Source organism: Fundulus heteroclitus, chromosome 24, assembly GCF_011125445.2.
Source record: "Fundulus heteroclitus isolate FHET01 chromosome 24, MU-UCD_Fhet_4.1, whole genome shotgun sequence".
Lineage (NCBI taxonomy): Eukaryota > Metazoa > Chordata > Actinopteri > Cyprinodontiformes > Fundulidae > Fundulus > Fundulus heteroclitus.
In genome coordinates, this window is record NC_046384.1 from 19,587,168 (window position 1) to 19,704,554 (window position 117,387).

Below are 117,387 nucleotides of genomic sequence, written 5' to 3' on the forward strand. Positions count from 1 at the left end.
AGTATGCACCCACCCATGCTTACTGCTAGCAGACACCCTAAAGTGTTTGGTCCAAGCTGACTGGCGTATTTGTCTGTATAAACCACCTGTTTCGGTCTGTGAGAATTATTATTTTTTTAAATCTTATTTGACTTTACAGTATATTTAACAAGTGACATAAGTCACCGTTTACCCTTTTTTTCAAATCTTGTAATCAAACTTTTTGATAAACATTTCCAAGAGCGTGTCTCATAAATATAACTCATATCTGGGCTACAAGCTGCTGGGGCGCCTCATGTGAAAACTTCCATCCATCGGTCTGTGGGCCCCCCTCCCCTCTGTCTTCCTCTGCATGTATGCGTGGGGTCTCATAAACTCCATCTCTTCCCACTTCGTCTTCATTTTTACACGCTTCCATTTTTCTCCCCTATTTACCAAAAAAACCCCGCTAAACTCATAAACTCCACGTCGTTGAGGGGGGGGATCCATCCATCTTCCGGACACCAAATCGAATTGATCTCCGGTAAAGGGGGGGGGGGGGGGGGGGTCTGCTGCGCCTCGCTATCTCAACACGAGCCATCTGCGTGCGCGTCCCGCTTTGAATGGAACGTGAAAAGTGACAGCACGCGCCGCTGCTTCTGCTGCTGCCGGTCGGACGTCGCTCGTGCCTTGGAGCCTCGCGCTTTCATTCAGCTGCTAACGAGATTTCAGAGCTTTCACTACAGCTAATCGATTCCAACAGAGGCAGAGGACTCTCCGGTTATCCCCTTTTTTTCCCCCTCCATAAACGGACACATAAATACAATTGGTATAAAATTATAAGAAGTCGTGTAGATGGTGATGAATAAAAGGTAAACGCCTCACTGTACGCCAGATGTCGAGAATTGATGTACATCTGTCAGCCGCCACTACTGCAGTTATAAACTCTGACCACATGGTGGCACTCTAATCATAAACTATCTGAAATCCTTAAGTATTCCTTTGCAAAGCTGTGACCAACTGTCATACAGAATCTCCACTCTTTAATATTAATGAAACCTAAATTAATCAATAAAGTCCCACAATTATAGCTATACTAAGTAAAGTCTAAATTTAAGTCTAAATTTAAAAACAGACTATTCTGGAATTACTAAAATTCTGCAGTAGACTTTAATCTGTTTGAACTTATTGTATGCAATTTAAAGACACTTAGTTTTATTATCTTGAATCCAACTTTTCAAATGTACTGAAAAGGCGTTCCTTTAAAAATTTCTTGTATCATACCTTAATATTTCTAATAGAAAACAAGTATGATAGGTTTAACAGCTCTCTAACACTTAAATTTAATCTGGTTTTTAAAATATCATTGTTCTAAATTATTACTCAAACTATTTGTATAACTTTACTCAATTTAATGACTTAGAGAAAATTAAGTACAACATTAGAGAAACAGTGAAAAGATAAATAAAATTATAAATTTCTGACTGATAAAAAATATGTAATTTCTCAGTTAATAATATTATTAAATTCTTTTAAGAAGAAAAGTGTAGCAGTTAGGATGTACTAAATTGAATTTCTTAAATCCCAACCTATTTTTTTAAATGCTCAGATTTTTTAATTTTATTTGTCAAACCAGTTTTAACAGGAAAACATGCAGATTCAGATATTACTAGTCTAATGGAAGCGTAAAACATTGCACAGTCAGCAATTCAGGGAAAAAAACAAACAGAGAGCCCAACTTGTTAAAGTAATCAACTAATCAACACCTTTTGATAACATCACTAAAAAACACACAATATGATTTAATACAAGATGTATTTAGTGGCAGATAAAAGCTAATTATAGGGTTTTTCTGTAAGCAAGCACCTGGATCCAAGCACCTGTGGGTATCACCCAGATTGTGATATTTAGTCACGGTTCCATGCACAAAGCACAAACCTTGGGGTATCAAAGCTTTTTCTGTGCCTCTCTACCACTAGAACTTTGCTCTATAACTGAACTTGGCCTTATTTCAGGCAGGCTTTTTCAAAATTAGAAATGTGGTGGCACTTCTGGGCTTACCCGTTTTGTTTTACTTACCTTGTTTCAACCTGCTGGTATACTGATTTAGTTAAGCACTTTGGTCACCATAACTGTGGATGTGGAAAGGGCTGTACAAATAAATGGTTCGAAATCTTTAGGTGAGAAATCGACCATTGTTGATTAATAAAAATATTGGCTGAAACGGAAAGCCCTCAAAATGTGTTTTCATAATACAATTCAGTCTCCCCCCCATCCTTCGTATGGAGCCAGTGTCCTCATGGGGTTATAAACATGGAAGCTCAGGGGTCATGCTCCAGTCATGACCCCTACTATGCTCTGTAGCAGATGAGATGCATCAAAGTGCGTGTGTGAGTGTGTGTGTGTGTGTGTAAGTGTGTGTGCGTGTGCGTGTGCGCTTGTGAGTAATGGTAAAGATGCGGTTCAAAGGAGGACAAATCATTGATTTTTATACAGGCATGTAATTGCTGGAGGCATCTGTTGCCTTGTGTATTAGAGAGGGAATAAACAGGCTAAAATTGGTTTATTTTGCGATGCAAAATAAAGAATACGAGAAATGTGACAAATTTGGAAACGTCAGATGATGGGGGGTATATTCTTTTACAGTCTTTGTTTGCAGTTGAACGGTATTCACTCCTCCTTGCATTGAGATTTTGTTGTTTCGGTGCATTACAACATGCAATTTGTGTTGGACACGCTCTTGATGCCGCCATAAAAAATGAAAAATGTCTTAAGAAAAATAAAACAAACTGAAAAAAAGTGAACTGCATATTACTGCAAACAAATAATTTGGATGCACAGCATGAGGTCTACATTTTATAAGCGGAATAAAAAAAATTTAAAAACCCAAAACGTGCAGGATATAAATTAATCAACTAGATAATTAGATAGGAAAGTTTTTGACCAATCTGTCTGGATTGAATTTGACTTTGCAAAGTGCCTTGAGATGATGTATTGTGAATTGGTGCTATATAAATAGAATTGAACTGAATCAAATTGAATAGTGTTGACATAAACAGCCAGATTGGGGTAATGCTGGTTTGAAAGCTTACCATTGATATAGAGGCATTTATTGTGAATGAAAGAAAGAAGGAATGCTAAGATACTAAATCAGGAAGCTGCAAGTCAATACGTCACCTTGCCAATTTAAGCCCTTATTTTGTACCAATGTGTCTCAATTTTGTCCCTTTCAGCTTCCATTTCAAGGCAAGGCAAGGCAAGGCAAGTTTATTTATATAGCACAATTCAGTACAGAGACAATGCAAAGTGCTTTACATGATTAAAATATAGGAATAAAAGCAAGTAGGGATAGAATGTAGAAACAAAAAAAGAACATTTAGAAACAGTAAAACGGTTTAACTTGAACATTCAAAGGCAATTTTAAACGTGTTTTTAATCTCGATTTAAAGGATCTCGATTTCAATACTGTTGGGGGGAAAAAATTGTAGCCATGTACCTGTCAGTTAGTTTTTATGTTGTAGTTACATAAATCTTAGACATTTATAAAAATGCTACAATTTAATGCATAATGTAATTGTTATTTTCTGAAAAAACTTACATTAAACCTCATTTCCATTTACTTTGGTCCTCTTCCCAGTTTGGGAAAGTGGACACGAATTATGCCAGATGTTGCCTCTTGATCAAACCAAGATCACTCCCGGCGATTTCATGCCGTTACATATTATCAACTAGAGTCACATAACCACATTTCCCTCAGGTGAGCAAGTGGACCAGCGCCCCGAGTGAGTAAACTAACAGTCCCGACTAAATTTGGTCATGCAGAAAAATGATTGCCCCAAAAGCAAAAGATGATGTTCTTTTTTCTAGATTGAGGTGGCCTGAAGGCTTTGCTGGCTTCAGTGTTTCTCTTTTCACCCACTGAGTCCGAGGCAGATTGTTATCGCTCCACTCTTTGTTTGGCTGCCTTAGGCCGAGTGTCAACTGTTTACCTTATTCTGCCTCACCGACTGTGACAAAAACATTACCCGTTTGAGGAGGAAAATGGGCGGGTTCTTGTGCTGTGAGTGAATAACGGTCCTCGGAAAGTCTACGCTTTCCAACTTTTTCCCATCTCGTCTCTGGGTTTTATGCCACGGACAAACACATGGCCGTGCATACGGGTGACGTGGAGGGAAAAGGGGAGAAAGAAGCACGGTTTTCACAAATATAAATCCCATTTTAATCTTCATACTGCTCAAAATAATCTGTTATAATCGAAGACCGTCATTAATCAAATACGCCGATCTACAGCAACTTTAAGAGCCTCATATCAGAACATTTACTGACGCCAATCAGCTCTGCGGTCACATCAGATCCTCAGCGGGTTTAGCGTCCGCTTCAGTGAACACCAATGTTCAGATTAGATTCCCAGCGATGTTCCAGTCTTTTCCTTCTTGGAATCATATTTTTTTGCACCTTTTTTTTTCACTGGATCTTGGAGCTTTCTTCATTGTTTTCGCCGGGAGATGCTAATAGCCGTTAGCCGCTTCCTTTTTTTTAACCCCTGCTGTGCATGCACAGGAGGTACCTCCGTTAAAATCATAAATAAACACAAAAGGGCTTTATTTACTAACACATTGAGCAAGAACAAAGCATAAAATGCCAAAATAACAACTAATACGCCAGCAGGACGGGATTATCTTTCAGAAAAACTTTGTATGCAACCAATGTGAGCTACTGATGTATACATTTTATAAAAATATCTAATAACATGGCTATGCACCTTTAATTTCTTTGGCGCATCTGGAAGCAGTTGGGTAGTGTGAAGTGATGGCCGGCCCAACTGCAAACTCGTGTCGCTCACAGGAAGTGAAAAAGAAAGGCTGGGACACTGTACCCGATTACAAATGCGTGCCGCACTTTTCAGATTTGCATTTGTGGTAAATGTCGGAAAACCATCCCAAATGTTCCTTCCACTTCACAATTAGTTGCTACTTTGTGTCAAATAAAAAACTCCAAAAGGCTTTGAAGTCTTTTGCAACATTTGAAGTTCAAGGGGGTGTGAATACTTTTGCAAATAAGTTCACAGGCAGCGTGCTCCTACCGTGTGGATGAAGCGCTGGTCCTGGTGGGGGTAAAACGCCCCCTACCGCCACGTGTAGGCACTACACCACCACCCCCGTCTTCCCGAGGAGAACTGCCCCCTGTGAAATTCCTGACTGCCAGGGTGATTCCTGGTTACCACAGGCTGTCTCCAGCTGTACCTCGCCGCGAACTGTTTCTTTTTACAACCCGGATAAATGATCAACTGCGGCCATGATATGATATCTCCGCCGACAAAGGGTGAGCTGCGTTTCCATAACAGCTGATTTTTTTTTTACTGGTCTGCAGATGTTGCCGTGCGGACCCACTTGTGTGTTGCAGCTCGGCGTTGAACGTTATAAACGTCCCCGACGCGCATAAGAATGTGGGTTAGCTCTTCTAGCTGCTTGTGCTAATAGATATTAGCTGTAATAGGCTTAGTGTGTATGTTTTTTTTTTGTTGTAGTTGAAAGGGCAGACTTGGGAACACGCCCTTGGTGTGTTTCCTACCTGTGTGGAAGAGAATGCTTTCAACTTTCATGTGAAACTGGATCAACACGGACAGCTAACCGGGTTCATACACATTTCGCTTCAGTGTCGAGTTTTTTGCGAACATAAATGCTGACTTTAAGCGTCATGGTCGGGCAGAAAGTCTCCCAAGCTCTGCGAGACTAGAGGGGGGACTCAGCAGCGCTTTTCACGGCTGAATGGAGCCGCACTCAACCCCCCGACCGGTGCGCCGCAGCTCGGCTGTACCGCTTGGAAACCTTGCGGCGGCGGAGTTGACGGGAACTAACGCGAGACCCGAGCTCCCTGTCCACGACGACCAGCCGTAAAAGCGGTTTGGACGCGAATTTGTAATATTGGTGGTTTGTTTTATTGTTGTTGGTGTTTAAAAAGAGAAACGAGTAAGCCGGGGGGGAGGCGGAGCGGGGGCACCGGAGGCCACGGTGGAACCAGGGAGTTTCCTGCCTGCAGGTTCGCCCGCCGCTGGGTCACAGGTAGGGTAAAGGTGGGCAAACCTGGTTCCGGTCAGATAGTTCAGCTGGCTACTTTTAAAGGCGCTAGAAGGACTTTGTTCTGTTGAACCGACAAAACTCACTAAAATTTAGTTTGTCCTCTTTATACACACATACATCATATTCAGAGTTTCTATTTATTGTGTTTTTAGGTTTTATTCCTCAAAAGACCAAACCTACCCCAAAAACAAGCTTTCTCCCTGCACATGCCTCTTGTGACGTCACACAAGGCGTCTGGCAACAAGTGTTCCTCCTCGGTAAGCAGCCAAAAAGCCACTTAAACATAACGCATATTTGGACATATGCATGTGAGCATAATTTACTATTCTGAAGCTGGGGAAAAAGTATGTGTCAGATTGAAATGTGACAAGCACTTTTTAAATGATGAATTCATTTTCCAAAGGAATCAGAAAGCTATTCAAACCTCCCTATTATGTTAGTGCTATGTGCAAATGTTAGTCCCTCTTTGGTAACTAACAAATTTAGCTTGATTCACTCTTTTTTGTATTTAGTCTCCCAAGACACACCAAGACACATAGAATCAAAAATAGCTTAAATAGCTTAAATAGAACTTGAAGGACCGCATGAAGCTAGCTAAACGATACCAAAACGGAAAAAAAAAAAAAACACCCCTTCCCCTGATATAAATAAACCAAGATGGGAAATAAAGCCATTAAGTTTGGAATTACAAAGCAATTTTTAACTTGGAGCTTAAACGCATCCTGAATTTCAGAAAATAACCCAGAATAATACCTAAAGAACGGTGTAGGTACCAGATTGACTCGGGCTGCCAGATTGACTCGGGTCCTGCGCCTTCTGATGACGTCACTATACATTGTTGGTTTAACGTTTGCTCAATTGCGCAAAATATTGTAATTGGTCTGGACGACTTACTAAAGTAATTATAGCGGGGTGTAGGTTTTATTCGAGAGCGGGATTGCGGCTTGTAAACGGACAATTTTACGAAGAAAATCGCCGTGGTCCCTGCGCCTCCCGATGACGTCACTTTATGGCAACGCCACTCAAACAAACTACATAGAGCCCGCGGTCTGCATTTGTAACGAATCAATTTTATTAAGTTAATTTAGCGGTTTCTTTTTTCTCAAAAGCTTGAACAAATATTCAAGCCATTTTACAAATAAATAAAAAAACAACAACAAATATTTGACAATTGGCTCAATGTTTGGAAGAATATTGTTAACAAAAATGGAAGGGCTAGCCAGACTAATTTATCCAGCATATATCTTAATTGTACCAAATACCACAATAAAAAAAAAATCAAATTCATCACAATTTCATCTGGAATAATAAAAAAATATGTGATCAGAAAGAACAACATCAGTACAAAAAGGAGGAATGAACGTTATTGATTTTACAGTGATGAATGCCGTGATAAAATAAAATTTGGCTGCTGACTTTTATTAAAAATGAAATGAGTTTATGGTTTAGTTTCCCTTCACAACTTAAAAAAAATTGGAGGAATTGAATTTCTCTATGGTTGTAACTTCTTTCATCCTGCAAAATTACTGATTAAATTGTCCGACTACCACACAAGTATTCCAAAATGATGTTAAAAGTTTTCATGCCTCGACTAATTTACAGGAAAATAACCGTAAATTAACAAAATAAAATTGATTTGTAACAAATGGAGACCGCAGGCATAATCTAGTTTGTTTGAGTTGAGTTGCCATATGTAGACGTCATCGGGTAGCACCCGAGCCAATCTGGCAGCCCGAGTCAATCTGGTACCTACAACGGCAGACCAAATTTCCTTTTAAGTTCAGTTCTGTTGATTCGACCAAAAGAGGTTGGGCACTTAAATCTAGTTGAGATGCTGTGGCCTGATCCTAAACAGGCTGTTTGTACCCTTGGCACTTTGACGTAATTGAAACAATTCTCCAAAGGAAAGTGGGCCAGAAGTCCTCCACAGTGATGTTAAAGACTCATTGGCAGCCATGACAACGCAAAACCGCAGTGGCAAAACCAGTAATTAAGATTAGGGGAATATGCAACCCCCCCCCCCCCCCCTCCCCCCACATAGGGCCAGGTGTGATCAGACATCGCCGCCAAAAACCCAAGAAACGACATTTGAAAACTGCATTTTGTGTTTACCAGATTATCTCTTGCTGATTGCTTGATTATCTGAAACATTCAGTTAAAACGGTTTTAGCTTCCTTGCTCTCATGGAAACACGCTTCTGGCCTTCCGCTGTGCTGCTAGTACCGAGTTATTAGCGGAGGAAGTTATACGCGTTATGTTTGAGTTAAGAAACAAAATGAACCGGAAACGGTTTACAAATACATGCTGAATGTGAGTAGAATACTCGGTTCAACTTGATTTATACTTCTCCCTTAGGTAGAAGAAGGTTGGAAAGTCATTTTCTTTAAAGCTGGCCCCAAAACACAACTATTTACAACACATGCCTCTAAAAACCTGCGTAAAAACCAGACGGAAAACGGGGGTGGGGGGGGGGGGGGAGCATAATTTAGGAGTGGAAGGAAATTATGCAAGGTTTGCCTTTTATTTTTATTCTGAGAAGCGTGGCAGACATTTGCATTCAGCCCCCTTTCACTCTGATACCCGCAAAAAAAAACACCCAGAGAACCCGGCTGCCTTCAAAAATCCGGTCCGCCCCAGAGGTTTTCTCAGCAACACTGTCTGTCGAGCCTTTCCTAACACGACGAATTGCTCAGAAGTGTGAATTCTTTGGGAAAGGGCTCGGCGTGCTCTTGCCTTTCCGTGCGTTCAAGCTTGCGACCCGATTGATTTTTACGCGTAAAGCGAAAGATGCCCTCCCCCCCCTGCCATTTTCCTTTAAACGGTTGCCAACCAGACGAGCTGTAACAATCGGCAGCTCCCGCAGTCGTCAACATCCGACCTGTGAGCAAGGATCAGCACACAGTGGTTGCCTAGTAACAGCTGGGGCAAAAAAAAATAAAAAAAAAATGCAACAGGTAGAGGCCAACTGTGAACGGGGCGCGGGGTTTGGAGCGAGTCACCGCCACATGGCTTATGCTCGCTGCAGACGGGAGGGGTGTTGATAAGGATCTGTAATTAACATGGGAGCAGGGGGATGTGGATTGGGAGTATCCAGTGGCTTCCAGGGCCAACAGGGCCTGCCGTCGTCTCCCTGCCTCCGTGACCAGGTCAGGACTCCGGCAGCGACTCGTCCCGTGTGACCGCATGAGGAGACGTGTCATCGCTGCGATAATGCAGGCGCCGCTATGAGGGTGTTGCGTGGCTATGGGGGCAGGAGGCGAGAGGCAGAGCTGTCGCCGAGACGGGCAAATGAGCTGCGTGCCGGTAGCTCAGATTCATCACCGATAAAAGTCTTCTCTCACGTCAGGCCATCAATTATCCAGAGCTTTTCTCCCCAACCACCTGGAGCAGCTTCTTCCACGGGCAGGGGCGGTTCTAGACCAAATTTACCAGGGGGGGGGGCAAGGTGGGGGCCAGTGTTTTTCTCACAGGGGCACAGAACAAAAAACATTTAAAACAATAAAATAGCAGTATTTAACTGTGTAATAATATTAAGTGAGCCACTTGTGGCTCTGGAACTGCAGGTTTCAGACCCCTGATCTAGCAGTTGAAAACTTTCGGCTAAAGCTAAACGTGAAACATCTTAAGTTTTAAATTCTTTTTAGAGTAAAGCTGTATAGGTAAAAAAATAATATTGGTCAAAGTGACCAATCAGTTATGGTTTCTTTGCCATTGCAAATAATTATGAGAAGTTTATTTAACATCATGCTTTTAGTACAGGGGCCAAGGCCATTTCTACAGGGGCGCGGGCCCCTGTTGGCCCCCGTCTAGAACCGCCCCTGTCCACGGGGTTATCGTTTCCTCCGCGTGGCGTGCGGCGGCATTCAAACCGGACTCCTGGTGGCTCTCTTCCTGCCGCTCTTCCCTAAAGCGCAGACCTGTGCAGTACTTGGCCAATAGTCGCCCTGCAGACAGCTGCTGCCGCCTGGGCTGTGGTTAGCATCACGGGGGTTAGCATAGACCTGCATCTCTGATGAATGTTCTCCTTGTCCAGCCTGTCAGTTTGGGTCGAGGCTTTCACCATGCAGTTGTATTTATGCTGATATCAAATCCTGCACAGGCAGACTATTTGCTGATTCAGGGGATTCTAAAGGCAGTTGGATAGACTGGCTTTTATGTGGGGGCATTACAGTAAAGGGGTTTGTCTTTGACTTCATAATTATACTCTATATTGGTTCATTAGATGCCTGATTTGCTACCGTACAGCAGGAAACCGGAGGCGCCCGTCTCGTCCTTTCCTCGACTCCCACGCGTTCAGAGAGGTTGAGGACCGGGTCAACCTCCGCGGTTCAGTAACTCCTGATCACGTGACCGCCGCAGCCAGACTTGCCTTAATCTCTCGTCCAGCCTGTGAAAGTTCACCTCCGGGCGCAGGGGAGCGAGGGGTCAGGGTGTGACCGAGCCGTGCGCCTCCCATCCCGGCGCGGCTTCGGAAAAGGTCGGCCTCGTAAACTAGTCCCGATCAGCTCAGCACGGGAAAATAACACGGATTAGCCGCTTTAGTCAGATTTGATTTTAATGAGAAGAAACAAGGTATTTTTTTTTTTTATTAGTTGAAGGTGCAGTTGTAATTTCTGTTGCAAGAGCACCATAAACGAATAAAAAAACCTCCGCTACATCTAATCCGTGCCTCGTTCCAGAGATTTTAACGCAACAGGAGCGTCAGGTTTGCTTCACTGCAGGGCAGATATAGATCTTCACCAATCAGGGAACGTTCGCCCACAAAGCGGCAGATCGCGTTTACTTGCTGATCAATTGGTGCCACATGTGCCATGGGGACTTGAGCTGCACAATTTATCACAAATGTATCGTCATGCGCAATACTCACCTAGAAAGAGAGGAAAGAAGAAAACATGCGTATATCACACCTGATATCGCCGTCACAATGTTTTCTGATGGTGTTCTGCCCTAATAGAGACAATTTATTTAGGTTTTCTTTTTTAATATTAATAATACGAATGTAGGAGCTGTTTCTGAATTTAGTTGATTCGTTTATTAATGTGCTTTTTTTCTGGTTGATTGACTTCTAGTTAGTATTTTTTTGCTTAATTATAGTTATGTAGAATACATTTGTTTATTAGTAACTTGTTTATTTTATATGCTTATTTTGTTAGGGGCATAGGCTTCAGGTGGGTCTGCAGGCAAGTGGGTGGTCAGATGTTTTTTTTTGTCAGTCAGTCAGATTGTTATAGAGAAGCCAGAGCAGGAGAGATTGACCGATCCAGGTTTTTTAAGGCCGATACAGATACCGATTATTCTGACATCAGTCTAACCGATACCTGATATGTGCTGCAGATTTTTTTTTGGGCCAAATCTTTTTAGGCCGATATTGTTTTTTCTTCCTGTATTTAAATGATAAAAAGGACAATGATAATAAATTTTACATAAGTCTCAAAACTTGACTTTAAACCAGCCAATATTAACAATCAGCGTCAGACCACAGTTTGAAAGCTACACAGAAGAAAAAAAATGGCAGCGCTTTGCTCGCACTAATGACCGTGTCACAGTGAGAAAAGAGCTTCTTTAGTTCAATGGTAAGAAGGAGAAGAAAAAAAACACTGACCACCGTTGCAGTGTATGGACATTGTTTTCTGTAGCGTTAGATGCTGTATGCGTAGTGATTGGTAAGTACTATTACCAATAGCGCACCAGCTGGAGGTCAGACGTGGGTTTTTAGATGCACAGTGAGACGGAGGCAGACTCTCAAAGGGCCGACACAGCTACATTAGACAGTTTAAAACTACATTAGAAGTTGAAAACGTACTTTTGTCATCGGCACCCAGTCTTACAACATTACCATCCACTCTCTGCCAGGGATGGCGTGGCAACGTATGCGCGTCACATGATCTCAAAGCATGGCTGCTGAATACGCTATGAATCAGCATCGGCCGATACCAATACAGGAAGAAAACGCAAATATCGTCCAAAAATATCGGCCAGCTGATAAATCGGTCGACCTCTACCGTGTTGTTTGCCTGCCAACTTGGAATCAACCCACCTCAGAACTGCCTCTTTGGACCATTTTACGGCGTAAACCAGCAACCCACGATGCATCAGGTCACTGTTTCAGTTACATTTACCTTGAGTTTGGTCGCGCTTACGTATTTTTCCGGTGTGGTTTTTATGGACAAATAGTCACTACAAATAATAAAAGACTCATTTTATTTGTGATGCGCTTTACATTTCCAGCTAATCTCTAAGTGCTACAGTCGATATCGAAACAACAACGACATTAACATGCAGATAAAATACACAAGTAAAAGCTTCGAGGCCAATTAATGCAAGACAACTAATAGCAAAACAAAGCATTTAAAGGAGGCCATTAAAACATTGGGTAAAGAAGGTTTTAAGGCCCGTTTGAAAATGTGTAGAAACCTCAGATGTGGAGGCGGATAGTTATAGAGCCGTGGGGCGGCTCAGGAAAAATCCTATGGTACGGGATCGAGTCTTGAGAATGTGTAGAAGGTCGGTGTTGGGAGAATGGAGAGGGTGTGAGGGACGTTGAAGGATGAGCAGGTCTTTTAAATAAGGGGCCGCGTTACCATGCAGGCACGGGAAGGTAAGCAGAGAGATTTTGTAGATGATACGAGCAGAGAGGGTGAGCCAGTGAAGAGAATGGAGAATAAGGGTTATATGTTCATGTTTTTTATCGTAAAAAGCATTTCAGTCTGTCTCCCTTGGTTTGATTGAAGGCTCTATAATCCACTGGAGGGCTTCAGGTACCAATTCAAGCATCTTGCAACCAAGAAAACTAGATTTCTTTCTTTTTAGAGACATTAAATCAAACTCTTAATTTGAGGACCTTTATTAATCTTTTGGGACGTGGATAGTCCTATTTTTGTAGAAGGACTTTTCCTTCGGAGGAGAAACGGGCCTCTAGCATCACGCATCCTCCGCCTTACTGCACGTCCCTCTAATTTCTCCCGCTTAATGATCGCAGGAAGGTGAATCTCCCTTTTCTTCTTTTCGCAACCACGACAGCAGGGCGGCTCAGACCGACTCGAGTGAAGCTGCTTGACACTTTGCCAAAGTCAGCATGTCGGAGTGCAAGGGGAAGGCGCTTACATGCATCCGCTGGAGCTGCCGACGGTCCGACCCTGCCAGCTGCTTTGATTGGACGTGAGGGGAAACGTGGAGCCGCGCGGGACTGTTGGCTACCAGCCGCTGACAGCAGACGGCCCGGGGCTCTGCTGCTGGTTTTTTTCTTAAGATGAAAGGCTTTTCTTATCCTTTCTGTTTGCGAAAGAGTCTTCCTCGTCTCAGGGGTAAGCTTGTATCACCGTACAAGTTTATGCGGAGTCCTTCGCAGAAGAGCCACAGACTGCGTTGTGTTTTACTGGAGCGGCTCAAAGTGGTGCATAATTACGTTGGGACATTTTTTCAAAAAATGCTAAAAATTAGGGCGTAGATTTACAATCTGGCCCTCCTACTCTAATACCCTTAAATAAAGTCTGGGTCCAGTCAGGTCCTGCTGCACTGCAAAAATAGAACTAAAAATAAGAAATTATTCGCCAATGGAATAAGATTTATACACTTAAAATAAGAACAATTCATCTCCATCGTCTTATTTCAAGTGCGGAATATCTAATTATCTTATTTTAGGGGTAAAAATACTCATCCCATTGGCAAATAATTTTATTTACCTGCTCAAATCAAGAAAATTTTACTTATTTTTAGTTCTCTTTTTGCAGTGTGTACTCTTCAAGCTCGATTGCTGGGTTCCTGTTCCACCACATGCTGCAGCCCAGCGGGGGTCCCAGCTCGCTCCCTCCCGCAGAAGGGGATTCCTGTTTCAGCTCCCGATTTGGTTCCACTTGCCCGTTTATGTTTTTTTTCTGCCTCTGCAAAGACACAGAGCACTCTGGCGTATCCTGTTACGCTGTGGTGTGAAAGCTCAGCGCCGGGGTTGCTTTGGGCTCACGTTGACTAAACTGACGTAACTAAAACGGTCAGCTTAGGAAATCCTCTATTCCAGTGGCAGATACTGAACTGGCTTTTAACCTAGCTGCTCTTCCCTGAAAACGAGTCCCACACTCATTTAACCTCATTAATCCCTCGTTTAGTGGCGGGTTCTTGCTTCTAACAGGGTTGAGGCAGGTGTTCATGTTGGAAATTGCTCCGACACGTGAAGCTCGCCAATGCAGGGATGATTTGAAAGGTGCGTGCGGTGCCTTTCCAAGGTGCTCATACCTTACACTTCTTTAACCTGACTCTGCCAGGTGGATTTGCTCCGCATATCCATCTGGAAACCTTCCGTTGAAGTAATTTTGGGAAGGGGCGAAAATACTGGTTAGCTGATTGGCCTATGTTGGTGATAGACGGGCCAAATGAACCAATCAGATTCGTCGTCGCACGTAACAGCGACGACGAAAACACAACCACAAGCCAAGCTACTCTTGCTGCTGCAGGTAAAGGCTCGTTAGCTCAGCAAAGAAATACTCTGTAATTCCGATAAAACTTGCTTGATAGCCACGCTAACGCTAGTTTCATCGGCTGAAGCCGCCATGTTCTTTAGACTGAACTGTCGCGCTTCTCGTTGCGTCACACCTCAACCCGCCTCAAAGCCAACGCTGATTGGACGTTCGTTTGGTGAACGGCTCCAAATTTTCTTTAACGGAAAGTAGCCAGACTGATCTGCGAGTGAAACCTTGAAAGCTCGCGAGATCAGGATGGTCTCACGAGGCTAGCACTTCTTCACCTCAGAACGTCAAACATCACTGTGTTTTATTTGACAAACCAACAAAAGTGGGGCACGATCGTCGGGATCTGGGCCATTTCATTGCTGCTCTTTCGTTGTGTTCAGGGTTGTTGTCCTGCCGGGCGACGAACCTCTAGCGAATCACACGGGACCTGCGCGGGGCGCTCTCTGAGAGCAGGACAAGGCGGTAACCACAGTGATGGTAAGATGCCAGACGCCACTACTTACGTATCGGTCCGTCAGGTCCCAGGCGCTCAATGTGCTCATTGCTGGAGTCGGAAGACTTAAAAAGATGGGGAGGAGGACGAGGGGAGAGAGGAGACGAGGTGACGCCTCAAGCTGAGAGCAACTCGGTTGTAATCTCGCAATTAAAAAGTCGTGGGTTCACTTCCAGCCTTCTCTCACGCCGCATGTCGACGGACCCCTAGGCATGGCCTCTTGACCCCAAGTTGTTTGCCAATCTGCATAAGGCTGTAAGGATGTATGCACAGTTATTGGCGTAACCGGGTGAACGGGACTCTAGGGGAGATTGCTGAGTGGTCAGGGTGAGCCCAGGAAAAGGCTGCGTAAACTCAGAGGTTTTCTTGTATGATGAAATTTGTTGCACTGGGTTTTATTTAGTGGATTCAGAAGAAAGGGACGTGGATCCAAATATTCTATCTGAAAAAAATAGAAAATGCATGTGTTGTAGTTCCCACTGCAGCCTCAGCAGCGTGGTTTATCTCTCGTGGCCAAGATGAATCCCCTTTTTCACACCCCGTTTGAGTCGGCGTGTGAACCCATGCTAGCGAGCCTCTAATTTCTGGGAGAAGCGTCCGATGCTCTGAGCAGGACTCTCGGGGATCGCCGGCGGGGCGGGCCCCCTGGGAGGCCGTTAAGAACCAGTTAAGGACGGATTTTGTTTTTTAACATGCGCGGATGATTCAGCCAGTTAAAATGATTTACAAGCGCGGGGATCCAAGTATGCAGTTACACAACCCGCAAAGCCTATTCAGGATCCTGTTACAACCATGAAAGCAATGCGCACACTCGGGCCCGCAGAGCAGAGTGACTCAAATATCAGAAACTCTTCAGAACTGGCCTTTTTTTTTTTACGCTTTGCACAACAATCTTAGAGCACCTTTCCCTGTGTAGGGTGAGTAAAGCAGCGATTTTTGGCGCTCATCGTGGAGATTTTCTGACCAACTCCAAGGTTGGTCAGGTTTTAATTTCCTCAGTGCGGTGACAGGCTGTGATTATATGTGTGCATGTGCGTCCCGCAGGCTCGCTACATCAAAGCACGCCCCGAGGTGTCTGACTCATGTTTCGCCGTCCTTCACAAATATGCAGTTAGATTTGACCCCGAGCCAAACGCGCCTCCCCAACACCTTTTCCCAGCTCTCATGCCTTACTTAGTGATTTGCAAATCATGTTTACTCACTTCCTATAGTTGCACCACAGCCAGGTTGCCCTGCTCCCCACCTGTGATGCTGACCTTAATGTGGTTCTGAATTACATGCGGAGCAAGGCTTGGGCTTTGCTTCGAATTCAAGCCGTTTGAAGTTTGGGTGGGGCTTCTGGAGACTCTGCTGTCTAGGCACGGCCTGTCTGGGAATTGGTTAATGTTCTGTAGCATGCGGTAGAGAAACCACACAGGTTCTGTAGCTACTAGCAAGGTCCTGAAGCTATTCTCCCCAGCTATTTGACCCCTTTTCCTCTGCCGGCCTGTAAATTTTAGGTGGACAGCCCCGTTCTGGTAGGGCTCACCAAAACATGCTTTGGTGCTGCAGAACTGGTGCAGCTTTTACTTGGATCAAGTCTTAAAACTTGCGTTTAAACCAGCAAATAGTAACAATGCATGCGCTTCACGTGACCTCAAGGCATGGCTGCTGAATGGGATAATGTATGGGCCTATGCTGCGGATGCGTCAGAGCGTCCGCCATGTTGAATGTGGCAAATCTGCAGTTAGTCTGAGTCACTTAAACAGTATCAGAGGGAGTTTAATCTCAGAATATGCTTTATAGTCGTAATATTTTTTTTCCTAATCTGTGACTATACCAGAACTTAAAAAGGTTCACATGTGACACGGTTTTATGAAATAATAAAGACCACAATGTTCAAACTGAGGCCGGTTCTGCTGGAGGTTTTTCCTTCCCGCTAATGGGTGGTTTTTCTTTCCACTGTCACTTCATGCTTGCTCAGTATGAGGGATTGCTGCAAAGCCATGTACAATGCAGACGACTCTCCCTGTGGCTCTACGCTTCTCCAGGAGTGAATGCTGCTTGTCGGGACTTTGATGCAATCAACTGGTTTCCTTATATAGGACATTTTTGACCAATCTGTGTAATATGATTGATTTTGACTTTGTAAAGTGCCTCAAGATGACATGTTTAATGAATTGGTGCTATTTAAATAAAATTGAATTGAAATTGAATTGAATTTAACCTATTGACTTTCATATTCAGACACACACACACACACACACACACACACACACACACACATATATATATATATATATATATATATATATATATATATATATATATATATATATATATATATATATATATATATATATAAAACAGTTGGTACATTTCCATGCAGCACAGGAATGATGCATCTTCTCTGATTGACGTTCACTACAACAGAACTTGAACTCTTTCTGTCACATACAATATGGCGGTGACGTTGACGTACGAACCCGCGCCCAACGAGGCGTCTACGTATATGATGTCTATGGTTACGCCGTAAAGGTCTCATTCATTTCCTGTCAGATCATCACCTGTATTATCCTGTGTTTTTGTGAAAGGTTGTAGCGCACGGAGACACTTTAACCACACACGCAACATTAATATCGCAGCATCCCTGCTGAAAGATGCCCCAACATCCATGCCGCCACTGTCGTTTGTTGACGCTGTGTTAAAGAACTGAGTTAGAAAGTGTGGTTATGGATTCAGGCGGAAACAATCAGCGCAGCTGGAAGATTGCACTGGCCTACCTCAACTCTGATTGGTGGTTTCAGAATAAACTGCAGGAAGAAAACACACCTGGCTGTGAACTGGGCCTGGGAAAGCTCCGTTTATTTCATGGGGAGAGCCTGAAGTCGCCCCTGTGGAAGTAGCACTTCCACCAGCTAAGCATTGGAACCGGTTTGGTGAAGAAGAAGAAGAAAAAAAAGCCCCATAATGTGTTGCTTTTTGGCATATTCTAGGCTACTTCTTGTTGTAAGACAGGTTCTGTTTGAGTGATTTGTTGATTCTACAAGGTCTGGCTGTAATCAGGCCTGGGTGTGGCTCATGGAAAGCAGCCTGAAAAAGAGAGACGCCACGAGAGCACAGAAGCACTGATCCAGGAGTACTTTCTATGTTAGAGGGGGGGTAATGGCAGACGGTCTGCCCCCCAGGACGTGTTCACAGCTAAACGGAAAGGGAGCTACTATCAAGAGGAGAAAAAAAACCATGAAGTTAAAAGTTGACCGACTGCTCGGCGGTGTTCCTCTTCCAGCTTGTTACAGTGATGCTTTGATGGTTTGCTGTGTGTCAGAGATTAATACTGCCTCAGAATAAGAGTTGCCAGCCAGAGGGGCTTTCTTTTCAGGACTGAAGTGTGTTTTTTTTTATTTCTATGAAGTGTTCAGCTGGAGTGGATCCTGTTTAGAGCTGCCTGTAAAAGTACCGTCACTGTGGAGTTTGGTAATGCAGCTGCCGAGCAACACGGGCACATCTGAGAGTTTTTTTGCATGAGGGGAATAAATATGCGTGATGAAAAAGAGTGTGAGTTGAATGCTTGATTTTCATCTTTGCTCCCCTTCAGACGTTATTTCCCTCTCTCCCCCCGCGTCTCCGTCGGTCTCCGATGGAGGCCTGTCGGCGGGTTTACCCCGGCCCGCTTCGCATTCTGAATTCAAATTTCCCCATCCTCGCTCTCCTCCCCGCAGGTTGATGCCTCCTCAGCGGGCGCCCGCAGGGTCGCTTCCAAGCCGGACCGCCAGCAGCTCGCCGCCTCAGTCAGCCTCCTGAGCGGGCCGATCGATCGCCTCGGAGCCTAACGAGACGAGCGCGCCGGGTACCGCTGCGTCCGCCGGGCGGTGGAGCGGAGCCGCCTCTGTGTTGCCTGGAGCCCGCCGGCCTCTGCAGACCCGCATTGCCATGGATACGGAGTCCACCTATTCTGGCTATTCCCATTACTCTGGGCGCTCCCGGGGATCGCACAGGCATGGGTAAGGCTAAATCCTGCTCGTTAATTATTTATCCTCGTGCCTCTGGTGCTACACGAAGGACTCCACTGTTTGTGACTCGTGCAATAGACTGCGCTCACGGCGTCAGAGTAACTAAAGACGATGAGCTCATTGCCTCATCAGCAGGCGCAGAATATTTAACTGATGAGTCCTGACGCCTCTTTGCCACAAATCCTTTGTTGACAAGTGAATATTCATCATGTGAGGAAAAAAGACCTTTTCTCATATTGCTGTTTGTGACAGGACAAGCTGCTCTACAAGTCATACTTAGCCATAAAACACCCACCATGCTCCTCAGCAGTCTGGAAAAGTGGCTTTTGTTTTCCACATCTGAAAATATTTGTATTTGCAGACTTTATCCCCTTATCCTATATAATCTAAAAGTTGTTTTTCCTTCCCCAATTCCTGCCCTAATTTCTTCCTTCCTTTTTACCTTGTACCCCTGTTTCCTAGAGTCCTCTCTTGCTGCCTAGTATCCTTCTTTCCTAGTGTCCTCCCTTGCTGCTCAGTGCCCTACTTTCCTAGTGTCCTCCCTTGCTGCCTAGTACCCTTCTTTCCTAGTGTCCTCCCTTGCTGCCTAGTACCCTTCTTTCCTAGTGTCCTCCCTTGCTGCCTAGTACCCTTCTTTCCTAGTGTCCTCCCTTGCTGCCTAGTACCCTTCTTTCCTAGTGTCCTCCCTTGCTGCCTAGTACCCTTCTTTCCTAGTGTCCTCCCTTGCTGCCTAGTACCCTTCTTTCCTAGTGTCCTCCCTTGCTGCCTAGTACCCTTCTTTCCTAGTGTCCTCCCTTGCTGCTCAGTGCCCTTCTTTCCTAGTGTCCTCCCTTGCTGCCTAGTACCCTTCTTTCCTAGTGTCCTCCCTTGCTGCTCAGTGCCCTTCTTTCCTAGTGTCCTCCCTTGCTGCCTAGTACCCTTCTTTCCTAGAGTCCTCCCTTGCTGCCTAGTACCCTTCTTTCCTAGTGTCCTCCCTAGCTGCCTAGGACCCTTCTTTCCTAGTGTCCTCCCTTGCTGCTCAGTGCCCTTCTGTCCTAGTGTCCTCCCTTGCTGCTCAGTGCCCTTCTTTCCTATTGTCCCTCCTTGCTGCCTAGTACCCTTCTTTCCTAGTTTCTTCCCTTGCTGCCTAGTACCCTTCTTTCCTAGTGTCCTCCCTTGCTCCTCAGTGCCCTTCTTTCCTAGTGTCCCTCCTTGCTGCCTGGTACCCTTCTTTCCTAGTTTCTTCCCTTGCTGCCTAGTACCCTTCTTTCCTTTTGTTCTCCCTTGCTGCCTAGTACACTTCTTCCCTAGTCTTCTTTCTTGTATCTCTTTTCACTTCTGTTCTTCCAGCCTCACCTTTTTCCTTTTCTTTCCTTCTTCTCATCCTTCCTAACACCCTTGCGTCTTACCTTCTGTCTTGTCCCCATTCTTCCTTGTGTCCTTCCACATTTGTCCCGGTTCTTCCTTCCCTGACTTTCTTAACTTTCCTCTTTCCTTTTGTGCTCTTTCTTTCTTTCCTCCTACTGTCCTTCCGTACATAATGTCTCCTGGGACCTTTTGCTCGTTCCCTCTGTTCTTTGTTTACTTTCTTCCTTCACAGGGAGCGTGAGTCTGGAAGAGTCTGGAAAGATTGCACGAAAAATGTACCTGAATCCTTAAACACAAACTTCCTCCTGTTTTATTTGGATAGTGTGTGATAGAACAACACAACGTAGCATTTAATTGTAAAGTGAGCTTTTCACAAATAACAACTTGACAACTATAGATTGCATTCATTCAGACCCTTTTTGTATGATACCCCTAAATGAACTCCAGTGCCTTCTTCACACAGCCACTGACCAGCCAATCCTACCAAGTAAAACCACCTCTCTCGTGTCTCCGTCCTCTCTTCGTAGCCAGCGTCTGTAGAGCCCACGGCTCATGGAGGCACATTAATCTGTCAGAAGCCAAATGGATGTGGTTGACAGGCTTCAGGAAGGCAGTGGGGGGGGGACAGGTGCTAAAGGGGCCTCGCTGACTGATGGTTCTGCAGATCCACCGAGAGGAGATGAGAGTCGGTCACTGGAGAGCAGGGTCCTGTTCCACAACAGCCCCACCCCGGCTGCTGACAGCCCCTGCCGGCTCATTCGTCATATATCTGTCTGGGTTCTCTCCCACTCTTGCTGCCACCTGTTGCCATTTCATGAGCCTCTCCTGTCATCTACTGCCCATGTCCCCCCCCCTACTTCTGAGACACTGGCACCCAGAAACACGTTCATCAGAATAAAGAATGGTTTGGGCCAGGAGTGTCGCTTGCATTCCCTCAAAGGACATAATTATTTTCTTATTGCTCAAAGTTTTGCTCTCCAAAGGTGGTCTTACCCTCTCTTGGAAAAGGCAGCTTGAACAGCCCTCACTGACAGAGAACTGGAAAGGCAACATATGGGCTCCACAGCCAGGCTCCATCCTTCTCTCCTGTTCCCGCTCCGAGTGTGCCAGCACCACCGGCTGGCCCCTTGCTTTCACAGACAAAAACCGAAATTGTTTCTTTTTTTAAAAGCTCTTCTGGAGGTAATCACCTTGCATGCCGTGAATGGAGGCGTTCCAGAGCCCCGCTGTCTAATTACCCCTGATGCCAGACCCTTACAAATGAACACAGAGAAGAGCTGCTGTTGCAGAGTGTCATCACTGACCTCCACAATTAGCAGTCTCTTAGAAAAGGCTCTATGCCCCGATGAGGTTCTCATGTTTTGTCAGGTCACAACCACAAACGTCTGTAGAGTTCATTTGGATGTTTTTATGTAGAGCATTAGGAATGGTCTGATGCTCATTTAGTTTTAACAAATGCAAAGTCGAACGTTTCAAATTAGCAGCTGCTCGTGTGGAAAATGTGTTCACTTCATTGGTATTAGTCCAATTTACAGAGCAGCGCACGGCATTGAAACGAGACAGAGGGCTAAGTTGTTCATCTGCAGCTGTAATAACCACACGCTGGCTGGAGGTGACCCTGGTTTTAAAGGTTAAAAATCAACACTTTTTATCGGTTAATTTCACTTGGAGAGCAAAGTGAATAACTAAGAGACGAGTATACTATTACCTCTTGTTATTCTGTTTGTGCTACCATCACTCTCAGTGGTTTGCACATAGGCCAACAGCTCTGCTTGGTACTCGTCCATAAAGGTCAGATTATATGAGTGTCACTGATAGTTATATTGTCAAAAGATTCCCCCACCTGAGCTGTGGATCCCTGCGGATCCTCCCGAGTCACCATGAGCTTCTTGGCAGCTTCTCTGATGAAAGCCCTCCTGTTTAGATGGGCGGCCTTACACATCTGCCAACCTACGTTTCCATGTTCAGATGAGGGATGCTCAGACTGTTTTCTCCAGTCCGCAGCCTCTGTGGAAATGTGTCAGTACTAGGGCTGTCAAAAGATTAAAAACTTTATCGCGATTAATCGCATAATATCAATAGTTGACTCAAAATGAATCGCATATTTTATCTTTTTATTTCTGAAAGTGTAAAAGCAAATTTTGGGCATTTTAATACGCAATTTTGCAATAAATGACTGATAAAAAACATGCTTGTACAAAAAGTATTTTTATTTTTTATGTTTCAAGCACTTTTCAGAATTGGAATGAAAACATCCTGGTGCCATAAAATGTTAAACTCTGGCCAATAATGGCTAAATCACTAATCATAACGCCCTGATGTTCACATAATGCGTAAATAAATGTGTAAATAAATACCTGTTTTCATGCCGATATATTTTTTCGCCTCTTAAACAAAGGTAGACATTACGTGTTACGCATATACATACAAATTAATACATTTTAAATTTCAATAAATTCACAAGTTTTATTGTTCATTTCTTCACTCTCTCTCTCACACACATCAATGTTACAACAGTAATTTGTATATTTTTGCATGCTGTTTATAGCCACGTTCATACACACGTTTTTTCCAGGTTTTTTTTTTAAACCCTGGAAAAAGGTTTTAAGTTTCCAGGTCATTCCAGAGTCTTACATTTGCTTGTAACTGGACCAGGAGCTTAATAACCTTCAAAGAGAACTGTTTAGCACAGTTTGCATGTGCTGACACTGTAATTCCAGGGTACTTCAACAACAAATTAATAATATTAATGTATGGTTTATCGGTTGGGTTTCTGTAATGTTATCAGGTTGTAAAAACTCATCTTCAGAAGCTATCTGTGCTCAAAATGGTCATCTGCACCGCGTAATCTACTTTCAATAGTTATCACCGGTTATTGCAACCGTAAACTGTAGAAAATACGGGCAACATCTCTGTCTCTACCTTTACTCCCTCTGCTCCGATGGCAGAGGGACATTTCAGCTGGTTATACACGTGTCTGTAGTGCAAGCAGGTCTCTTTATAACTCACGGTTATTGTCACTTATTTTAGAGCCCAAATAAGCGATTACACTTTCAGGAACAAGCCCAAAAAAACAGCAACCCACGACTCATGAAATTTAAATGCAACTTTTGAAAAAAAAAAAACTGACAGCTCTAGTCAGCACAATTAAAGAACACAGACCTAATATGCCCCAACTACATTCAGTTTTCAACAAATGCTTGAGTTCGGACGGCTGTCGACCTCCGGTTGTGGCTCACAGGTGTCTGGGTTGTGGTGCCAGAGAGGAAGAGAGGGTCAGCTCGGTCCCCAGAGTCTGGCATGCCATCCCGGTTGGCTGCGCTTCTTTAGGAGCCTCTTTTCTATTTTCCTCTGTGCATCAGCTGGAGAATGCGATCGCAGTCGGCCTCGGATCGTGGAGGAAATGATACTTCAACAGCCCAACTGACAGGACTTTACCCCGGCTTGCCAGGCCTCCCTGCTTTCACAAAGCCCCTCCTCTAATGCTTCCTACTCCAACCTTTCCAAGAAGCCACTCTCATTTCAGGGCTCCATGCTGGAAAGTCAGCTTCCATTAATCAAATCCTAACTCAGCATGGTGGTGGAAAACCAACGCGGCCAGCTGCATGCTAATAAGGCTGCAGGAAAGGGGGGAGCGACGCGTTTATGCTAGGGGTGAGCTCGCCACAGCGTGATCATCCCAGATGCATCTTCTTGTGGGAATGAACATATGTTGTGGAGCAGGTGAAGGTTTGATAGATGGGATTCACGGTTCCAACCACATTTAGATATAAGTAAATCTCTTCATTTTAAAGCGTCTGCTCCTTTTGCTCTATAGTGGATATAAAGAGGCGTCTCCAGATCCGAGAGTCTCCAGATCCAAGGCACAGAGGGTGGCGGCGTTACCACTTTTTGATCAGATGGACAAATCAGCACATTCTGAGCAAAGCCTTTTTACTTTTAATTGGCTAATGTAACTCTGCTGCAGTATAAACTTAAAGTTTTTCCATTTACCTTCAACATTCATTTTCAGAATTAATGTTGAAGGTAGGGTTGTCACGACACAAAAATTTTCAACTCGATACCGATACTCAGGAAAATATTCGAAACTCTATACCATTTTCGATACCTCAAGGATAAAAACAAAGACCCCAAAATTTAACAGAAATATTTTTATTAATAAATAAAATACAAATAAATAAATACAGTAAACAATAATAACAATATTTTGAGGTTGTACGCTGTGCACAATATTAAGCAGGCCTGATTAAAAAGAAGTGTTCCTTCCTTGGCTATGCTTTACAACACATTGACACTAGCCAAACCAGTTAACAAACAAAAATAAATGCTGTATTCTCAGCAGCTGCACCTGTTACAAAAATAGTCTGAAACTGAAAAGTGCACAGAATTATTCAATCACACAGTGTTCAGAAAGCGCATTTTCCTCTGTTCTGCACTCTAGATGAATGACTGTTTAGGTGCCACTGGTGGTAGCACTGACCTGAATTTGCTTTGCTGTTTGCAGATTTTTTTTGCCAAGTCCCCAGCTTCTGGGGGACTTGGAAAAAACACCCCACCCCGCGGCATCGATACTTTTGAAAATGAGTATTGTATCCGGATACAACATTTTAGCATCGATACTTTTTTGAGTGTCGATACTTTTGACAACCCTAGAAGGTAAATGAATTAAAGAAACAAGTTGTCCATTACTTTTATCACTTTCAGCCATTAACTATCCTTTTTATATTTCACCACTCACCAGTGGGATCCAGGCCCATTTTTCACCTGGATCGCCTGTCGTTGGGCGCTGGACATTTCGTCTCTGTCTCACAAACAATGCACGCTCAAAACGCGTGAAAAAAAAACGTGAAAACGTCTGTTTAGCTCATTGAACAGTGGAGATCGATTTCACCGAGCGAATCGCGCGGCTGTATGTTACGTGGAAAAACGAAAAAAACGGTGAAAATCGGCGCCCCTGGGTCCAACAGATCCTCCAGAGACTCACGCGGTTTGACGAGTACCACCACCTGTACCTGCGTGGATGGATCGCTTCTAGCGGTACTTCCGTCTTTCCAGGATCCAGCATTAGGGAGAAGTTGTGGATCTCCCCCTGGTACACAAACTTTAGGCGTCTTCGGTCAGTAAATCCACCATTGCTCAATAGAAATATAGCCTAATTTTACTGTCCAAATATGTGACACATAAAAAAAAAGTTCAGATTTTTGAAGTCGAACGAAATTTGGCTTTGCTGTACTGGCAGTTTTACTCCGCTCTGTTCGCCTAATTCACGCCGTTCGCATCACTCCGAAACGTGTCCTTCTCGTCCTCCTGAAAGCGCCTTTAGGTGGGGTTAACATGTAAATAACTCGCTCCAAGCGTCTCGTTCGCGTTTGCTGTGAACGCACGTTAAGGTGTTGCTGGACACTGTCCAATCAGCCGTAATATTATGACCACAATTAAGTGTCGCCACAAGCTTCCGGGCTTTTTATGTGAGCCCTATTTGTCACCTTTTCATCTACATAAACAGCAGTTTTTTACTCCTCCCTGTTTCTGCTCTGTAGACGCTACCTCTTCCTTATAAGCCCCACAGTTGCTCCTGATTTTCATAAAGACTTTGAAGCAGGATCACTGCCTGGTGAGCGCTGCTGCTTCTCCTCCCAGCTACGTCGTCTACAGCTCTCTGCTCCAATTAATAAGCATAATCAGTGCCAGCGTTTGACTGATGATCGCTCCCTCCGGAATACCCATCACCACAGTGATTAGGGTGGTTGTAATAATATATAAAGTAGTAATGATTGTTGTAATGCATTTAAAGGCTTCCATCAGCCTCCTAATCTGTCAATGAAGGAGGCAGCTGCAGGCTATTCAAACTCGACTCTCTCTTTCTGTGTGCTCCTGTGATAGCAGCAGAGATTTTTCTGTAGGAAATCAAGAGCGCATTCAAAAGGAAGTACAGGAACAGAGGCGGAAAGCAGGCTGGTAACACCCTGTAGTCACATGCAAAGCGGCCCTGTTAAACTGTTTTATTTCCACGGCTGTCAATCACTCGGTTTCCTCCGCTCTCCCCTGCAGGCAGGATATCCTCTGTGGTTAGGAATTGCGAGACTCCTTCAAAGGTTTTTAATGATGCCTGTTGTTCACAGGCAGCACATCTTATTCAGCCATGGCAGGATTTCATCCCACTGACTGTCAGACAGGAAAACTCTGCACTGAACAGTTTGGTTTTTGCTTTCTGTCCTGCCTAAGCTGATTTTGAGCAGACTGTGTCAGGGTATTCTGTAAGTACATTGCCTTGCAAAGGTTTTCCCATCCCCTCAATGGGTTAGGAAAGAGATCCACACCTGATCTGTGGATCTCAGCAGCTCCTACAGGGTTACAGTGGCTGCTTCTCTGATCAAGTATCTTTGTGACCTGTTAGCTTAGGTGGATTGACGTGTCTTGGTAAGTTTGCAGATGTGTCATACTCTTACCATTGTCAGGTAATGGATAAACAGTACTCTATCATCAAAGCTTGGAATGTCGTTTTATAATCTACTGTATTTGCTAATTGTGCATTTTTAATTCTGTTTATTTATACAGCGCCACTTCACCACGAGTGTCATCTCAAGGCCCTTTACAAAAACAGATTCTAAGTCAATTACACACATTCCTATTGATCCCAGTGCAATTAACAATGCAGTTAAGTTCAGTTTATTATTCGAATTGGTGAAAAGGTTTTCCATCTAAGGAAACCCAGCAGATTGCATTGAGTCTTTGACTTGCAGTATTTACTCCTCCTGGATCAACATGTAGTGACAGTGGACAGTCACTTGCATTTAGTCGTTTACTTTGCAGCCATCCTTCATACCGAGCATCCACGTGGCTACAGTGAAAAGGAAAATTCCCCATCAACAGGAAGAACCTCCAGCAGAACCAGGCTTAGTCTGAATGGCCATCCGCATAAAAACCCCCCACAAAAGTAAAATATATTGGCAGTGCTAGTTCTTTAGTGGCTTCATCTTGGTGAGAAACACATCTAAGCAGATGATCTCTGAGCCAGTTTTCAAATCTAGAGGATGAAAGAGAGCACATATAGTTGGTCCAAGTTAAAGCTCTGCCAATAGTTATGTCTAGGAGAAAGATAGTTTGCAGCAGTAGCATAGCCGCTGGCACCGTCCAGGACGGTATCACAGGTAAACGGAACACCAGGCCAGACGTAGCTACTATGAAGTGAAAAAAACAAAGAGAACTCAAAGTTAAAAGTTAAAATAATAGCAAATAATGCAAAATAGGAGAGCAGTAGGAGAATGTAGCAAAGTGAGGGAACATGGTCATGTCCTCCAGCAGCCAAAGCCTATAGCAGCATAACTACAGAGATAGCTCAGGGTAACCTAAGCCACTCTAACTATCTCAAACTTTCTCAAAAAGGAACGTTTTAAGATTAGTCTTAAAAGTAGACAGGGTGTCTGCCTCACGACCAAAACTGGGAGTTGGTTCCACAGGAGAGGAGCTTGATAGCTAAAGGATCTGCCTCCCATTCTACTTTTAGAGACTCTAGGAACCACCCGTAGACCTGCAGTCTGAGAGCGAAGTGCTCTGTTGGGACCATGTGAGGCAATCGGATCTCTGATATGAGCTTGATTATTAAGATTATGTGAGGCCATGATGATATCATTAGTGACTTCCACAAGAGCTGTTTCAGTGCTATGATGAGCTTGTGGCACTGATCTGTTTACTAAGGATAGATTACTCAAGTCTAAAATGGGGACAGTCATCAAAGAGTATACTTCCTTAAATAATTTGTTTTGGATTGGGTCTAATTTACTAGTTGCAGGTTTAGATGAGGCACATATTTTAGATCAGCTCAGAAAGTTCAACAGGATCTAAACAGTCCAAACACAGATCAGGTTCTAAAGATTCCTCCAATGTTACCTGATTTACCGAGGACGACATTGTCATTTTTGGGAGGGTGCCTACTTTATTTTTAATATAATTATTTTTGTTTGGAAAGAATCCCATGAAGCCAGGACTGCTGAGACCTAGGGGAATTAATAGATCAATAAAGATATGGTTGTTAGTTTGTCATCTCTACTAATAGATATCCTATACCATATTCTCTATACTCTAAATATACTCCACTGTATTCTTTAACATTTATTACAACATTGTTTGATAATGACCTACTATAACAACAACCTTTCAGGAGTGGATAACTGGGTTAAATTAAGGTCAAAGGTTATAAAAACTGGTCAGACAGGATAGCGTTGTGACAAAATATTATTTGTTCACACTTTTGAAGGGAGTATTGTTTTTTTTCGAGGGTTTTGTTGGTCAATCACATAAAATCCCAGTAAATCCATTAAGATTTGTGGTTGTAATGAGACGAGGAGCATGACTACTTTAGCACAGCACTGCTCAGCCCGTTTGGGTGTATTCTGCTTTACAGCATACTTCACCTTAAAGCCTCTGGTGGAAGGAAACGGATGGAGGATTAGCAAGGCTTTTCTCCTGTAATGGAACCAGCGAGTGAGAATTGTGCCACGTGGGGATGGGGATATTCAGGCGAGGATGAGGTTACCTGGCGTTCACGCTCTCCACGGGATTAGGGCTGTAATGGCTGGGGGGTCAGTCAAGCTAATGGAGCTCATGTGTTGCAGGTCACACGGACGGAGCGATACAAGGGGACGGATTGGGGCTGACGTGGGGCACCAACCATGTTTGCTTTGTTTTGTCTTCCAGGGAGCGAAGTCGGGACCGGCACAAGTCGCGTAGCAAAGACAGCCGCTCTGAAAAGTCTGTCACGATTAACACGCCGCCCGCCGAGCCACTGCTGGGCGACTCTTCGGTGCGGGGCGAGCAGGTTCAGGTAAGACTGCACTGTCTGTCCCCACAAGCTGCTGCAAGTGCATTTCTGGCTGGATGACTGCGCTGGTCTGATTTTGTAAAGGATTTGAGGAGATTTATCAGTTAAATGAGCGGGAAGGATAGTTGTGGGCCATCTGGTACGTCAGGGGAAAATCCAGGCGGGTCGGTCCACTTTCTGGTGATTCCAACAGGGAGCCTGAAACCCACAGACGGGATATGGATGCAGATAGCTGCCTCGGTTGTCAGTAGATCGTTGCTTGATCCTGTTTGTAAACTCAGCAGTCTCCAGGTTTGGCTGCAGGAACTGGGTCGGGTTAATGACAGGCGAGGAGGTAGACCCGGCAACCCCCTTTTAAAATGGATCAGGCCAAGCTGAAATTGCAGCGACGGCTTTTGCAGTCAGTCTAACAGTAAAACTCAGACATCATGTTGACTGTGATGTCTGCAGATAGAAGACCAAAGTATGGATTATGTGATGGATTATTTGACAAGGGAGAAATTTAAGGTAGGATTGTGAGATACCCGTCGTTTAAGATGAAAATAAGCTACGCAATTGGATATTTGAGTCTCGCGACTTGCTGTTGTTTGGCAGGTAGAAACTACCCACTCGTATTTCAGTTTCAAATGCAGGTAAGACATTTGATTGTGTTGTTTTGACTGAGACAAAAGACGGCTGAAGTATGCGACAGGTGGATCAGATAGCAGTGCCTCAGCTGGTTTGACATCAGCTGGCGTGTTAAGACGTGAACGTAGCGGTCGGACCAGAAGACTCCAAACCATCTCAGTCCAATAACAGAGACTGCGCAGGAAACGTAGCTGAGAAAGTCTGGTAGTTTCCGACCCTTAAATGATGGTAGAGGTTTGCAAGTATTCAAATAAAATTAGGGCTCTATGATATTTCAGGAATTGTGGACGAAAGACGGTAGTTTGTTTTCATTGCGCTTTAAATGGTCAGAGTTCAAGCTGACCCAGTTCTCTAGCAGCTGACTAATAATCCTCTTATACTGCATCTTAGATCAGTTACACTGATGCTTTTGTGGCCGTTTAGTGAGAATTGCCTCAGTTTCTCTAAACGGCTCTTGATATGAATGTTTTTGTAAAGTGTGGCAGCTTGGCCAAAATAAACAGACTTTCGGATCCAGGAAATGTTTAAGTAGTTTAGATTCCTTTGCTTCCTCAATAGTGATAAGAAAGCCTTCCTTTTATTCATTGAAATGAAATTCTGAATAATCTGTTTTTTAGGATATTGGAACATATAAAACATTTTTAATGTCTTAATCTTAATTTTTGGTCTTAAAAAGACCAGATGTTGATATTTGTGGTGTGCACAACTCATAGTGGTCCTGTTGACAGTCATCCACCTGAGCAGTGGATTTCTGCAGCTCCTCCAGAGTAGCCATGAGTTATCATGATTATTTATTCCCAAAAAATGAGCAGCCCCACCTTTGAAAATGTCCTGTTGGTTCACTGCAGGGTGATTGCTGCATGTGTTACATTTACTGACTCACAGTAATCGTCACTGCGGAGAGCATCTGCTTTGAGTCAGATGAACTATGAGTATGCAACGGTGTCAGCAGACAGACTCCCACAGGACATTTTGGTAAATAAGACATGGCATCATTTTATTGGTGCTAATTTCTGCAACTGGAGGCCTATCAGGTTGCAGAGTTAAATCCAGGATTCACTGCCACTTTTATAGTGTCAAAAAAAGCCACAAGGGTTTACATCAACAGGCACATTTCCTTTCTGTCTAACCTGGAAGTACATTTTCATTCCTTTTCATTTGACACAAAAAGACCTGACCCTAGGTGCTGACTTGCAAACAATGTAAGGCCGAGGGACTGATCAGTTATTTTTAGGCTTTTTATGATGTCTAATTTTTGCAAACCTTTGACCTGTCGGTAGTTATTTTAGCCAAGTCCGATTGGTCTTGAAGAGCCATAATTAAAAGGATTTAGCATACACCGCTCAAGACATTAAAGGAACGCTGTCTAGTCAGAGTAAAGGATCAAGTCGGTGATGGTTCTGGAATATTGATCTGGTCAGTTAAGCGGTAGAACGGGTTGTTGATCAGTGCCAGCTGTTCTGGTCTTAATGAAATGAGTAGCAGGTGCACTGAAGGGCCAACAATGGACCCTACAGAGGTTGCAGAGGCAGTCCAACTCCACCAGGAAGGCACATCAATACATCTTACTGTATCTCCCAGCACAGTCTCAAGAGCATGGAGGAGATTCCAGGAGACAGGCATTCATTTCAGGAAACTGGACAGGGGGGACGGAGGTCCTTAACCCATCAGCAGGACCGGTACCTGCTCTTTTGTGAAAGGAAAAACAGGATGAGTGCTGCCAGAGCCCTACAAAGTGACCTCCAGCCGGCCACTGAAGGTGTGAATGTCTCTGATCAAACCGTTGTAAACGGTGTTAGTGAGGGCCTGACTCTGTGCTCACTGCCCTGCACCATGGAGCTCCTCTGGCCTTTACCAGAGAACACCAGAATCAGCAGCTTTGGTACTGGCACCCTGTTCTTTTTTCACAGCTGAGAGCAGGTTCACTCTGAGCTCAAATTACAGACATGAAAGGATCTGGAGAAGCTGCAATGAACGTTATGCTGCCTGCAGCAATGCTCAACATGATTGGTTGGTCAGTGTTGGTTGCCTGTTGTGTAAAGCGCTTTTGGGTCGTCGGAGTTGATAAAGCGCTTACAAGCCATTTACCATTTAAATGTTCTTCTAATAAGAAAAACACTGAAATTCTGTGTTTCCAAACTGGCCCTTTCCTCCGATCATTCATGAATACCGGGCGACTCCGTAACCAAATGGTTTCTTAATGATTTTTTTTTTTGGCGGATGGCAGCTCGTTATCCTAGATGCCCCGCTCTCCCATCAGAGCGTTTTTCAGCTGCATCTTTCATCAAGTATTCAGCTGAATGAGCTCTTGAGAAAACAAGAGATTAACTGGCCTACTTGGCTCACTTTCTCTTATGGCAAGCCTCGCTAGTAGACTCTCCATGTGCGCGTTTGTGTTTTCGTGTCAGCATGCCATGTCTAATTTTAACACAGCAGAGGATTCGCCGTTCTGCGTGGCCATCGTCGGTGTCCTGCTTGTCCTGTTCACGCCGTGGTCTACAGAGGGTTTGCTTGTAGACGCTACCAGATCTACCGAGAGTAGAAATCCGCCGGCGTCTGAGACACACATATGCTCCGGAGTGTTTCTGTTTTTGTCCGCCTGCGTCAGTCTGATGTCAGCGTCTCGCTGTGCAGAGCTGCGCTCATTGCTCCACTGCTGGGACTTAATCAGCGCCTTGGCTGACAAAGCACCACGTTGCTTTAGGCAGGGATGTCCTCGCAATCGAGCGGAGAGCTTTCTCATGACTGTGTCTGTGATGTTTCGCCACAGGAATGATTAAAGAGAGAAAGGGTTGCCTGGGAATGGGTCGGAAAGCGCGACTGGGGAGACTGAGTTTAACACCAGGAGTGTTAAGTTGCTGAGCGGATTTGCCCGGAGATCAGTAGGAACTTTCTATGTTGTCTGCTTTGGTTGCTGCAGAGCTATGACTCAGCAGAAAGAAGGCAGAGGAAGATTTAGGAGAAAACGTTACGGATGCAGTTGCTTCCAACGTTATTCAACCCTATACTGCAAATTTAGGATTTTTGGCTAAATATACGAACCAGCAGCTGTTTCCCAAAAACAAAACAAAACAAAAAAAACCTGCTCAAACAAGAGCAATTCAATTTCCTCCACACAACACATATCACACAAGTGGTTTCTCCGAATTAAATACAAAAGTGGAAATCTTAATAGCCGCTGCGGTCTCTAAAGTATTCAACCTCTACTTGACAAGCATCTTCAGTACTTCATGCCAGCTTCTGGCAGCGTTCCTGAACAACCTGAGCCCACTCCTCCTGAGAAAACTCCTCCACTTCATTGATATTCTCTGGTTTGAGTGCTGCCACTGACTTGTTCAAATCCCACCACAGATCTTTTCATAAAGTTCAAATTAGGCAGCTATGATTGCCACTCTAGCATTTACCAGGACTTCTTCTGACTTTAAGATTTGTCTCAGGCCTCCAGCGAAAAGGGGGAGATTCCTGACAAGTAGTCCGACACGAGGTTTACCCTAAAATAGACAACTTGGAGCAGCATCGGCCGACTTAAAATAACGCAGAAAAAGGATAGATTGTCTCTACACAGTAAATGTACAGCCTTTTTCCTCTTTGCTAATCAGCTCCATCTCACACAGATTGGACAGAGACCATGTATGAACATGAATTTCCATGCCTGAACTTGAACTGGGCCACTCTGTTACCTGAATATTTAACTTTAAAATCAAAATATATATATATATCCTTGCTCCTACTAAATAAAAATTGTTATCAGCCACTTCTGCCTTTTGAGAAAACCTACTATTGGGGCTGAGCAATATGGCAAAAAAAAATTAAATCTCAGATTTTACTATCCCAAATCTGATAAATCGATTTTTTTCCCCCCCACCTTTTCATTTCACAAAGAGAAATTAAAGAAATTGTTTTAAAAACTTGCTTTTATGTCAAGTATTTCGTCTGGGAGTTGACCTGAATTCAAAGTGCAACTAAACACAAGCTGTGAAACTTACTTGTAAAACAAGATGGCCGTCCTGCCACTTCACTTGTGTAACTTCAAACTAACAAAAAGCCTCATATTAGGGTTAAAAGTTTCGCCTTTACAATATTTTGATAGTATACTCAGCACTGCATGCTATTCGAATTAGTCGATGAAATCGATTTATCGCCCAGCACTACCTACTATAGAAAAAGTTATTTCCTCTTTTTAGGTTTTAGAACAGAGAAGCAGGAAACACTTTATAACAAGAAGAAATCAAATATTTAATAATGCAAACCCTATTGAGTCTGTCAATGTTCATGAAAAATGGCTAAAAAAACAAATACATTAGTGAATAAATGCATGAAGCACACCATTTGCAACTAATTGACTGTACCAAAAAAGTACCATTAAGTGATTATTTTGTTTTGGGACATAGCATGAAACTGAAGCTCTGCCAAAACCAGCTTTCATATCAGCTTCCTAGATAAAAAAAAAACGTCACATTTATGTATCAAGACCGCTGTGATGAACCCAAAGCGCCACACGTGGCTCTGCAGCAGAAATCTGCAGAGTTCTGGTCCAAACCATGGCTGTCGGCCTGCTGGAAGATGAACCTGTGGACCAAGTTTCTCGCAGTCTCTAACAGACCTTCTTCCAGTATTGTCCTGTATTTAAGTCTTTTCTTCAACTTTCCGTAACATTTTTAGTTTTTCATAAATTCTTATCAGCTTTCATGCAAGCTCCATAGAAAAGATCCATATACTCAAGCAGAGCTGTTCTAACAGGTTCCTTCATTTTTAGGACCCACTCCAAAGCCCCATACGTGTGAATTTGGAAATGGCGTCTCCACGTACATTATGAGCTGCATTTGTAGGCAGGCCTTTGGTGTCAGTACTCTGTGTCCACGTCTGCTCGCTGCAGCCGGCTGGATGTTAGTAGAAGTGAGCACAGCGGAGGTATTGAGTTTGTATTGATGCACTAGTCCAGGCGCGGCTCATGTTAGTGACAGAGTCAATCTATCGCCCTGTTATTGGGCGTTAAACTGTATGTTGGATTCGGTATTAAGTGGCAGATCTGTGTCGCTCAAGTTGATGGAGATTGGCAGTTCCTCAGCGTAAGGATGGGTTCCCAAGCCTGATGTGTTAAAACATTTCTATGGACTCTCCTTTGTCTCCAAAGGAAGAAATCCTTGTAAGATCCCTGTTTCCCTGCACGTATAGCTCCGATAAATAAACTATTACCATTACCCCCAGTCCCCATGGAGTCCCCCCCACCGTCCGCCCATCCTCGCCCCGTCCTTGCAGCTCAGCGTAGCTGTGCAACCTCAGCTGCTCTGTGATCTCAGCTGTTTGCCAACTAGAGCTGAACGTCGCACATGGACCATACGGCACAAGCAGCGCAGCTTTCGGTACTCCTCGGCAGACGGCCAGCCGCGCAGGTAGCCTTGCCGCTCCGCCCGCGCTCAACCAGAGGGAGACGCAGGAGCAGATATGTCCAGGACCTGGAAGAGGCAGAGAGCTTGCGTTCATGTCTGGGACCCCTTTTTTCTGGTAAGAGCGTTTACGGCTAGCAGGCTAATGGGGCTTCATCGTCTGGTAGATGCCACTTTTTCACACGTTTAATGACTTAAGTTTCAGAGGAACTTCTTGTAAGGAGATGAAAGGATCAAGCAACATCTGGCATAACTTTGGGTCACTTGGCCTCTTAGCTATTTCTTTCCCCCAACCTTGCCATTTTGTCCCTTTCTACCTCTATTTTGTATCCTTGTGAGATTATCTATGAGGCACGTTCTATGCGTTGTAGTTCTACGCGTTGCTTCAAGTTTAGCTCTCCTCTGTTTCCTTCAACTTAAAAAAATCTTTTAACGTAATGCTATTTGGTTTTAATGATCACCATGGTAATTGTGAAGTATTAGTCGAGTTAGTCTGGTATGGTTATAAATAATCTTTGCCCTAGGCGCTGCGCTGTGCTTCTTTCTGTAAGAGATGTTCTTACCAAAAAGTTTGCGCAACATGTATGAAATGCTCTAAGGGGACAAACGTAATAGTTAAAACACCGATGCGTGTGTAGTCTCCAAGAGTATTCAAAGTATGGCCTGAGCTCTGGGATAGTAGAGTTAAAAGTTGGAGGTCTCTCGTGTGTAGAGTATGACCCGACCTTCATGGCGTACAGTGATTGGACGCGCTGCGTTCTACCTTCCTGAAAGCACACGTGAACATGCATGTGACCGCGACGCCACGGTGCTCATTGGGTCAGAAGCAATAAATGGAGAGCGATGCCGAGGAGAGAGACGAGCACAGAGAAAGGAGGGGAAAAGAGCGAGGATGCCTCGAGGGGGGGATAAACAGAGCGAAAAACAAGGCCCTCCTAAGTGGGGAACAGCGGCAACTAATTGGGGCTAATTGTTTAATTTGCTGATTGAAGTCAGATTTGTGCTCCTGTGGTCAGCTTCCCTCTCCATCCATCCTTTCATCCGTCCTCTCAGCTCCAGCTGCTGCCAGGACTGCCCGTGCGCTCGCCTCCTCGCTCCCTCCTTCCCGCCTCCTCTTCATCTCCCCACGCTCCCTCGCGCCGGCGTCTTTCTTCACAAACCGGCCTAACATTATGTGCCAAGTGAGCGCACAGTCCCATACAATACCTCCCGAGGCATGATGGGAGAGCTTTCTATATAAAGACAGATAAAGCGCGCGGCAGAGGGGGGGGGGGCGGACAGTCGGTGAGGTCACAGTCAAATTGACACTCCGGGATGGATCGGGGGGGGAATGAAAGCTCTGGCTTAGCTCAGACCCGACGTTTGTGTGAGTAAAGCGGAGGTCCGGTTCAGAAGCTGCGGGTTATTTTGGATGCTGTCGCCAACGGTGATGGAGGAAGGCGACGAGGTTCTGCAGGTGCTGGAGATCTGCGAGGCTGCAGAGGAAAGGAAAGAAGTGCTCATCAGCACCATAGAAGGAGAGACCCAGAGGAATTCGCCTCCCCTGGCCAGCTGTGGACCAGACTCTAAAACGAGCCAGGTAGGATGGACAAGTCGCTTTAGCTAACGCGGTGACTGACGACGCAGCAGAGCTGTAGTGACCCGATTATGTGCTGCCGGTTAATTCAGTGTAAACAACAGATGTTGGCTTTTAATGCTCAGAGTGGTTCCCAATGAGTTCATGTGCATGATCTGGGATGCGCGTGCGCTCGGGCGTAAACTTTGAACAGCGCACCGTTCGCTGTGTTTACATGTCGCGGTATTTGTGCTCTTAGATCGAATGCCGCCGCATCACGGGGCGGTTGTGAAGGCAGCTGGAGTGGAAACAAGGGTTCTGCCAGTTTCTATGGAGCTGATTGTGTCTTACACTTCACAGAGAAATTGAAAAGGTTCTCAGTTTGTTTATCCTACTTGAATTTTTCAGCATTGTTAATAATTTTGTTTGATAGCCCTTCACAACTCTCCGGTTTTCCTTCTCTTTTCAAGTTCGGCTCAGCCCTCATCTCCATTGTCTGCCCCAACAGTCATTAGTTTTTTGTTTTTTTTCCCCTGTTTCCTTCCTTGTCCTGACAAGTTCCTGGCTGCCGTACACGTTATCCACACTGTGTTTAAACTGCTACGGGTAGCTCTTTGGGAATGCATGTTGCTATATTTTTTTCACAGGCACAAACACATTGCCACCCTCCCAGGAGTGAGCACTGTGCACATACGGTAATCCTGCACAGAGTGAGGGGGCTTTGTTTGCGGTCTACTTGGGGCCGAGCAACATAAAACAGGCCTGTGGTGGACGCTTGATTTACTCTGAGAGATGATGGCTGTTATTTAGACCCGGGTGGAGAAGACGGGGACAAAAGGCCCCTAACACCAACCAATTTAATCACAATTTTGTTGTTTTGTGTGATCTACCAAGTCAATTAAATTCCATCTTAAAAAGTGTGGTGTGTGTTTATCTTTGGCCTCAATGGCCCTTACAGCTGGAGTCTCTACCAGTTTTGCACATCTATAGACTGAAGATTTTACCCAATCTTCACAAAGCAGCTCAAGGGTGAGCATCTGCAAACGTGTGTTGCTTGTACATCTTGCAGCAGACTCAGTTGGATGACGCTCCTGCTGTAAGGTGAATGTCCATCCTGCTGAATAAAAGCATTCCCCAATATCATGATGCTGGCACTACCGTGGTCCACCCTGGCAATGGTGTGTTCAGAGAGCGGTGTAAAGATTTTTGAAACATGTAGCATTTTACATGTGGGGCAAAAAGTTAATTTCTTTCTTCATGTGACCAAGTCTCTAGCCAGCCTTGGAGACAGAAGATTTTCCCCATTTCTTTTTGCAGAGTACCTCTAACTGCCATTGAACGACGGGGGTCTGTGAAAACCTGTTTGTAAGTCTTGCCCAGAATATTCAGTTGGATTTAAGTCTGGTCTTTGATTAACTTGAGATATCTAACTTAAACGATGCCTGCTGCAGAAGAGCATTCCCACTCCATAGTACTGCCACCACCAAGTTTCAGAATCAGGACCGGAAATTGTTATTTTCCAAAGCACATGATTCCCGATTCCTTGCTTTAGACCTTTCCACTATCAGATCCCGTGGCTTCCCTGAAGCTTTCTGTCGGTACCAGGTGTTAGCCAACAGCCACTTGTGATGGTACAGCTCTTCTCGTTCAGCCGATTTGTTCGGAGAACTAACAGCTTGTTTCTTTGCTCAGCACCAGGTCAACACAACAGCCAGGTTCACATTCTGAGCAGATAAATGAATAGTTTATTTTTTACATACCTCCTGAAATTTACTGTTTTTTTTTTTTAACCATTTGGACTTAAAGTATGGCTGCTTTCCTTACTATGTTACAGAGTTTTTGGCATTCATGTGGTTTTGATTTGAGCTTTTTGAATGTAGTGGAACGTTTGGAACAGAGGAGTTTTTATCTGGTTTAAGGGTCTCGCAGAGTTTTTAACGCACAGCAGCAAACAGTCCACGTTGCAGCAATTAGTTTACACGTCTGGATTTTTATCAGACAAAGAAACTTTGTGGCGCCTTATCTCTCCGCTTCTGGTATGCTTTTCACGCCGCTTCATCTGAGCCCGTTATCGTGCTTGGTGGAACGTGATGGAGAGATTTACTTCGAAGTTGGACCATAGATTTAGACTGTTGTTGTTATGGGGGCTTGCCTCTGTGCTAGATTATGCTAGATTAGTGCCATTTCTCTGCGCCTTTAACATTTGTTCTTTAAGTCCTCAAATTTAAATCGGCACCAAAGATATTCCTATATGTAGGCGCTCGCACTGATGGCCATGGTAATTGGCAGCCCTGGTAAAGATGTGTAAAAAAATAAAATAAAATAAAAATGTCTTTTAGCTGCTGGCCTTGGATGAGGATCCATATAAATCTTGCCACTATGCTCAGCGAGCAGGGTGATTTTGTTGGTTTAAGAAAAAACTCTCCAAAACACTCTGTTGAGAACTGTACCAGAGAGTGGCATCTCCATTATAACCATATTGTGCTGCCTGTTTAGTTTCTATACCATTAAGGAACATTCTACACAACCTAATATATTTCCAAGCAGCCAAATTTTTCTTTTCTTGGAGTAGTAGGCTTTATTCAGCCAGCTGACCGGCAGTTCATAGCAACAGGTGGGGTAGGGGTAGTGCAACTCTCCACTATGCTTTATACTGGCTGAGAAAAGTACTTACTCTGGTACTTCCTCTGTGAGCATATAAGTGACTTTGAACTGGGGATGCACCGATATGAAAATCTGGGCCGATAATGATATCCGATATTAATATTGCAGTTGTGTTTGATAACCGATATTTACCGATGTGTGTGTGAGTGCATCTATATATATGTGTGTACACACATTTACGTTTCTGTTATTGTCAAATTTAGTACAACTTTGAACCGACTGAAAACTATGCTAACAGAATTTGTGAATGTGAGTTATACACTCCTATATAAAGACTTATAGAGACTTATACGCTGCCTTTCGTACGTCTTCTTTCGACACAGTGGAAAACCTACCACACTGCTGACATTTAGTCTCTGCTTCATTTAAAAAAAACAAAAAAACAGCTGTGATGCATCTCTGCCTCTTTTCACATGACCTAAAAAATTTGCATAACCAGCTCCCTCCCGTCTCGCTCTTGAAACACAGGCACATAGGGCAACTAGATGGAAATAAACATCGGTTGTTAATATCGACCCAGTTTTACTTATCGGACAGATACAGATGGTAGTGCCGATATATCATGCATCTTTACTTTGAACCATAGAAACAGGATGACTGAAAACCTTAGCAGGTATGATACCTTTTAACTTTTGAAACCCTTCATAAATTTCTATGAGTAACTAGCCCATTAAACAAATGTGTGGAAACCCCCTTAATGTCCACTGTTAAGTGCAGTTGAGGATCTGTGACACAGTGTCTCATGGATGGCATCATGAACTATTTGAAATACTTGATTTTAAATAAAAATCTGACAGAGAAAGTTAATTGTCTTTGGATTTTCAGCAGGTTAATGATCCCAAACATTTGGTTGAAGGAACGTCTTTCCCACGCTTTGAACTGTGCTCATGTATCCAGGGCTTAATTTTTGAAAGATTAAGCTTAGTAAAGTTGGTGAAGCCTACCCCCCCCCCCCCATCAAGTACTGTCTTGAATTTCTACCTTCCAGCAAACACATCAGCAACGTCCATTGCACATGCTGCTGAGCCCAATGCATCACTGCAGATGTAGAATAAGAGCGGACGTGACAGGTACCAGGTTTCCTCGTGTGTTTTCATGATGCACAGTGTATCTGCGGAGGGTTTCGCGCCTTCATTTGTCGTCGCCTCTCTGAATCAGTTGTTTTCCTCCCTTTAATTGGCCGTCTTGTTATCAAGCATCCCTCGCACTCTCTCACTGTTCTCCTTTCATTTCTCTTTGTACTCCGTCTCCTCTCCCGTTCCCATCGGTTTCATTTATTTTGCCGTGATGAATGGTACCAGAGCTGATGTAAGGCTGCTGAGCTGGAACCAGATCAGCCTGTGGTGATCGGGTAATCCCAAGAGAAAATGTGGGTCACTAATGTGTATTTTTAGTCCCACTGGCAAACGGGAAGTCCAAGCTAGTCTTGATCCTTTAGAAATTAAAAACTGATTTTTTTGGAAGATTTTCTTTAATTAATAAGCCGACTCTATTGTATTTTCTTTTTTTGTTGTTAATGGTTTTAAGACATCTTTTACTAGAAGTAATGAAGTTTTCTTACATAGAAAAATATAAAGGTAGTGATGGAGTTCTATGTCTTGGCTAAGAGGCTGTGATTTATACGCTCTTCGGACCTGCTTCCTCAGGAGTTCGGCATTAATGCCCATTGATTTACACTCATGATATGCACAAAAACACACAAGCTGCTAATTTTAGCAGGTGGACGGGGTTAGAGCGCAACAATTTGTTAACAACTGAACAGAAGCAATCTACTCAACAATTAAAGCTTTAGCTCATTTATTAGGGAGCGGCAGTTGCAGCTCAGAGGCCAATTTGTAATATTTAGTCCAGCTCTGACTTAGGGATACTGATTTTAGCAAATTCTCACTTCATCCCAAGAATCGGAATCCTTTCTTGTCATTGTGCAGGAATGCATAACGAAACAAAATATAGATAAAATATATTTGAACTTAAAAGTACAAGTACAAGTACAGTTCCATTGGCATGATAGTCATAATAACTTTGGGTTTTTAATGATTTATTTGAACTGTAATTCTTTATTATACAACCCATAACTACAGATATATTCTTGAAGACAAGAATTAGGTGCAGAAATAAAAAAGTTTGTGTGAACTTTCTTCTAATTGTTTTGGCATATTAGTCAATCTGCACATATTTTGTAGCCATCAGCTGGTTTAAAATTGGACTGGCTTCTCATCAGAACTGGTAAAGATCAATAAAGTTGGTGGTTTTCCAGGCACAAAACCAACCAAGCATTATGTAGACGTTTTTAGTTAGGATAAAGGCCAGTGGGTTACCAGGCAGTTGTTGGCTCTGTTTGATGGTAGTTCCTCTAGGTTTGGTGAGGTGTCGTTTCTGGCGGGGAAACTAGTTCAAAATAGCCAACAAAAGCTTGATTTCTAAGTTTGAAAAAGATGGATTTGAGCCACAGTCTTATGATTGATCCTAAGATTTACATGGTAAACATTTGGCGGTGAAGAAAGTAAATTTGGTGTATCAAGCTACTGAAAAATGTTGGTTTTCTATATCTTGTGCTGCTTAGTCTGTGCAGCAGGCTGCTCCTCTGACCCTTCCTGTAAACAGCATCAATGTTGTGACTCCAATCCAGTTCAAGTGAACACCCAGGTACTTACAGGAGTCCAGTCTCAACATCAGGCGTTCACCAGTGAGGTGGAGAGGCACCTGTGGAAATCCACCCCTAGCTCCTTGGTGACACAAGGGGTTCATACAAAGGCTGAAGATGAACCAGGTTGTTCTCTGAGCCCCCTAGAGAATGGACAGGTGATAGCTGTATGGCTCCTAGCTGTTGGCATATAAGTCCTGATTGAACTTGTTTAGACACAATAAGTAAATTAAGTTTACATATAATGTAGCAGTGGTGGTTTTGCATGATTCAGTATCTGTTTTCCAACAGGCATATTATTTGGCATGTTGGCCAAAAAGTAAAATTTTATGCTCGTTTGGAGACTATAATTAGGGCACCTTCTTCCACATGTTTGACAGGGCTTCCTATCAGTTTCTTTAGTTATGCTTTATTATTCCCAATCTTCTATAAAGAACAACTTTGTAGAACAAACAACTAAAAACTGACGAGTCGACAGATTGCTCCATGGCCCTCTCTCCTACTAATTAGCTGACTTCTAAAGGCCGTTGTTTGTGCTGGATTCTGTTTAGACATAACAGAGCAAAGGAGGCTTGACTTTTTATTTGTTGAACATCTAGGAAACCATGTAGCCCTTTGCTTCATTGTGCAGTACTTACATTTTGTTAGCCTGTCACATAAGATCCCTAAAAACCTGAGAACATTGTGGTCACAAATATTGAAAAGGTTGAAGGGGTGAAAACCTGTGGCAGACACTTGTTCGGCTAAAAAGAGGCAAAAACAAGACTGTTTTGCTCTGGACTTAGTTCACATCAGCAGATAATTGCTCCGTGTGAATAGACGACCTGTTGCTAAGGGCTCTCCATTACTCACGAGGAGGTTTTCACTGTTCTCTTCTGCAAACACTCTGCCCTACGTTCGGCTGGACTTGAGTAGAAATAATGTGCGTTATTTGATGAGCTCTCTGCCATGCTTTGCAGCTGCAATTCTTCTCTTAAGTGTGGAATACTATAAAAAAGATGGTGAGTTTGTTCAAGTTTTATAATCTGGCTAAATGTGTGAGGTTTGATTTGGAACGCCTGTGTCAGGTTCCCCCCAGGAATGTGCTACCAGGTGAACTCTGACTCTTTGAACTCCGGTTCTGCATTCCAGAGTCTAGTTCAGTCCTCATGAGGTCGGTCCGTGGACACGTCTTTCTCTCTTTTTCTCTCTGGAGAAATGTGGACAGTAACCTGCAGATTTACAACCTCGGGTCAAAGGTCAGATGAACTTGAGGTGGACCTCATCAAAGAGACCCGGTGAAAAGCACACCCAGTGAATAGCCGACTTGTCAGCAGCTCAGAACAATGCTCTGCTTCAGCTAAATATGAAACCCGATTCTCATCTTTTATTCATGTTTGTACAAATCTGAACTAAAAATACTTTGTTTTTACAGTATCTCTTATGCGTTTTTTAATTTTAGATATTTTACAGACCTTAAAGCTGTGTATAAATCATAAAACTTGGTGTGCAGAAGTTATTTTAATACTGTAATGTGTCAAGATTTTAAATTATGAAAGGAATTTTTCAAAACCTGAGAGATCCCACACATGGCGATTGTAAAAATCGTAGATATAACATATTGTGTCCGGTGAAATGACAAAAGTGTAACACGCTACACACGTACACATGTCTCTTGGGGACATTCAGATGTCTCTCAAACCCTCTCGAGATCAGACGTGAGTTCAGAGTAAATAAACATGGATGACAAGGTACAACAATGGCGAAAGTGAAGAAAATGGAGTGGAGACAACACAGGGCTCTGCGCCTACTACACTATGATATGGAGGGGAGTTGCTGTCTTTTGTTTATTTTGTTATTATTATTTTTCTGAGTTTCTGTCACCTCGCTTTCTGATTGGCTGTACATCGCATTCAACAGGCTGCGTGCTCGTTTGCCCTCTTAGGACACCCCCCTTGCTAGGATATCAGGCTAAGACCATCCAACGTGTTGAATATGCCCGACTTGAGAGGTCCCAACATCCTTCTGAGCGGACTAGACCACTCTTAACCCACCACACACACGGAAGAAATATCTCTTAAGAATATTGCTGCACTCCATTTTCCTCGGAAAACGAAAATAGGAGCTGGGAATGGCGTAAACCCGAGTAAAAAGCGTTCCATTTAACACAGTCAGAGAAGTCAGGATTCCAAGATAAAAACAAAAAAAAATAAGGTTTAGGATTCCAACATGGTGACGGCCAGGAAAGCTGTAGTTTTGTTCATAGTACCTCTTATAAACGTCCTTTAAAGCTGTACTTTCCACATACAAATACCACTTTTAATTTGTTCGCTTTAGAGTTGCAGCCACTACACGGAACATTGACTTTAGATGCACTGTTACAACTGTGTCTTCTAAAATAAACATCTTTTATCACAGTTTACTGTTGTTGATGCGAGGAGCTGCCATGTTGGATCCGACAATCGGCCTTGAAACATTTCTCTGACTTTCCAAGGGGAAATTTCCGAGTTCTGACTCAAAATGGAATGCAACGTATCTTAAGAGCAATCACAACAATCAGGGCATGTCGGAAGGAGACGATCGGGGCAAAAATTTTATTGCTGTGTAAACCTGGTTTCCATTAGCAGCACTATTCAGGCACTATTCAACTTTTTTATTAATTCAGATTATAACTAAATTGTAAAAATGAGCAAACCTAACATAAATCATAACAATGAATGTATCTTCTTTTTAATGGCTATTGTGATTGTTTTTAAGCAGCTCAGATTTTACACGCATGATAAAGTTTGTATACTATACTATCGTTAAGTAGAAAAATAATCACTTTTTTATTCTTAGGCAAGTTTTTTTGTGCTCATTGTGATAATATATGCTGATGTCAGTCAGGCAACATTAATAATTAATCCCAGTGAAGAAGGATTGCTGCTTTCTGGCTATTAAACGTGAAGCCACAAATATTCTGATATATTTTGATATATTTAATAAATGCTTTCTTTTATTTATCCGGATTGTAAAATACTTCATGCATAGTTTGCTAGCTAATAGTACTGATAGTCCCAGCATGAACTAGTCCAGGTTCAGTGTCTGCTTTTTCTGGAAGATAAAGTCTTCAAACAGATTAATGTTATTTTAGGTGACCTATCCTGCCGGCGATCATCATGTATCTTTCGGAGCGGGATCTCAGTCTGCGTAATTACATCTCTTTGATTCTCTCCTGTCGGATCACAGAAACTGTGATTAAAGCTGATCTCATTCACATAGTTTCCTGCTTTGTCCGTCAAAGAGTAGAGCGGCTCTGAAATTATGCCCGCAAGGTGAACAGTCTCAACCGCTTTTGAACGTTGTTTCGCTTTAAGTGGTCAAGGGAGGAAAAAAATCAAAAAAAAAAAAAAAATGCATGACGCTCCTGTTAGTTCCTACAAACTGGCATCAGGACCCGTGTTTTACCTGGAGCAGGCTCTTGCAGGCGGCCAACGGTACCGGGCGTGAAGACACAACTTAGCATAATTTATAGGGTTTGCCTGCTAGAACATGTGCTTTCAGTTTATGTAAAGTTGGAAGCAAGGATGGAGACTCCCAGCCTCCAGCATGCCTCTGCTAGTTGCTAACAGAACCAGGTGCACGCGCACACACACACATGTATATATTTATATTTAAAAATAGGTCTCTGCGATCAAAAATGTCTCTAATGAACGTGTTTTCAATCTTAATCAACACTACTTAACCAACATAAGATCATGCACTCATTTGAGCTTAAATTCTAAGTTTTGATGGCTCTCTTGGCATCATCTCTAGGTTTCGATTCTGGGAAATATAACTTCGGTTTGCGTACTTGCATTGAAAGCAGCGGAGCGGAGGCACAAGCTTTAGGAAAATCAGATGCCAACAAAGGCAGTTATCTGGGAGGAGCAGCCTGATGGCAGTTTTTATACTTCTCTGTTCTGAGGCCGCAGTGTTTATGATTCTGTTCCTTAAAAAAAAAAAATCTCTGTGTAATACAGTGAAGTTGTATAAAAATAGACACTGTCCCATGAATGCAAACGCATGAGTGAGCAATGCCTTGTGCAGCCCTTTGAGAAGCCGAACGAGGTGAAATGCAGCCGTATACGTGCAGGACACGTCCCACTGTTTTAACCTTGTGAAAGCTGATTCAGGAGAGGTTAAGGTTTTTGCTTCATTAAGGGTAGAAAGACAGCCTGGTCATTCTGCATGGATGTTTCTATTGTTCTCATTGGCTTTGCTTTCTCCTCGCCTTCCCCTCTGCTCCTTATCTGCCTGTATGGATCATCTCATTGATATTCTCCTTAAAATAAATCTCATATATTGCACTTAATTGGTTGCATTTTTATGTATTTTTTTAACCTATTGTTCTTTTTTTAGCTGATGGCTGTGGCCTCTTTTTTTTTTTTTTTGCCAGCATAACTCTCAGCCACTCGCAGACCCGTGTTGTGATTGCTGTGTAAAGAGTCCTTATCTCTTGTTTTTTTAGCCGCTCTGCTGCGACTCGGCTGACGCTTGTTATCTGCGGATGCAGTCAGACCCAGACGTCAGCGAATAGCCCACTTGGCAGCTCTCTTTAGTTTACTTTTTCCACTTGACGCGCTCTATTCCTTTCCTTCTCGTAGGCTTGGAAAGACCCTAACCTCATATTTTTTTCAATAAGGGTTTCAAATGTACAAAGTGTAAAAGGAATCCACTTTTAGCAGCAATATCATATGGTCATATTTTTTATGATTTTATCAGTTGTTTACATTGTTTTAGAGAAATTTTAGCTTACTTCTATTCCAAAGATTGCTTCAGTTTATTGTTGTTGATGCAGGATGTCGTTCTTGTTCATCTCTTCAAAGGTCTCACCCCACCGTTTCAATCAGTTGGAGGTCTAGATTCTAGCTGGCCTATTTCACAAGCCATTCTGTTGTAGATTTACTGCTGTTCCCTGTTGACAAGGCTAGGGGAGCCAGGTTTATTTGTATAGCACATTTCAGTGACTTCAGCATTCTATAATTTCAGCATTGGGCGACGTTAATGGACAGATGGCATCCCTTTTTTAAGTCTGAAATGGTGTGATGTACAGAGGTTCTCTCAATGACTGGTTCACTGCCAAATCATCAGCCAACTACCATCGTGCCTTACTGTGAGAATGAGGCGTTTGGGCTGATATGCTGCTGTGATTGGGCAGATGACACCAAATTAAAACCAAACGATGTTGTTCCAGGGGTCTCGTGGTTTATTCAGCGACCACTTTTTAATCTGCAGCCGTGTTGCGATGTTCTTTTCACACTGAGGACTCATTCTCCTCGTTTAACACTTTCAAAGGTGCCAAATTGTTTGGCATTTGTCTTATTTTTCTATCATGAATTTTAATATTTATTATACAAAACCAAGGCTTGTAGATCCTGAAATGTACAGGAGCTCTCTGGTGTTTTTTTTTTTTAATGTCCCCGAGTGTTATACGAAATAATACCAACATTTCCAAATCCAGGTCCTGTTATACATGCAGCCTTCCTGTTATCTGCTATAAATCCTGCTCTCTCTCACCCTTTTGCAACCTGGTTATCACTGCCACCTCTTCTTAAGTCAATAAAGTTTGTTTTACTGATGGCATAAAGTTGAGTTTAATGTAGGATATACATTCTTGATGAGGTTAGTATTATTACACCGTCGACCTAAAATACAAGATAAAATTCAATGTGACGGCAAAACAAAGACATAAAGTTATTTATGTAACATATAAACATGCCTCGCTGGCTGACCCTTTCTTAGAAGTGGAGATGAGGATCTTACAAATTATCTTCAGCATCCTTTGACTTCTTCTTACTTAAATAAGCCCTTCTGGCTCCATATTGTCGTACGCTTCACTGTTGGCGTGCATCTCTCTCAGGTGCGCAGGCAGAACCAACATGCCCTACTAGTATAAATACCAGTATAAATACTATGCAATCAAATCTAAGCTGGCTAAAGGTTCATGACAGGGCACTAGCTTCGCTATTATTTTCAACGTGGAAAATCTTAAAACTCAAGAGTCCACTGTTTCTGTTTGTTCAACTTAAGAACAATTTGGACTCTTGTGGTTATGCCACGAGACATGCAGCTGAAGGGCGATTTGTAATTCCTAGGGCAAAAACTAATTTTCTCACATGCAGCTTTACTTACAGAGCAATGAAAGAATGGAACTCATTGCCATTAATTCTCATAAAAATTGTACATAAGTCTGCTTTCAAAATGCAACTTAAGAAGTTTTTGGGAGCAACTTATATATAAATGAAATTGTTTCACGTTCCAATTTATTGTAACTTATTCATAAAATGTTAAATTTTTAAATTTTAAATTGTAACTCGCCCCTTTTCTATGAATGTTCAGTTTTATTGATATGTATATGATATTTGTCATCTGTCAAACATGTTCATGAATTTACATTGTATATTGTATTTTTAATGATGTGGACCCCAGAAAGAGTAGCTGGGTGTAAAGCACAGCTAATGGGGATCCTAATAATAAATAAACAAATAAACAAACAAAGATACTAAAGTTCCCACCTGAGAATTTTCAAAAGAAATGTCCCGATGACGCATAAAAATATGCATAATGCAAAAGAAATTGTGGCAGTAAAACTGGTAGCACCGCAAATGTACTAGCTAAAACTGGATTTACTTTAATATTTGTTCCTAAAGAAGGACATGTCTTAACATATGTTTTGTACTTCAAAATAGCTTCTTAAATCGGCGTTGATTTAAAATAACTCATACCAAACGTGTTTACCGTGAGTTATCTTTCCTCAGTAAAAACATCCACACTGAAGAGGGGTGGTTTTAGAGGGACACTGCATAGTTATGGTGCATTTACGGATCGGGGACAGGTCTGATTTTTGAGTTTCTAACCAGCAGGTTACTGGTCAGGTCTAGTCGCGCTGAAAATCTATCAATTCCTGTCACCAACAGATTTCCTAGTACATCTTTTGCTGAGATTGACCAAAAATATCTAAAAGCCATTTTGGGGACCTCATCAGTAAACGTAAAATTTTGGATCTTTTCCTTACGATCCTTTCTGCTTTCCTCATATCCTCAGGATGACAACTGGGGAGAGACCACCACAGCCGTCACAGGCACCTCAGAGCACAGCCTCTCCCAGGAGGACATCGTTCGCATCACCAAAGACCTCGAGGACAGCGTCGGGCTCGACTGCCGCCGATACGTCACCCGGACCATCGCCGTGATCCTGGGCCTGTTGGTGTTCCTCACGCCGCTGGCCTTCCTCGTGTTGCCTCACATCCTTTGGCCAGAGAAGCTGCAGAGCTGCGGGACGGCCTGCGAGGGCCTCTACATCTCCGTGGCCTTCAAGCTGCTCATCCTGCTGCTCGCCGTCTGGGCGCTCTTCTTCAGGCCGGCGCGGGCGGGTCTCCCGCGCGTCTTCGTTTTCCGGGTCCTACTCGCTGTGCTGGTGTTCCTCTTCGTCGTGTCCTACTGGCTCTTCTACAGTGTCCGGATCCTCGACTCACAAGTATGCTAAAACGCTCTGTGCTCTCGCTTTTACTGACAGCTGAAAATACACATGGAGGTTGATGGTATTCGTCAGGGAGACTTTTAAGTTGCATTAGTCGGAGATATACTGCAGACATATTTTATTTTTAATGCCTTTAGGAGCTTAATTAAATCAAAAACAAACACGTTTCTGCTTCCTGCAGTGATGTGTTTACTGGGTGAATCATCACTTTAAATCCCCCCTCGGCCCCTTATTTCAGAAAGCCTGAAGAAAAACACAAATCAGCCCTAATGTTTAGATGCTCTACATCTAGTCTTACATGGGGATAAGCTCCCCGGTTCTTCCTGCAGGGGCTATGTTAATAATAAATTTATAAATTGTACCAGACATTCAAAAGCATCGATTATCTAGTTAAAAATTAACCTTCTATTTATTTATTTTTTTCACGTAGGATGACAACTACCAGGGCATTGTACAGTACGCGGTGTCCCTGGTGGACGCTCTGCTCTTCATCCACTACCTGGCCGTCGTCCTGCTGGAGCTCCGGCAGCTCCAGCCGTGCTTCTCCGTGTGCGTCACGCGCTCCAGCGACGGCGAGACGAGGCACTACAACCTCGGGCAGCTCAGGTGAGGATGATACCATGGCTCGTTTGGTTTCAGGCTCGGCTCTTGTCCTCACAGATTTCTTTCCGGTAAATGTTTTCTTCGTCACGCAAGGTAATGATCAGATGATGATTTCTTTAATTAAGGAGGAAAACCTATCCAAACCAACTGGCACTGTGAGAATACAATTTACACCAGGGGTGTCAAACATACGGCCCGTGGGCCGAATCCGGCCCGCCGAACAATTTAGTCCGGCCCTGTGGCTAAATGCATTATCATTATATAATTTTATATAATTTTTTTTTTTTTTTTTTTTCCCCCAGTGTCCTGTCTGCCAATGTGGCAATAAGATGCCACAAAGAGCTCATCAGATTTGACTTTCACAAGTGGACAAGATAAAAGGAAGAGAATGATAAAACAATTATTGAAAAAAAACATGTACTATGTTTAATTGAAAATCTGCAGTTCCTATATTGTCCACGAGGGGCGCTGTGTTTTAATTAGCAGATTAAGCTTCAGGTGTGGAAAAATTCAAATCATTTCTTAATTTTTATCTGTTTGATGTATTTTGTCATGCAGGACAGTGTTTTTAAGTTCCAAAAAGTGTGAATAAATGTTTTTCAACATTGTATATTCACTGTGATCAGTTTTTATGCATAATGCACAAATAAATGTTTAACTGAGTAAAAGTATTGTTGAAATTGCACATACTTTTCTTAAAAACGCTGAGGTTATTCATAATATATTGTGTAAAAGTGAAATTAACTTAATATAAAAATCAACAACAAGTCCACATTTATTAGTTCTATTTAATCTTGCAATGAGTTTACTCGTGTGGCCCTCTTGAGATCAGATTAAGCTGAATGCGGCCCCTCAACCAAAATGAGTTTGACACCCCTGTGTTACACTCTTAGCTATAATCAAGCACATTTCTTTGGTTTAGTTTCGCTAGCCCGACTGATTTAAGAAATTAAAGAAATCACTCATATCTGACCCTGTGTAATTATTCAAAGTAGAAAACCAGGGAGGTCTGGAAGACAGAAGGCTTAAAAGGACAAGAGAGAGGAAGAGAAGTGTGCTAACGTTGACGAGGAGGGAAAAACAGAAAGCGTGTGAGGGAGATGAAGGCAGAATGATACCCAGAAACTGGGCCACCTCAACTCAAAGGGAGCGGAAAACAAGACGGTTGTTTTGTTTGGTCCATAGTGGGACTAAACATTTGGTAAATCCTCGCTTAGGCCACAAAAGGCAGGAAGATTCAGAAGAGACAAACGGAAAAATTACGTTTGCATTTAAAGATGTAGAAAAAGGGGAAAAACACCTTTAAAAAAAATTTCCCAATCTGTCATGGTGGCGAGACCTGCCAGGAGAAAGAAAGCAGCAGAGGGAGGGGAAGACTTCAGAGAGGAAGCTGCGGCAGAAAGAGGGCGAAACACAGGAGACTGAAGCAGGGAGAGGCTCACAGGAGCGGGAAGGAGAGAGAACACAAAACGAGGGTTTAATAGTTAATGTCAGAGCAATGCTGAGGAATCCGGAGAGGTACCGGCTGCGGGGCTAAACGAAGGCTGAAACCTTGCTGCGTTACGGCAAAAAACTCACAATAGACCGGTCTGTTTCTTACATCCTTATCAGCTCTACAGGAAAACAGGAAAAGGCCGTTTTTAGCTAAACGCGGCAGCTCCGCCGTCGCTCCCCGCTTTCCCCAGGCAGCTTCCAGCTTCCCATGGCTCGCTATCAAAACCTGACGGATTTATGGCTGGAGCTTCTTTTTATGACAGGGGGCCAGAAAATCAGATCTGTTTTGATCTTAAAATTCCTGAGCTCGCAACTTTAACTGATTGTGATGGTCTGGTTGGAGCGTTAGCTTGGCCGACGTGCGTTTGTTTTTTCTGTCTGGGCTCTGCGTCGATCAGTTCTGCTGTCTTCCGTCTGTGACTGTAAACACGCGCCTAATTAGTGCTCCCTGCAGACGGCGGGACAGCATCTGCTCCCACTGACTCACGCATGGGTATGCCTGAGCCTGGACACGCCGCGTATTCATGCAGAAGGCTGGACTGAGGATGACAGTGCAGTATCTGCGTATGTTAACTAGCCGCTCTGAAACAAGTGGGACGCCCGCTGCCCTGCCTGCTGGTTTTGTTTTGCCCTCCCTGTCTAAAGTTTTATGATGCGCTGGAAGCTCGGGTTCAGTGTCGGGTGTCAAAAAGACTAAAACAGGTTTTCCTTCCCAGAGTTTTCTCCTTTCCCTTATTATTTTTTCAAACCCAGCGCACTTTTTTCAGGAGCAGAAGTCCTCCACGGCCAGGAAGGTCTTTGCTTCAGATCTTTTCCAGGCCAGGAAAAGTATGACCAAAGATTACGGACTATAGAAAAAAATAGTTTGTAATTCCAGACCGTGTTCTCCACAACCCTGCTGTCTAGAAGATATATCCTTCCTCCCCACCTTCCTTTTGTCCTTTCTCCCTTCCTTCTATGTCTCTCCTTCCCTTGTTCATTCCTTAATTTCATCCTGGGTTTTTTCTGTCTTCCATTCTAAATGATGATTTTCCTTCCTTTGTTCATCTCTGTTTCCTTTCTTGCACCTGTGCTTTTTTTTCACCGTTAATTTCCCCTCACTGTATTTCCATGTTTTTCTTTCTTCTTTTCTTCCTATATTTCTTCCTCCCCGTTTCCTTATGTCCATCCTCCCTTGTTTCCTTTTTTATTCCCGCCCTTTCGTCTATCCTTTCTTCTGTCCTTCGCCTCTCGCTGATGTTTTCAGGTGCTCAGTATTTAAAGCCTGCCCGTTCTAGACAAATCTGCATTCGGTTTAATAAGTTTTTGGTTTTATATTGCAAAGCGGCTAAAAATGAGTGAGAACTCCTGGGATTTTGACTTTTCCCAGGAAAAGTGAGTAGGAGCCTTGTAGGAAAAACAATCCAGCAGCATAATGCTGCCACTTCCGTGTTTCATTTTGGGGACAGTGTTTTTTTTTTCTCCATAGATCGTAGATGATCACTGCAGTCTCTGGGGGGGGGGGGGGGGGGGATGTGGCCATAGGCGATTAGTTCCTCCCGCTCATGACATTTTTTCCTTCTTGAATGAATAACTAAGGACTGACATTCAGATAAGTTACCATCAAGATAACATAAACCATTTTCCTGGTTTGGGTAAATGTTGGTGATAGGGTTGCCAACAATCTGGCGGAGTCTGATCAAGTCTGAGTTTCATCCAATTAAAACCCCTTTGTGAGACCTCCTCTCTGTCATCAGAGATCATCAACAAGATTTTAATGCCGGCCGGATGCCCTGGTGGGCTGCGTCGCAGTCAACGATGTATGGTTTGTTCTGAGCCAGAAGTGGAAGCAGAAAGAGGCCAGAATGTGGATAAAGAGCTTCCATCAGTAGATCAGGGGTCACGCTGTTATCCTCATCTGGGATAATAGGAAGCGCATGCTGCGGGCTAGTGACGGCCGTTGTGTATTAAGTTAGCTTTCCATGCGGACAAAAGGCCGGCCCCGACAAGTCTCTGGATACACTGCGAGCGTTGTATCTCTGCAACAGAATCATAGAGGGGAGCGTTGTTAAGCAGTTAAGTGTGTGTTTGCTAACAGCTGCCAACATCTGCTGCCCCTCCTGCCAGACTAACGCAGGCCACTGAACTGGGATCACGGTGTCACAACAGACTCAGCGCAGCTGTTTCAACCCAATGAAAGCTGGATAACTGTAACCCAGGCCGCTCATGCTTGGTACGCAGCGGCAGGTCTTAGGATCTCACGGCGCTGTGTTTTAAGTTTGTCCATCCACTTTAGGTCCCATGATTACCGCACCGAGAGGAAATCTGTAGTCAGTCGGGGTTTTTTTTGTACAGCTTTGAACTCCCCGTGTAGCTTTTGTTTTATATAGAATCAACGACAGGAGGGAAACCTCCCAAGGTCCTGCACTGCAAAAGGGAACTAAAAGTAAGTAAAATTTTCTAGAAATTAGTCTATTTTTCATTGATTTGAGCAGGTAAATAAGATTATTTGCCAATGGGATTAGTAGTTCTACCCCTAAAATAAGATAATTAGATATGTTGCACTTGAAAAATGATGATGGAGATGAATTGTTTCTACTTTTAAGTGCAACAATCTTATTCCATTGGCAAATAATCTTATCTACCTGCTCAAATCAAGAAAAAATTCACTAATTTCAAGAAAAATATACTTAATTTTAGTTCCCTTTTTGCAGTGTGAGAACTGCAAACATTATCAACTCTTCAGAAAATCCCTTTTATGATCGGCTTCTTTCCTTGGGATGTTCTGCTCTATGCTTGTTATTATGCCTTATTATCTCATCGTCAACTTGGACCGACAAATACTTAACTCATCTCTTTAACTTCCTTTCCTTAGTAGAAGAAAAAAGCTAATTGTAAAGATTGGGACAGAAACGAAGCCCCTCTGAATGTCATCAGGAGCCTATTTCCAGTCCTTCAAAAATGCACGGTCATCTTTTGTTTCATGCTGACATCTTCCGCACCAATCCCTCTGGCGGCCATGCAGGCTATGCAATAGGCTTTTAGAGTCCAGTGATGTCATTTCCATGTGAAAAGGGTGGACCAGTGTTTCCTGTACTTTGAGGAAACAAGAAAGGAAGATTAAAAGCACCTTCCCTTTTCTTTGCAAACATGGCTGCAGCACCTCGCAGAATATTCAGACTGCTTGCCTTGAACTTTCCCATATTTCGCCGCCTCAAACTTCGACGTTGTTATTGGGATTGCAGTGGGAAAGAGAGGAAGAAAGAAAAAGAGAAATGGTGCTTTGCTTTCAGCATTTCTTTCTGGTCCATATTGTGTAGAATCAGCTTTGCTTATCTGTGAAGCATCACCCTGAACACAGTTGTGGGGATGCTTCTCCTAAGTTTTACACGTTTTATGTGTAAAACAATTCTATTAATTCGTCTTAATCTTTTTCTTTAAAACATACTTGAGTTGTGTGCTCAAACATTCTTTCTATGCTTTTGTAAATACCTGTTGCAAACTAGAACATTTAAAGCTATAAACTCTGTATTAAACACGACTCTACGGTGTTTGGGGTTTTCTAAGATTTGGCTGATAATTAGCTGGCCTTACCTGTCGCTTCCTTTACCACAGGAGCTGCTTATTATAAAGAGCAGATGATTTATGGGACATAACATGTGAAAAGCTCCTGCTTGTGTACAGTTGGTTTAATAGTGCTGGGTTATGAAAGACAAGACCCGGCACGCAGCGATCCTCATCCAAGCTGCAGCTGCTGACTCCTTTTCCCGTCGTCTTCTTCCTTCGCGTCGCCTCTGACGTTACAGCGTGTGTCACGCTCGAGAATGTGGCGTTCAAATATGACGTATATGGAGAGTCATTCTGTTGTCTGGGCCAGAAGTTGGGCTTCTCCAATCAAATCCCGCAAGAAGAACATATCAGATAGACTAAAAGTCCCATTTTGTGTTGTATTGAGATGTGTCTTCATCTTTTCCCTTTGAGTTACAGCTTTCTTGTCCCCAACCTGCTTTTTGTCATGAAGGACTATGACAGTGACCCCCTTTAAAGGCAATTATGAAAGCCTGAAGAAAACAAATGAAGCAGTTTTCTGAGTTGGTCCTGGATAGTTTTTTCTTCTCTTATATGTGTGGATTACACTGTGCGGTTTAGTTTCTGAGGGAATTTCCCACTAAGCCATTAATTTAAAGGTGTATAGTGCAAGTTTTGAAGTTCAATAACATTTATTTTCTTTCCCATACATGCCCTTTCAATTCCCCGACGTGGAAAATTAGTTACCCTCTATTTACCGCAGTTGCTTCTATAGGCTGGATTAGTCAGAGTCGGGCCGAATCCTCTGGGCGCCCTCGTTCACCCGGCTACTTTGTTGAGTCTCCGTCGTAATCGATGCGTTAGCGAGAGAACACGGCCTGAATCCAGTATTTATAACTTTCTTACCTCAAAAGACATCACGCCTCTAAACAAATGGCCTGTGCAGTCTCAGCGGCTGATGCTTTTCCTGTTCTCCCATGCCACGTGGACAACACTGGTGTCATTTCATCTTGTCACCAGAGGGGGCAGACGTCTGCAAAGATCCCGGAACTTGCACTACGTTCCTTTAATTATTGCAGAGTTTTGCAACAGCATTAATACACTTTGAACATTTTATCATGTTATCTTATAGAGTTATCTATGATAGATAGATGTTGTCCCCACCATGTTATTTTGTTGCAATGTTGTTCACAGCTGCTTTTCTACCACACAGAGCCTTTGTGAGCAAAATGGTTGTGTTCTGTTCTCCTCTGCCTGGAGGGCCTTCTTCCACATATTTGCTTGGTTTCCTGCATGGCCTGTGGTAAACTTCAAGGACTTTTTGTGCCTTTCTTTAAACAAGGGTTTAAAGACTTCTTGTAAGTCTTCCATACCGGCCGATATTTGAGGAGTGCATAGCTAAAAGTTATTATGTTCTGTCTACTTACGAATTGCACACTACTTTGAGTTTCTATCACCTAAAATCCCTATAAGATGCATGGAAATTTGTAGCAGTAGACTGACAAAACGAAAAAATTCAAGGAGTGTGAATACGTTTGCGAGGCGTTGTACGTTTTGGTCTGTTTCAGCTTGTTTAATCTCCCATCAGAGGTAACTATCTCATTTATGTTCCATCCTTCCCTGCTTTCTCCGTCCATGTGGGTTGTGCTTGTTACCGTCAAGAAATGCTAAAATGGATTGTGTCTTATTCACAAAGTTTGAGCCCAAAATCCTCCCCATCTGTTATTTTGTCTTCTCCAGGAAGATTTTCAGCCCTACAACAGGGTTCCTTATACCTGATATTGCAGGCGAAAATGTCTTTGCGTCAATTCCTTTCTGTCTCTCTCTCTCAGAACCTGGTTCTCCACAACCACCCTGAAGCAGCTTTCAGCTACAACACGGCTCTGACTCTGCTTTCCTCTCTCTCCTCTCCAGTATTCAGCGGGCAGCCCTGGCCATCATAGAGCACTACTACTGTGACTTCCCCATCCATAACCCAGCTCTGCTTTCTGCCTCCAAGTCCCGAGCTGCCAAGCACCTGGCCGGCCTCAAGGTCTACAACGTGGATGGTGAGTTCCCAGCAGGCCCCGCTGAGGGTGAGTGGGATGCTTGGTGTTGCCTGTAGCTTCTTCTTTAAAGCTTTTTCCAACAGTCTCAAAGCTATGCCTTTGCTTCCTAAATGGCTATATATTCGATCATGGTAAACAAGAAAGTACACCGTTTGTCAGTGTGGTCTAAATTAGGTCTTTACTGTTTCTAAAAACTGTTTCTAAAAACAAAACAATCTATACTTTATTCACAGATGTGAATAAACTAACAAAGTTCCACAAGTAAACTCTATATATGTACTAAATAAGTGAAACCCTAGTACTTTCCTTTTACCATAGCTTTGTGGTGTTCGACGATTTGAGCTGATAATTATAGAATTAACACTGTTGGCTATTTCTGTGTAGGACAACTTTTTAATTACTTAACCACCGAAGGAACTAGGCGTTTGTTACATCACTCCTGATATTCCAACAATTTCTTTCTTGTGGTTGTGAAGAAATCTGCATCTACACAGTCTGCAGGATTCTGATCAAAAATCCTGTAATACTTACTCCGTGTCAGTAGGTGTCCACAACTCCTACGTTAAGGACATCTTTATCAGAGCGAAAGCAGTTCTAGGATAAAGCTAAATGTTGTTTTCCAGTGTTATTATTGTCCCTAGACCCACTGTGGTCCTTAAAATCTACAAAATCTAACTTGAATGTACTAAGATTAGCGCTTACATTCTCCAGACTTGAATTTCCAAACTACAAACCCAATGATTCAGCTAAAACAAACTCCCCCAAAGCTGCAAATTAATTCTGCTCCTGAACCCAACTTACTTGTTTACAACGGCATTGAAATCAACATTTTAGTTTGAATATTCACTACAAGCTTAATTATAGAAAAGTAGATATCATTTAAAAAGGTTTGAGTTGAACACAGAGTGGGTCAGTTAAAAAGTCCTAAAATGTCTAGATCCTACACAACGTAGATTCTTACCTTAACTTTGAGATTTCCAAAAGGTAGCCAACATGTTCCACAACAGATAGGTGTTGTTGCTCTAAAGGAAAAACAAGGGAAACTTTGCTATGTTCTTTTGAAAGTCCTGCTCTCTCTCGCTTTCTCGCAGTCAGTACGAACCCCAGACATGTCTCAACATGTCCTGAAATATACTGTTGACCTTTTAAATTTATTTTCTAACCAGCCTTCCTTCTCCCATTACAACTTCCACACTGAACAGTGTTGTCAGCATAAGCTGGTAGTGCTTTGTATGTTGCATTCACTGTACAAAATGGAATATTGAGTTATTCCTTCTGCATCTCTCATTTATTATGTTGTATTTTGTCATTAATCTGCTGAAGTAGTTGTATTTGCTTGTGACGCGACAATTTCCTCATCTTAAACGCGTTCAAGCCTCCGCAGGTGGATTTTCCTTACTCGGCTGGAATGCACTAAAACAAATGATTGCCTGGGAGGCAGAAATTGATCTTTTAATGCCTCATATTTGGAAAAAATTCTCAACAGTTGCATGAAGCCTTGGTGATTTGTAGTTAATGTGCTGCAACTTGCAAAAATGCAAGCAGGCACATTTGATATCCATCGCAGAAGACTCTCTGCAGTTGTGACTGTAACTTTTACTTGCTCTTACTTTCATTTCTGCTTATCTCATGTGTCTCCTTGCACTGATGCTATCCCTTTAAGACATCTTTAAAGCTAGACTGAAATCCTACCTGTGGGACAGTAAGTATGTTAAGACTTTCCTGTTGCTAATCGAATCACTGCTGTTCACTTTTTAAGAGCCTTGCTAAGTTACGGACACAGCACTCCTCACTCTGCATGCCACAGGTTGAGGGAGAAGCTTCATCCTGGTGTCAGCTGGAAAGAATGTAACACAGCCCCTCTATTAAATCATCGCCGTCTCTTAAGTGTACTCAAGCTTCATTCAAGAGTGCTAACTTGACTCACTTGTCTTTTTGCCTGCCACCACTTGTGTCCCATCTTTCAAGCATTAGTAGGAGACACCGCTGATAAATCGATAGCTATATCACCGACAGTTGTCATTTCTCCCTCGAGTGTCACTGTTCTTCATTTTTCTCCTGCAGCAGCTGCTCCTCGGCCTCTTTCGCTCCTTCCCTCTCTGCTGGAAACCAACTTTCCCTCCTTTCTTTCTGTAGTCGTGCATTTTGATAACTGATTACGGCTAAGAGAGAGACCATAATCGTTGCTCGGCTGAATGTCGGCACTAAGCAGCCGCAACGGCCAGTTATACGCCATCCAAATGGCTTTACACTGCAAAAAGGGAACTAAAAGTAAGTAAAATTTTCTAGAAATTAGTCTATTTTTCATTGATTTGAGCAGGTAAATAAGACTATTTGCCAATGGGATTAGTAGTTCTACCCCTAAAATAAGATAATTAGATATTCTGCACTTGAAAAATTATGGAGATGAATTGTTTCTACTTTTAATTGCAAAAATCTTGTTCCATTGGCAAATAATCTTATTTACCTGCTCAAATCAAGAAAAATGCACTTATTTCAAGAAAAAATATACTTAATTTTAGTTCCCTTTTTGCAGTGTTGGTGATTTTTTTTTTATGATCCTAGAGGAGCTAATAGGTCTTTTTTTAATCAGAACCAAATCAAGCGCAGGATTTCAGTTTGAATTTGACCTCTATATCGGTCCTCTCCCTACATTACCATGTTGCTTTAATATTTTTTTATTTAACCATTATTTCAGCTGGCAAAAGGCTTGTTGAGATGGAGACCTCTTTTACAAGGCTGACCCGGCCTCCACACGTGACACAGTGGACAAAACGCACAACAATGACTGAGAACTTAAATTATGAGTGAAATTGACATTTAAAATACAAGAGGTGTAATTTCAGTAAAATCTTAATAAGTTGAGTAGAGGAAAGTAGTGCTAGTGAAACAGAACAGGTCTCATCTAAACACAATCTATGCAATTTGCTATGTGCATACACAATAGATGTGATACTCTAATACACGGATAGCCGAATACAGATTAAATAATGTGCAAATTGAAATTTATTAAAGTTTCAGTCCATGTCCACCGTCATCTTCAGCCCAGCGAGGTGGAGGATTAGGGAACCAGCTGAAATCATTAGGCTGCATACGCTCCATGAATCCTGACCTCAGAGAAAGAGACAGTAGTGATCTTCAAAATAAAAGCTTTTCAGAAGTGAAACAAACCTCCAGCAGCGTCAAAATCCCAAACACGGTATAAGGAGAAGCAACGACTCTGCTCATCGTCTTAAACACACCATCCCTACGGTCTAGCATGGTGGTGGCAGCATCATGCTGTGGCGTTTCTCCAGCAAGTACAGGAAAGCTGGTCAGGGTTGATGGACTCATTGTTGTAAAACATATTTTTATGATTTTCTTTTCTTCAAAAAGAATTCTAAACATGTTTCTGTGCCCGTTTTACTCTGTGTCGGTGTGTCACATAAAAAAAACCCAGTTATATAAACTGATGGTTCTGGTTGTTAAACTATTTATTGTTTCCAGCAGCTCCAGTTTTTGTCCACCGCTTGTTGTTGTGTTCACCTGATTCGTTTCTGCGTCGACGGTGGAAATGATCCCTGCGGAAAAGCCTCATACAAAATTCAGAGTTTACACACTTCTGACAGTCAGCATAAGATTTAAACCCTATTACACGCAGAGGGGGGGGTCAGATCTCCCTGTGCCCCACCTTCATGTCCATTAATTATTCCGCTCATGCTCCATTCCCTACCTCTGCATTAATATTTCAGCTTTTATCCCCGCATTAATATCAGCAGTCTGCCGTCGTCATCCTGATAATGTAAACTTCTCCGAGTGGAAGGTCTGGGTGTGAACCCAATCAGAGCTCAGTGTGGCAGCTCCTTGGGTTTCATCTTGCAGCTGATTAAAGGAATTCCCCCCCCCCACCACACACATTGCACCCTGTGTCGTCATCGCTCCCTTTTCTTCTCTTCACCTGTGAGATCCAGTCACCCCGTTACTCTGATGATTTCAGGTCCGGGGAACAACGCCGCCGCGGGCATGGCCCAGTCCCAGTCCAGAGCCATGATCGCGGCCGCAGCCCGACGCCGCGACACCAGCCACAACGAGCTCTACTACGAGGAGGCCGAGCACGAGAGGCGGGTGCGCAAACGCAGGGCACGGTGAGAACCTGGTTTATGCATCGAACGTCTTGTCAGTGTCGGGAGAAAAAACAGCGTTCTGTCATAACGTCCCACTTAGAGAATCCTCTTTTCTCCCAGACTGGTGGTGGCAGTAGAGGAGGCCTTCACCCACATCAAGCGCATGCAGGAGGAGGAGCCGAAGAAGGCTCCGGGGGACGTGATGGACCCCAGAGAGGCGGCTCAAGCGATCTTCCCCTCCATGGCCCGGGCCCTGCAGAAGTACCTGAGGACCACCAAGCAGCAGCACTGCCACAGCATGGAGAGCATCCAGCAGCACCTGGCCTTCTGCATCACCAACAACATGACGCCCAAGGTCTGCCCCCATGCCATGCCGCCTCAACACATTCAGAGATGGGGAATGCCTGCTCCTGCTCACCGCTCTTTCCTTCCAGGCGTTCCTGGAGAGCTACCTGACGCCGGGGCCCACCCTGCAGTACGGCAAGGACCACTGGCTGGGCCGCCGGTGGACGCTGATCAGCGAGGCGTCGGTCACCAACGGCCTGAAGGACGGCAGCGTCTTCGTGCTCAAGTGCGTGGACTTCAGCCTGGTGGTGACCGCCAAGAAGATCCCCTACATCCAGATGTCAGAGGAGTACATCGACCCCAAATCTCACAAGTTTGTCCTGCGACTACAGTCTGAAACCTCGGTGTAGGACGCCATGTTTTTTTTTTTTTTTGTTTTTTTTTATTCCTCACCATGTCACGTTGCTTTCAAATGTTGCAAATTAGGGTTTGAAGTTTTTATATGTACTTTTCTCCATTTTTAATATATATATATATATAAATATATATAAATGAATTTATATATCACACGTCTGAAATTGATATTTTAATGTTAAACTTGGTGAAAAGAAGAATTGTTGCAGGATTTTGCTCACGGGTTTGATCGACCAATTAGGTTGTGCACAACACTGTATGTATGAGTGTCAGCATGCAGCCCCTTCTGAAAGTATTTCACTTTTTCACGCGTTGCAGGCACAAACGTCTATGCGTTTTACTGGGATCTCATGTGAGGAACCAAATCAAAAGTGGCGCATACTTCTAAAATACAAAAAAAATCATCGAGATGTTCACATTGGTGTTAAAAACGAATAGAAAATGTTTGGAGAAGATGGGTAATCACCCCGTTTGGATGTAATACCCCAAAATAAAGGGTCAGGGTGAACCGCAACCCTGAGTGGTTTCCTAGGGAACATTAGTGAGGACACAGCATCATACAACCCATAGGGCTATACTGGGGTGACTTTGGCTCAGTGGTAGGTTGTAATGTGGCAATCAGAAGGTTGTGGGTTTGATTCCAGCCTTTTCTCTGTCACATCCGATTAAGCAAACACAGAATGATACTTTTTAGTCACACAGTTTGCATCTAACTGAGATCAAATTTGAACTTCTGGGTCTATGCGGAAAACCAACTTTTATTTTTTTTTTTAAGGGGAGTCAACGTAAAGAGAGCTAAACATAGACACACGCCACACTTTTCAGATTTTTACCTGTAAAAACAAATAATTTTCCTTCCTCTTTACCATCATGCGCTACTCCATGTTAGTCCATCACATGGAATCCCACCTCACGCAGAAGTTTGTGCCAGAATGTGAGAAAAGTTGGAGGCGTCGAAGCTTTCGAGAGGGGCTGCATGCGCGCGTGTCGTTTTCGTGCCGGCACGGTCACCTGTGTGATGTTACGTTTGAGAAGCTAAAGCCAAACAAAGACCGGAGTAAAGGCTCGTTTGGCTTCAATCATGGGTTTCCCACCAGTGGGTCAGATGGGAAGTCCCCAGCCTCCGCTGTAGTCTCCACGCCGACAGAGAGGAGTGTGTGGGAGTTTTTTTTTTTTTGAACGGCTACAAGCTGGACGTTAAATGGATTTTATGAGTGGAAACCGGTTTAAAAGAAAAACTTTCAGATTTTACGTTAATCAACGAAACCACACGTGCTGCAAGATGGTTCTCCAGGAGCGTTGGAGCCGGGAACAACAACATCATCATCAGCAGCAGCAGCAGCAGGCCAAGTAAGCTCCAGACTGAAAGCAGCATGGGCTGGATAATAAGAGATGCCTGGATATGGACACGTGCCCAAAGACATTAACTCTCCAAGGGTTCAGTAATCCTCTCAGGGCTTTTGTGTCTGCCGCATCTGCCTGACATGACGAGACAGAGCTGTGAGTTCTGAAATAAAAAAAAACTACTGAGTTCTCCAGAACACCTTGGCGTCACGTAGCAGCACATTTATACACACTCTGCATCTGCTTTTTCCCTTCCAAGCAACAGTTTTGCCTGTTGCCCTTAGCCTCCATAGATCCTGATGGTTTTAGCTTTCGATAAAGGAAAGGATGTAATTTTCAAGCGGAGGAGGGAGGTATAGCAAAATGCAGAGTGCCTGGCAGTAGCTTTCCTGCTCCTTGAACATGTCGACTTAAACCCAAAAATGCCAGGGTGTTTTATTGGGATTTTATGTGACAGAGTGGACCAATGCAAGAAAATCTGAAAAGTGCGGCATGCTTTTCTATTCAGCCCCCTGAATAGATGCTTTGTAGCTTCAGGTCTTTTGGACTGTGTCTTTATGCCTCTGAAAATTGCTCAAGATTCAGTGGAGAACTTCTTTGATCCCAGATTGTGGACTTTGACTAGGACATTCTAACACCTGAATATGGAAACCCGCTATATTTTAGATCTGGCTTCCTGTTGGGGAGCCTTTTCAAGAGACTGGGCGGTGCAGAAGATTTTAGGCGGGGCTTTCAGGGTAAAGGGGACAAATAAATCCTGCACTTTTCAGATTTTCATACGCAAAAAATTTTTCAACAACCACCAGAGGTCTAAAAGTGTTCACTGACCTCAGCAAAGATTTCAGTGTTTGAGTTTAAAGTGTGACGCCATCTCTCAGGGCTCCCTTACCGCCTCGTTATATTCGAACAGGAATGAGCAGAGGTGGATCAGCAGTCTGCGCTGCGGTTGGGTGGAGCCTCCCTCCCAACTGGACGGTCTGGTTTTTCCCTTTACTGCCTCGTCACACGGCTGCCGTCTGATAAACATCCAATCTCTCGAGGTCAGTCCCGTCATGGAGGACTTGGATGGATTTTTTTATTTTATTTTTTCAAGTTTTCTTTTTCACATCATGACAAAGTTTGCATGATAAAGACAAAAGAACTCTTAAATAAGCTAAAATCACTGTTGTTTGGCTCTGAGATAGACAACACACTGCCCCCATGCCATGTATCATTTTCATGAATAAAGCATGTCAGGCTGGCTGTATCCTCTACTGCCCCCTTGTGGATGCGCAGGGATTTGGCACAGGTAGCTCACGTGTAAAAATGAGTTCGAATCCCTGCTGTTAGGAACAAAAACAAAAAAAGAAGAGACCTGTCGGAGGTGAATAAATCTCGCACCAACTTGTTCTGTATTTACTGATGGTTTAACTTCTGATCCCAACATGATGGTGCCTCCTGTTTTTTTTACACAGTTTTTATGTAATCAAGCACGTGTGTGTGTGTGTGTGTGTGTGTGTGTGTGTGTGTGTGTGTGTGTGTGTGTGTGTGTGTGTGTGTGTGTTTGCCAGTTCAGTTCACACAGCCTGCCTTTTCGCCTCCCAACGACGTCCCCACCATCTGTCCGACTGTTGCCTGGTTACAGCCCTCTGTCCACTGTCTGGGTTTTTGATCGACAGCTTCATGCTGACTGTGAATTTTCATGTTTTTTTTTTTTTTTTTTTCAGTTGCACAACATTTAGTATTTGTACAAAAAACAAAACAAACGTTAATGATAATAAAACACTTTTTTTATGGACATTTATAAAACTGCTGTGATGTCGCTGGTTATTTGGAGCCGGATTCCTGCTCGGTTAACGGAGAATTTCATTTGCCAGGATGGTGCATCTTCACTTTCCCAGGTTTCAGTTCTGCAGCCAAGTTATTAAAAAAAAAAAAAAAAAAAAACTGGTCAGATCTTCTGCTTTGTGGCTGAAGTCAGTTTGCTTGTGTTACTCCTATCAGCAGGACACCGACTCATCAAGTCGACCGTTCACATTTATTGGCACAAATATCAATCACACTTTTATTGCAGTAGTTTAGGTATTTATTCAGTTAGGAGGAAAAGGTCCATGTTATGGAATAATTTCAGTCCCCATGTCACTAAAGTACTTTTAACTTGTGAGGTTGATTAGTGTCTGAGCCACGACTTTCCCGGCTGAATTTCTCCCAGCTACTGTTCAAAATTAGAAAGACATGAGAGCGTCCCATTCAGGATTGGCAGATGTGGGTTGATCTTTGTTAGTCTGGGAATGTCTACTGGCCCAAACTTTCCCATGTTTACAGTTGGACCAGTACTTAAATCATTTTTTAACATCTCAATATTTAGTCACCAGGTCTAAAGAAGGATCCTTATTTTCTTGCCGCCATACACACTTAGCAGAATAGTATGGGAGGAAAAGCATCTCCGAAGCTCAGTATTGTGGGAAAATGGGATGCTAAATGCACTGCTATGTACGGCGGAGGATGGAGGCCTGCTTCTCTGGTCTGTTTGAGAAGGTGAAGCTCAAGTTAAGGGAGGTAAATGCTACAGTAAGAAAAAAACCGCTGGATTTGGACTTAAAGTGGCAACATTTCTTTAAAAGATCATTTCCAAAATCAAGAGCCTTTGCTTATCTTATCCATTAGATCACACAGCGAGGAAATAAAAGAACAGAAAATTGCCCTCGCAACGGTTTCCGTCATCCCACAGGGCCTCGGAGAAGTCATTTATGCCCCTTGAACTGTTTCACGTTTTGTTACAGCCCCAAACGTTTTATTGGTAATGGCATTTCATGTGACGGACCGACACAAAGCATATAGGTGTGCAGAAAACGTTGCAAGGATTTCCAACTTTTTTTGTCTCTATTTTACAAGAGAAAACCCGAAACGTGGCCTAATTCACACTCTGGATTCCAATAGCCATAAATCAGACCTATCCGGACTATATATGCTAATCAATGCACATGCATACCACGTTTTGGTGCGTATGTTTGTTGCATGTCTGGAAAGTACTGCAGGTCAACAAACACTCCCCTAAAGTGAAACATGGTGGTGGCAGCATCATGTTGTGGGGATGTGTTTTTTTTATTTATTTATTTGAGAATGGCAACCCAGACTTTTCAGGTTTTTAGAATTTGCCCAATTATCCCCTCCTCTGTGATGGTCAGCCACCTATATATTTGGGGGGGGGGGGGGAATCATCCGTAATTGATCATTCGCTGATCTGCCTAGATTAATAGAGTAATAAAAGTCACTTTCAGTCCAAATCCTTTTTATTCAATAACCTTTTTCCATTCTTCTTAAATAGGCCATTGTTTAGTTAATCATCCTCTCCATATGGGTCGACTTCCTGCCTGGCTGCAGGCTCGCTAACACTCTCCCCTGTCGTTGTGCATTAAGTGTCCTGCTCTGCTCCGTGACATGTCTGGGCCAAATATCCTCTGTTTTTTTTTTTTTTTTTTCTCCTCCTTTTCTGTTCGGCGGCTTTATCGTTGTCATGGAGCCCAGAGGTAATTGGCTCGCCAGTAGCCTGTCAGAGGCGCGTGGCTGTTGGCCTTGTGGCGAAATGAATGTCAGCGTCTGTGTCCAGCCCTGAAAACGAACAACCTCATCCCTCCCAGTGCCGAGGGAGGGGGGGGGGGGAGCCTGTCGAAACTCATCCGTCCCTGCCCCGTCTTCACCCGCCCGCTCCGGGAGCAGGACACGGGGGCAGAGGATGGATAGTGGGAGGAAATGGAGAGAATTTGCATATAAATGGAACGTTTTCTCCCCTTTCATTTCTGCCTCTATATTCGTACTGGAATGACCTGGTTATGTGTTTGTTGAATCCGAAGAGAAAATCCCACCCGGCTTTGGTTATGAGCAGGAAATCAGCACCCTTAACACCTCTTGCACACCCGTCTTAAGGCCACAAACACGAGTTGCTTTGTTTCCCTGTTTCCGAGAAACCGACTGTAAGATCTTATCCCAGCCGACACCCGTGGAGAATCTTGTGACCCGAAGTGCCCCGCAGAACATCACAACACTTAGAGCGCTGCCGCTTCCTTTTTCCTCAGGAGAGTCCGTGACATGTTTACTCGCCTCGGGTCGCGTTTAAACGCTCTCGCGCAAACAACACCAGTCGATGTTGTCCAGTTGCATGAGTAAGGTGTGACGCCCACATGATGAAACAAACATCCTGTTTATCCCACATCCCAGACCTGGATGAATAATGATTCTTGCGTCGCCTTGTATCATTTATTCATGTGCAGAATCTCACTGATGAAGTTTTCCGGGGCCCCCACGAGGCCATCTCTGAGCCGAAGCAACCCCCAGCCTCCGTGTCCAGGTGTCCACTACCATTATGAGGCGTTGCGTCGCTGAATTATTTACCAATGTTTGAATAATTCAGCATGGACGTATTCCCTGAAAGGAGAAGGGATCCATTGTGCATCAATCAGGGCTAATCTCTGGGCGTATTCTTAGATTTGTATTTTTGAAAGTGACAAACAAACAGACGCCGAGCCCCCGGGAAAGGTGTTTATACCCCTTGATTATCCTGTTATTATCATTTAGGATTTTGTAAACCAGATGAGCACAACGTGAAACAGAGAAAAAATTGTTTGTAACTTTTAAAAACTCTTTATAGCTGAAAATCTGAAAAGTGGGGCGTGTACACTGCTGAGCTAATATTGGTAAAAGCCAACTTTTACACCCATTCCACCTAGCAAAATGGAGATGGTCTGTGGCCAGAAACTGGACTTTGACTAGGCCATTCTAACACATGAATATGTTTTGATCCAAACCTTTCTAAAAGAACTCTGACTGGATGCTTTGGGTTTTCTTCCCGGATTGCCTTGTATTTATTCAATTTTTCAATTCAATTTTCATTTTATTTATATAGCGCCAATTCATGAAACATGTCATCTCGAGGCACTTTACAAAGTCAAAATCAATCATATTATTTACCTGACTCCGCCAGATAGATTTGCTCCGCATATCCATCTGGAAACCTTCCGTTGAAGTAATTTTGGGAAGGGGCGAAAATACTGGTTAGCTGATTGGCCTATGTTGGTGATAGACGGGCCAAATAAACCAATCAGATCAACGAAGCATATGACGTACTAACAGAGCGACGACGAAAACACAACCACAAGCCAAGCTACTCTTGCTGCTGCAGGTAAAGGCTCGTTAGCTCAGCAAAGAAATACTCTGTAATTCCGATAAAACTTGCTCGATAGCCACGCTAACGCTAGTTTCATCGGCTGAAGCCGCCACGTTCTTTAGACTGAACTGTTGCGCTTCTCGTTGCGTCACACCTCAACCCGCCTCAAAGCCAACGCTGATTGGACGTTCGTTTAGTGAACGGCTCCAAATTTTCTTTAACGGAGAGTAGCCAGACTGATCTGCGAGTGAAACCTTGAACGCTCGCGAGATCAGGATGGTCTCACGAGGCTATCATATTATACAGATTGGTCAAAAACTTCCTATATAAGGGAATCAGTTGATTGCATCAAAGTCCCGACAAGCAGCATTCACTCCTGCAGAAGCGTAAGAGCTACAGGGAGAGTCATCTGCAGTGTCCATGGCTTTGCAGCAATCCCTCATACTGAGCAAGCATGAAGCGACAGTGGAAAGAAAAACCTCCAGCAGAACCGGGCTCAGTATGAGGGATTGCTGCAAAGCCATGGACAATGCAGACGATGCAGCTCCCTGTAGCTCCCTTATCCCGTCAACTTAAACTTCGCCACAACTTTCTACATTTCCCGTCTGCTGTTCGTCACTGATGTTCTCCAAATCTCTGAGGCCTTCACTGAACAGCTGGATTTATACTATGATTAAATCACACACAATTGGTGTTGAATGTACTAATGGTGACTTTTAATGAAGACATTGTGTCGGAGTAGAGGGGGATCACTGCACATGCGTGCCACGTTTGGACCAACTGCACATCTCTCAACATGCGGTGCTCACTGCGAAACATGGCGGTGGCAACACCATGGTGTGGGGTCGGAAAGTGACAAAATCTGAAAAGGTTCAAGGGGCAAAGTCAGTTTGTTGTGTGTTTAATTGATTTAGGAGGTTTATGGTGGAGAGATAAATTAAAGTAGGCTACGTAAGTGTCGCCATTTGTCCTTTATTTCTCTAAGTATATACTTGCAGGTAATCACTCACTTAATTTACAGACAGTTTTAAGGTCCTAAATGTTCACTGGTCCCTTTTTGCTGCACCAGTTTTGCCTCAAAGTTGTAAGGAGGAATCAATTAGAGGACACGATCCTTGGTGAATAACAGAGAATTGCAGCTTCAGGCAATGTGCAAAATTAGGTCACAAACATGCCCTTGATAATCTCTCATTTGTTTCGTCTAAAACTACAATCTATATTGTCTAGATTTCCTAATATTTAAAGCCACTACATCACATTGAACATTCACCTTTCTTTAATGATCAGACATAAACAAAGCTTGAATTTGCCTCCAAACTCCAAAGACACCAACTCGGCCAGCCTAGTCATCCCCATCATCCTCTTCGTCCGGGTCCGGACTTTCGTCGCCGTCCTCCGAGACGTAGCGCTCGTCTTCCTGGTCATCGGCAAATTCGTCGTCGTCCTCGGTGTTCACCCTCCCCGACAGGACGTCCTCGATCCAGTCCTCCAGCTCCTCCGCCGTGGGCAGGTCCTCGTCGTTGGACATGTCCAGCCAAACGCTGTCTGCCTGGAACGTAGTCCACCAAAGCATGTGGCTCACTAGACGTCGGCGTTTTGGCTGTCTTAACCTGGACCTTTACTTACATCTGTGACGTTCACCACGCCAATCTGGGGTCTGAACAGGTCCAACTTGAACGTTTTTTCCCAGTACGTGGTCAGCTGTGGGGACAAGATGTTTAAATTTTATTCCGTGTAGTAGTAGTTTATTGTGCGACATGCTGTTGGTGGGGAAAGGAGGTGTGATGCTGAGGCAGAACCAGAGGGAAGTCATCAGGGTCAATCCAGATAATACTGAGCTCTGGGTTGTTGGTGTTGTCCCTGGCCACGTCTTTCAGGATCTCCAGGAACTCGTAGCCATCTGTGTGCAACAGTAGATATTTACCTTATCTGAGAATGAGGTACAAAAAAAAAAACAGAAGCATGAAGTGCCATCAAAAAGGGTTTACCCTCTTACAAGTTTGTTTTTTCTTAATTCAGTGTTTCAGCGTAAACAATTTAAACTGCAAAAAACTTCATTCCCGTGGAGGAATTTTGGTCCATCCCGTCAGGTGAATTTTTTATTTATTTTTTTTTAAGCATAAACTGCCTGTTTAAGGTATGACACTGATTCTAGATCAGATTCAAGTCTATACTTCCTGTTTGCATTTTTATGCAGTTTTCTGGAGTACCACAGACTGATAGAAAATTACTTTCTCATTTGGTCACATGTTTCTACAGACTGGAGAATAATAAGTTTTTGTTTGAGATCTTTTGGCCTACTTCATGTTGTCAGGCAGGTCCTGTTTAAAACATTTCTTCATTTTTATACGTCTGGTGGGAATCAGGACTGTGAGACCTTTTGGTTGCTCCCTTTTTCAGCCGTCAGAAGTCATGACAACTTGCACGCAGGCTTGGCCGAGCTTTTAGGCCAGATGCCCTTCCTGACACGACCCGGGATTCAAACTCAGGACTTTACCCTTCTACACCGCAGAGAGACTGGCAATAATTGGGCCTGGTTACAGCTAATGATTTTGAACTTGGCCTTAAGCACTGTTTTTAATTATTTAACTTTTTCACGTAGGGCCAAGGCATTTTACCCCGGTTACAGCTCGCTTGATGGTGCGAAACATTTACATGACGAAAGCATGACGGAAGAAATCTGGAAGAGGTAAATACTGTTTCCACAGCCATCCACAGTACAATTCAAAACAACAAAAAATCTCTGAATCGCAGCTATTGGACCTGGATCTTCCTTCTCAGCAAAGGCAACAATGTGTATCCCATCCATATCATCCTCCTAGAGAAGAGAAGAAAAAAACATTTACAATCCTTTAACTGCGGCTGCTATAAATGAAGTGATGATTCATATAAGTAGCAAAGGTTTCAGTCTGCATCAGTAAGACTTAAACGTCGCTCACCCATATCTCAAACATGTCCTCTGCCCGGAGCTTCCTCAGTGTAGCCCTGTGGTGATAACAGTGTGTGTGTGTAAATCCCACCTGAAATAAGCACCTCAGCGTATCTGGACAGCCGGATATACAGAACACACCTCCTGTGTTGGGTGACAAACTCAACTATGTCGACCTCGGACAGAGGTCTTCCGGGCAGGATGGCCGGCTCCTCCATGAACGGCTCGTAGAAATTGACTTCGTTCATCTTGAGGGAGAGATGTTTGGCGACCTAAAGTAAAGTAACACACCTACATGTCAAGATAATATTAATCAAAACCCTTTCAGTGCATTAAAGGTGATTTGAAAACTTTTTTTTATTCTATTGTATAAAAAACTATGGGTTTTGCACAATCAGCACTAAATGTAGTGGGTGTTGCTTCTATATTGGCGCTTACGAGCTTTGAGCTTGTCACTGTAAAAATTACCGTAGGAGGAAATTGTTGCTTTTATATGGTAAATAAACCTAATTGGGTTAAGTTGTATATTTTTGTATCCTTACAATTCCTGTGTAATACAATGAAATCTTGGATGTCTATTCCAGGTTATCCTGCTAAAATAATAATAATTTACTCCATCAGCACTTTCTGTTCGCTCTTGATTTGCTCAGGACCAACCAATTCATTTTCTGCTTGAAAGAAAATTAATTGAATTGTATAAAGAATTATATGATGTTTGAATTGTCCATACTGCATTGCTTACTTTTATTAGATATGTACAAACATCAAAATTAACTGATCTGACGCATCTAAGTGCAATGATACAGGGGAAAAAAAACTAGAGAATCTTGTTTTAGTGAGTCACATGGGAGGAAAGATGATAAATCCATAGGACAAATAACATGTCATTCGTAAAGTGATGCGTTTCTTACAGACTTGTCGAATGTCGCAAAGAACTTGATGTAAGGTTGAAATCGCTCCGAGGCTTCCTGAAAAGCTTTGTAATCTGACAAAACAAGCGACAGAGAAAAGGGGATTTTAGTCCAGAATAAATAACGTAAGAAACGTAATGGAAAGAAGTGAAGCTTTGTCGAAGCTTCGTCACACACCTAGACAACTCTTTGTTGTGTGATGAGCAAAGAAAGCAGTAAACCCCTTCATCTTCTTCAAATTTCCCAGCATTGTGGTTTTACAGTCTTTCTTAAAGTAACCAAGCCTCTCTTAATACGGTTTTATACGCTTGTAAAGAGCTCCTGGCTCTGCTGCCAACAAGGTCACAGCCAAGGACCAACCCATCTGTGGACAGATATGGGATTCATGATGAAAATCTGTGCCAGCATCTTCCCTGCTTCACTTTGTCTCTTCATTTTTATTTTTTTTCCCCGGTTGGAACTATAATTGCAGTTTGACCTATTACATGGAGAGCTGGGAGCTATTTAAAATGTCTCCTGAGACTAGGTGAGAGTGTCTGGAATCAGGTTTCTCTTTAACGGGCTTCATGGTGATGTAGCACCATTAGCCTCTAGATCCCATTAGCATCTCAGGAGCTCACTGGGACATCAAGGAGACAGTGATGCACTATGGGTATATTTTTTTACCCCCCATTAAACACTCCCATTAAATACATTATATATGCCTTCATTTGCATGTAGCGTTGGACAAACTAACATGAGTCCTCTCCTTTGAAGTAGCCAATGAGCCGAATGTCCTCCTCCATTCTCTCAAAGGCTCGCAGCTCCATGGCATTATTGATGATCTCCACTGGATCCTCCAGCACCTGGAAGATGTTATGTACAAAGGAGGATCGGTATCAGTCCAACCAGGCTCCGGATCTCATCAAAACTAAAGGTCAGCTCACTGTAAAAAAAAATTAGTTTGACGAATTGGTCCAAAAACCTTTCAAATTTTAAACTTTTGAGATTCATGTGATGGACCAACAAAACGTAGTGCGTAATTATAGGTTAAGGAAGTTCCTGTATTGGCATCCATCTTCCGAAGCCCACATAATGATGCTACCACCATGTTTCACAGTAGGGTAGTTAATGGAAATTCTCCTAAACTCCATCTCTTACCTGTTTGATGTGTTCCTGCTGTTCTTTACTATTATCTAGCATACCTTGGAGGCCTTCACAGAACCGCTGGATTAGTTTCCACCCAAGTGGAATCTATATGCCAATTGGGTGGCGTATAGGATTGGGTGACTTCACAAATCAATTGGTTGCTTATTTTAGAGATATCAAAGATAAGCGGTCCGAATAGATGTATATGGCGCACTTTATAGCTTTTTATTTGTAAAAACAAAAACCTCAGGTAATTTTCCTTTCATTTCACAAATATGCATTACTCTGTGTTGGTCTGCACCTAAAACCCAAACAAAATGGTTTGGTTGTGGCCGTAACCTGAAAAATCAACATATAACCAACAACGTATGGTCTGAATGCACCATCACAGTCCTGAAACATGGTTGTGGCAGCATCATGGTATGGGTATGCTTTTCTTCAGCAGGGGCAGAGAAGATGGTCAGAGTTAATTGAAGGATGACAAAGTCAAAAACTCAATGCAGCTGAAAGTCTCTAACAATACATGGAAAGTTGATTTTCAGAGACGTTCTGACAATTTGAAGCTCCGGAGTGAATACGCTTGTGTTGATTTCTGACATAAAATCCCAATAAAACGCATTGAGCTTTGTGGTTGGAACGTGACAGAATTTAAAAAGGGTTTAAATAAATTTTGCAATGCATTCAAAGTTATCTTGCGTGCCACAATGTCAGATCTTGGTTCAAAAAATAAAAATAAATTTAAGCTGATAAATTCACTGCTGTTGTTTCAAACATCCTTTTCTCTAACTTTAACATTTAAGTACCTACGGAGGGGATGAATTGGCACTAGAATAATATATATATAGTTGAAAATGATGTAGTTTGACTATTCATGTGTTTCGTCACCATACAGTTGTTTGTATTCCCTTAAACAACAGCAGAGTTTGGTTGCTCTTATAAATGTCTCTCAGATTGCCAACTAACCTCAATTAGCTGTTTTCACTGCCATGTCAATTGGTGTAAGTTCATTTACACCCTGTTAGCAGAGTATAAATGGAGGTGAGACCTTTGCTCTGATGTTGACTTTACTTGTTAGAACTTTTCTTTAATATTAGGGTGCAAAGAATCTGTCTTTTCGTTTCTAGGAAAGACGAGAGTTATGACTTATCCTAGTCATGGCTCCAGAGGACCTGCTGTAAAGTTTGGACGATGAAAGATTTGTCCATTTACATCTAAGAGAAATTCCACCAAGGTGTCTGCTGAGAGCTCCCCATCGAACTCAATGACGCGATCGTCCTTGAAGACATACACACTTCCAACCTCCTCCAGACCTGGTTGGGAGGAGAGAGATAGACAATTAGTGCTCAATGTCGGCCGACTTTACACACACTATAGCTCTCAGTATCGTTAGTTTTAAAAAGATGTAGCATGGATGTACAGGACAACGTGATGGTAAGTCATACCCAGTTTCTTTGCTATTTTCGCATCCTTCTGGGAGTCCACCATTCCAAAACCAATGTCTTTGTTCTCCAGTACCTGAGCTGTGAGCTGGTGGATCACAACAAAAAGAAAAATCAACAACTGAAAACTTGATGATTCAGAATCATCTTTCTTTGAAACCAAAGAGTTATGATCATAGTATATTACCAGTTATCAGTTCTTCCACCAAGGTGTGTTTGTGCTGTTATCGTGCGTTTCATTTCAACTCACATTTAGGAAATCCTACATTATAAGTTGGAGCAATCGACTGGAATCTCCTCTCACAATGGAGTTCTGACACAGAACGTTTTTTGTTTTGTTTTTGTTTTTCACGGACGTCAAAATCCAATATGGCTGCCAGTCATTTGGCAGAGACAGCTGCAGCAATAAACTGTTTGTTGGGACTTATAATAGCTTGTATTTCATTAAATCTGTAACAGTACTGACCAGAATCTACTTGTGAACACGTTCCTTTGATCTTTGAATGTATAAAAAAACAGCATAATGTCATGAAATCGGATTGTGAGGCTAATAGCAGTTAGCATTGTTCCTAAGGACAACAGTGTGCTGCTTTTGATTTACCTTGGAAGTCAGAACATGGAAGTATAATATCGTTGCACTTAGTTTAGATGTTTTCTAGTTTAAAATCAGTTGGATTTGGGTCCAGACTTTGACTAGGCCATTCTAACACACCAGCATCCAAACTGTTCCGTTGTAGCTCTGGCTAAAAGATCACAAACTCATGGTCTGAAATGTTTATGTTTTCCCGGTAGAGAGCAGAATTCATGGATCTATCAAATACAGTTGGTAATCCAGGTATTTGAGCCTATCAGTGTTCTTCTGTTTTTTTTGTTTTTTTTTGTTGCACTTCAATCTTTCAGATCATCAACCAATTTTAGTATCAGACAAGACAACCTAAATCCAAAAGTTATTTTTTTAACAATACCTTAATTTATTAAGGTAAAAAGAAAACGTCTTTGCCCTAGATGTAAAATAATAGCACCCACCCCCATACAGTGTTAAATTAGAGAGTAAATTTAATCTACCATAAGGTGTTGAGTTAGTTCTATTTCACTTTCCACACCCTTACCTGGTTAGTAGAATCAAGAAAGTCAACTTCAACTTGGCTTCATTTATATCTCAAGAATTTAGGCATTTCCCAGTAAAATCCATTTGTAGATGTAAGTCAATTATGACAAATGAAAACACATCCAAATATTTAGAAGGTGTGGGTCGTGTTATATCTGATCTTAAGACCTATAAAGTATATCAGCAGAAGAGCATCAAGGGTCTAACATTACGATGATTGCCCACCTCTGAATGGTTAAAAGAAATTAGACTGAGGTTTAAGCATGGAGTAGTTAAATTCTGGACTTAAATCTGACTAAGATGCTGTGACATGACCTAAAGCAGGCCTTTCATGCTTAGAAACCTTCCAGTGTGGTAGCGATGGAAAAAACAAAACAAAAAGACGGCCAAAATTTCTTCACAGAGACGTAAAAGACCCATTCTTAACACTTGATGGCAGCTGTTGCCCTAAGGTGAGGCAGTTATAAGGTTTAGTGGAAATTTACTTTTTGACATCTGGCGAGCTTGATTTGGATAGTGACTCTAGACACAATAAATAAAACATACATTTTGTATTTACTCAGCCTATCTTAATGCAGTAAAAAAATAATTGGATGACCTGAAACAATTCAGCCTGAAATCTGTAAACAAAGGTGAATAAGGGGTGGGATGTTAAAGTCAGTCAATTTTGAGGACGCAAATTTTTTGGGAGCGAGCTATAATTAACAAAATGACCTAGAAACAATCCCTGGATGAGCGCAAGCCTTCAGAGAGGGCACATAATGGGTTTAAAATCACTGGTTGCCGCTCGGAAAGTGTGCCCCCTTTTCCTCACCTCCAGCACCAGCTCTGTCATCTGGAACCGCTTCTGCAGGCCCTTGTTGGCCGGCACAGGCTCATGGTAGAACAGGCACAGCAGGTCGTACCTCTTCAGGGCCTTCTTGTAGTTGCGCTCGTTAATGTCCAGCACCCTGTCCTTGCCGTCAAAGTTGGGGAACTCGAGACCTTCCTCGGCTCCGCAGGGGAGAGCCAGTCGGAGGCTGAGGCCGGAAAGCACAGCGAGCCAGATGTGCTGCATTGCTCCTCCCCCTCTAGAGAGGTTTGCGAGTCGGAAGTTTTTGGGGCCTAACGAATATAAAATATTTGTTGTATTAGTTAATTGATATTTTCACCTCCGTCTCTTTTCTTTGGCAGCTCTTCTTCTCCTTTTGTCCTCTATCTCCTCCTCTGCCTGTCTTCACACAGTCTATTTCCCTGGAGGATTTCCTTCCTCCTCCTTCTCTTTTCCTCACAAGGAAACTCATTGGACGGAACTCATTTACAGAAGAGCTCTGGTCAAATGAGATGATGGTAACTCTGGAGGACCTGCAGGGATCCATGGCAGGAAGAGTGTGTTGACGGGACACGTTTGCTGTTTACTCCACAAATCTAGACTTTACTGAACAATGGCAAAAGGATACCCATGGCAAAATAGTCTGCTGTAGGGATTGATTTATTTGCAGCTGGAACATGGAAACTGGTCAGAATTGATGGGAAGATGAATGAAGGCTAAGATAGGAGGATTCCGTTTTGTACACATAAGGGGTCCAACAGACATATGTCTATGGGGCAGGTCTGCCTTTCACTAGAACGGTGACCACAAACTTTTAGCTAAAGCCACAGTGGAAGGGTTATGGTCAAATCAACATATTCTGTTAAAATGGCCTAGTCAAAGTCTGGACCGGCATCCAGTTGAGAATTTTGGGAAAGACTTTCAAATGAATGTCCACAGACACACTCCATCTTAAATGTGATTCAGTTCAAAAACACTTTTATTCTCTAAGGGAAATAAAATGATGTAACTCATGGGGGTTTCTTCAACAAGTTAATGTAGATGCTGGTGGTTGTAGGCAGAAGGGATCATCTAGCGATATAACGGAGCTTGTGGTGTTTTGCAATAAAGAATGGAGAAAAATTTTAGTCTCTTTATGTTTAAAGCTAGCAGAGACACACTCCAAAATGTCTGTGATGACAGTGAAAGGTGGTTCTAGAAAGTATTTACTTTGATTAAAGTCAATGGATTCCTTTAAATTTTATTTAGTGGCATCATAAAGGAGGGTGGAATCCATCCATCTGTTGGTCCCTCCTTCCCTCCAATGTTGTGCCTCGATTTGACACGAGGATCGATAGTCCTTTCACTATCTTAGACTAAGTAATTTAATTGATAGGATTTAAAAAAAAAAAAAAAAAAAATATATATATATATATATATATATATATATATATATATATATATATATATATATATATATATATTTTTTTTTTTTTTTTTTTTTTTTTTTTTTGGGTGTTTGTTTTGTTTTGGTAGTTTGGTTGTAATTTATTTTAGTTAGTATAAATAAGTCATTCTGATCCACACTCCAAACCAGTTAGTGGCGGTAATGCACCGTTTCGTTGCATGCCAACCCCCAGAAAAAAACATAAAGAAGAAGAAGAAGCTGCCGTCCTCCAGAGCACGTTACCATAGCGACCGCACTCAGGCAGAACTAACAGAACGCAGAGAGCCGCTTTGTTCTCAGGCAGAGCCGAAAGATAGCGGGAAAATGGAGCACCGGTTTCTCTGGGGCTTTCTGTTGCTGTTTCAAGTTTGTGGCTCCGGTTCGGCTGGTAAGACGTGTTTAAAACCGAAACGGCTTCAGAGCTGAGGGCTCGCGCAGTCTTATTTACATCTCGCCGCGGCCCCTCGCGAGAACTTTTTTTTGGTGACGGAGTCATCGATCAGTTAGCAGCATGCAAAGCTAGCTGGCTGGAAGCTAAGTTTGCAGCCGTCATTTAAAGTGTAAATGTAAATTTTTATTGTTTTGTCATTTTCATTTGGGTTGAGAATTTTAAAAATATATATAAATATATATATTTACTGTCGGTTTTAGCCGTATTTGTGAACTTTTCATTCAAACTAGATTTATTTTAGACTACAGAGAAGGAGAAATGGCCCATAAGTTAACACCTTAAAACGTAAAACTTACACCGGTAAGCAACCCATTCCTAGTTGACACTTAATTCCTCTTTGACTCTTTAGGCTTAGAATGCTCTGACAGTAAATAATATCCAGCAGAAGAGACCTGCCTGCAGTTTGCCACATAACTCATGTAAGATGGCAAACATGTGGAATGGGTGTTCTTTTTTTTTTTCTTTAAATAACTTTATTTGTATTGGTAAACAACAATAAAATGACACAAATGTGTACATAACAACAGAAGCGTAGAAAATAAAACCCAAAAGGTTAACCAGAAAGAGTATAAATTAAAATGGGAGAAAATAATAGTCACAGCACTTTTGCACAAAAAAAAACAAAACGATTGTATAAACTGTGACTTAAGTGCCAAGGAGTACCATGTTAAAGTAGTTTAAGACAACAAATCTTCCATAATCCCATTTTGGGAACAAGCCCATAATGTCTTTCTCGCTTTTTGATTAGTTTCCTCTCTTTCTCTCATATTTTCTACATTCTAATAAAAAGAGCTCAGCACTTTCTATTTCCCCACAGTGTGCACAGGACCCTGATGGGGGTTTCCCTGTCATTTTTAACCCACTATTTTAGACTGGTGTGCCCCATCCTCAGTCTTGTCGTCCATACCCCCTCTGGCCTTTTCGTCACACCGCATCACCCTGTGATTACCCCCGTTTGTAGTTACTATAAAGGCCCTCTTTTCCCCTCTGTATTCCATCTTCCCTGCCATATTTTATTGGTGTTATTTTCAGTAATTACTTTCATTTCTGTTTTACTTAATGGGACCCTAAATCCAATTTCCCCGGCCTTGATTGCTTCTATGGCCAACCCATCCACCCTCTCCCCCTCTATGTGCCAGCCATGTGAATTGTATGTCTATTTTTAGTTGATGTATACTATATATAAGGCAATAAAGTTCGTCAAAAAGATCTTGATTTGACAGAGCAAGGTAAAACACGCTGCGTAACCCAGAACCTTCAGCAGAGTCCGAGAAACTGGTCAGAGCTGATGGGCAGACGGAGCTAATAACAGCACGTGAATGCAAAGTTGAGGTGCGACAAGGATAACACCGGACCGCATGTTTCTCTGTGCTGCTGTAGGCAAAGAGTGGAAGAAGATGAAAGAAAAGGTGTCGGAAGCCGTTAAAGGATACACGCCGTGCAACCCTGCGAACTGCAGCTGCCATCTCAGGTGAGTGCTGCAACCGGCCTGTGTCAACATTTCTTCTCTGCCTTTGAATATAAACATAGAGATGCTGACTGTGTGTTGTGGACATAACGTTTCTCCTGACCTTGGACCTCAGCGTCCTCCGCCAGGACCTGAAGCCGTTCGAAAGGGGGATCTCTCAGGATGTCATGGCGGCTACTGTTCAGAAAGGGGCGGGCACCCACTACCAGATCATTGCACACCAATTGTACCGAGAGCACAGCTGCATGTTCCCAGCGAGGTACATTAAAAAAAAGGCACACATAAATCCTATAGTGCTGTTTTTGAAGTTTCATAATGATGTGAACTTTTGAAAACTTACACTCCCTTAAATCAGGTTCGCCTTTCTTCTCAGGTGCAGCGGGGTGGAGCATTTCATTCTGGAGGTGATCGACAGGCTACCCGACTTGGAGATGGTGGTAAATGTGAGGGACTACCCTCAGGTCCCCGGCTGGGTGCAGCCGATTCTGCCCGTCTTCTCGTTCAGCAAGGTCGGCGTCTGTTCGGCCTTTGTCTAAATGCGCGAAGAACGGCGAAGCGTTGTTTATTAAACGTTTTTTTTTTTTTTTGCTCTTAGTAGACAGCAGAATATCAGGACATCATGTACCCGGCGTGGACGTTCTGGGAGGGCGGGCCTGCCGTGTGGCCCATATACCCCACGGGACTGGGGAGATGGGATCTGATGAGGGATGAACTGAAAAGGTAGGATTTAATACTTTAATTCAGAATATTAAACTACACACAAACATGGAAGACATTTAACGCGGTTCGGTTCACCCCTCCTCAGCCTAACGAAATATTCTCAGGCCAACAATGCCATCTAATAACGATACATAGCACAACCAACATGTTTACTCTTAAATATTTTCACATTTTCTCAGTAGAGGCTCTTTAATTCAAGGTTAAGAAAAAAAAAAGTTCAAACCAAAAACAAAAAATGCAACATTTTGGTGTTTTTTAGGTCGGTCTATGCTCTAGATGGGTTATATCCCAACCTGGCCACTAGGTGTCAGTAGTGAGGTTTCCTAGAAGTCATGGAGGTGTGGGAAAATGCCTGTAAACAGACACCAGACTGGAAAGCCAGGGCAGCTGCCGAACATAAATTCTGGTCTAGTTGAAAGCAAACGTTTGCTTGTCTGTTCTTCTTCATTTAGAAGCACTTTTTAAACTATAACGGGATATGTCGGGTTTTAAAGGACAACGTGATTACTATGATCCTCAGGTCTGCAGCACAGTGGCCTTGGGAGAAGAAAGAGACCAGAGGATTCTTCAGAGGCTCCAGGTCAGTCCGGGTGAACCATATTTATTTATATATATATATATATATATATATATATATATATATATATATATATATATATATATATATATATATATATATATAGTGAAAAAATATTGCGTCTCAGGATGCTGGGAGTAATATTTATTTACTACACGTATCCAGCATCCTTCATGTTTATCCATTTCAGGATTTTTACGTGGACCTAAATAAAAAAAAAAAAATCTCTATTTATAGACTTAGGGGTGTAGTCGTTTAGATTTAAGCTTATTTATGGGTTTAAAATTAAGTTCCTAGAGCTACAAAGCTTGCTCGTATGGGTGTACGTTTGCTGAAATTGGCTCTAAGCTAATAAACCAACTCATCCTGTGTTTCGTTGTTTCTCCTTGTGTAGAACCAGCCCCGAGCGCGACCCGCTTATCCTTCTGTCCAGAGAAGCTCCCGACCTGGTGGATGCAGAGTACACCAAGAACCAGGCCTGGAAGTCTGAGAAGGTCCGACACGAAGCCACACCAGAGCCATAAACCACTGTATTAATTATCTGTTGTTTATTCTTTACATTTTCTGTCCTAGGACACACTTGGTAGACCTCCAGCTAAAGAAATCCCCCTGGTTGACCACTGTAAATACAAGTAAGCATCTCTTTTTATAAGTATAGGCTTTATTTAAGTTAAAAGTTTCTAAAAAAGCGTTCTCTCCTGTTAGATATTTATTCAACTTCCGGGGCGTGGCGGCAAGCTTTCGCTTCAAACATCTCTTCCTCTGTGGCTCGCTGGTCTTTCATGTGGGCGACGAATGGCTGGAGTTCTTCTACCCTCAGCTCAAGCCCTGGGTCCACTACATCCCCGTTAAGCAGGACCTATCTGATGTCAGGTACCTTAGCCCGCGTTACTTCATTCGTCCTAATGGGGAAAATAACCACAAGTCCAATAAAACACCCTTTACAGTTAATGTCACATCCTGTGTCTTCAGGGAGCTGCTCCAGTTTGTCAAAGAAAATGATGCCGTCGCACAGGAGATCGCCTCCAGGTAACAGATCGGGTTTTTATAATTAAATTAGGCAGTGTATATAAAATCCAAAGCCATCTGCAAGTCTTCTGCCTCTCTTCTCCCCCGCAGGGGTCAGGAATTCATCCTCAACCACCTTCAAATGGAAGATGTTTCCTGCTACTGGGAGAGACTGCTGACCGAGTTTAGCCAGCTCCTCACCTACAAACCTAAAAGAAAGAGCAACTACAAGCAGATTGTCCAGAAGCCCGTAAAAACGGAGCTTTAACGCTGCAGGACCGGAGCAGCTATTTTGAAGGAGAACTTAACAGTGATGAATGTATTTTTTTTTGTTTTTTTACCATTTGTTTTCCAATTTTGAGAAGAAAAAAAAAATCAGTTTTAAAACTTGTCCGGATTTGTTTCATATATTTTTTTTAGATAGTTCTCCATACCGCCACTAGAGGGCGTGTGCATCCACACAGTATACTGGTTCATGAGGACAATTTGGTGTCAAAAATACTCCATCCCCAATGTTGTCTAATGGTACATCTGGAGAGAAAAGTATTTAAAGGTCAGTTTTACAGTAAGATTAGACATGAACAAGGCCCGGAGAGGTGGAGAAATGTGTATTAGGTCGAAGGAAAGATTTCTAGCTCACTGTAGAATTTGATCCCAACAAAATGCAAACATTTTTAGGAAAGTATCTAGTTGCTTTTCCAACAGGTTTTTAGCACTTGAAGAATGCCGTTTCCTCTTACGCAAAGTGCCAAGGGACAATAATAGTTTTCACGTAGACATGTTTAATGCTAGAGGTTTAACACATCATTTTTTGTGTGTGGAATAAAGGTAACAGGGTTGGTGTTAAGAGGTGATTGATGACATCACTAAAGCAGGATTTTACTGAATATGTTGTAGTATTCTTACAGTCCTGTCGGCTAGACTTGTGTTTTTGTTTTTTGTAGTTAAAATTTGGAAATTTCTTACACGTTATGGCTCTGTCTATCTGTGATCTGATTTGACCAAAGAAGCTCTGATCATTGTATGAACATTGTTTCGATAGGTTTCAGTGTGTTCCTTCATGGTAGTAAATTTGTAAAAATAAGAGTTTTCAACCTGACTTGGTATTTTTCAAATAATGGGTTGAAAATGTAGCTTGTCTTTGCCAACTGTTCTCTTTTTGACTACCCCCGTCATATTTTAACAGATTACATTTTAAAACAAAAGTATTAGCAATTAATTATCATTTTCCATGTCTTGTTTCTGATGATACATTTACCCGAACATACATGAACCGACCACTGAGCTATATTATACACTGGAGTGCTAATCGCGTGCTGTTAGAACGAGTCGCTTTGAAGCCAACAGCCGCCATATTGGTACTCCCTATTTTCCCCCAGTAACTAGGGAATATGTGCGCTACAGCATCGAATAACGAGGATTTTCTCATGTTCAGGGGGGGGCTTAAAACTTTTAAAATGTCAAATGCCATATACTTTTGTTATGTTCTAAAACTATCAAGTACTAAGAAGGTCATGTGCTGAAATATTTTGCATTTTATTTATAAAAAAAAAAAAAAAAATATATATATATATATATATATATATATTAGGGCTGGGCAACGATTAAAATATTTAATCGCGATTAATCGCACTGATTAATCGCGATTAATCGCATTGTATTTACAAACTCCAAGAATGAATTCAAAAGTAGTGTAAAGAGCACTTTTATTTTAATGTTCTGCTGCCATATGAACAAAAGTGTTGTAACATTTGTAGCACTTATCAGTAACACATATTTAGTTTAAAGCTCAACTTAAACATGTAAAACAAAAAACAGCAATAATAATAAATTAAAGCTTATTGCCACTGACAGGGAATTATTTATGGGGAAAAAATCTACCAAAAACAGGCAATTTCTGAGGTGACAGCAGGGAGCAGCATTACCATTTTATGTTTAATACCAAAGTTTAACTTGGCAGTGGTTACAACTAACTTATTTCTGTCATATTCAATGCTGGAAGAACTTTAAACTGAAATGCTTGCTAACTCGATATGCTTGCGTTGCTTGCGTTTATTTGACGTTGACACGCGGTTTTTTGTTGTTGTGCATATAGTGAATGGCAGGGGGAAAACAGGCAAAAATACATGGATACTTTGAAACGAGAAGCGACTTCACCGACGGCGTCGATGCAGACCCCCCCGCTCCGCTCCGCACAAAACTTGTTCCGGCCGCCAACTCACCGCCTCGCCTCGCCTAAGCTCGCTCGCGGTACCTGCGGGAAACACCGCCTTCCGCATGTCAGCTGTGTTTTTTTCCGGCCAGCACCTTTCTTCCTCTTTGAATCCGAGGCTTGGCTGACAGCGAGGTTATTGGCGCATTATCGCCACCTACTGTTCTGATTTAAACCCCTACACCGCAGCAACAGACCTTCACAAAATAAAAGCATGTGACCAACATGCGTTAACGCGCGTTAAAGAAAATATCGCCGTTAATAGTCTAATGAGTTAACGCGAAATTAACGCGTTAACTTGCCCAGCCCTAATATATATATATATATATATATATATATATATATATATATATATATATATATATATATATATATATATATATATATATATATATAGAGAGAGAGAGAGAGAGAGAAACATAAATATATAACAAAAAACATATATTTACATATATGTATACATATATACATATACACATACTTATATATATATACATATATATTTAATATGAATAACATGTAAAATATTTCAGCACATAATTTCCTAGTAGTTGATAGTGTTAGTACATTCACTGACTGTAGAATTACCTGTGAAATGTTTTCACACAGCCAGAAAACTGCTTGTTGTTGCAACCAAATCCTATTGGATTCTGTGAGAGTAGGGAGTAGCAAGATGGCGGCCAGTGACTTCAGTTTTTTGGCAAAATCAGCACTCCAGTGTATTATATAGCTTAGTGGAACCGACCCACAAACATTGATCTTCTGCCAGTGATAATTTGTGTGGTAGCGCTCCCGCCACCAGGGGGCGCTGGTGTCATTTCACTGTCGCAGCGCTACATTGTTTTTAAAGCTGAGCCAGAGGAGTTGTCCTGCTGCTGCCGCACTAGTTGGGCTGACCATCTGAAGGACACACATGACAAGACAAATATGTGCGTATTAGCCGGACCTTTCCGTTAAATAAGACATAAACCTTCCTGCTGCTGAAGTCCGCCGCGGCTGCGGCTTAACTTGCACATAACAAGCTAATGTGAAGCTAGCGTCCCACACCGATAGGTTAGCAGCGCCATTGGCTATACTATGTAAGTGTCTTATAAACGTGATGAATTAAAGTAATGAATTAAAATAATGAATTAAAAAATTGATATATGTGTGTGTGTAACGACACGAGTGTGGTGACGGTTCTGTAAGGGAGGTTTTAGCATGTTTCTCACGTCTAAAAACCAGTAGTTTGACCCGACGCAGGTGTTAATCTCTAAATTGATTAGTCCCACGTCTGTTGCTGCGCGAGCCTAAATATACGTGCTAAAAAACAGATTATTTGAAATGTAATCCGAGGAAAACTTAACTTTCTATCGGCGTGCACCTTGATGATAGTGATATATCGCCCCTCCCCACGTTTCCCTCTTTCTGTCACGTTCCAATACAGTAATATAATAGTAATAATAATATTCTAGCTACAAACCTTAGTATGTTTAGCTTGGTTGATACGCCAAGTGGCAAATAAACTATATACATGGATTAAGATAAAAAATTATGAAATAGAATAGAAAAACTTACATTATCTCCCTATTTATAGGATAATTTAGCTGTAAGGTTTGCAGTCCTGCTGGATGCAGCTTACCTCCCAGTTTCTAGTCTTTTGCAGACCCTTTCTTCTAGAAGCTGCAAAAGACTGCTCTGTATTTAGCTGTGTTCTTGCACAGGGACAGAGAACGTGTCTGGCTGTGTATGTCCATGCTTTACAAGCCGTCCTGTCGTCAGATTTTCCCACCTGAGCTGTTTAGCTTCACAGCTCCCCCAGAGTTACCGGGGGACTCTTGGCCTCTGCTCTAATTGCTGTTCTCTATGATTCTTAGAATTTCACCAGCGTTTGTGGTTCTCCAGTTTTGCGTCAATCCGCTGGAATAAATGAGCAGACATACACCAGGGGTTAAAACGTCGAAAGACTCCCATCGGCTTTCTTGTGGCGAGTTACGCACACTCCAGTGAAGTTTACTCTACTTTTAGGAGGGGTGTCTTTTTAAATGTATCACAACTGTCAAAAATGGACTGAAGCTGAACCAAGAACTTTCAAAACTGCTTTAATGAGAGCTAAAGTGCAATATTGAGTATTTTACAGCAGAAAGTAAATGCAGCTTCCACCTCTGCCTCTAGGCTTGGATTTGCTCTGAGAGTCTGTCTCCTGTGTGTTTTCGATCTGGCAGCTTAATAGATGCTTAGTGTGACGGCTTTTGTGCTGTAATTCTGCCACGTTTTTGTTCGGTAGTTCCTCAGTTCAAAACTGGATTTCAGGCCATAACCACGCGTCTCCGCCTCTGCGTCGCAGCTCACCGCCAGCTGACGCACGATGCATCCAGAGCAGCAGAGAACAAGCCGTGAACTGCACAGACGACGGGCAGACCCCAGCCCCCGGGGCGCGATGAGCGCGGGCCCACTGCAGCGCCTCGTCCAGACCGCCATGCCTCGTTTCCTCTGCTTTCTGCTCCCCAGGGTGGATGCAGCTGATGTGGCTGTCGGGCAGATGCCCGCCTCCTCCTCCTCTTCCAGCACTAGACCCAGCGCTCTGCCAAAGAACATTGGCAAGCCAGAGTTTCCAGACACAGGATGGGAGCGCATCAAGGACCTCTTTGATCGAGAGTTGGTGTCTGTTTTACTTGTCTAACTTTTAATCTGTTTTTTATTTATTTATCAGAACATGTTTGTTTTTTATCTCATTTTTTTCTGCATCAGGTTGTTTAGCATGATTTTGATTAGGAACATTGATGTTAAATGAGAATCCAGAAGTTAATTACATTGTTGGTACTTTTATTCTTTTAGCTTGTCAAATAAACATATTTGGGAGGTTTGAAAGGAAAGACCCAATTGATTTGTTCACAATCATAACTCCCCCCCCACCCCACCCAAGGTTGCACCATCTCTTCCTCAGCATGATGCTGCCGCCACCGTTTCTACACTCTTACTAGTGCTAATAAGTATTCATCTCATCATTTTACAGCATTTTACAGTTTCATGTGGTTTCATCGTATAACCAGACAACAGGAAATCACTTGATTTCTCTTTCTTGGCCATTATTTTTCAACCTACTGATTGTAAATACAGACTTTTGTGTAACTTGTTAGCTTCCATCACAAGTAAATCCTTGCTTGTCAAGTTGTTCATGGTAGAAATCTACCTAAAAATATTGTTTAAGGTGACCTATGACCCTTCTAGTAATAACCTTTTCTTTATTAATATTTCGACTTAATATTTTTTTTTGTCGTCCCTCTTCGTAGTGAGAAGCAGAAATACCCAGAGGAGCTCATGAATGTGATAAACTGCGGCACTCTGGGTGCGGTCACCGGCTTTGTGTACGGCGGCCTGCCCGCTGCCCGCTTTGCCAGGCAGCGGTACATCCAGCTAAGCCAGGCAGAGGTGTACACGAGTCGCGTGGATGCAGTCGTAAGTGAAATCCGCACTCAAGTGGGAATCATCGTGACAAATCGGTTTTGATTATCACTTAAAGATGCTTTAGGGTAGATTTCCCCCTGAAGGCAGATGAACAGATGTGAAATATTCCCGATTGCGATATCAACACATCTCATAATGTTTTCATAGCTGCAGAGCCATTGTGTTGGAATAATCTATAAAATTAAGTAAATATATTCATTTAGACATAAACATTAACGGCCTCAACTCTGTAACGTAACCTCTGACAGGAGTAAAACGAGCATCCTTGTTTTCTACTCTATTCTCTCAGCGCTCGGCTCACAACGCAGCTATCCGGGGCTTTTTGCGATACGGGTGGAGATGGAGCTGGAGAGTGTCTCTGATAGTCACTATGGTCAGGTAAGCTGGCCATTTAATGAGACTTTGGGGGAGGGGGAGGGATTTCAAAAACAAGAAAATACATTTTTAATTAGATGCTACAAGACACACCATTTCCAATTTCAGAATACAAATGTTAAAACTTTTAAAGGTGCAGTGCTTTGCTAAATGTTTTATTTTACATTGTAACCACAAATATTATTGTGTATTTTATTGGAATTTTATTGGCTGGACCCACAGTTATGTTAATTATGTGGAAAGTAAATGATTCAGTTGCTCCTAAAATCATTCAGTCCTCAATGCTAAATGGATTTTTTGTTAAAAGTACAAACCAGCAGCTGTTTGAAATGAATTCATAAAACAATAACAATTGTAATGGCCGAATACATGTAGTATTCCGATAGTTTTCTTGAAATTAAACGCAAATGTACCTTTTTTAATGGCTAATATGGTCTCGGTTATTCAGCCTGACCACAACAAGCACCTTTAGTACTTAGAGCACCCTTTTGCTGTTTGCTGTAGCGTTTACACGTGTCCCTTGCCTTATTCACCTGAATCAAATGGACAAACTACCTCACTGGCATGCAGTCAAGCTCTGCTCATGAGCTCATATCAGTCAGGAATGTTGGGGCTGAGACGCATGGAAAAGTTGCAGGAACTGGAGTTTGAGAGCACTTCTCTAGCATTTCCCAAGACCACCTCTGAAATCTGGCCTTGGGTTTCCTCAGCTTCCTCACAGATGACATTTTCTTATATCCTGATGCCTAGTTGCCGCCATCTTGCTCCACACGTGGCAGGTTTCCAGTGCTGGATGTCTATTACGTAATGGCTCACTAAAATGCTTTGGAGTTTGTTTTTGTTTTGTTTTTGCTGCACTCTGAAATTGTGGAAAAATTCAAGAGGTACAAGTACTTCAGAAAAGTCCTGGATGTGCTAAATAATAAGGACAATTATCTAATTGAATGCTAAAATCATAAAGTCAATAATGCATTCTTGCTCCTTTTTGTGTTGAGTGGTCCTCCTAAGTTTGTATCTGAGTGTGATTTTTTTGTTCCTTGCTCTGTCCTTTAGTTCTGTCAGCACCGGCCTGTCTGTGTACAGAGACAAAGACGCCCTCAGTAATTACGTTGCAGCCGGAGGTGAGTGGCCTGGCTTTTACTGGCACAGGGAAGGTGGACGGATTGTGCATGAATTTTTAATCTGACCTATTATAGCAAAACTGATGTCCCTAACACCATGTAGCTGTGGAACAAAGACGTAAACCGTTGCCTGACTTCACACTAAAATTCATTCCTCCATTAATGACCAGTTACATCTTCCTTATTATGATAGCAGAAAACTAAAAGAACAATATGTTAACCTAATTATCTTTTCTAGCTTGGGAGAAATCACTAAATGTCAAAGCAAAACCTTTGCATTAAATATGTACAGGGAAAGAAACTTGTTATATTTCTAATCCTTGTGTTTCTAAGCTAACTGTGTGATTCGAATAGTGTTTGTTGCAGTGCAATGAGCTCTGATTGATGATGAATCTGTGTGTGTGAGCAGCTGTCACCGCAGGCCTTTTCAGACTGAACCTGGGCCTGAGGGGGCTGGTGGCAGGAAGCATCATTGGAGCAGTCCTGGGGTGAGCTTGGCTTCTCATTTCTCGCTGCATGCAGCCTTTTCCTGAAATATTACAGAGCCCTGCAAAAGTATTCAACCCCCTGAATGTTTTTACAGTTGTTCACGTGACAGCCAGAAGCTTATATTTCATTAGGACTATATAGTAGTGCATAATAGTGAAGTGGAAGTCAAACGAAACACAATTTTTGACTATTTAATTTATTTTTTTTACAAAAACAATCAATTGTAAGACTTGAATAGGCAGGAGCTGTTCTGCAAAGAGGAATGGTCAAATGTTGTCTGCAGACAGAGCTGGTAGAGATACCCGCAGCTGCAATCGCAGCAAAATGACTCAAGAGGCTGAATGTAAATGCATCCTGTGCTTTTCAGCATTGTTTGTGGAAAAAAAAACAAAAAACTTGTGTCCTTTTCATCCTTACGCTTACATACATCCTTATGCTTTAGTCTTGTAAATTCACTCATGCTCGCCGGCTTGTGAACAGCGAGGCCGACAGCAGTGAGAACTCTATCAGCCAGCTGCGCCCCTCCCAGCAACCCTCTGCTGCCCAGCTGTACCTCTGCCCACCCCCCCCCCCCCCCCCCATCCTGCTCCCAAGTCTGTTCACTGCGCCAGAGGGACTCATGTGCACCACAGTTGGCCATGTTTTTTGGGTACTAGAGTAAAAAGGCCAGCCAAGGCGTCAGCTGCCCCTCAACATGGAAACCATTACCGTTACTTCTGCCTCCTTAACTCTCATCTTCTGATTTAGATTTGGAGTCTTACATCATCTTTTTCTCATCTGGGTTTGAGTTCACTGGGCTAATAGCAGATTATATTCTGTAAATCAAGTGTAAAGACTTTACTGGCACAAGCAAGGAGACGACCGGAGGACGGATCGTCTGTAGTCATTGTCCGCCTGTTGGCTCAGGACTGCTGCGTGCTGTTCTCTGTGTGCCTGAGTGGGCAGCAACCTGGAGCGCTTGATGTGTGCAAACAGCTCCAGCCTCCAGTCTGGGCTGCAGCAGGTGAGGTGGAAACGGGGCCGGGCGGCGATGGGAGGCAGCCAGCTGCAAACACATCACGCTCCAGATCGAACTTTATGGTACAAAATCAAGTGTGGGGAAACCAGTTTGTCTGTTTGTGACCAAATCTGCGCGTTTCAGGTTGAAATCTGAATTTATTGGGTTAACACGCTGTTTTTAATTGATGAAAATAAACAGCTAAATGGATCTTTAACAAATACCGGAATATGCCGCTTTTATTAAATCCAAAGCAGCTTTTAAACAGCAAATATTGAATACATCATGTTTTTCTATTGAACTTTATCCATCCACAGGATCCCTATGGGAGCCATGGTCATCGGCCTGCAGTCTCTGACAGGAGAAACGGCCAGAGAGAGGAGGCGGAGAGAGCGCCGCGAGCTTTATGAGCACAAGTTAGAAGAATGGTAAGAAAAGGGCGCCTTAATAAAGTATTTGCTGCATTTTACTGAAAATGCCACAAAGGGCACCAAGTGACAAAGAAGATATCACAGTGAGGCTTAAGAGTGGAAACATCATGCTGAGGTGTTATTAAATGATGTCAAAACCTGATTAAAAAATGAGGGAGCAAAATAAAAAATGAAATTCAATTTAAGGTCACATTTTTACAGGGGAAATGAAACAGGCATTTGTTTTTCCTTGTTTTTCCTTGTTAGGACGGCCCGTCTGCAGATGACTGATGAGTTGATAGACAGCCTGGCCGTCACCGCTCAGCCGGAGGAGTCCAAGAAAGACATGGAGAGGATCGAGGAACTGCTCCGTTTATCAAATAGTGACGATGTCGACAAAGACTCCAGCAGCCAGTGACAGTAGCTGGATCCCTTCCTGGTATTTTTCACACTTTAAAGGTGGGGCATATTTTCAGTGAAAGGATAAAATGTGGCCATCTTTGCCTGGACTTTGAAGATGGCAGTACTTCTCATCAACTCGCTGTCAGAACTTGGAAAGCTCGCCGTGCACTGTAAATGAAGAACGAAGGGATTTTAAAATCATTTCCATCTAAACCCTAACACTGGTATGCTGATGACATATTCATCCTGGGAACTAATAAATGTGTCTTAAATTACAGTTGGATTTGTAAATATTTAGGTATTTTTAATATAAAACAGGCGTTTACCAAAACTACAAGACAAATTAAAAAGTTCTTGAATATATTGGGATACCTATTAATAATAAGTTCTGCGAAAATCCTCGACATGCACTGACTGCCTGAAGTCTCCCTGTAACAATGGTTAAGTTTGGTTTTTGAATGTTGACTTTTTGTCTTCAGATTTATCTTTAGAAACTGTAAAGCATTGATTTTCAGTTTTTTCCCTGAGAGTATTCGACCTGAGCGTTAGCAGAATATGGAGCCTTTGACATCAACAGACGTACAATACGGGCTTGCTGTACTTGCAGCAAAGGGTGACTCTACAATGCATCGGTGTGGCGAACATTTATATATAATAGCCTTTTATTTAAATAGCCTTTATATAAATAGCATTTATATACAAATGCACGCCACGACCTTCCATTTTGTATTTGCAGAGTACAGTTTCAGTTCACGATGATCTGCAACATAAAATGCATTCAAGTTGGACGTTGTTACTTCTTGAGATGTGAGTTTAAAATGCTATAAATGTTTTTGCCACTGATTTACAGTTTATCTCAGATTAGAATATAGTCAGGAAGTTAATTTGTTTCGATAACTCAGCAGCCGAAGCGCTGTCCAATCCATTAAGTCCCATCCATCCAGTTATATTTAAGTTTTTCTTTGAAGATTATGGATTACAGTGGATAATGAAGAAAAAAAAAAACGATCCTCCAGAAAATGTAAATGTTAAAATAGGACCAATTTATTAAAAAGGACAAGAGCCAGGAGACGACTGGGCTAACGTTGGATGTGATTTGAAAATAACTGGACCAGCCCAGCGGAGGACTCCTAAACTGTGGAAACTTCACTCTGATCCTCAAGCATCGTAGATTCTCCACTCTTCAGGACTCTGGCACCTTTATTTACAAAGAAATAAAACGGTTTCTTTTGTTTCAAAAGATAATGTGGGGCCGCTATGCAATCCAGGTAACACCCTTCTGATACTGTCTGGTTAAGTAACAGCTTGTGTGTGATGGCTGTTGAAGGTCTGAGCCCAGCTGGAGTCCATAGCGTTTAAATATTCCCCCAAATGATGGCTTTGCTTTACAATCTGTTTATTTTTTTACCATGTTTTTCTTCCACTCAACTTTCCATAAATATACGTGGATCTTGTGACAATCTGCTGTGTAATGCCATGGAAATCAAAGCTAGCTAAATTATTTTGATGGATTTGAACTTGTCTGTTGATGGTAACAAATATTTGTGTAATATTTGACACTCTAAAGGAAGGGCTTTGAGAAGAGATGAAAAACATGAGGAAGGGGCCGAGCAAATCCAGCGGCTGAGTGCTGCTTCTATTGGTCTACTCTATTAGATGCGTAGCTATCCCAAATTTACCCAAATCTTTAGGAACGACATTAGTGTGATTTCATAAGATAATTATATTAAAATACATTCCATAATTGATGCACTAAATTCCTTCCAAATGTGCTAATATGGCTGCCTTAATGTGGAAGATTGCGCATTTGTTATAGGATTTAATAAAAAAGATACCTCTAGATTTAGGATTTGAACAATACGCAGCTTTTCCTGTAAAGGTCGTGGACCACTTTTGCCTCTTCTTTTCCATTTCACGTGTTTGTATTCCTATTGTAGAAACATCTGTTCACACACGTTAGCTATTTTCTGCCTCATGGGCTTTTTTAGCAACTAGGTCAAACAAAGCTTCAGCCCCTGGTGTAACAGAGATGCGACTAATCAACAACTGTGGCCGGCGATGCAGCAGTGACGGCTGATGTGCAATCATTGGTCTGGGATAGAGAAGTTGAGGTAAATCCTTCCCACAGAAATTATTCCTTTTTATATAAATCTCCCATGGACAGGAAACGCTTATCCCTTCTTTGTCATTCAGGATCACAGTGATGACAAACTGACCCTGCTTATAAATTACCTCTAACTGAGGCTTTACTAAACTTTTTGAAATACAGCACTTTTTTCTAACCATTCAATTCTTTATTTTTGAGGGATATGGCAACATATAAAAATAATTGTAACTGCAGATCAATCTTAAGCATCCCTGCAAGAAAATACATGGTTGATAAATGGGTAATGATCGCCATCTTGTGTATTTCTTTTGAAACTGCAGTATCACTTTATTTTTACCTCGTTCATGCACCAGGTATTCAGTAACACCCCTTATTTAAATATTTTTAAAAAAAGATGTGAAGGCTTACAATGTTTTCACCCAGTAGGTTGCTCTCACAGTAAAAAGCACGTGTAGTAATCAAACCTTTAATTTCATACATTTCTTCACATTTATTTCATCTGGGGGTTGAGGGCTTGGGGAGGAAAATTATGGAATCACCAGTTAGTTTTGTTGGGGGGGGAAACGGATCACTGGCATGACACAAAACTACAGTCATTGTATGTGGCAACTTTCTGGCTTTAAGAAGCACTGAAAGGGAAAAAAAAACAAAAAAACATTGTGGTAGTCAGTGACAGTCACTTTTAGCTCAAGTAGAGGGGAAAAAAATTATGGAATCACCCTGAAAATATTCATTCCCAAAACGGACACCTGCACCAGATCAGAACAAGGAAGACATCAAAACGTCAAGACAGAAAACTTAAAGCAACATGTCTTGAAAACAGAAAATGCAACAAAACAAACGAGGACCAAATAAGAGGAAACTGGAGTCAACGTGCTGCGTAAAGGAGATCAGCTTTACATACAGAAAAGCTAAAAGTAAGCATTCATTAGCACCTAAACAGAAGAAAACAAGGAGACTGTGGGCCGTGCATGATGGGATGAAAGTCACATTCAGTGATTAATCGCAATTCTGCATTGGTCAAGGTGATGATGCTGGAGCTTTAGTTTGGTGGCGTTCCAATGAGCTTTCTAAAGATGACTGCCTAAAGAAAACATGTTAATTTCCCCAGTCGTTCATATGGGGCTGCATGTCGGGTAAAGGCACTGCAGAGACAGCTGCCGTTACATCTTACATCAAGTTTATATGGACATTTTGGACACTTTTCCTATCCCATCAGTTGAAAGGATGTTTGGGGATGATGGAATCATTTTTCAAGATGATAATGCATCTTGCCATAGAGCAAAAACATTTCAAAAACTGTGAAAACATTCCTTGAAGAAAGACGCATTAAGTCCAGATCTCAGTCCGATTGAAAATCTGTGTTGGAAGTTCAGGGAAATGGTCCATGACAAGCCAAAAAAGTAAAAAACAAAGCAACTGGACTTATTTTCCGTAGTTGAAGACGTTTCACTTCCTCTTCAGGAAGCTTTCTCAATTCAAAAAGTCTGGAGTAATGTGGAGTGCCAAGCTTTATACTCCTACCAAACATAAAGCTTGGCACTCCACATAACTCCAGACTTTTTGAATTGAGAAAGCTTCCTGGAGAGGAAGTGAAACGTCTTCAACTACGGAAAGTAAGTCCAGTTGCTTTGTTTTTTACTTTTTTTTGGATTGACCATGACCAGGATGACTGAGAATCTTCAGCAGCATACGGTCCATGACGAGGCTCCAACCTGCAAAGCTGATCTGGCAACAGCAATGAGAGAAAGTTGGAGCCAGATTGATGAAGACTACTGGTTGTCACTCATTAAGTCCATACCTCAGAGACTGCAAGCTGTTATACAAGCAAGAGGCGGTGCAACAAAGTACTAGTGGTATGTTGAAGTGTTCTTTTGTTCCTATTTTCAGAAGTTTTTTCCTCTGCTTGAGCTAAAAAAGTGACTTACTGACTGCCACAATGTTTTTTCTTGATTTTTTTTTTTTTCGGTGTTTCTTAAAGCCAAAAAGTTGTAGAGTGATTAAACAACTGAATGAACATCCTCAGACTGGTGATTCCATAACTTTTGTCAGGGATTGTAAATATTTTTAACAAAATCACAGTTTGGACACTTATTGGTGGCCCTAATGAATTCGTGTAACAGAAATGTGAAAGGCATTTCTTTTAGAACCACCTTTTTTCTTTTGTCATTTACAGTTTCCAGGAACTTCGTTATTCATAACTTGGGACATTAAATATGGGCGGCACAGAGGCCTATTTATTTTAACACACATGGCTGGATAAGGATCCATTTTAATTTGCCATGATCCAGCAGCAGGATAGTAAGGGAGGTAGCACAAATTCAAATATGTTGCTGCAACAGGGCTTCATGGGGTAGCTGTCTATAACAGCTGCTAGATGCTGTCCACAAGCTAACAGATTGTTTGAGAGTGCTGCCAAGAAAAAAAGGCTTTTTTTTTTTATTTATCCCACCATTACAAACAGATTGGTTGAGCTTCCTAAACTCTTCTGGGACTGTAACAGTGCACTTTGCTTGGCTGAGACCATGTTTGATCTTTTTATACACAAATCCTCCCAGAAGGCTTTGGTGCAAAACAAAAGAGCTGCGTGTGGAAAAGCAGGCCAAGTACAGCGATGGATGCGTGCTGCTGTGGGCCGGCTTCTCTTGCAAAGCTCTGGGAATCTTTGTAGAGAAACATGGCTTTCCGTGTCCAGACCTAAACAGTAGCCATGTTTGGAGTTTTAAGCTGCCATCCTGGGAGTCCGCCACTCAATTAAATCAGTCCCTATAATTGCTAGTTAACAACATTAACAATCATTGAATGTGTTCTTTGTTATATTTAAGAGCTAGTTTGACCTCATTCCAATTCCCCAAAACATATTTCGGTTCTTTAACACAGTCGGGTCCATAAATATTGGACAGAGACCATTTTATTTCTTTTAATTTAGTTTTTTTGAATTTCCACAATTGATTTTAAGTGAAACAACTCAAATGCAGACTTTCAGCTTTAACTTGGTGGATTTAACATGAAGATTATATAACAAAGTGAGGAACTAAAGCACCTTTAACACAACCCCCTCATTTCAGGGACTCAAAAGTAACTGAACAAGTTGAATAACTAAATAAAATCTTAATTTGCAATGTTTCCCTTTGCTGGCGACTAAGGCTTGAAGTCTTGAACTCATGGACATCCCCAGATGCTGCGGTTCCTCCTTTCTCTGCTCTGCCAGACCTTTACTGCAGCAGCTTTCAGTTGTTGTTTGTCTTTGTGTCTGAACTTTAGTCTTTAAAAAGTGAAATGCTCCATTGGGTTCAGATCAGGTGAATGACTAGGCCATTCAAGAATGTTTCACTTCTTTCCCGGGTCGCTTAGTCCGTATATTTTCAGTGTTCAGGTATTATGAAACGCCGCCCAATCAAATCAGCTGCATTTAGCTGGACCTAAGCAGACAGTAGGTCTCTGGACTCCTTCAGATTCATTTGGCTGCTTCTGTCCTGTGTCACATCATCAACAACCAATTAGTGTCCGAGAATCACTGGCAGCCATCACACCTCCACCGTGTTTTCCAGCTTTGGATCATGAGCTGCTCCATGCTTTCTCCATACTTCTTGCCATCTTTCTGGTAGAAGTTGATCTTGGTTTCACCTCTTCTGAGAATGTACTTCCAGAACTGTGCTGCCTTTTTAGATGTGTTTTTTTTTTTTTAACCACGTCCGATCTAGACTTGCTGTTCTCAACTTACGGCTCTTGTTTTGACTGTACCAAACTGTAGAGGATGCCACTCCTAATATTTTAGCAATTTCTCAGACGGGTTTTTCTGGTTTTCACTTAAGCCTTCCTAGTTTGACTTGGATGGAGAGCTCAGCTAAATCTTCCAAACCTAAGCAGCACACCTCAAATCAACTCCAAACCTTTTATCTGCTCGACTGATAATGACCTTACGAACCCTGCCCGTGAAATAGCTTTTAAGTCAGTTGTGCAATTACATTTGACCCGTATAAAAACAAGATGGCACATGTTAAAGGGCTGAAGCAGTTAAACCCTTCATCCAGTTTGAATGAGGATACTCTGAAATGAAATATGAGTCTGCTCATTATATCCATGTCCATTGTTTAGCTATAATTGGAATATGTTTCAGTAAAAAATACAAGACTTAAACTTGTCAGCGTCCAGATATCTATATATGGACACATCCACACTGAACTGACATAACACTGCATTATTTCAGAAGTTATAGGTTTCAATGTAATTGTTGGTCTTCTTTTCCCCATATTTTTTTTTTATTTTCCTTACTCTTTTTTTCTTTTTTACTTAGTAGTTTAGTTGAATATTAGTCTAGCTAGTTTGTTGACTGAAGTATTTTAACTGGAAGTATTTTAATAACTTCTTGTATTTTGGAGAGAACTTGTTTGTCTGCTTTTTATACATGTGCAAGTCTTGCAGTTTGAGAATGCCAGTGTGAATTTACTTCACACTCTGGCAATTATTAATAAAGCAATGACCGACAGAGACTGAGAGCTGTTTGGCTACCAATTCCTCTTAGGAGGTGTCCTGACTTATTAGTTTGATTAAAATGACTTACTTTTTTTGATAATTGCCTTTGACACTTTAATAGTTATTCATAGCTAAACCAAACCTATTGTTGCACAACAGTCAGAAGCATCCGACCATTTGCTAGGGAGAAAAATAAATTAAATGTTTCTACGTGGTCCAAAATCCTCAGATGCTGATGGCTCAGATCCTTCCTGCCCATTGCCTTCAGCATCTACAACAACCCGTGGAAGAAACCCCTATATACAAAAAAACGAATAAAAGAAATAACCAAACAATTAGGATTTTCTTTGTTTACCTGCTCTACAAAATATGATAAAATAAACAAATTAGACTTCTGTATTTAGTCAATTTTAATAAATTCCCTTCAGATTTTAATGCACCAAAGTCTGCATTTCAGTAAAATATGCTGGATAGCTGTAGTCCTAGTTATGAAATTAAAGACAATGTGTAGTAATTAAAGGACAAATGTTTTGTGTTGTACACAAACAGTCAGTTGTTTCCATCCGCACCCGTCACCAGTGCTGGTCGCCCTCATCTTTCTTGAAATGCAATGGGGGGGGGGGCGCACAAAATCAGCACAGGGGCCACAAATGGCCTCCGGGCTGCGCTTTGTTTGGACATGCCTTATTTAGTCAAACCTCCACTGCTGTCTCTCCTAGACACTTCTGTGCCTCCACAGGTTTATTATCCGGATCTACTGCCTTTTCCAGTCTTAATCCTTTTCAGTGCCTTACTTGCTTCATCCGTACTAATCTTTGCTGCTTCCTGATCCACAACAGTTGATTCTTCTGCTCTTCTCTCTCATTTTCCTCCTTCATCAACTCTTCAAAGTACTCCTTCCATCTTGCTATCACACTTGTTGCACCTGTCAGTACATTTCCATCTCAAATCTTAATCACAGTAACCTGCTGAACATCCTTCCCATCTCTGTCTCATCAGCCTGCATAAATCCTTTGCTCACTCCTTACTGTCCAACTTATCATACAAGTCACTGTATGCTTGTTTAACCTTAGCTACCTCTACCTTCATTTTACGCTGCATCTCTCTGTACCCCAGGTGACTCCCTTCAGTCGTCACAGCGTCCCACTTCTTCTAAGCTGATCTCTTTGTCCAAACACACTCCTGTACTTCCTCATTCCTCCACCAGGTCTCCCTGTCAACTTTCCTTCCAGGAGACATGAACACGTACCCTCCTACCTGTCTCCACGATAGCTGTAGTTGTCCAGTCATCTGGAAGCACCTCCTGGCCATATAGGTCCCGTCTCAACTCCTTGAAATCTGCACAACTTTCTGCAATTCTCAGCTTGCACCACTTTGTCCTCTTCACCTTCCTCATCATCAAGGGTTTTCCTTATCTGTAAGCCATAAAATATCAAAATGACAAGAAGTAGAGGCTTGAAATACTTCACTATTTGTAATTAATCTATAGAATGTGCTTGTTTCACGTTCTGTAATGAGTGCCAAAAATTATTTAACTTCTTTACAATAACATGTTTTCCGATGTACCTGTTTAATTTACGAGTTTTACGTTTCTTAACCACAGATGCCAATCAAATTCCCTGCCTTTGCATTAACATACATGTATAATGAGCCTGAACTGAGACTATATCTAATTCATACTTACTTGCTTACTTAAAAGAACTTTCCAAAGATGTTACAATGACAAGGTAAGATTGGTGTCTGCGATTGTGTCAAACTTTTGAGTCCATGATCTATGTTTTCAAACTTTTTTCTTCCTGAAATCAGTTGATTGCACTGATTGCTTCCTGAGAAGCTTAAAGCATCCAAATAGTCATTACCGTCTACTAAGACTCATTTTTAAATCAAAAAGTCAGATAGCAGTCCCTTCACAGATGATATCAATTACTGTGTAGTTGCATGAGTGTATCACACCAATGCTCCATCATTTGATACATGCTCACAGTAAAATCCTGTGCAATACATGTAAATCTTGTTACAGAACTGTACAGTTTGCATGGATGTCCAAACAGGCATTCCGTGAGAAACTGAAGTGAGCAAATAGTTGTCATGTAAAAAGATATTAGCATTTAAAAGACTGTAAATCAGTGGTCCTCAACTACGGTCCTCGAGTGTCGGTGTCCTGCAACTTTTATTTCTTACTTGCTTCAACAGACCTGAATCAAATAATCGGGTCATTAGCAGGACTCTGGAGAACTTGACCGCAGACTGAGGAGGTAATTTAGCCATTTAATTCAGGTGTGTTGGAGCAGGGACACATACGGCCCTCGAGGACTGGAATCGAGGCCCACTCGTAGATGATTCTACCAGAACCTGTGGAACCAGTAGTGTGTTTGTAACATGTAAGTGATTATAAACTGGGCTGGTGGTTTATTGATTCTCAGCAGGGGGTCATAGCCCTCACAGCTTTGTGAAAAAAAATCAGTGTTTATTCCTTTTTTGTTTGAATTTTTCTGAGTGGTTTACCTGATGGAAGTGGGACAGACAGTGTATTGCCCAGGTGGGAGGGATCCGTGACTATACATCTGGCATTTTTCTGGACTCGTGCAGCATAAACCATGTCTAGATCTGGTAGACGGCATCCCACACCCCACTGTGCTGACCTCACCACCTGTGCCAAGCCCTTCCTCTCCTGTACCATGCAGCTGTACACAGATACACAAAATGCTTTCAATTGTGGCTTTATAACATTTTATTAGCAGCTGAGTAGAAAGTTCTGTCTGTTTGTTTCCAGAAGAAGAGCCATTGTTGGACCTTCTTCAGCAGGTGTGAGGTGTGCACAGTCCAGGAGGGTCAGAGGAAATGTGAATTCCCAAAACTCGATGCTGTCCATAAGCTCAACCACCTCCCCCTGTATGCAGAGAGGAGTGTGCTCAGTCTTCCTGGACCAAGTATTGCTGGTGATCAGGATGAGGTTTTTGGTGAACCATTGTGTCAGCTTGTGGACCTCTTCTCTGTAGTGGGTCATATCGTTGTTGTGTATGGGACTCACCATTATTGTGTCCTCTGAAAACTTCCCTTCCATGTTTTGGGATGGATATTGGACAGTCGTGGGTAAACAGAGCGGGGCTGAGGACACAGCCCTGCGGCATGCCAGTATTTAGGATCAGTGGGGCAGATGTGCGTTCCCAATCCTCACCACCTGGGGCATGTTGGTGAGGAAGTCTCTGTTCCAGAAGCAGAGCCGTGTCAATAATCCAAGTTGTGGAGCTTTAGGGCCGGCATGTCAGTGTTACAGGCTGAGCTGAACTCCACAATTGGCATCCTAACATAGGTGTTGGAATGCTGGAGCTGTGTGAAGTGCCATCGAGACGGCATCCCCTGGAAAACAATTTTCCCTGAAGGCGAACTGCAGGCTATTCAGACCAGCAGGGTTGGTGTCCTTGATGTGTTTTAGGAGGATCCTCTCGAAGCACTTCCGGACAGAGGACAGAGATACAACACTGTAGTCGTTGAGGCAGGTGATGGTTGTTTTTTTGGGAACGGCAGGCTGATGCGGGGCCTCTGGCTGAGGAAGATGTTCAGACCTTCTGCTGCTTGGAGAGTGTGCAAAGAAGCTGTGTAATGTGTCAGAGAGCTATGTCATTGCTGACCTGCTGGTCGCTGTGCTTATAATTCTGGATGGTCCTGATGCCTCTCCATATGCTACATGGGTTGTGGTGAAGTGGTCCTTGTATCTGTGCCTTGCCTTCTGGAAGCCCCTTTTCAGCTCACTTCTAGCCTCGCTGTAGGCTAGTCTGTCTCTTGATCTGAATGCTGCATCACGGGCCTTCAGCAGGGCCCGCACTGTGCTGTCCACCCGTGGTTTCTGGTTGGGAAACACTTATGGTCTTTGTGGGTAGGACAGCATCAGTGCAGAAGTGAATATGGGACAGCAGAGATGAGGTGTATTCTTCCAGATGCTGGGTAAAGTAAATCAGAAACAATTCAAATAGGCATTTGTATTATTTAACATGTTTGATGTAGGTTGTTGTCATCAATGGACTCTTGTAACCTTGCCTGCAAGATGAATTCTCACGGTATTTGTGCGTTCACAAACACACAAGAATCTATTTTGTCCCGCCTCCACTTCAACCCTTTGTAACCGAACCAAAAAACCTTTGGGCCAATCACGTTGCAGTATTATGATTTAAGGCAGGACGTACAGCTGTGATGAAAACAATAGCTGCTGAGCGCACAGCCGAACCAACATAAACATGGCAGTACAGCAGGACGCATGCATAGCTGCTGCTATCATACCTGTTTTGTCAGAATCCACAGTTTCATGTTTTAAAGAAGAACAGCTAGAAGTGCCTCGACTAGCTTACTTTGTTGCGGTTTCTCATTGATACCGAGATTGGCTAAAACCAACCTTTGGTAAGCAGGCCCTAGTTGTTGCTTCGTTCAATCAGCTTGTAGAGTTCTGCTGAAAGTCCCTCCTTTCCCCAAATGGATTCGATCGGTGCAGTCCCAGTTGGATAATTTGCAGAACATAGTGCTGCACATTGTCAATCTGGCTGGCCAGGTTAGGACTCTTGACCAACTATTAAAACAATTTTAAGATTAATTCACTTTTACTTTTTACATTCACAGTCCTTTAAAATATGTGAGGGATTTTGGAAATAAACATACAAAAACAACACAGTTATCCAAAACAGTGGGTTTGGCTGCATTCCAGCGAGTACATTTGGAGTCCAACTTGCTGTCACAATGATTTTGATGACAAACATCTTAGTTTATCACTGCTGGCTCTGGTACTTTTCTAATTAACTAGAGCAGAACACTTAATCCTGTTTTGTGTGACAAGATATCTGAAATTTCATCCAGAATATTTGTAGAGTCATAAATCTGCTTGGCTTTATGTGCAAAAACTCATCACCCTTGGATGTTTTCCATGCTGACATGTCAATTGTCTACGCATTTAGTGGGGATTTTAACTTTGCTTAAATGGATGAGGTTTTCCTTTTGGATGAAGCAAATGCAGATTTATGGTACGTAAACAGAGCTTTTGCTCAGTCTGTATTCAGAAATATGAGGTCCAGGTGGCAAACAAGTAAAAAAAAAGAAAACTTAATCATATTATAGCCCTCTTGGCAATAAAATGTATGTTTACGGTGGTGGGCTTCTGCCATATCAAATTCAGGCTGCAGGCACCACAAATCTTTATAGAAAAACTATAAAATCTTTGAGTTGTGCAGGTAGTCCCTCCCACAACACATTGACATTTATGTTTAGCTTGTAGTTTCAACTGATAAAGTTTAGTAAGCTAATTATGACCATATAGGGAGAAAACATGACAAGCCAAAGCTGTAAAAAAGTTACATATGCAACTGCAGCCATAAATAAAGTACACCCTCTCTTCATTGCGGGTCCTAATCTTTCATTTTTTCCCTTTCAGGGGTCGCCACAGCGAGACGTTTGTCTCCTTCTAACCCCACCTTCCCCATATTCTTTCATACAACTGGCTTCGTGAATTTGTGGTTCCTCATACAGTAGGACATAATAAAAATGTCTGGTTTAAATTGGTTCTAAGCATATTTTAAATCCAGTGTAAACAAACACATCTGATTGCATATTGGCTTTAGTTAAAAACTCCACATAAAACCTAACTTGACAAGCTGTCTTAAATAGTTGAATTCAACCAATGATTCGGCAAAACGAGCTTTAGACACAGTACCTCCGGTATGTAGTTTGTTTGTCTGATTTAATTAGTCTCTCAGGTTGTTGCCTCGCTTCAGTGAGGTGTGAAGACATTCATTCTCCACAGCTATAGGTCTCACTGCAGCGTTTAACTCTGGGCCCAGCTGAAATCCAGGTCTGCATTGCTGTTGCATTGGCCAGTCGTTGCTTTTGCGTTTGGGATTGCACCGTAAATAAGCCCTTATATGGCCAAACTTCCACTTTCTGACGGATGGCCTCGATGTTGTCTCCAGAATACTTTGGTAACTGAGGAGTCTATGGTCCACTCAAAGCCTGCAACGTGTTCAGGTCTTGTTGCAGCAAAACAAGAATCAATCCCTCTGCCACTGTTCTCAACAGCTGAAATAAGGTATTTCTGATAATATGCTCTGGTGCTGTGGATTATGGCCAAACATCTGTTCTTTGGGCTCATCTGTCCAGAGGATATTGTTTCAAACGTCTTTAGTTGACTCAGCTAAAACTTTGGAAATTTCACTTTCCCCTTGGTAACCCTTCCAAAGAATGTGGATTTGTTCAATCTTAGACTAATTGTTCTGTCATGGACTTTAGCCTGCTAACGGTTGGCCTGTGGATTCAGAGAGGGAGCTCTTGGGTCTTTTTACCATTTTTATGAACATAGAACAATCTGTCCTTGGAATCAATTTGCTGGGAAATTAACTCATGGGAAAATAGGCAGCTGTGTTCAGTGTTTCCAACTTGCAAATCTTTTCTATTGTACAGTGATGGATTTAAAATGTTTTGGCAATGACTTTATGACCCTTTCCAGATTAATTTGCAGAAACAGGTTCCAGATCATCTTTAGGTCCTACAAGATAGAAAGATGGTTTACTTTTATTTATCATACCATGACTGTGGGAAGGAGTCTGACACTGCAATTGAAAACAAGCAGCAAAATGTCAACCTTACATGTTGGCTGGGAGAAGTTTTCAGCTTCTAGTAGCCAAATGGAATAGGTAGGCTGTATCTTTTTTGTTGCTTTTGGCAAAAATACTCATACTCTTAAAGGCTGAAGGTTTGGACCAGTTTCAATGCCTCTAAACAGTTTTCCTCAATTTAGCTCCATCTTGCTATCAACTCCCACCAGTTTCTTTGTCCCTGCTACAACCATGTTGAGGTGTGCTCATCGATGTGCAGTGTTCATTTTGCATGTAGACGGAAATGTTGAAATTTTAATCTTTGATCAGACCACGCGATCTGTCACGTCAAATCAGAGCAAATTACATCAAGGTTTGTGGTTGCAAAGTGAGAAAATTAGGAGACATTTAAAGGATGTGAATACTTTTGAGGCACTGCAGGTTCTTCTTTTGTTCAGTTTTTTTGTTTGTAGCTTTTTATACATTTTAAAATACATATATTTGTGTTGTATTTCTTAGGTTTTCTTGTGAATAAAAAGCTATTTCAAGCCCGAGGCTGGTTCTTACTAAATTACTACCAACTTGTGCCAAAGGCAGCCCCACAAATTCTTAGACTGTTTCTGCTCATTAAATCCATCTGTTTGGATTCTCATCGCCCTGTCAGAGTTAACAATACTATAATTTTCCTGTCTTAACCCTCAGGTAACTGGAAAGGATGTGCCAGTAAAATAGGTATATGCTCATTTTCATGTTCTTACGCATTTCTATTTGCATTGAGTCAGATTCTGAATAGAAAATGGCAAATGCTAAATATATGTTGTCAAAAGAACTGATACCTGTAAATGGGTATCTTGCCAAGTTAGGGTCAAGGCTTTAAACAAGTGCTAGAGGCCACCTTTTATGGTCCCTCATAAGCCCCCCCCCCCCCACACCTTAATAACCCTAACCCATAAATCTTAATATAGTTATATGTTAAACTTTTAATGTGAATCTGTATTTTGCTTTATGTAACGATTAGCTAATTTAAATACAGCCCCAGTTTAAAAATAGCTTTAGCCCCCGTCCTCAACTCCCTAAGCTTTCAGGGGTTTCCCTAGTTCGATCTCCCTATAGTGGAGACTGCTGCTTCGCAGTTTTCATTCAGAGTTAAAATGTGCAGCTTTATATGAGATATTTTGCCTCAGCCATGGCGGGAGAGAGGAGACACATGTTAATGGCTTAAAAGGTTTTCAAGCACAGGGAAATTATTTTTGTAAGGTTTGATTTTTGTACTGACTCCCTTCAGAGCTTTGCCCAGTTCGAGCCTCCCTATAGCAGACCGCTGCCTCCCCCGGCTTTTCGGGTCCGATTTCACACTGACTCCCACGACTGCGGGCGGCTGTGTCAGCAGGCAGCCGCATGAGGTGGATGGATGGACACTTCAGGGACAGAAGTGTCCATAAAATGAGAGAGAGCCTTAGTAAATCTGCAGATTGGACACAGCGTGTCTGCATATAGAAAGCTCACTGTGTCCTTTTTCTTTTCTTTTTTTTTTCCTATCAGGTATGGTGCGTGGTTTGTAAATAGTATAATTATATTTCTTATATATATATATATATTATATGTCCAGTTTCTCTGGACTTTCTCAGAGAAAACCAATACATTTTTCCTCACCCAATCACTGAAAAGCAGTAGGTTGATGTCAAAACTCTCTAGTCAGCTCGGTTGTTGAGTAGGGCTGGAGGGAACCCGGGCTGGCTCTGAAAAAAAAAAAAAGCTCCTTAAACACTCACAAGCGGGCGGAGAAGAGTGGTGCGTGGCTAATACGAGCAGGTGGAACTGGTCCTTAAGACTGATGGGTTGACCTTTCTGAAGCTTATAGGTGTGCCTCTGACCTCTTAAATTAAGTCTCTTTGTTTTTTTAAAGTCAATTTCTCATTGGCTGTTTGTGTGTTATTGTTGTCATATTAACCCAAGTCTATTATGATTGGTTGATGAGGCCCTTGACGATGATTCCTCCGTAAAAAGTCAGGGACTCGGGCAAAATTTTTACGTCCATCAGCAAAAGGTGATCTCTGTTTTGAGATTTATTTGTTTGAATGTACATTTTTGTTTGCATAATCCACAATGTGACATTAGTTTATTTTTGTGTACGTTTCATTCTCATCCACGTTGCCTGTTCACCCGTGGTCTTTATTTGGAGGGGGTAGGAGGTTCCATGTAGATGAATTAGCATTTATCTTTATCAGTCACTTACTTGTGTGCTTAATTGTTAATAAATTCATTATTCTGTTGGTGACTAGTATATTTGATTGTTATTTTTAGGTGAAGTGGGTCTTGATAACTTCTGATCATAAGAAATATACAAATATTTTTCCTGGGTAGGATCAAGAATTCATCCCTGAGAATATAGTAGTACTGACTGATTTATGATCATTATTATTATACAACTTAACATAGCTTATAATTGCTAAAGCTTTTAGCAGGAATTTTCTCCTTTACGTAGTTTCATAATATTGGTATCTTATAAAACTTAAACAGGAAAATACTTAACATTCTCCAGCTAAACTTTAAGAAAACATACAAGCACTTTAATACTCTGTAGAAACAGATGTCTACCTGCTACAGGGCTTAAGCCTTCCTGTTCTATTTTGTTTATAATAAAAGAAAATGTAGATTTTATATGTAAGTTCATTTTACAATTTGTTGGTTGTATTGAAAGCTTTTTAAAGCGTTGGACTCCTGCCTGCAGTCATTGTAAAAAAAAAGCATGCCCTCTTCTTAGTCTGGGGTTGTACATACCTGGCCTACAGACGAGGGAATGTGTTTCAGAGTAAAGCAGAAATCTGCTGTGACATAATAAACTATGAGGGGGGACTGTTCTTACCCAGGTAGCTCATGCCTTCAAGCAAGTGAAGCGGTGTTTCATTTAATTAGTTGAAATGTCGTCTTCATCTTATAATCTGTAGGGCTCGTCCTTTTGTGCTGCTGACAGGTTTGATGAACAACTTGCTTAAATAATTAGATTAATTTTAAACCTGACTGACGGGTACTTCACGGTTTGTTCTTTCCATCAACTCTTGTTTTGTAAGTGTGTCGTCTTTCTGCTATTTCCACATTTTGTTTTCCTGATGGGCAGCAAGCAACGCTGCAACGCCATCTGCAAAACTTACCAGCTCCTTGCTTTTGATCTTTAGTCTGCTTTAAGGTGTTGGACGGTGCCAGCAGCCAGATGTTGTCTAAGGAAGCCTAACCCTTTGAGTTGAGGATATATATTAAATCTAAACTACATGTAGAATTATGTTAAAAAAAGTTTTAAGCCTAGTCTTCAATGAAGGGATTAAATTACTTAACTTACTCTTAAATTATTTATACGTCCTTCAGTTTAAGCACACATTGTACTCAATGGGGAGGAGGAATGAAGCTTCCCATGCCTGCCTTCCTCTAGAGCAGGGGTGTCAAACTCATTTTGGTTTAGGGGCCGCATACAGCTTAATCTGATCTCAAGAGGGCCACACGAGTTAACTCATTGCAAGATTAAATAGAACTAATAAATGTGGACTTGTTGATTTTTATATTAAGTTAATTTCACTTTTACACAATATATTATGAATAACCTCAGCGTTTTTAAGAAAAGTATGTGCAATTTCAACAATACTTTTACTCAGTTAAACATTTAATTAAGTGCATTATGCATAAGAACTGATCACAGTGATTATACAATGTTGAAAAACATTTATTCACATTTTTTGGAACTTAAAAACACTGTCCTGCATGATAAAATACATCAAACAGATAAAAATTAAGAAATGATTTGAATTTTTCCACACCTGAAGCTTAATCTGCTAATTAAAACACAGCGCCCCTCGTGGACAATATAGGAACTGCATATTTTCAATTAAACGAAGTACATGTTTTTTTCAATAATTATTTTATCCGTATGTTTGACACCCCTGCTCTAGAGATTGATTCATATAAAGTAACTGGTTAAAATACTATCCAGATATTTGAGTCTGACGAACTCGCATCACATACGTCCCCGCCGAGCTCCGTCTGTCAGAACACATCTCTCAACTCTGCTGTAATCACTGCTGGCAGCCTGTGGTCATATTTCAGGTGTTTGCACAGCCGAAGCTGTCATGTTGCTGTGTGTACAGCCTTTAGTGTTATCACAATAAACATTTCTTTAATTTTAATGCCAGTATGTTCAGAAGTTGTCTTCGCCCAACTGAGATTTATGAATGAGTCACAAGATTTGTCAACTATTTACAATATTTGATTCATTGCCGCTGCTTTACTGTTGATAAGGCACCATTTCCTCTTTTTTTTTTTACCTCTCATTTGAAAAAACCCCAACACTGAAGATAACTGGGAACCAGAGCTCGCCTGTATAGACGGTTTTGATAACTATCAATAAAGTTTCAAGCTTAAAGAATGAATTATTATAAACAAATTTCTTGTGTAATTTTGAACTTTGTTGAACACATGTAGACAATATAAAGAGCAATATATTTGTTTAAAATCCATTTGTAATGCTGTTTAAGAGTTCATATATGTTTGAATGTATAAAATAATACAAGTTTATACTAGTTTTCACTGAATGTAATCTCTTCTGATAGACCACATGTACCTGTTAAATATTATCCGGTTTTTAAGGTCACTCATTTCTATAGGCATTTTGAATACAAAGCTCCAGAGATTTGTATAATTGTACACTGCAATTATGTAAATTATTACTTTGTTTGGTATATTGTTTTCATTTACAGTAAGATCCCAGTATTATCTGGTTTTAACACATGCATCGGCTACAGTATCTCACAGTATCTCTGTTTTTATGGGACAACACTGAAGATGTTGTACTTTGATACAATGCAGTCATTGCCCAGCTTGTACAACATTGTAAATTTGTTGTCCCCAACAAAAAATGTCCTAATTGTGCCCAATTAGACTTAGAGACTTAGACTTAGACAACTTTATTTGTCATTCGGTATGCACAAAGTGCGTACAGAACGAAATTTCGTTTCGTAAAGCTTTTGTAAATCGCAGTAGAAGGTAAATTACAGTTTTAGGTGCGGCAGAGATTTAGAAGTAAACAGTAGATTTTAAATATACAGTATACAAACAATTGAAATGTAACAAAAAAAGAGACATTTATGTACAGATTGGATTGTGCAAGGGCATTTGTGCATGGATGCATTTGTTTGTGCAATTTTAAGACTAGGAGTCCAATAGCATTTTTAATGCTATATGAGCTGCAATGATGCAAAAATGTGCAAAAAATGCAAATATGTGAATATATATGAGCTACAATGATGCTAAAATGTGCAAAAAATGCAAATGTTGTGCAGAGTTTGTGGGTTGTAGTTTGGCAGTTCAACAGCAGTTTAACAGTCTGATGGCAGCAGGGAAAAAGCTTTTGCAGAACCTGGTTGACCTGCAGCGGATGCTGCGGAACCTCTTCCCAGAGGGCAGCAGGGAGAACAGTCCATGATGGGGGTGTGAGGGCTCTCTGATGATGTTATGGGCTCGGGACACACAGCGCTGAGATGAAATGTCTTTTATGGAGGGAAGAGGAGCCTCAATGATCCCTTCTGCTCACGTTCTTCCAGTCGGAGGCATTGCAGCCTCCACACCACACAGAGAGACAGCTGGTCAGAATGCTCTCTATGGTGCTTCTGTAGAAGGTCGTGAGGATGGGCGGGGGCAGGTGGGCTCTCCTCATCCTCCGCAGAAAGTACAGTCGCTTCTGTGCCCTCTTCACCAGTAAGGTGGTGTTCACAGTCCAGGTGAGGTTGTCCGTGATGTGCACCCCCAGGAACTTGGTGCTGCTGACCACCTCCACAGCTGAGTTGTTGATGAGCAGTGGAGCGTGAGCCATTTTCCCTTTCTGGTGACGTGTTAGTGTTACGAGGACTCAGGTGTGAATAGGGAGCAGGTTTGTTAAGTTTAGGATCTTGCTCTCAAACACTCTCATACTGGTCACCGGAGGGTCAACGTGCCACCTCAGCAAGAATTGCTGCTCTACATAAAGATTGCCAAGGCTATATATAAGACGATTGCTAATACCCTGGAACTGAGCCGCAGGATAGTGGGCAAGACCAGACAAAGGTTTAACAAGACAGTTTCAAAACAGGCTGGCTGTGGTCGACTGAAGAAATGTCCTCAGCATCATATCCAGAGGTTGTCTTTTGAATATAGACATATTTATGTTCTTGCATAATTGCTACAGAGGTTGAGTGGGGGGGAGCCTGTCAGTGCTCAGACCATACACTGCACACTGCATCAAATTGGTCTGCATGGCTGTCGTCCCAGAATAAAGCCTCCTCTAAAGATGATCCACGAGGAAGACTGCAAACAGTTTCCAGAAGACAAGCAGACTATGCACATGGATTACCGTTTAGCCATAAATGACTTATTGCACAATACCCCACTACTGATACGTAATTTTTTGTTGTCATTTTTTTTTCCATTTAAATGAATCCAGTCAAGATTTCTTAATATCCAGTGCCAAGGTAGACTGACTTTAGGCTAGAACAAATCGTACCCTAATAAAGATCAAATTGTTCCGAGTGATGTGTCTGTTGGGTCTTGTAAATACGTTTCACCCCAGAACTCAATTATCCCGTAGTAATCCAAGTAAATACAAAGAAAGTTGCCAAGCCGCTGCTACAGAAAAGATGTGTTAAAGTACATTTGCTTCAGAACGTTTGGACAAGCTAACTAGAAACTAGATCTATCTTGTCTCATCACATTTGATCAAAATCCAACTCTGCCATTTTTATGCCCATGTCTGGAAGGGGAACATTATTGCACGTAACCCCCAAAATCCCATACCAACAACAAAGTTTGGAGGTGGGAACGTCATGGGGTGAGGCACTTTTTCAACTCGTGGGACTTGCAGGCTTCTGATTATTTTAGGATAAATGAACGGAGTAATGTGCAAGGAAGCGCTGGATAAGAATGTGCTTAGATCCACAGTGATGCCAAGGACAGTTTGTGCGAAAGACTGGGTAAAAATAATGCCCGAAGAATGACAATGCAGTGACTTTCAGAAATGTCAGTAACTGTGTGCCATTTAAATGTATTACACATACCTTTATAGCCTTCATTCCTTGTATTCATAGCTTATTTTGGTATGAATTTCATGGCCATACCCCCATAAGAAATGTATTTTCTTAAGGGTCACGATGTTTCATTCTCATCCACGTTGCCTGTGAGTAAACACTGGCAACTGTTCTGTGACTTTGGACTCCCACCCTGGCGCTCTTAAGACATTCTCTGCAGGGCCTTCATTTTACAAGGCGCGGTTACAAAGTCCAGGAGCAGAGGTTTGTTCAGCCGAAGCTTTGATAACGTGTTTCTGCCGTTTGGTAAAGTTTATGCTGAGTCAAGAGGAAACGTCTTACCGCAGATGTGAGGAAAGGGGGCTGTTTTTTCTGGTCCAAAAACATTAGTTCCTTTTTGTTGTTTTGGATTTTCATGCAACAATAGGATTCAAAACATTTAAAGGTGAGAGGAATGAAAAAGGCAATTTGCACACGTGGCTCTAAAACATGACACTATGTTTCTGTACTAGAGCAGTCTGAGTGCTGCCAATGTTGGTCTGAGTAACTGCATCAACATTATAGTGGAAAATTAACTTTCGCTTATGGACTTCTTTATTAACTTTTATTAGAACAGGTTCCATGACAGAGTCTCACACAATCTGACATGTACAGTCACGCCAATTGGAATCAAACTTAACAAAGTAACAGACAACCGAATGGCAACGATGTGAAAGGTTATTCAGTTTAAGTCTAGGTAGTTCCATCATTATCCTACAATTAGACCAATAATCCTTCAACCTCAGTTGATTTTAAATGGTATTTTCACTTATCTAAATACCAGTTTTCCATTTTAAAAAAAAAAATACAAGTCCGTCTAAAGCCGAAGGTTTGCTGTTATGCGTTCCATACAGGTTACATCCCTTTACATTACATTAGTCTTTTGGGTCCACCGGTCCAATGTGGGTGATCATTTCTTGTGCAATTAACAGAAGAACTCTGAGCATAGACACACTTATTTCTCCCTACATCCGTTAACAATACAGTTAACACATGTACAGTACCCAAAACTAGCTGTTGTGGTTCAAAAGATTTACTTAAGTTCAAACTTCACTTGTCTTTGGGCCTGGGCTCGCCACAACACAGCTTCCTTCACTCTGAGTCTGTAGTGTAGGAACCTCAAAATAATGGAACGTGGAGGAACAGTCGCAGCTGGCTTTAGTCCCAGCAATCTGTACGCTCTCTCAATCTGTACATTTACTCCAGGTGGGAGTTGTAGTATAGAGTCAAGTAATCCTTTCACAAAACCCACTGTGTAATATGTCTCACTGTCTTCGGGTACTTGATGAATTCTTAAATTGTTGCTTCGTATTCTGTTCTGCATATCCTCTCACAGATTAGTCAGAGCCAACTGGCGCTTCAACAAGTGCCGCAGCAATCTTTCATGTCGTTGGCCGGTGTCTTATGTCTTCCTCGGCTCTCTGCCCCATTTTTTTCCATCCTCTGGTTTAATTCCGTGATCGATACTTCCAGTCTAGATAGCGAGGTCGTTGTGTCCGTTGTTTTTTTTCCTCAATTCTTTTACCTCCCAAAGAATATCCTCCATGTTCATTCCTTCCAACTCTCGTCTCGCTTCTTCTTGCGATTTTTGGTTTTTCCCTGCGTTTCTTGTACCCCTGACCGTGCTCATGTTTGTCTCAGAGACCATGGCTTCGCTCTGTTTCCATTAAGATATCGTACATAATTTTACCAACAGCAAAACACCACTGAGCTTTATTGGAGCCTCCACAAATGAGGAGAAAATTAAAACCGACTACTCAAACATCAACGTTATAGCCCAGCTAGTCCTTGGATACATGTTTACCCGGGGGAGTGAAAATAGTCCACCGCAAACATTTTGGGAATTGTAATGATTTTTGAAGCTCTGTGTAGTCACAAGTCAGTGAGCATTAAACTTTGCCTGGAGTCTAGAGCAAACATTTCAATATTTTTCAGCATATTTCTTAAGAAACTTGCTTACATCTTTAATTCCACCTCTTAGGCGCAGCCCAAGTAAAAAAATCTATGCTACAAAATGCTCATCGCTCTACTCTGGATGTTTGCGGACATATCTAGTCAAACACAATGTTTCTATACCCTCCCAGTTTGTAAGAGGGAACTCCGTGTCTTTGGATTCTCATTAAAGTCGAAACTTACTAATTCAAGAATGATTAATACGATTTTCTGCCTCTTTAGTTTCTGACGAAAACTAATTTTCATCTTTCTGTTGCTTCAAGCTCATGAGAGTTGACGAAGAAACAATCTCTCAAACTTTAAAACTGAAACCCCGATCAATTGCTTGTTTTGATAATTTCCTTTAAAAGGTAACACTGAGCTTTAACTGGATTTATGTTAATAGTGACCATAACAGTCTCTTGTATAAATGGCTACTTTGAGTAGAAATAGCCCCACCTTTGCACACTAAAACAGATTTTTTTAGATCCCAGAATGACCAAAAACATCATTTTGAGCAAACTTAATTTCTAACAATAGACTGTAAATATGTGTGGTAGACATCCCATGGATCTACTTTACAAGAAACACAAACTATTTGTGTCTCCTTGAGTTGCAAGTAATTGAATACCCAATTAGTGAGGCTGTTTTTAAGTGCCAGGAGGGCATTAGACGGTTCTTTTAATTATTTGCAAAAATCTATGAGAAGATTGTGAAATTTTTTTTCACATATGGGAACCAACCACTAAAATTAAAATGTTGTGATCTTCGTTTCCCCTGATGAGCTAGAAGTAATGCTGAGAATGACCTATTCAAACGGTGGGAAGGGTGATTTATGATCTGATTAATCTGCAAAAATCCAAAGTAATTGTTCAGCTTGTACGAAACATTAACCAAGGTCAATCAAAATCATGTTTCATTTTTATTTTTAAACAGGTATTTTGAGTGGTTTTACTTTTTGTTTTCCAATTAAAATTCTTACTTATAAGAGGCATTTCTCAGGTTTTTTTGCACAGAGACCATACACTGCACACTGCTGCTCCTTCAGGGTTACCATCGGTCTCTGTGCTGCCTCTGATTAATGCACTCCTTGTCAATTTTCAGTTTTAAATTTTTTCTAATTCCCTTTTTGTATATATTTTTACCCCTTTAAATCGCCATCTTAGACTAATTTGTGCAGATCCATCACATAAAACATTTAAGTCACAGGTTGAAATGTAACAGAATGGGTAAAAAGCCGAGGGGCTGAATACTTTTGCGAGGCACTTTGTATGGACATAAGCACGCACACCCTTCTAGATGACAGCAAATGTCTTTCAGCTCGGCGGGGTATTTCCTAGTGTCAGCTCACTAGACCGCAGTCTCTGAGGTGGGTTCCCTTTCTCTACAGTCATATGACACTGATGCTTGACTCGGTGTACCCAGCTTTACTTTTCAGAACCCAGAAATAGATCCTCTGGAGGTCTCTTGATGTCAATTTTAGCCTCCCTGTTCTCTCCCACTACAGCATACAGCCTGCAGAAATATTCTTCACAGCAACAGAACTTAGCTAAAGCCTAATGTGATTAGAGCGCCACTGACTACAATCCGGTGCGCTAAAAGAAGCACCTGTTGACCCCATTATAATATAAAAATGGAAACCCAAAGACAGAGGTGATTATAGCTTGGTGCAGCTGGATGGTTTACATTTCTAAAACACTTTTGTTTTATAGGTACAAGCTACAAAGTTAGCCAATCAGTAATAAAATTGTAACAACCACCCTATGCCTATGGCCTATGGCAGAAAGTATTACATTTCTTCGGTTTACTTGCCTTCTTCCGATAATGCATCCTGATGCTGTGCTTTTTCCCAGTGATCCATGTGATAAAAATGCAGAATCTCGTCTATTTGCCAGAAACTAGCCTTACCCTGGCTCCCCCCATGATCCTGCCACCAGCGCAATTGCTGCTACATCGTCCATCGTCAAATAATTTAATGAATATGGGTTTGGCAGAGTGAAATGATTTACAAAATAAATAAACACAATCATATTTCAATAGTACTTCTAAAAAAAACTTGAATATTGTGAAAATGTTTGATATCGCTGATATCAGAAAGTGAAACACTTTTAACGCCTTTTTATTTGCAATTTTAATAATCAGACTTAGAGAAAATCAAAAACCCAAGATTTAGTGTTGCAAAAAGTTTAAATATTATATAGAATAAGAACAATGAAAAACGATAAACAAAAAAGTCCTAAAAACTGTTAGTTTCTATGCACTCAAAGCATGGTTGGGATTCCTTTTGCAAGAACTACTGCAGCAATGCGGAGTGGCATGGAGGAGATCAGCCTGCGGTTCTGTTGAGGTGTTCAGGAAGCCCAGGTTGCTTTGATAGCCGCCTTCAGTCATTTGAGTTGTTGGGTCCGGTCTATATATATATATATATATATATATATATATATATATATATATTTATTTATATATATATATATATACACACATACACACTCCATAGCTTCCTATGGGGTTCAGGTCTGGCCAGTTTGATGGGCAACCAAACACAGTAACACTATGGTCACTGAAGCAACTTTGATTATTTTGGCAGTGTGAGCCGGTACCAAGTCCTGCTGGTAAATGAAAGGAGCATCTCCCTAAGGTTTGTCAGAAGAAGGAAGCATGATGTACTCTAACAGATGGCTGTGTTGACGTTGGACTTCAGAAAACCCAGTGGACCAGAGCCAGCAGATGACCTTTCACCTCAAATCACCACTGTCTGTAGAAACTTTACACTGGACTTCCAGGAAAATGGATAATCTGCCTGTCCACTCTTCCTCCAGACTTTGGACCTTGATTACCACATGAAATGCAAACTTTCATTTGAAAAGAGGACTTTGGATCACTGAGCAGCAGCCCAGTTCTTCTCCTCCTTACCCCAGATAAGATGATTATAGCCCATGTGTAGGATTCTTCTGTGGTAGTATTTTGTTGCTGTACCTGTAGATCGTTATGGCAAATGAAAACAAACTTCATGCAGTTGTCCAGTTCAATGCACACCAAAACAAGAGGGGGCTGTTTTTCACTGGCAGACAAGAGTTGGCAAGTTTTTCCAGGGGTGCAAACAAGATACTGATCTCTGCTGCTTTTCTTTTTCGGAGTTGAATATCTGAAGTAGTGCTTTGATATTTTTATTCTGCTGCATGTCTGCATTTGGGGCCACTGCGGGCCAGGCCCCACCAGATGTCACTGTGGAGCTCTATGTTCATAATCAATGGGACAGGATTGTTCTTTATAGATAAATCTAAAATTCTGTTATAAACATTTTTGTCTCTATATCTAAGTCTGTCAGAATACTGACAC

At 42.2% G+C, this 117,387-nt stretch overlaps 4 protein-coding genes across 12 annotated transcripts; 3 read left to right on the forward strand and 1 right to left on the reverse strand.

Moving 5' to 3' along the window:
* The first annotated feature begins 5,118 nt into the window (after nucleotides 1–5,118).
* Nucleotides 5,119–63,504, forward strand: vangl1 (VANGL planar cell polarity protein 1). 6 transcript variants are annotated; one of them, XM_021323236.2, is made up of 10 exons: nucleotides 5,119–5,280; nucleotides 6,191–6,295; nucleotides 18,695–18,976; nucleotides 29,030–29,156; nucleotides 49,075–49,506; nucleotides 49,940–50,115; nucleotides 57,028–57,188; nucleotides 61,138–61,285; nucleotides 61,385–61,619; nucleotides 61,699–63,504. In XM_021323236.2, the coding sequence occupies exons 3-10, from the start codon at nucleotides 18,906–18,908 to the stop codon at nucleotides 61,957–61,959; spliced, it is 1,611 nt and encodes a 536-aa protein (XP_021178911.1). In that variant the 5' UTR covers nucleotides 5,119–5,280; nucleotides 6,191–6,295; nucleotides 18,695–18,905; the 3' UTR covers nucleotides 61,960–63,504. The 6 variants fall into 6 exon arrangements, with proteins under 6 accessions (XP_021178911.1, XP_012731298.1, XP_012731299.1 ...); XM_012875844.3 differs by lacking the exon at nucleotides 6,191–6,295; XM_012875845.3 differs by lacking the exon at nucleotides 6,191–6,295 and having other exon boundaries at nucleotides 5,120–5,280; nucleotides 57,028–57,161.
* Nucleotides 63,505–69,402: 5,898 nt separating this feature from the next.
* Nucleotides 69,403–77,854, reverse strand: LOC105935457 (calsequestrin-2). Its single transcript, XM_012875846.3, has 11 exons — nucleotides 76,780–77,854; nucleotides 74,861–74,945; nucleotides 74,628–74,728; nucleotides 73,027–73,135; nucleotides 72,291–72,364; nucleotides 71,521–71,651; nucleotides 71,390–71,435; nucleotides 71,214–71,268; nucleotides 70,250–70,350; nucleotides 70,077–70,151; nucleotides 69,403–69,999 (listed from the first exon to the last, which is right to left on the reverse strand). Exons 1-11 carry the CDS (start codon nucleotides 77,020–77,022, stop codon nucleotides 69,793–69,795), a joined length of 1,227 nt encoding a protein of 408 aa, XP_012731300.2. The 5' UTR covers nucleotides 77,023–77,854; the 3' UTR covers nucleotides 69,403–69,792.
* A 594-nt stretch (nucleotides 77,855–78,448) lies between these two features.
* On the forward strand, nucleotides 78,449–83,393 carry poglut1 (protein O-glucosyltransferase 1). Its single transcript, XM_012875847.3, has 11 exons — nucleotides 78,449–78,590; nucleotides 80,034–80,124; nucleotides 80,237–80,380; nucleotides 80,495–80,630; nucleotides 80,720–80,841; nucleotides 81,362–81,421; nucleotides 81,813–81,912; nucleotides 81,992–82,050; nucleotides 82,124–82,291; nucleotides 82,391–82,447; nucleotides 82,538–83,393. Exons 1-11 carry the CDS (start codon nucleotides 78,527–78,529, stop codon nucleotides 82,692–82,694), a joined length of 1,158 nt encoding a protein of 385 aa, XP_012731301.2. The 5' UTR covers nucleotides 78,449–78,526; the 3' UTR covers nucleotides 82,695–83,393.
* Nucleotides 83,394–85,436: 2,043 nt separating this feature from the next.
* On the forward strand, nucleotides 85,437–92,665 carry timmdc1 (translocase of inner mitochondrial membrane domain containing 1). 4 transcript variants are annotated; one of them, XM_012875849.3, is made up of 8 exons: nucleotides 85,437–85,567; nucleotides 86,965–87,275; nucleotides 87,911–88,076; nucleotides 88,375–88,463; nucleotides 89,514–89,581; nucleotides 89,991–90,069; nucleotides 91,385–91,495; nucleotides 91,745–92,665. In XM_012875849.3, the coding sequence occupies exons 2-8, from the start codon at nucleotides 86,986–86,988 to the stop codon at nucleotides 91,893–91,895; spliced, it is 954 nt and encodes a 317-aa protein (XP_012731303.2). In that variant the 5' UTR covers nucleotides 85,437–85,567; nucleotides 86,965–86,985; the 3' UTR covers nucleotides 91,896–92,665. The 4 variants fall into 4 exon arrangements, with proteins under 4 accessions (XP_012731303.2, XP_012731302.2, XP_021178909.2 ...); XM_012875848.3 differs by lacking the exon at nucleotides 85,437–85,567 and adding an exon at nucleotides 85,590–85,717 and having other exon boundaries at nucleotides 91,745–91,983; XM_021323234.2 differs by lacking the exon at nucleotides 85,437–85,567 and adding an exon at nucleotides 85,595–85,712 and having other exon boundaries at nucleotides 91,745–91,983.
* Nucleotides 92,666–117,387: the final 24,722 nt, after the last annotated feature.

Bases quoted from the DNA above. Each gene is read 5' to 3' on its own strand.
- timmdc1 (XM_012875849.3), top strand. From the start codon at position 86,986: ATGCATCCAGAGCAGCAGAGAACAAGCCGTGAACTGCACAGACGACGG. The intron at 88,077-88,374 runs GTAAGTGAAATC...CTATTCTCTCAG, and splicing joins CGAGTCGCGTGGATGCAGTC to CGCTCGGCTCACAACGCAGC. The intron at 91,496-91,744 runs GTAAGAAAAGGG...TTTCCTTGTTAG, and splicing joins GAGCACAAGTTAGAAGAATG to GACGGCCCGTCTGCAGATGA.
- vangl1 (XM_021323236.2), top strand. From the start codon at position 18,906: ATGGATACGGAGTCCACCTATTCTGGCTATTCCCATTACTCTGGGCGC. The intron at 29,157-49,074 runs GTAAGACTGCAC...TCATATCCTCAG, and splicing joins TGCGGGGCGAGCAGGTTCAG to GATGACAACTGGGGAGAGAC. The intron at 61,286-61,384 runs GTGAGAACCTGG...CTTTTCTCCCAG, and splicing joins GTGCGCAAACGCAGGGCACG to ACTGGTGGTGGCAGTAGAGG.
- poglut1 (XM_012875847.3), top strand. From the start codon at position 78,527: ATGGAGCACCGGTTTCTCTGGGGCTTTCTGTTGCTGTTTCAAGTTTGT. The intron at 81,913-81,991 runs GTCCGACACGAA...TTTCTGTCCTAG, and splicing joins AGGCCTGGAAGTCTGAGAAG to GACACACTTGGTAGACCTCC. The intron at 82,448-82,537 runs GTAACAGATCGG...TCTCCCCCGCAG, and splicing joins GCACAGGAGATCGCCTCCAG to GGGTCAGGAATTCATCCTCA.
- LOC105935457 (XM_012875846.3), bottom strand. From the start codon at position 77,022: ATGCAGCACATCTGGCTCGCTGTGCTTTCCGGCCTCAGCCTCCGACTG. The intron at 72,365-73,026 runs GTTAGTTTGTCC...TTGTTTTGTCAG, and splicing joins CTTCAAAGGAGAGGACTCAT to ATTACAAAGCTTTTCAGGAA. The intron at 70,351-71,213 runs GTCCAATAGCTG...TGTTGCACACAG, and splicing joins TGCTGAGAAGGAAGATCCAG to ATGGCTACGAGTTCCTGGAG.